General features: G+C 51.6%; 4 protein-coding genes across 5 annotated transcripts; 1 reads left to right on the top strand and 3 right to left on the bottom strand.

Annotated features, from left to right (window-relative positions):
• Positions 1 to 21393: 21393 nt before the first annotated feature.
• On the top strand, positions 21394 to 32068 carry CSNK2A2 (casein kinase 2 alpha 2). Of its 2 annotated transcripts, none has more exons than XM_066584062.1 (12): positions 21394 to 21642; positions 21973 to 22084; positions 23555 to 23656; positions 27879 to 27929; positions 28399 to 28455; positions 29002 to 29085; positions 29431 to 29541; positions 29619 to 29720; positions 29835 to 29935; positions 30814 to 30962; positions 31085 to 31177; positions 31276 to 32068. In XM_066584062.1, the coding sequence occupies exons 1-11, from the start codon at positions 21539 to 21541 to the stop codon at positions 31159 to 31161; spliced, it is 1050 nt and encodes a 349-aa protein (XP_066440159.1). In that variant the 5' UTR covers positions 21394 to 21538; the 3' UTR covers positions 31162 to 31177; positions 31276 to 32068. The 2 variants fall into 2 exon arrangements, with proteins under 2 accessions (XP_066440159.1, XP_066440158.1); XM_066584061.1 differs by having other exon boundaries at positions 21395 to 21642; positions 28396 to 28455.
• Positions 32069 to 65741: 33673 nt separating this feature from the next.
• On the bottom strand, positions 65742 to 76797 carry MMP15 (matrix metallopeptidase 15). Its single transcript, XM_066584013.1, has 10 exons — positions 76493 to 76797; positions 74761 to 74909; positions 72707 to 72829; positions 70791 to 71086; positions 70497 to 70658; positions 70061 to 70278; positions 68312 to 68450; positions 68082 to 68232; positions 67611 to 67726; positions 65742 to 66858 (listed from the first exon to the last, which is right to left on the bottom strand). The coding sequence occupies exons 1-10, from the start codon at positions 76619 to 76621 to the stop codon at positions 66431 to 66433; spliced, it is 1911 nt and encodes a 636-aa protein (XP_066440110.1). The 5' UTR covers positions 76622 to 76797; the 3' UTR covers positions 65742 to 66430.
• A 12440-nt stretch (positions 76798 to 89237) lies between these two features.
• Positions 89238 to 112249, bottom strand: CNOT1 (CCR4-NOT transcription complex subunit 1). The gene is made up of 49 exons (XM_066583106.1): positions 112127 to 112249; positions 108619 to 108875; positions 108399 to 108506; positions 106274 to 106372; positions 106124 to 106192; positions 105723 to 105777; positions 105270 to 105473; positions 104377 to 104545; positions 102933 to 103059; positions 102749 to 102859; positions 102496 to 102666; positions 102292 to 102419; positions 101963 to 102203; positions 100843 to 100962; positions 100631 to 100753; positions 100403 to 100554; positions 100173 to 100323; positions 99892 to 100093; positions 99687 to 99815; positions 99481 to 99605; positions 99097 to 99383; positions 97381 to 97459; positions 97062 to 97301; positions 96841 to 96981; positions 96232 to 96411; positions 96044 to 96160; positions 95860 to 95970; positions 95707 to 95784; positions 95261 to 95513; positions 95057 to 95187; positions 94663 to 94959; positions 94437 to 94577; positions 94224 to 94328; positions 94011 to 94130; positions 93740 to 93934; positions 93521 to 93663; positions 93336 to 93444; positions 93086 to 93255; positions 92639 to 92870; positions 92321 to 92569; positions 92085 to 92248; positions 91883 to 92000; positions 91707 to 91808; positions 91448 to 91621; positions 91153 to 91302; positions 90645 to 90825; positions 90436 to 90568; positions 90221 to 90355; positions 89238 to 90013 (listed from the first exon to the last, which is right to left on the bottom strand). Exons 2-49 carry the CDS (start codon positions 108718 to 108720, stop codon positions 89935 to 89937), a joined length of 7200 nt encoding a protein of 2399 aa, XP_066439203.1. The 5' UTR covers positions 108721 to 108875; positions 112127 to 112249; the 3' UTR covers positions 89238 to 89934.
• A 4934-nt stretch (positions 112250 to 117183) lies between these two features.
• On the bottom strand, positions 117184 to 127578 carry SLC38A7 (solute carrier family 38 member 7). The gene is made up of 11 exons (XM_066584196.1): positions 127462 to 127578; positions 124133 to 124396; positions 123864 to 124062; positions 123644 to 123785; positions 123055 to 123153; positions 121185 to 121242; positions 120997 to 121111; positions 120773 to 120920; positions 120390 to 120589; positions 120258 to 120312; positions 117184 to 119628 (listed from the first exon to the last, which is right to left on the bottom strand). Exons 2-11 carry the CDS (start codon positions 124361 to 124363, stop codon positions 119526 to 119528), a joined length of 1350 nt encoding a protein of 449 aa, XP_066440293.1. The 5' UTR covers positions 124364 to 124396; positions 127462 to 127578; the 3' UTR covers positions 117184 to 119525.
• Positions 127579 to 139794: the final 12216 nt, after the last annotated feature.

Here is a 139794-nt window from a genome sequence, read left to right as displayed (position 1 = left end):
TCATACGGGGTAGTTACTGCCGTGACTCCATACGGCGCAGCGATGACTCCCATCATACGGGGTAGTTACCGCCGTGACTCCATACGGCGCAGCGACGACTCTCATCATACGGGGTAGTTACCGCCGTGGTAGCATGCGGCGCAGCGATGACTCCCATCATACGGGGTAGTTACCGCCGTGACTCCATGCAGCGCAGCGATAACTCCCATCATACGGGGTAGTTACCGCCGTGACTCCATGCGGCGCAGCGATGACTCCCATCATACGGGGTAGTTACTGCCGTGACTCCATACGGCGCAGCGATGACTCCCATCATACGGGGTAGTTACCGCCGTGACTCCATACGGCGCAGCGACGACTCTCATCATACGGGGTAGTTACCGCCGTGGTAGCATGCGGCGCAGCGATGACTCCCATCATACGGGGTAGTTACCGCCGTGACTCCATGCGGCGCAGCGATGACTCCCATCATACGGGGTAGTTACTGCCGTGACTCCATACGGCGCAGCGATGACTCCCATCATACGGGGTAGTTACCGCCGTGACTCTATACGGCGCAGCGATAACTCCCATCATACGGGGTAGTTACTGCCGTGGCAGCATGCGGCGCAGCGACGACTCCCATCATACGGGGTAGTTACCGCCGTGGCAGCATGCGGCGCAGCGATGACTCCCATCATACGTGGTAGTTACTGCCATGGCAGCATGCGTCGCAGCGACGACTCCCATCATACGGGGGAGTTATCGCCGTGGAAGCATGCGGCGCAGCGATAACTCCCATCATACGGGGTAGTTACTGCCGTGGCAGCATGCGGCGCAGCGATGACTCCCATCATACGGGGTAGTTACCACCGTGGAAGCATGCAGCACAGTGACGGCTCCCATCATACGGGGGAGTTACCGCCGTGGCAGCATGCGGCGCAGCGACGACTCTCATCATACGGGGTAGTTACCGCCGTGGCAGCATGCGGCGCAGCGACGACTCTCATCATACGGGGTAGTTACCGCCGTGGCAGCATGCGGCGCAGCGACGACTCTCATCATACGGCGTAGTTACCGCCGTGGCAGCATGCGGCGCAGCGACGACTCTCATCATACGGGGTAGTTAACGCCGTGGCAGCATGCGGCGCAGCGACGACTCTCATCATACGGGGTAGTTACTGCCGTGGCAGCATGCGGCGCAGCGATGACTCCCATCATACGTGGTAGTTACTGCCGTAGCAGCATGCGGCGCAGCGATGACTCCCATCATATGGGGTAGTTACTGCCGTGGCAGCATGCGGCGCAGCGATGACTTCCATCATACGGGGTAGTTACTGCCGTGGCAGCATGCGGCGCAGCGATGACTCCCATCATACGGGGTAGTTACCACCGTGGAAGCATGCAGCACAGTGACGGCTCCCATCATACGGGGGAGTTACCGCCGTGGCAGCATGCGGCGCAGCGACGACTCTCATCATACGGGGTAGTTACCGCCGTGGCAGCATGCGGCGCAGCGACGACTCTCATCATACGGGGTAGTTACTGCCGTAGCAGCATGCGGCGCAGCGATGACTCCCATCATATGGGGTAGTTACTGCCGTGGCAGCATGCGGCGCAGCGATGACTTCCATCATACGGGGTAGTTACTGCCGTGGCAGCATGCGGCGCAGCGATGACTCCCATCATACGGGGTAGTTACCACCGTGGAAGCATGCAGCACAGTGACGGCTCCCATCATACGGGGGAGTTACCGCCGTGGCAGCATGCGGCGCAGCGACGACTCTCATCATACGGGGTAGTTACCGCCGTGGCAGCATGCGGCGCAGCGACGACTCTCATCATACGGGGTAGTTACCGCCGTGGCAGCATGCGGCGCAGCGACGACTCTCATCATACGGGGTAGTTACCGCCGTGGCAGCATGCGGCGCAGCGACGACTCTCATCATACGGGGTAGTTACCGCCGTGGCAGCATGCGGCGCAGCGACGACTCTCATCATACGGGGTAGTTACCGCCGTGGCAGCATGCGGCGCAGCGACGACTCTCATCATACGGGGTAGTTAACGCCGTGGCAGCATGCGGCGCAGCGACGACTCTCATCATACGGGGTAGTTACTGCCGTGGCAGCATGCGGCGAAGCGATAACTCCCATCATACGGGGTAGTTACTGCCGTGGCAGCATGCGGCGCAGCGATGACTCCCATCCACCATACATCGCCTCCCTATTGTCAGTATACCACCCAGCGCGCTTACTCCGATCAGATAACACCCTCAGACTAAACACCCCTGTAATACGAACCTCTCATGCTCGCCTACAGGACTTCACCAGAGCAGCACCCATCCTCTGGAATGCTCTACCCCAAGGCATCCGGACAATTCCCGATGCACGAAATTTCAGACGTGCCTTAAAAACGCACCTCTTCAGGGAAGCATACCAAATCTCCTGACCTAGTCCCCGCCCCTCCCTATGGTGCTCCACCCTGTTTGCCTCCTGATAAATGATCTGTACATAAAATTTCCTATTGCCTGTGTTCCCCCCCCTGCACCTCCTGTACCACCCCCAACCCATTTGTGTCTAACCCAATGTATCTCACATTGTATTTGTTGCAATGGTTGTATTGTTTTGCATTTATCCATGCCTTAAAGCGCTGCGGAATAAGTCGGCGCTATACAAATAAAGATTATTATTATTATTATCATACGGGGTAGTTACTGCCGTGGCAGCATGCGGCGCAGCGATGACTCCCATCATACGGGGTAGTTACTGCCGTGGCAGCATGCGGCGCAGCGACGACTCTCATCATACGGGGTAGTTACCACCGTGGCAGCATGCGGCGCAGCGACGACTCTCATCATACGGGGTAGTTACCGCCGTGGCAGCATGCGGTGCAGCGATAACTCCCATCATACGGGGTAGTTACTGCCGTGGCAGCATGCGGCGCAGCGATAACTCCCATCATACGGGGTAGTTACTGCCGTGGGAGCATGCAGCGCAGCGATGACTCCCATCATACGGGGTAGTTACCGCCGTGACTCCATGCGGCGCAGCGATGACTCCCATCATACGGGGTAGTTACCGTTATGGCTCCATGCAGCACAGTGACGGCTCCCATCATACGGGGTAGTTACCGCTGTGGCTCCATGCGGCGCAGTGACGACTCTCATCATACGGGGGAGTTACTGCTGTGGCTCCATGCGGCGCAGCGACAATTCCCATCATACGGGGTAGTTACCGCCATGGCAGCATGCGGCGCAGCGACGGCTCCCATCATACAGGGTAGTTGCCGCTGTGGCAGCACGCGGCGCAGCAACAACTCTCAATATATGGGGTAGTTGCCGGCGTGGCAGCATGCGGCGCAGCGACGACTCTCATCATACGGGCTAGTTATCGCCATGGCAGCATGTGGCTCAGCGACGACTCCCATCATACGCGGTAGTTACCGCCATGGCAGCATGCGGCGCAGCGACGGCTCCCATCATACGGGGTAGTTGCTGCCGTGGAAGCATGCGGCGCAGCGACGACTCGCATCATACGGGGTAGTTACTGCCGTGGCTATCTGCGTCGCAGCGACGACTCCCATCATACGGGGTAGTTACAGCCATGGCAGCATGCGGCGCAGCGACGACTCTCATCATACGGGGTAGTTACCACCGTGGCAGCATGCGGCGCAGCGACGGCTCCCATCATACTGGGTAGTTACCGCTGAGGCAGCATGCGGCGCAGCGACGACTCCCATCATACGGGGTAGTTACAGCCATGGCAGCATGCGGCGCAGCGACGACTCTCATCATACGGGGCAGTTATCGCCGTGGCAGCATGCGGTGCAGCGACGGCTCCCATCATACGGGGTAGTTACCGTCATGGCTCCATGCGGCGCAGTGACGACTCTCATCATACGGGGTAGTTACAGCCATGGCAGCATGTGGCGCAGTGACGACTCCCATCATACGGGGTAGTTACAGCCATGGCAGCATGCGGCGCAGCGACGACTCTCATCATACGGGGTAGTTACCGCCGAGGCAGCATGCGGCGCAGTGACGACTCTCATCATACGGGGTAGTTACCGTCATGGCTCCATGCGGCGCAGTGACGACTCTCATCATATGGGGGAGTTACTGCCGTGGCAGCATGCGGCGCAGCGGCGACTCTCATCATACGGGGTAGTTACCGCCGAGGCAGCATGCGGCGCAGTGACGACTCTCATCATACGGGGTAGTTACCGTCATGGCTCCATGCGGCGCAGTGACGACTCTCATCATATGGGGGAGTTACTGCCGTGGCAGCATGCGGCGCAGCGGCGACTCTCATCATACGGGGTAGTTATTTGCAGCGCTGTGAGGATTTTCAGCTTATTTTGGTAGAAAAATGGTCGGATTCCGGACCGGTGTTATTTCCCTTTTTCAGAGACGTTACTGCGCCATTTCTTCTTATGTGTTTTGGCAACAACTAACACGGAAGAAAACGTCTCAAAACTCGTTCGCGGTAACATTCGTCCGTTGTGGATTTACATAAAAATCCAGGATAAAACCGCGCTACATTCACCGCCATTCCATTTGTGAAGAGGCTGGCGTACAAAACCGCCACAAATGGCGGCCATTCTGGTCAGTTCTGTCCGGCAGCGCAGCGCTGATGTAAACGAGCGCCGAGAGACGTTTAATCTTTATCTATAGATGGATACAACAAGGAAATAAAAGACGTAATAAATCTAATCCTCCACTCTGCGTCAGACATCTATGGACAGCGGAGGGGAGGGGGGAGCTGCTGGAGGGAGACATAAAAGCACAGACAGCTGCAGAATCCATCCTCCGTGTTCGCTGTGTTTTATACATTCTGATTTTAGGACCAGTATAGGACAAGCTGCGATTGTTGTTTTTTCTCAATACACCAATTCACTTTCATGGGTCGTGTGCTGCCCGCATTCAGTCCGTAAAAACACGGACAGCTCGGAGACGGAAAATACGGCCATGTGAGCGGCCCTCGCAGTGATGATGCCGCACATGATGGAGGCCGGATGACACAACAAAAGTTGGATTATAACCCCCATCAGGATCAGCGAACAGACAATACAACGAGGGCGTGCGCAGGGGCGAGTGTTGGACACTGCGAGACACACAGAACACGCATTATTTACAATGGCTGCACTCTTCGCACACGTGCTGTTTTGGGGGTCACCTTGGCCATTATGTTCTATGGGACCCCTAAAATATCGCAGGCCCCTCACACGCAGATGCGATTTTCATGTGATTGCGGTGTCATTTTTTATCGCATGTGCTGCGATGCGATTTTCTCACAAGACCGTCCCGCTCACACATAAAGCTGTTACCAGTGTGATATTGGTCCGCGGCTCTAGCGCGGATATCGCGATTGTCCATGTGAATACGGCTTTATGGGGAAACAATCAGTAGGAAGGAATGGAGGACGGACTCTATAACTTACAGCTGTAAGGATATATGGATTGCAGATCCCACCGCAATTTAGGCTGGCTTATATAGCGTATTTTGGGCGCAGGTTCCAATGTGGATTCCGTGCAAAACTCTGTACCGGAAATCGCGTCATGTTACCATGACGATGAAATCCGTGTCGATCCGTGTCGCAGTTCAGACAGCGCAGAAATCTGCATAGTAGAATAAAAAAATGAATGCATCGATTCTAGAAATGGAAACCGCGCCGGACGCAGAAACGCAGATCTGCCGCAACGATTGGTTGTTAATATGCGTGAGGACTGAATGCTAATCTGCGGCAGAACTCCGAGGCGGAAGCCGGGATTTAGACCCGAAGACTGAAGCGGGATGTCCCCGAGGGCCAGACCAGCATTCTGGTTACCCTCAGAGGGCCGTTTATGCGGGCGGATCGGCGCTCCGCATTATGTGCACAATACAGACAGCTTAATCCCCACTGATTTGCATTGCGGGATTCAGACACACATGTTACATGCGTGTGCTAGTCAATGGGATCACGTAAATCTTATATGTACAAAGCAGAATCTGTTTGTGTGGCATACATATCCGCAGTTCTGGTCCGATCTCAGCGATATTCTGCAGAGCGTTCGCCAGCAGCGGGCGGCAAATACTGAAAACTCACCAATTTACTGTGTAATTTTTGTTGTCCCTAGCAACCAATCGCAGCGCAGCTTTCATTTCTTATACAGCTGAAGCACATTGAAAGCTGCGCTGTGATTGGTTGCTAGGGGCAACACAGATGTTCTTTTGGACAGCTTCCATAACAGTGCGTGTTGGGCTCATGCTTGTGGCCAATTTGTATATTCCAGGACCGCTAGTCATTAAATCACCGTTCACCACACGGGTATATCACCTAGTATATATATATATGTATATATATATATACATACTTACATACATACATATACACACCACGCATGGTTTTTTATCACCTAGTATATACACTTACACACAACACACGGGTATATCACCTAGTGAATGTGTGTGTATATATATATACACACCCACACAGCGCATACATGCATACATACATACACGCTAGGTGATATACCCATGCCGTGTGTGTGTATGTATGTGTATATATATACACACAACACATGGGTATATCACCTAATATATTTTTACAGCGCATGGATGTATCACCTAGTATATATATGTATATATCTACACACACACCGAACGGTTTTTATCACCTATTGTGTTATATATATATATTAGAGATGAGTGAGTATACTCGCTCGAGTAATGTGCCTTAGCTGAGTATCTCTCCGCTCGTCCCTAAAGATTCGGGGGCCGCTGCGGCTGACAGGTGAGTTGCGGCGGGGAGCACACACACACACAACGCAGGGGTATATCAGGGCACTTCTGCAGTGAGCACTGTGGTGTCATGGGATATGCCTTGCGCCGGCGGCTACTGTGCATGTGTGACGGACCGCCGGGTCGAAGTCCGCTGTGGGAATCCCGTGTGCGGGGTCCGACCCGCCTGTGTGCCTTAATTTTAGCTGCTAAATATTTAAAAACCGGTTAATTGTGGATACAATAATAAATAGGTTTTATTGCAGAAGATAATTTTTGGGGGTGAAGCAATAATAGCATTCGATAGAAATGTACTGCATCTTAAGGAAATGCAAGATACACCTTAACCTAAAATGCAAGACCAGTGAAATAATAATAATGTTTGCCACAATCAATCTGTGTCATTAATGGCCGCCTCGGGCCCGAGGAGCGATGCCAGTTTTGAGATATCTGGTTCTACCTTCATCAGCCGCAGTCTCATGTCCCCCTTACACATATGTGAAGTTTGTTTCTCGCTTTTGTCAGGAGCTGCTGAACCGCGCTGAAGCCCCTCTCCACTAAGTACGTAAATGGAAAGGCTAACACGAGCAACTGAACTTCCTGCCACAGGATAGGAGAGGGATTCTTCACTTTCACCCAAAAACATTCATAGCCACATTGCTGGGATAATGCTTGGGCTTCGCTATCGGGTTTCAAGTCGATCAGCTGTTCCTGTAATCTGGGATGAGATTCTCCTGCGTCTGCTGAAAATGGATTGAGTACACAGGTTGGTATTTCAAGAGTACATAGATCATAAAACCTAGTTTGCATGTCTGTTTTGGATTGTTTAAGGTGTGCCAAAAAAAAGTCTAAAGGCCCATTTAGACACAACGATTATCACTGAAAAGCCCTCTTTTGAGCGTAATCATTGTGTCTAGACTCGCACCCATTGTGCACTGTTCCTTCCTCGGTGATTTCTAGCAAGCTAGAAATTACTGATGACTCTTATCAGCGCTGTAAGCTGATTTTCTCAGCTAGTATTCTGCTGGCAGTTCTCAGCGGGACACCATCTGAAAGCGCCAAGAACAAAGGAGCTATTTGCATATACAAAACAGCTGCTTTGTTCGCGGTGCTATCGTGACTGTATCCCGCTTCACCTACATTAACTCTTAACTAGCTAATAAGCTACTTAGAGTTATGCAAAGATGATCGCTCAAAGCTGTCACTCAAACTGTTGTTTGAGCAATTATCTTTCGTCGGCATCTTGAAGTTTGTCTCCATCTTTGCGTTCAATTTCTTAAAGACTCGGAAACTGGCAGAGCTTGTCGACTCAGGTTATTTGTATGAAGGTCCAGATTATACCTTTAGCCTTAATGAAATTCACTTTGTCTCCTTGTAGCTTTGTGTTGACCTTGTTGAGTTTGTCAAATATGTCAGCGAGATAGGCAACGTCAAGACGTCGTAGTTCGATTGCATCACAAAGGCTTGAGTCAATCGTCCGAAGAAATTTGAGTACTGTGTCAAAAGGTTCATAGAAGGGTCGTAAGCACGTTCCCGTTGACAGCCACCTCACTTCAGTGTGTAGGAGTAGACGCTCGAATTCTTCGTCATGGGCTTGACAGAGCTTGCGCAAAAGACGTTTGTTCAAAGAGTGCGCTTTTATCTTGCTAACAGCATTAATTACAGAGCGCAGAGAATCATGGAATCTCTCACATAAATGTTTACCAACAAGGCGCTGCCGATGGATCACACAGCGGACTGCCATTATGCCAGGTATAGCAGATATCGACCAGTCATGGATGCAGCTCTGTCGGTTGCACAAGCAAGAACATTTGTTAAAGGGATACTTTTTCTTGGAACAATTCTTCCCCTCTTTTGTATATAGAGGAGCCTTTCGTGTCGGTGGTTAAATTTCTGGTAAACAACAGTTCCTCCAATGCCTCTTCATTCCAAATAATGAAACGAACGTAAGCTTGCAGCAATGCTTCATTGTCTCTAACCGTTGACTCGTCAATTGGTATTAGTGTACCTTCACTCCACCGGAAGCAAAGAGTTTGACAGGAGGAAAGCCCTTCTCACACTTCTAGCTGCCGATGGGGTGAAGGTACCAAGCAGCACAGTGTGCATAGATTTGTGCCGACGATGCAGCTGTAGCCACACGGTTACTATAGTTCTTTGCCTTACATTACCTGTTAATGCTGCCATGTTACCACTGTAACATCGCAGCATTTACATGTCATCATGTAAGGCAAAGAACTATAGTAATCAACAGGCCAAACCTGCATTGCTGGCACAAATGTATGCACACGCTGCAGCGTGTCTGGTCCGTATCAGGTGGCCTTTCAGGCAAGCGTTACAAACACGTCAGGGAAGCATTACCCGTGATGGCATGGAAAAAGCTTGAAAAAGTCGTCATGTGCGACGACGAAACGCGTTGCACGGGAAGTATTTGAAATAAAATGTATACAAAGAAGGAGTGTGTGGAGCCCGGTCCCGGTGGTTTAGTCTGAGAAGCGCGGGCATTTTTTCACTTTTGTTCACCTGAATTTCAGGCAAGCGTGATAGTTGGTGCCCGCTGATCTCTCGGTCCCAGCCTCCGCATGACGGCTCCGTCCCCTGTGCCGCCTCACAGCTCACTCCTTGTCGTGGCTCCGTCCCGGTTTACTCCTTGTCGGTGGCTCCGTCCCGGCTTACTCCCCATCGATGGCTCTGTCCCAGCTGTCAGTCCCGTTGCGGCTGCCGCAGTACTCCTCCGTCCTGGCCGCTCATGGGAAATAAGGTAAACTTCTGTGTTTGGCTCCCTGCTGCCGCCGCCCAGCGCTTTGACACTGAGGAGGCCTCCGGCTTCTGGGCGCACGCCGCCACTGGCTGGCAAGCCCCTTGGTCCAGGGAATGCGCGGCTGCAGCGCCGCCAGCTGCATGGCTTCTGGATTAATGTTTAGTGCCCTTGCAGGACCTGGCATTGAAAACACTGTTCAGCCAATCAGCATCAGAGGACATGACCCCCCTCTGTCAATCTTGACTCCACCAGCACTTCCCAGTGGCGTCAAGATACACTAATACCCCGTCAATTTGCATTCCATTCTGTGTTCTTTAACACGTCCAAAAACGTTTCTTCCACATCAGCGGCCATCTTGTCAATTCTTCTCGAAACTGTCATTACTCAAAGAAATCGATTTCACCATTTCACACGTGTCCGGCCCCCGCATAGTACTGACAATCCCTTTAACTGATGGTAACACAAGTGTTTCCCCAACAGTATGTGATCTGCCACATGGTGCTATTAATAAAGAGACTATAGGAGGCAGGGAGGCCTCTGTCAGCATTGAGAGCAGATCTTCCAAACAGCTTGCCTACAGCGCTGCGGGTCTCAAACTGTGACTTCAAACCTTAGAAGAATGAAATACACAGCACGCACGGGAATATCACCTAGTATATATACAGTATATATATATATATATATACACACACACACACACACAGGACGTACTGGTATATCTAATAATAATAATAATAATAATAATCTTTATTTGTATAGAGCCAACTTATTCCGCAGCGCTTGTATATATATATACACACACACCACGCACGGGAATATCACCTAGTATATATATATGTACACACAGGATGTACTGGTATATCTCGTAGTGTATATATATATATATACACACACACACAAACATACACGAGTATATCAACTAGTATATATATACAGTAGTGACACGGATCGTGCGGCTGAAGATGGCGTGTGAAGATGGCGTCAATCATTATTTTTAATAACCTAACATAAGAAAGATAAGGGAACAGTGTAATAAATGTGACATTAGTTATTTGGTTATATAATGTTATGTATTATATGTAAAACATTCCGGAAGTTGCTAGTAGAATTTGGATATAGAATCATATGTAAAAAGGTATATTCAAGCGTTTATTTGAATATTGATTATAGAATACTAAATGTATGATTAATTAGATTTTATTCAGCTATCTTACTGAATCCCAACTTACTAAACAATGTGCTGACTCCCGAGGAGGTGGCTGAACCAGTTCTATGTGTAAACTAGAAACAAGGCCCCCTCTTTTGATGTGCAAATTGTTGATGTACTTTGAAGATTACACTTCTAGTCAAACAAGAAATGTAATTAACAAAAGTACTCAGCCAGTAGACAGCCAAGAGTCAATCTTTATTATCACACTGTAACTGTTTCTATGTCTAATTCAAACAGTTTTGTTGATACCTTTTGTTTAGAAAAGCTTGTTTATTTACAGTCGCCAAAAGTACTTTGTAACCAGGCATCAGGTAACATTTGGAAACGCCTTCTTTACAACTTGCATATAAACTAGTGATGTACAACAATAAACAGAACTCATACTGATATCACTAGACGGTCTTATGTGTAGTGATTTATTATGGTTCTCTATGAGTACTCTATATAATATTTCCTCTTAATTTGGATACAGGCAACATTCGCATTTCGGTCTGCGTTCCAGACCCCCCACAGTTTATTTGGCGCCCGACAAGTGGGGCAGAAGCTAACTCCTTACCTGCAGCCGATACCTGACGACACTACCTGCCGACCAGCCGGACGAGAGGCCACGGGACCCCAGATCTACAAAACACCGGTGTACGGTAAGCCCTTGACTTGCCACTCAAGCTCTGGGCTCTCCTGACTTCATTCAGTCCTCGTGTCGACAGGGGGTGAGTTGCTGTATGTTATATAGGACGCTTCTGCCTGTTATTTACGGTGTTCTTAGTAACCGTGCTAGACGGAAGAACCCTTGTGTGTATATTGCCATGTTGCCTGTAGTAATTGTTGCTGTACGTTGATAGTCTGTGTCGTGTTAGCCATAATTTGCTTTTACTGAGTCTGTTATAATATCACCAGAAGTTCCCTTAGAAGAGAGGTCTGGTCTCCCCTAAACCCCCCCCTTAAGGAGTCCGTAAAACTATTCCAGGACCAGGGACCAGGGGTCCTTAGTTTACTAGGTGATATCAGGTCCTGTTTACTTAGTGATGAATAGTGGGAAATAAAAATAAATAGTTATCCTGCCAGTTTCGGACTTGGCAGAAGGGACCGCCAGATTTATCTGAGGAAAGCCGTATGCATCCTCAATGCTGTGTAACAGTGATAAATCAAGAGGTAAGTCCATAAGAGAAAGGGAAGGGGGAGACGTACGCAGACAAACGTATAAAATATAGAAAGATAGGACTTAGAAAAGCAGGAACCTTTAACTATGAGTTCTGGTAACAGTACGGGAAAAAGCATATGAAAGATATCAGAGACGCCGGTTTAGATAAAGGAACAGACAATATGGGAAACGTACAGGGCAAGCAGTATGCCTATATGGAAATCAGCTAGAGAAATAGTAAAAGACAAAGAAGGCACGTTAGCTGTGGGAAGAAGAATGTAGTAAGGTGTTTAGAATTTTGGGAGTCTTAGACCAGCAAGTTTGGGGAGAAGTTGCAGAGATAGTCAAAAGGTTGTATAAAATATGTTAGACAGATGGATTAAGGCAAGTATAGATACGGCAGTAAGGGGTTATCAGAGAAAGGGAATCCTCTTATAGTTTGTGTCCCTCTGGGACATAAAGTAAGTTCATGCAAAATCTGTGGACAATTATGTGACAAATAACCATTATTGTTTGTCTTGTAAGTCTTGTTGTTATGTAAACTAATCTTTGTTGTACGACTTAGTCTTCTTCATGTAAGTGTAAGAAAGTTATACCCCACTCACATCTGTGGGGGTTCAAAAGAACAATGAAGTATATATACTGTGTGGTTTTTTTCCTGAGTGTAAAGTTGATGTAAGCAATTTTAGCTGAAGGTTATAGTAAAGAAAAAAGCAAGTCAATGAGTTAAGGAAAGGTAGAAGGTTTAACAATGAACGGTGATAATAGTTGCTATCTGGAGTGGTGAATATAAGTATGTGGGTGGAAATGGGCATAAGTTGTATTATGTTTGTCATTGGATAGCCTATTCTGAACAAAATATGTAAAAACCGCGGTACATAAGAGTTTTTCTTATATATATACTTTGTTCAATATGGGAAGTTCTATGAACAGTAAATACAATCCCAGTTTCTACTTCACATGAGATACTTGTGTTATATGGTATATACTGTCCGGTGGCTAGAAACTAAATGAGGCAAGAAAGACCAAAACGCTGAGCCAGACCACAGGGGGTGGAGCTAGGTGATGTAAGGAGATGGGAGGGAAGAACAATAGGAAGAGGTCTTCCACCCTCAACACAGACCAGCCTAGGAGAGAAGTATACGTCTTGTAATTACTAATAATTAATGCTGTTTAAAGTCTGAATGTTTTAGTTGCTTATTAATATCTTAGCTATTGTTCCGTTTCATAGAGATAAAATTCAGTGTCATAGAAAGGAAGACAGACGCTGATGAAATAAGAAACTTGTAATGAATTATGTGAATTATACGGTCTTAAAAAAAATAGAGAACATAGGGATTTTAAGATATATATATATTTTTGCTTTTTGGGTAAATGTCAGTTCTGTAATTGGTTGGACGTCTATATCACTGCTAAATGCTGTTAGTACTGCACTGTCTCTGAGAGAATGTTCTGTAGGAGAGACATGCAAACGACCAGCATCGAAGGGGTGGAGCTAGATAATGTAAAAGTAGGTAATGTTTCATCCTTCTTTTGTCTACAAAGGAGGGGGTGAGGAGCTTGGGCAGTTAGGAAGTTTTTTTTTTCCCTTCTCAAATTTGATGAGACATTGCAGGCAGGATCAGATTAATAATGAATTTGCTTAAAGAATATCATATTCCAATATGAATACATGTTTGTGGATTATTCTGCCTTGTTGTAATTCATGTCTGTTATTTGTACTAATATCTTACAAGCCTTATCTGCATCCATCAAATTTTCACCGGATGGATCGGTACGGGTTGAGACCTCAAGTGACAGTTCAGAGGAGGTTTGTAAACTAACTGCTCTCTTGGTAGATCCGGCTCATGTATTTGGCTTGATAGCTACTGCAGAAACTCAGCTTTCCGCAGGTCCTGACAAATAGTAAGCCACCTCCAAGACAAACTCCAATTCCTGAGTCATTGCTTAGCCCAAGGAACTGGACATCTGACATAATTGATCCAGGTATTGCAGGTCAGCAATTTCTAATTTTTTTTTTTTTTTTTGCAACAAGGTTCTGATCTATTTTAATAGAATACCAGCTTGATTATCTAGCAGTAATTGGTGCAAGGGGTTTCAGGAGTGCCGATTCAGCTGGCAGAAACTGAACCACTAGAGGTAATGTTTAAAGGGTCACGATGCCTCATGCGCTTCCTTGTGCTGGAAAGTCCTGAAAGCATATTGGGAACCGAAATGATGGGACCCTTGGGATCTTGTATCGAATTTCACCCGTCTGGTGAGGCTCGTATACACCCCAGGTCTGAAAGTCACCCGACCTTCGGTCGGATGGCAGCAGACCTAGCGACACCTCTACCTGTCTTCACTCTTATGCATGCAGAGAAACAAGTTCTTAGTGTCATTCCTTCGAGCCTTTGGGCTACCAGTCAGACGGACCTCGACAGACTGTCTGTATTTGTTTGTATTTAATTTCAGAGGAAAGCAGTACTGTTGGATAGTGCTGCCACAAGGGGCACAGTATAGCCCAATACCAGTTCACCAGATGCATGAAGCTGGTATTAGACGCCTGGCCAATTCCCAAGGGCACCGCCCTCTTGTAATATGTTGATGATTTGTTTTTAATTTACTTTTATGTACTGCTGACACAAATAGTTACCTCAATGCATCACTAAGCCTTTTGTGTTTCCTCCATCAGAGTAGAATGGCTGCAAAGCCAGCAAAGAGAAACTTCAGTTCTGCAAGTCTCACGTAGTGTTCCTGGGCCACTGCCTAGGTCCAGGTACCAAACACCTGACGCCGGAGCGCACGAAGGTGGTAAGTGACATGCAACTTCCCACCTCCCATGCCCAGTTGCGTACCTTCTTGGGACTGGTTTCATACTATTGGAAATGGACGCTCTGCCTCCATGACTATGCAGCCTCTGTACGACTGTTTGGGTTCACGGCCATTTGCCCTGACCCCGCAGGCCGAGTCAGCCTTCTATCAGCTGAAAGTACAGGTAACCGGGTGCACTGGGGCTGCCAGACTATGACAACCCTTTCCAAATGTACGTCACTGAGATGGAGGGACACGCCACCGCTGTACTGACACAAATGCATGGTGACAAAAAGCGACCTGTAGCATACTACAGTGCCCATCTTGACGCGGTGGCTAGAGGGTCTCCATCCTGCGTCCGAGTGGTTCTAGCAGTTCAGGCACTAATGAACAAAAGTTCTGACGTCGTCCTAGATCACACCATGGTGATCTACACCCCACATGACATACATGGTATCCTGACACAGGTAAGCCATAGACATCTGTCCCGTGCTAGACAGATCAAAATGGATCATGCAGTACACTCTTCATCCAATGTCTCATTTCAACGTTGCACCACTTTGAATCCGGCCACCTTATTGCCATTAGGTGACACTGATTCAAATGGGGGAGTAAGTACAGAGGACCAGCTCTTTGCAAATTCTCTGACTGATGAGGAGGAGGAGGCCTTTGACGCAGAACACCAGCATGATTGTGACAGCTGGGTTCGCACATGTCACTGACAAACCCCTCCTAAACCCTCACCTTGAAATGTTTGTGGATGGATCTAGATACCTGAATGACAAAGGAAGGCTTGTAACAGGTTTTGAAGTAGTCACACTGAATGAGATGCTTGTACAAAAGCCACTGCCGCCACACATGTCAGCGCAGGAACTGAGGCCTGTACGATTGAAAAAGCTACCACTGCTAACATCTACACTGATTCCAGGTACGCCTTTGGTACTGCACATGATTATGGACCCATCTGGCGGTCCAGGAGCTTTCTCACGGCACAAGGCAAGCCCATTAAGCTATCATGTTGCCAGGACAGGTGGCCATAATAAAGGTTAAAGCACACACGCAGGGGCAGTCACCAGAGAACAGGGGGATAGGGCAGCCAAGGCTGCAGCTCTCCTAGGACAGGACGCAAGACCCCTTGTGCTGTAAGTTGGATCTTGGTCCCACCACTCTTGTTGATTTGGGATTTGGCGTCCTACGGGACGTAGATGATGTACCAGCGGCTGCCTACCCCCACCTCGCCGTCCTAGCTCACGGGAAAGTGCATGCCTCTCGGAATGCCATGGTTTCTGTTGTGGACAAGGTATAGTAAGCTCCAGGGTTCGACAGGTTGGCAAAGGCATATGTGAAGGCACGTGAAGTGCACCCCCAGACCACTGTATCCTATTCAGAGATTACAAATCGATTACATCCGGCTTCCCAAATCAGGCAGGTATGAGTACGTCCTTGTGTGCGTGGACCTGTTCAAAGCCACCGCACAATGTACAGTGACTAAACTTGTGTCAGAACTTGTATGTAGATTTGGGGTACTAGAGACAATTGAGAGTGACAGAGGTACACAATTTACAGGTTAAGTGATGCGAGAGGTGATGTCAGCCCTTGGGGTGGAACGAGCCTTCCACACTCCATACCACCCGCAGAGTTTAGACAAAGTTGAAAGAACTAAAATGATATGCTTAAGTTAAAAGAAGTGTTTGGCTCTATGCCAAGATTAGGCCTGTACCATCCACAGGCCCTGCAGCAGGGGTGTGATAAGATTATTGAATATGTACAAGAACTATGTCGTAAACTGAAAATAACACCCGATCTAGTGTTTTCCCCAATTCCAGACCCTGACAATCTAGAGGGGACACATTTCTTGCAGCCTGGAGATTGGGTGGGCGCAAAAAGACACGTAATAAAGGCCTTGGACCCAAGGTTTGACGACCATACCAAGTTCTGTTGTCAACGCCTACTTCTGTAAAAGTGGATACATGCATCCCACTGCAAGAAAGCTCCCGAGCCAGAGGAAAAGTGATGGGTGGGATCCCGGCGTTGTTTGGGTGGGGGAGGTAATGGACATTTTGATTTTGACTTCTGCATTTGTCTTATTGGACTGTCTTCTTATTGGGGAACACCACTACGAACGATCCACATGGAGAAGCGATGGACTGGATGGGCAAATATTTCCCACACGTGTATGCCCAACCTCAGGAGTGGAGAGGACATTTTGCGGACTTTTCTATTATCTGTCCCCACTCCTGTAGAGACTCTTCGAGACATACGCTCAATAGTTCACAATGATAGCGATGAAGTAGATGACAATGTTGTTCAGGAAAACACCTTCCTTAATTTATTTGAATATTGTCCCCATTGCGATACCATTGAATATACACATTGGACGAATATAACTCGGTTTTAGGTGAGAAATGTTGCGTTGGCTGAAGAATGTTGTAATTTTACTTGTGACTCTAATGAAATCGGGAAATGCCAACGAATTAAGGCAACAGAAGTAACAGCTACTCTGCAATCGTCCGACTAGTATAATCTTATGTGTGTGTATATATATATATATATTGCAATTAAGGTAATAATTTTATGCATAGCTAAATGTACTGAATGCCGATTTTCTACACCCCTTTAAGTGTCTAATATGACTATGATGATATTGATGTTGATAAATCTAAGATTACTGTATTGTAAACTTGATTGACTTGCAATATTTGATATTATGTCTTCATATCTTGATGGACATAGAGTGCACCATTCCTACCTGGGAACCCAGCATCTATGAGTGACAGAACCAGGAGATAATGGTGGCTCTGATGTCCAAATGGGGGAATGATAGGGGTCAATCATTATTTTTAATAACCTAACATAAGAAAGATAAGGGAACAGTGTAATAAATGTGACATTAGTTATTTGGTTATATAATGTTATGTATTATATGTAAAACATTCCGGAAGTTGCTAGTAGAATTTGGATATAGAATCATATGTAAAAAGGTATATTCAAGCGTTTATTTGAATATTGATTATAGAATACTAAATGTATGATTAATTAGATTTTATTCAGCTATCTTACTGAATCCCAACTTACTAAACAATGTGCTGACTCCCGAGGAGGTGGCTGAACCAGTTCTATGTGTAAACTAGAAACAAGGCCCCTCTTTTGATGTGCAAATTGTTGATGTACTTTGAAGATTACACTTCTAGTCAAACAAGAAATGTAATTAACAAAAGTACTCAGCCAGTAGACAGCCAGGAGACAACCTTTATTATCACACTGTAACTGTTTCTATGTCTACTTCAAACAGTTTTGTTGATACCTTTTGTTTAGAAAAGCTTGTTGATTTACAGTTGCCAAAAGTACTTTGTAACTAGGCATCAGGTAACATTTGGAAACGCCTTCTTTACAACTTGCATATAAACTAGCAATGTACAACAATAAACAGAATTCATTCTGATCACTAGACGGTCTTATGTGTAGTGATTTATTATGGTTCTCTATGAGTACTCTGTATAATATTTCCTCTTAATTTGGATACAGGCAACATTCGCATTTCGGTCTGCGTTCCAGACCCCCCACAGCGTGTAGCGCAGCAATCTCCTAATCTAATAGAAGTCAAAGTGCGCTGCGCTGTGACCCGCAAGCGGTGGAACATTCAACTTCACGGGATGTGGAACCAACACCAAATGACACTGTGTGAATGAGGCCCGTATACCGGCCACTGCACCCCGCCAAGAACTGGGTAATGTGATGTAGTAGCACTGAGCAATCTGAGGTGTAGTGGAGATGAGTAGGTTGCGGTGTAGCTGCACTGGCTGTGATGCAGTGGAGCTGTAGCTTGCGGTGCAGTGGGGCTGGGTAGCTTGTGGTGTAGTGGAGCTGAGTAGCTTGCGGTGCAGTGGGGCTGGGTAGCTTGCGGTGTAGCCGCACTGACTGTGATGCAGTGGAGCTGAGTAGCTTGCGGTGTAGCCGCACTGACTGTGATGCAGTGGAGCTGAGTAGCTTGTGGTGTAGTGAAACTGAGTAGCTTGCGGTGTAGTGAAGCTGAGTAGCTTGTGGTTTAGTGGAGCTGAGTAGCTTGTGGTGTAGTGGAGCTGAGTAGCTTGTGGTGTAGTGGAGCTGAGTAGCTTGCGGTGTACCCGCACTGACTGTGATGCAGTGGGGCTGGGTAGCTTGCAGTGTAGTGGAGCTGAGTAGCTTGCGGTGCAGTGGGGCTGGGTAACTTGCAGTGTAGCTGCACTAACTGTGATGCAGTGGAGCTGAGTAGCTTGCGGTGTAGTGGAGCTGAGTAGCTTGCGGTGCAGTGGGGCTGGGTAACTTGCAGTGTAGCTGCACTAACTGTGATGCAGTGGAGCTGAGTAGCTTGCGGTGTAGTGGAGCTGAGTAGCTTGTGGTTTAGTGGAGCTGAGTAGCTTGTGGTGTAGTGGAGCTGAGTAGCTTGCGGTGTAGTGGGGCTGGGTAGTTTGCGGTGTAGCCGCACTGACTGTGATGCAGTGGAGCTGAGTAGCTTGCGGTGTAGTGGTGCTGAGTAGCTTGCGTTGTAGTGAAGCTGAGTAGCTTGTGGTTTAGTGGAGCTGAGTAGCTTGCGGTGCAGTGGGGCTGGGTAGCTTGCGGTGTAGTGGAGCTGAGTAGCTTGCGGTGTAGTGGAGCTGAGTAGCTTGCGGTGTAGTGGAGCTGAGTAGCTTGCGGTGTAGTGGAGCTGAGTAGCTTGCAGTGCAGTGGGGCTGGGTAGCTTGCGGTGTAGTGGGGCTGAGTAGCTTGCGGTGCAGTGGGGCTGGGTAGCTTGCGGTGTAGTGGAGCTGGGTAGCTTGCGGTGCAGTGGAGCTGAGTAGCTTGCGGTGTAGTGGAGCTGAGTAGCTTGCAGTGCAGTGGGGCTGGGTAGCTTGCGGTGTAGTGGAGCTGAGTAGCTTGCGGTGTAGTGGGGCTGGGTAGCTTGCGGTGTAGTGGAGCTGGGTAGCTTGCGGTGTAGTGGAGCTGGGTAGCTTGCGGTGCAGTGGAGCTGGGTAGCTTGTGGTGTAGTGGAGCTGAGTAGCTTACGGTGCAGTGGGGCTGGGTAGCTTGCGGTGTAGTGGAGCTGAGTAGCTTACGGTGCAGTGGGGCTGGGTAGCTTGCGGTGTAGGTGACTTTATGTAGAAACGCTTTAAGGCAATATGACGTGACTTTAACCGGCTTTATTAATGATGTTTTTGCAAACCAGAGAAGCCTTTGGATTCTTTGGCATCTTGCTCCCCTCCAAACACTTTACATTACTTCCCTTTATTTAGATGCTAAAACTAATTAATAACCTGTTCATTAACCCCTTGTGTGCCTTACTGGTTACAAGCAATGTGAACCAATATCTAATCTTCACATTAAACAACCGATTGTATCAATCACATTTATATTATCGGTCTTATAAAGAGGAAGATTTTTGGGATCTTGCAGAAATAAACCTTTCATAAAACCTGCGATGTAGTAAATACCGTAATGTGAGGGTAATAATGCATATCTCCCACTGTTAGTATATAGAATATGTAATCACAATCATATATATATATCCCATCAATCTATTAACTATAAAAACATCATGAATGTTAAACAATCCCATTCACAAGAACCACAGAAGAATAAACAGAAATAATAATAAAAAATGCAGTGTAGTCGCACTGGCTGTGATGTAGTAGAGCTGAGTAGGTTGTGGTGTAGTCGCACTGGCTGTGATGTAGTAGAGCTGAGTAGGTTGCGGTATAGTCGCACTGGCTGTGATGCAGTGGAGCTGAGTAGGTTGTGGTGTAGTGGAGCTGAGTAGGTTGTGGTGTAGTTGCATTGGCTGTGATGTAGTAGAGCTGAGTAGGTTGCGGTATAGTCGCACTGGCTGTGATGCAGTGGAGCTGAGTAGGTTGTGGTGTAGTGGAGCTGAGTAGGTTGTGGTGTAGTTGCATTGGCTGTGATGTAGTAGAGCTGAGTAGGTTGCGGTATAGTCGCACTGGCTGTGATGCAGTGGAGCTGAGTAGGTTGTGGTGTAGTTGCATTGGCTGTGATGTAGTAGAGCTGAGTAGGTTGCGGTGTAGTCGCACTGGCTGTGATGTAGTAGAGCTGAGTAGGTTGTGGTGTAGTCGCACTGGCTGTGATGTAGTAGAGCTGAGTAGGTTGTGGTGTAGTCGCACTGGCTGTGATGTAGTAGAGCTGAGTAGGTTGCGGTATAGTCGCACTGGCTGTGATGCAGTGGAGCTGAGTAGGTTGTGGTGTAGTTGCATTGGCTGTGATGTAGTAGAGCTGAGTAGGTTGCGGTGTAGTCGCACTGGCTGTGATGTAGTAGAGCTGAGTAGGTTGTGGTGTAGGCGCACTGGCTGTGATGTAGTAGAGCTGAGTAGGTTGCGGTATAGTCGCACTGGCTGTGATGTAGTAGAGCTGAGTAGGTTGCGGTGTAGTCGCACTGGCTGTGATGTAGTAGAGCTGAGTAGGTTGTGGTGTAGGCGCACTGGCTGTGATGTAGTAGAGCTGAGTAGGTTGCGGTATAGTCGCACTGGCTGTGATGTAGTAGAGCTGAGTAGGTTGCGGTATAGTCGCACTGGCTGTGATGTAGTAGAGCTGAGTAGGTTGTGGTGTAGTCGCACTGGCTGTGATGTAGTAGAGCTGAGTAGGTTGTGGTGTAGTCGCACTGGCTGTGATGTAGTAGAGCTGAGTAGGTTGCGGTATAGTCGCACTGGCTGTGATGCAGTGAAGCTGATTAGCCTGCGCTGCAGTGCGCTGCCTTCCTCCGACCCGTAGAGGTCGCTGTGAGCGCCGCCCGTTCTCTCCTGCCGTCAGTCCCGGAAGCCCGTGATCCCGGCCTGGCTCTGCTGTGTGCGGCCGCCCCTCTCCTCCTGCGAGCGGCCTCCCGCCGCCTCCCTAGCCCGGGGCTGCGGGGCCTGAGCCCCATTCCCCCTGCAGCTATGCCGGGTCCGCAGGCCGGGAGCAGAGCCCGCGTGTATGCCGACGTGAACAGCCTGAGGAGCCGCGAGTACTGGGACTACGAGGCGCACGTCCCCAATTGGGGGTAACCGGGGATGGGGGAGGAGGAGATGGGGGAGAGGGGGATGGGGTGGGAAGAGAATGGGAGTACAGGGGCGAGGGGGGAGGGCTGAAAGTGAGGAGGATGGGGGGTACAGGGGTGAAAGAGGAGGGGCACGGAGGGGGTGGTGAGGGGGACACCGGTCTGGTGGTGTGTGAGTGGGGGGATGACGACACCGGTCTGCTGTTGGGGGGGGGCACAGGTCAGCTGTTGGGCGAGGGGATACCAGTCTGCTCTTGTGGGGGGACGCCGGTCGGCTGCCGGGGTGTGGATGTTTCTTCTCCATCCTGATCTCCTCCTTGTGTTTTGGGGCAGGAACCAGGAGGACTACCAGCTGGTGCGGAAGCTCGGCCGCGGCAAATACAGCGAGGTGTTCGAGGCGATAAACATCACCAATAATGAGAGGGTGGTGGTGAAAATCCTCAAGGTGAGTGCCCTCCGTCGCTGCGCCCCCTCATCTCCCCCCCCCCCCCCCCCGGCGTCCTCCGCCGTCGCGGCCTCCCCTCATCTCCCCCCCCCCCCCCCCCGCGTCCGCCGTCGCGGCGTCCCCTCATCTCCCCCCCCCCTTGGCGTCCTCCGCCGTCGCGGCGTCCCCTCATCTCCCCCCCCCCCCCCCCCGGCGTCCGCCGTCGCTGCGCCCCCTCATCTTCCCCCAGCGCCCTCCGTCGCTGCGCCCCCTCATCTTCCCCCTGGCGTCCTCCGTCGCTGCGCCCCCTCATCTTCCCCCTGGCGTCCTCCGTCGCTGCGCCCCCTCATCTTCCCCCGGCGCCCTCCGTCGCTGCGCCCCCTCATCTTCCCCCTGGCGTCCTCCGTCGCTGCGCCCCCTCATCTTCCCCCTGGCGTCCTCCGTCGCTGCGCCCCCTCATCTTCCCCCTGGCGTCCTCCGTCGCTGCGCCCCCTCATCTTCCCCCTGGCGTCCTCCGTCGCTGCGCCCCCTCATCTTCCCCCTGGCGTCCTCCGTCGCTGCGCCCCCTCATCTTCCCCCTGGCGTCCTCCGTCGCTGCGCCCCCTCATCTTCCCCCTGGCGTCCTCCGTCGCTGCGCCCCCTCATCTTCCCCCTGGCGTCCTCCGTCGCTGCGCCCCCTCATCTTCCCCCTGGCGTCCTCCGTCGCTGCGCCCCCTCATCTTCCCCCTGGCGTCCTCCGTCGCTGCGCCCCCTCATCTTCCCCCTGGCGTCCTCCGTCGCTGCGCCCCCTCATCTTCCCCCTGGCGTCCTCCGTCGCTGCGCCCCCTCATCTTCCCCCTGGCGTCCTCCGTCGCTGCGCCCCCTCATCTTCCCCCTGGCGTCCTCCGTCGCCGCGCCCCCTCATCTTCCCCCTGGCGTCCTCCGTCGCCGCGCCCCCTCATCTTCCCCCTGGCGTCCTCCGTCGCCGCGCCCCCTCATCTTCCCCCTGGCGTCCTCCGTCGCCGCGCCCCCTCATCTTCCCCCTGGCGTCCTCCGTCGCCGCGCCCCCTCATCTTCCCCCTGGCGTCCTCCGTCGCCGCGCCCCCTCATCTTCCCCCTGGCGCCCTCCGTCGCCGCGCCCCCTCATCTTCCCCCTGGCGCCCTCCGTCGCCGCGCCCCCTCAACTTCCCCCTGGCGCCCTCCGTCGCCGCGCCCCCTCATCTTCCCCCTGGCGCCCTCCGTCGCCGCGCCCCCTCATCTTCCCCCTGGCGCCCTCCGTCGCCGCGCCCCCTCATCTTCCCCCTGGCGCCCTCCGTCGCCGCGCCCCCTCATCTTCCCCCTGGCGCCCTCCGTCGCCGCGCCCCCTCATCTTCCCCCTGGCGCCCTCCGTCGCCGCGCCCCCTCATCTTCCCCCTGGCGCCCTCCGTCGCCGCGCCCCCTCATCTTCCCCCTGGCGCCCTCCGTCGCCGCGCCCCCATTCTCCCTCCAAGATTTATTTTCTTCATTTTGCAGCCTGTGAAGAAGAAGAAGATAAAGCGAGAGGTGAAGATCCTGGAGAACCTCCGAGGGGGCACCAACATCATCCGCCTGCTGGACACCATCAAGGACCCAGTGGTGAGAGACCCCCCCCTCAACCATATATTCATCAGCTGGGGGAGCGTATAGCCATACAGTGACTGATGGGGGGGAGGCTGGGGTTAAAGCCTATAGTACAGCGTACGGGGCGCAGATCCCATGTGTATGTATAGTGCGGCACAGGAGCCGCGTACGTGGTGCAGATCCCATGTATATGTATGGTGCGGCACAGGAGCCGCGTACGTGGCGCAGATCCCATGTATATGTATGGTGCGGCACAGGAGCAGCGTACGTGGCGCAGATCCCATGTATATGTATGGTGCGGCACAGGAGCAGCGTACGGGGCGCAGATCCCATGTATATGTATAGTGTGGCACAGGAGCAGTGTACGTGGCGCAGATCCCATGTATATGTATGGTGCGGCACAGGAGCCGCGTACGTGGCGCAGATCCCATGTATATGTATGGTGCGGCACAGGAGCAGCGTACGTGGCGCAGATCCCATGTATATGTATAGTGCGGCACAGGAGCCGCGTACGTGGCGCAGATCCCATGTATATGTATAGTGCGGCACAGGAGCCGCGTACGTGGCGCAGATCCCATGTGTATGTATAGTGCGGCACAGGAGCCGCGTACGTGGCGCAGATCACATGTGTATGTATAGTGCGGCACAGGAGCCGCGTACGTGGCGCAGATCACATGTGTATGTATAGTGCGGCACAGGAGCAGCGTACGTGGCGCAGATCACGTGTATGTATAGTGCGGCACAGGAGCAGCGTACGTGGCGCAGATCCCATGTATATGTATAGTGTGGCACAGGAGCCGCGTACGTGGCGCAGATCCCATGTGTATGTATGGTGCGGCACAGGAGCCGCGTACGTGGCGCAGATCCCATGTGTATGTATAGTGCGGCACAAAAGCCGCGTACGTGGCGCAGATCACGTGTGTGTGTGTGTGTGTATATATATATAGATAGATAGATATAGTGCGGTCCTGTGCCGCACTATATATATACACATGGGATCTGCACCACGTACGCGGCTCCTGTGCCGCACTATACATATACATGGGATCTGCACCACGTACGCTGCTCCTGTGCCGCACTATATATATACACATGGGATCTGCGCCACACTATACATAATATATATGTGTGTGTGTATAGTGTGGCGCAGATGCCATGTGACCCCCGTCGTCCCAGTGTTGGCACTGCACATGTCTGGCGGTCACGGTTCCCTGCTTGTCCACTAACAGGACTGCAATATTGTGGCCTCGTTAACACGAGAATATATGTATTTGGGCCTTAAAATCTGCTCCGTTTTTGGTGTTTGTCTTGGTTCTTTTGCGCACGTGCGGCTTCCTTATTCACTGTGTTTTTTTTACGTGTGCAAAGAAAATGCTAGATCAGCAAATTCCTGTCACCTTTTTTCACAGTTTCCTAGCAACATGCGCCAAAAAACGCAGCAAACACCCGAATGGTCGTTCTACGTGCGTAAGATGCACCAAAATAGGACAGGCTGCAAGGTTGTTTTTACTTGCGTGAAAACCGCGTATTTGAGTATCTCAGCGCAGGTCCGTGGGGTGAGAGCTGTCCGTATTATGTGCATAAAGTGTGTAATGCCAACCAAACGTATGCCCGTGTGAAAGCGCCTAACGCAGACGAATGATCCAGCAGCCTATATAATGGTCATAGGACCAATAAGTCACACCAAAATACCGGATCGCCACAGCGGGGCGCATATAGAATGGAGGCATTACATGGCTCTATAGGTCCTCATGTACATCCCTTATAGTCGAGCAGGACTGTCTCTACGGAATAAATGCGTAATCGTGGCGTCCGCGGGACCAACGTGAAAAACACCAATACAATAAATACTTAGCTCTCCGTCACACGGGGGGATTTAGAACTCCGCCTATTTAATGTATGTCTTGGCCTGCGTGCGGCTGCAGTCGCTTATTTACTTGCCCAATACACCCGCCAGCGGCTCCCATATACTCATTGTGCGTAAGTGCGCTGGTAGAAAATGCAGCTCTGATTCGGAGCTCCGCGGTACGAGGGTAACACCATTGTAAATATGTCTGTGAATGATCCCTAAGAACGAGTTCCCTGGTCTGCATCAGAGATGTGTGATCTGACTAGGGATCAAGAGATCGTAATCCACTGACATGGAGATCCATCTGGGTGTCGTTTCCTTCCACACCGTGGATAAGACACTTGATCAGCCACTGGATCTAAAAGTCCTTTTTCACAAGCCGACTATCAGGTGCGAACATTCTTCGAGTGCCCTGTTGTACTGCCTCTAGCTTGGATACAAGATGTGATACGGGCGGGCATGGAGGCTCTAGCATCCTGTTGTACCGCCTCTAGCTTGGATACAAGATGTGATACGGGCGGGCATGGAGGCTCTAGTACCCTGTTGTACCGCCTCTAGCTTGGATACAAGATGTGATACGGGCGGGCATGGAGGCTCTAGTACCCTGTTGTACCACCTCTAGCTTGGATACAAGATGTGATACGGGCGGGCATGGAGGCTCTAGTACCCTGTTGTACCACCTCTAGCTTGGATACAAGATGTGATACGGGCGGGCATGGAGGCTCTAGTACCCTGTTGTACTGCCTCTAGCTTGGATACAAGATGTGATACGGGCGGGCATGGAGGCTCTAGTACCCTGTTGTACCGCCTCTAGCTTGGATACAAGATGTGATACGGGCGGGCATGGAGGCTCTAGCATCCTGTTGTACCGCCTCTAGCTTGGATACAAGATGTGATACGGGCGGGCATGGAGGCTCTAGTACCCTGTTGTACCGCCTCTAGCTTGGATACAAGATGTGATACGGGCGGGCATGGAGGCTCTAGTACCCTGTTGTACCACCTCTAGCTTGGATACAAGATGTGATACGGGCGGGCATGGAGGCTCTAGTACCCTGTTGTACCACCTCTAGCTTGGATACAAGATGTGATACGGGCGGGCATGGAGGCTCTAGTACCCTGTTGTACTGCCTCTAGCTTGGATACAAGATGTGATACGGGCGGGCATGGAGGCTCTAGTACCCTGTTGTACCGCCTCTAGCTTGGATACAAGATGTGATACGGGCGGGCATGGAGGCTCTAGTACCCTGTTGTACCACCTCTAGCTTGGATACAAGATGTGATACGGGCGGGCATGGAGGCTCTAGTACCCTGTTGTACCGCCTCTAGCTTGGATACAAGATGTGATACGGGCGGGCATGGAGGCTCTAGTACCCTGTTGTACCACCTCTAGCTTGGATACAAGATGTGATACGGGCGGGCATGGAGGCTCTAGTACCCTGTTGTACCACCTCTAGCTTGGATACAAGATGTGATACGGGCGGGCATTGAGGCTCTAGTACCCTGTTGTACCACCTCTAGCTTGGATACAAGATGTGATACAGGGGGCATGGAGGCTCTAGTACCCTGTTGTACCACCTCTAGCTTGGATACAAGATGTGATACAGGGGGCATGGAGGCTCTAGTAACCTGTTGTACCACCTCTAGCTTGGATACAAGATGTGATACAGGTGAGCATGGAGGCTCTAGTACCCTGTTGTACCGCCTCCAGCTTGGATACAAGATGTGATACAGGGGGGCATGGAGGCTCTAGTACCCTGTTGTACCACCTCTAGCTTGGATGCAATTGGAGACAGTTGGAGTTGCTGGTGTTTGTCGAATGATCAGACGGTCCTCTCTGCTGGTGGGCATCCTGATGAGCCCGGTCACCTTGTGTGCCCCCCATCCACTGGTCCCAACACCTCCTAACACTCTGGTTAGAATGGCCATTGGGGGACAATTCATTGATACGACCATCCAGCTTCTTACATCCCAATAATGCGCCCCCCTCTGGTAACGGGGTGAAATCTCTTCTCTGCGTTGTAGAGGCATCTAGTGGTCAACAAGATCTACAAGCGGAAGAAGAGGTGACTACACACAAGGGGCCTCCGAGAGCCTCTTATAGGCCGAGGGGGGAACCACTTTTAGGCCTCGGGTGGCAAGACGTTCATCCAATCACCACAACTCTTAGCGATTACAGATCTGCCTGACAAGGAACTGCAGGGCGGGATCTGCAGCAAACGACAACTTCTTCTGGGCGCGGATTGTTTTTGAATGTGTACATTTATGTGTCTTTTTGGCAGCTCCCACACCGGCTCTAACCCGTCCATCCTTCAGCTTCTGTCCCCTTTAAAGGATGTTACTGGTGACTTTTGGGAGTTGTAGTCTGACGTCTTCCTCTTTCTCCCACAGTCCAAGACTCCGGCTCTGGTGTTCGAACACATTAATAACACAGACTTCAAGGTGAGTGTAGCTCGCTGAGATGAGCCGGAAGGATGGGGGAGTTGGCGCAGTACACAGTGAGGAGCCCGAGGGGGTTGTTGGCGCAGTGAGGAGCTCAGGGAGTTGGTGCAGTACACAGTGAGGAGCCAGAGCGGGTTGTTGGCGCAGTGAGGAGCTCAGGGAGTTGGCGCAGTACACAGTGAGGAGCCCGAGCGGGTTGTTGGCGCAGTGAGGAGCTCAGGGAGTTGGTGCAGCTCTTACTGCGAGGAGCAGGCAGTAGTTGGCATGTCCCGTTGAGGAGAGCCAGTGGAGAGTTGGCACGCTTTACTGAGAAGAGCGAGTGGGAAGGGGAGTTGGCATGGCTTGCTGTGGGGAGCGGGAGGGTTGACGCAGCTTGCTGTGAGGAGTGGGTGAGAGTCAGCATGGCTCGCTGTGAAGAGCTCGGATTGACACGGCACTTATTCACTATTCCTCTTTGTCTTTGCAGCAGCTCTACCAGATTCTAACTGACTACGATATCCGATTTTACATGTACGAACTGCTGAAGGTATGTGACAGCGGGGGGCTTCAAACTCAGTCCGGCAAGGGTCTGCATTATTGCTCCATGGCCAGTCCTGTGTGTGTATTTGCGCAGGTGTGCAATGTTCCATGGTCACCCCTGGCGGTGGGATCCCCCATGGTCGCCCCTGGCGGTGGGATCCCCCATGGTCGCCCCTGGCGGTGGGATCCCCCATGGTCGCCCCTGGCGGTGGGATCCCCCATGGTCGCCCCTGGCGGTGGGATCCCCCATGGTCGCCCCTGGCGGTGGGATCCCCCATGGTCGCCCCTGGCGGTGGGATCCCCCATGGTCGCCCCTGGCGGTGGGATCCCCCATGGTCGCCCCTGGCGGTGGGATCCCCCATGGTCGCCCCTGGCGGTGGGATCCCCCATGGTCGCCCCTGGCTGGGGGGCGGAGTATGTGATGCTGTGGTGCAAGGAGGGGCCATCTGTGGGCTCCCATTCTCTGCTCTCCAGTACTGTTAGTCCCGCCCGCTGTGACAGAGGGTTGTCAGCTTTTTGTGACCGTTGTCATGACTGCGCCTTGCTCTTGCAGGCTCTGGATTACTGCCACAGTCAGGGCGTGATGCACCGAGACGTAAAGCCGCACAACGTCATGATTGATCACCAGCAGAAGAAGGTATGGGTCATGTGACTACTGCGTAGCCCCTCCCATTATCAGCCGCTGCAGCACAGCTATGGGAGGAACGGCGACAAAGCTGCTTTTTATGTCCTAAAAGAATTGTGAGGCCCCAGCATAGAGAAGGCCAACGCCTCGCCCGTGCATGACCGGTAATGGAAGCGCTGGGCCTTCATCCTGAATAGTGGTTGCTAGATCCCGTATATATCCACGACTGATGTCCATATCGTCTATAGATATTGAATGGCGAGTCTGAAGGTTGCATGACCAAACCCCGTAAGTCACGTGACCCCCCCCCCCAACAGTGGCGTGTTCTTAACCCCTTATAATAATGTTTATTTGCAGCTCCGGCTTATAGACTGGGGATTGGCGGAGTTCTACCACCCAGCGCAGGAATACAACGTGCGCGTCGCCTCTCGGTACTTCAAGGGTCCGGAGCTGTTGGTGGATTATCAGGTAACAAGGCTGCGAATTCTGTCTCCGCCTTGGAGGCGCTGACTGGTAACATGGCTGACGCTCCCTGTGCTCCGCAGATGTACGACTACAGCCTGGACATGTGGAGCCTTGGCTGTATGCTGGCCAGTATGATCTTCCGGAAGGAGCCGTTTTTCCATGGCCAGGACAATTATGATCAGGTGGGTTCAGTACTTGGAGGGGGGGCTGGGGCCATGGGCCCCTCCAAGTATGACATCTGGGGCGGGGGCACGGTATAGTACAGCAGAAAGATGAGATTTGGTTTGTTTCTGCAGCTGGTGCGCATTGCCAAGGTCCTGGGCACTGATGAACTGTACGGGTACCTGAAGAAATACCACATAGAGCTAGACCCGCACTTCAATGACATCTTGGGCCAGTGAGTCGAAAGTGTGACCCTTCGCTGATGTGTGGTTGTTTTCGGCCATGTACCTCTCTACCCTAGCACTCCCCCAGCCCCCCTCTTGCACGTGGGCGTCTCTGGCCACGGCCCTCCCCCAGCCCCCCTCTGGCACGTGGGCGTCTCTGGCGGCGGCCCCCCCCTCTGGCACGTAGTCGTCTCTGGCGGCGGCCCCCCTCTCCCTCTGGCACGTGGGCGTCTCTGGCGGCCCCCCTCTCCCTCTGGCACATGGGCGTCTCTGGCGGCGGCCCCCCTCTCCCTATGGCACATGGGCGTCTCTGGCGGCGGCCCCCCTCCCCTTCTGGCACGTGGGCGTCTCTGGCGGCGGCCCCCCCTCCCCTTCTGGCACGTGGGCGTCTCTGGCGGCGGCCCCCCCTCTCCCTATGGCACGTGGGCGTCTCTGGCGGCGGCCCCCCCTCTCCCTATGGCACGTGGGCGTCTCTGGCGGCGGCCCCCCCTCTCCCTATGGCACGTGGGCGTCTCTGGCGGCGGCCCCCCCTCCCCTTCTGGCACGTGGGCGTCTCTGGCGGCGGCCCCCCCCTCTCCCTATGGCACGTGGGCGTCTCTGGCGGCGGCCCCCCCCTCTCCCTATGGCACATGGGCGTCTCTGGCGGCGGCCCCCCCCTCCCCTTCTGGCACGTGGGCATCTCTGGCGGTGGCCTGTGGGTGTCACTGTGGCCACGGCCCCCATCCCCAGTACACAGGTGTTTCCAACCTCATGCAATTTCCTCCCTCCAGTATGCTCTAGTCTAGTCATGCACGTCCCATCTAGCGTGGGGCGTCTCCAGCCACGTTCCCACCCCTCATTTCCTGCGTCCAGGCGTCTCCTGAGTGTGATACGCTCTTCTCTCCCTCAGACATTCTCGGAAACGCTGGGAGAACTTCCTGCACAGTGAGAACCGCCATCTGGTGAGCGCGGAGGCTCTGGACATGCTGGACAAGTTACTGCGCTACGACCATCAACAGAGGCTGACCGCCCGCGAGGCCATGGAGCACCCCTACTTCTGTGAGTCCCGGGGGTCCACTATGTGGGTGGGGGAGATCGGGCCCTGGGCTCCCGAGTGGCGGCAGAAGTCTCTGTGGTGCACGATGCATCTTGCATCATCCTATTCTCTTCTTCTCGGTCAGATCCGGTGGTGAAGGACCAGCCGGCGGCTCAGACAGACAGTAACTTGCTCCCCGCCTGCCTCTCTACAGCGCGATGAGATCTGGGGATTGTGGGTAATTATCTGCTTGTTACACAAACCCCCTTCCCTCCTGCACCACATGATGTCTGTCGGGGGTCTTTGCTGTCCTGACCCTCCTCTTCTCCCTTGCAGGATGCCGCTGCTGATGTCATCTGGTTTTCGTGGGCGGAACCAGCGTTACGCACTGGAGCACTTCCTGGTTTTGGCTGCAGTGATGTGGACACTAGGACCCCGCAGCCCCCGATCCCAGTTCCTTTATTTTACTGAGATGATGGACAGGTCAGAGCCCTGAGCGCCACCCGGGGGACGAACCTCTGCCCTCCCCTCCGCCCCAAGTTGTGTCCCAGGATGGGAAGCTTCTGTGTACCTGGATTTAACCCTTTGCCTTCTGGACAGAGCTTCCTTGTAGGGTTGTCAGGTGAAATCAGGGTGTGCTGGGCCCAGTTGTAGATAGCGGTGGAGACGGGGTCCTCGCCACCCCCCACCCCATCCCTCCCCATTCCTGTGATGTTCCAGGGTGGAGCCGCGTCTCCTGAAGCAGCAATACCCCCCCTTAGCGCTTCTCACAGTTTGTTTTTGTAATTGACCAATACCCAGGGATGTTTTTAGTTCTGGTGCCAAGATCCCGGGCGCTGCCAGTCTTACTACAGCCGCCGGGTCACTGCAGGTCCGCTCTCTGGTGACGCGGCGAGTCTTCTAAGCTACCTCGGAGACAAGGTCCTGGTGTTCTGTTCACATCTGCTGCCTGAAGCCTTGGAGGGCAGCGGCCATTGTCCTGGGTGGATCTCCGCTCCGTTCCCCGTTCTCAGGTGGGGTGCGCCCTGTTATGGTTCATTATTGTTTTTCTTCTTCTCCCCGGCCGTTGAGGACATGAAGGGTCAGACCCCGGGGGAGGGGAGCCCTCTATAAATACCTCTGTTCAGCACCTCTGCCTCCGCCTGCTCCTTTCTGTGTGAATGGCTGTGTATGGACGGTGTGCTAGCGTTATACTGCAGCCAGAGCTGCAATCGCAGTGCTGCTGCTCCATTATGCCCTGACGACAGAATTTGTGCAGACAATTCCGCCGTTCTATAGGATTTCTAATCCGCATGACTTGTCGGCTGCAGAATTAACGATGTCTTGTTGAAGATTCCTAACCCGCGGAAGGGATGTAATTCCACAATTAATTTCAATGGAAAGAAGACGCTATAAATTCAGAAAAATGCAATAAAATTCGTGATGATGAAATCCGCAGTGGCGTTGCGGGCTGCAGAAGAAGTCCACGTGTGTGAAAGGTCTCTTGTACTCCAGTTCCATCATGTCTCTTATCCTCCATTCACAGCCAGAGCTGCAGTCACTATTTTGTTATATCATGTGTTATCCTTCAATATCGTAATAAATAGAATGCCAGGACTGACACGAAATCTCCTTTATTAGGGAAGAATTTTAATATCTGGATCATCTAACAAAAGACGAGGTCTGGGAATGAAATGCGTATTACCACGTGGGAGGGTGTAAGTGGGCTAGCCATCCTCCAGTCACAGCCAGAGCTGCAGTATCATCCTGTCATTTCTCCTAGTCACATGGTGGCTGTCTGATTGCTTGCTCTTCTATAGCACCCCCTCACCTTCTGCCCCCTGGTACTCCCAGTGTCTCCACTTCGGGCTCATTCACATGGGCGTATCCACACTGCCTGTTGCACACAGAATTATTAAACCCATTGATTTGTATTGGCCTATTCAGATGAACCGATTTTGGTTGCATTAAAAAAAAACCAGTATACGCTCTTGTTGGGCATATTTACGGACTGACATCGCCCACTTGAGGTAATGGAATTGTGTGCGTGGATATGTACGATCCACGAGTATTTACGTACGACACGAGAAATCAATGGGACCGCTGTAAATAAAATGCATACGCAACGAAGATGCTATATACTGGCTGTAAGTATACTGCGTGTTTACGTGACCGAATATGCTCGCGCCCTACGCCTGAGCCCGTAGGATGTGTTCGCACGCGCGTTCTGTCCGGTTATCGAAACTTGCACGTGAAAACAACCGATTGAGGAAAAATAGCATGTTGTATCTTTGGGCGTTCCCTCCAGTTGCCCCCCCCCCCCCCCCCCCCCCCCGTTATTTTTGATGGGACCTGCAGCGGCATTTCATGGCGCCCTCGTGTGGCGGGAGGTTTCGTGAGCGAGGGTCTCAATTTCACAGAAGTAATGCAATTTTTAATTGAAAATGCTTCACACGTTGGTAAGCGCAATATCCCGCTCGGCCGTATGAATGTAGCCTTACCGACAGCTGAGTGGGCACTCGTACTGGTTAGCTGTTACTGGCAGGAGTCCATCTATCACTCTCTGTTATCAGCCTCAGGAGAGGCGGATACTAGGACGGGTGCATACAACCCATATAATTATAGGCTGGCATGGTGTAAGTATGGTGGATCCATGGCCGCACATCCCATAAGATCCTTCTAGCTGCAGTACTATTCATTATAGAGGATGCTCTGCGCTCTGTCAGGGGGGCCGGCCAGCGGGGTCCGCGCTGCGTGCGGGGCATAAAGCTGGAGGGTTTCCTGTCCACTGAGGTGATGTCATGATCTTCTTGATAATGGATGTTGTCAGTAGGGGGCGCTCACACCACAGTGCTGTTGCATATCTCATCACCATGTTATGTGCTGCAGAGTAGAGGTCTCAGGTCCTGTATGTCGCTTTAAGCGGGGGCATTGTGCCAGCCGGACACAGAAGCTTATTGAGGGTCCAGCCCTGAGGCCACAGATGATCTGCAGCATCTGGTGCGGGGTAATAATGGAGCCTGTGTGAGAGACAAGCCTGAGCTGCCGCCTGTAATGTGACCCCACACACGCCCCGGCTCCTCATTTTCCAAATATCGCTGTATAATCCCCTCGTATATAATGGTGCGCAGCGGTTATATCAGGCCCTACGACATTGTGCTGGATACTGTTACAAGAAGAGGTAAACTGATTGCTGCAGTAATCACTGACACAACGCGGTCTGATTGTATCTGAGGCACAATTGTAGACAAACACAATGTAACTATTCTGCTCATCCACTGTGCAGGGAAGAAAGTAAGTGACCCCTTTGTAATGTAGCTAGTAATACACAAGACAATTGAGCCACTTGCCATCCACTATGCAAGGAGCAAAAGTAAGTGAACCTCTGACTTTAATAACATCTAGTATTCACTTTTGCTGCAATCTCCTCCACCAAATATTTGCTGTAGTTACAAATGTGACTTGCACAAAGCTGAGGAGGAATTTTGGACTCTTCCTCCCTGCACATCTGTTTTAGTTCATCAGTATTTCTGGGATGTCTTGTATGCACAGTCCTCTTAAGGTCCTGCCACAGCATGTCCATAGAGGAAAGGTCAGAACTCCAATTCGGCCCATTGAGAATGCAAATCCCCTCTTCCACTGTTCTGTAGTTGATTACTTGTGTGCTTTGGGTCGTTGTCTGTTTCCGTCGCCTGATGTCTCTTCAGCTCGAGGTCCTGGAAGATGTTCTGATCCACCTTAGGCTGGGTTCACGCGGGACGGAATTGCTGCACGGCATGTCTGAACGGCAATTCCGCCCGTGGCTTGTAATTCCGGGATTAGCCAGCAGTGTACGAGATTTTGAAAAAAATCTCATCCCTGTGCTGCGGCCAAGTCACATGGAAAACAAAGATGCAGCGTGTCTACCCCCCCCCCCCCCCAATCCATTTCCGCAGCAGCCTCTATACTCTATGGGGAGCGATGGCCGCAGCAGAAATGCAGGCGCTGATGCTGCGGGCTTTGAGGCTGTGCTTATCCTGCGGAAATCTCACAATTTTTTGGTGCCGCCATTCCGCAGGATTTCCGTCCCATGTGACCCCAGCCTTAGAATTCATTGTGTCCTCAATCACCACACGACGTCCAGATCCTGAGAAGCAAAGACCCCAAACCACGCTGCCTCCCGCCACGATAGCCCCAAACCACGCTGCCTCCCGCCACGATAGCCCCAAACCACGCTGCCTCCCGCCACGATAGCCCCCCTACCTCTATAGCCCCAAACCACGCTGCCTCCTGCCACGATAGCCCCCCCTACCTCTATAGCCCCAAACCATGCTGCCTCCTGCCACGATAGCCCCCCCTACCTCTATAGCCCCAAACCACGCTGCCTCCTGCCACGATAGCCCCCCTACCTCTATAGCCCCAAACCACGCTGCCTCCTGCCACGATAGCCCCCCTACCTCTATAGCCCCAAACCATGCTGCCTCCTGCCACGATAGCCCCCTACCGCTATAGCCCCAAACCACGATGTCTGCTCCAGTATTGGATAAGGGTAATTTTTCTTCTACATTGAGCATTTGTGATAAAAACTTCCACTTTTTTCTCTCATCGCTTCATAGAACATTTCCCGGGAGCTTTGTGGGACATCCTGGTGGTCTCTCGGACATGAGCTGGGCCGCAGTGTTATTTTTGTCTAGCAGTGGCTTCCATTGTGGTGTCCTTCCATGATCACCATTCTTGGTCAGTGAACAGAGGTCTCGGCACTCTGTAGGCTCTTCTCTGGGGTCTCTGCTGTTCCTCTTGCAATGATGTAAGAGGCTCCTCCTGGGGAGAGTAGAACAGTCCTGAATGTGCTCCATATATATATATATATATAATAGGATGGATGTCCGACCATAACTCATGAACAACTGGAGCAATTTCAACCAAACTTGGTACATAGATAACTCATCCCATGGCGACAAATTTGGTGGGGATAAGACAGCCCCACTACCCCTGGGGGGTGGGACGTGTGTGTGTACGTACACACATACGCACACAATATGGGGTTATGGCAATGCGGTCATAAAAATTCTATTATTACGCACAGCCTCCCACCAGCACTGAGCCACCATCTACCACACAGCCTCCCACCAGCACTGAGCCACCATCTACCACACAGCCTCCCACTAGCACTGAGCCACCATCTACCACACAGCCTCCCACTAGCACTGAGCCACCATCTACCACACAGCCTCCCACTAGCACTGAGCCACCATCTACCACACAGCCTCCCACTAGCACTGAGCCACCATCTACCACACAGCCTCCCACTAGCACTGAGCCACCATCTACCACACAGCCTCCCACTAGCACTGAGCCACCATCTACCACACAGCCTCCCACCAGCACTGAGCCACCATCTACCACACAGCCTCCCACCAGCACTGAGCCACCATCTACCACACAGCCTCATACGACCACTGAGCCACCATCTACCACACAGCCTCCCACCAGCACTGAGCCACCATCTACCACACAGCCTCCCACCAGCACTGAGCCACCATCTACCACACAGCCTCCCACCAGCACTGAGCCACCATCTACCACACAGCCTCCCACTAGCACTGAGCCACCATCTACCACACAGCCTCCCACTAGCACTGAGCCACCATCTACCACACAGCCTCCCACTAGCACTGAGCCACCATCTACCACACAGCCTCCCACTAGCACTGAGCCACCATCTACCACACAGCCTCCCACTAGCACTGAGCCACCATCTACCACACAGCCTCCCACTAGCACTGAGCCACCATCTACCACACAGCCTCCCACTAGCACTGAGCCACCATCTACCACACAGCCTCCCACTAGCACTGAGCCACCATCTACCACACAGCCTCCCACTAGCACTGAGCCACCATCTACCACACAGCCTCCCACTAGCACTGAGCCACCATCTACCACACAGCCTCCCACTAGCACTGAGCCACCATCTACCACACAGCCTCCCACTAGCACTGAGCCACCATCTACCACACAGCCTCCCACTAGCACTGAGCCACCATCTACCACACAGCCTCCCACTAGCACTGAGCCACCATCTACCACACAGCCTCCCACTAGCACTGAGCCACCATCTACCACACAGCCTCCCACTAGCACTGAGCCACCATCTACCACACAGCCTCCCACCAGGACTGAGCCACCATCTACCACACAGCCTCCCACCAGCACTGAGCCACCATCTACCACACAGCCTCCCACCAGCACTGAGCCACCATCTACCACACAGCCTCCCACCAGCACTGAGCCACCATCTACCACACAGCCTCCCACCAGCACTGAGCCACCATCTACCACACAGCCTCATACGACCACTGAGCCACCATCTACCACACAGCCTCCCACCAGCACTGAGCCACCATCTACCACACAGCCTCATACGACCACTGAGCCACCATCTACCACACAGCCACCCACCAGCACTGAGCCACCATCTACCGCACAGCCTCCCACTAGCACTGAGCCACCATCTACCACACAGCCTCCCACTAACACTGAGCCACCATCTACCACACAGCCTCCCACCAGAACTGAGCCACCATCTACCACACAGCCTCCCACTAACACTGAGCCACCATCTACCACACAGCCTCCCACCAGCACTGGGCCACCATCTACCACACAGCCTCCCACCAGTACTAAGCCTTCATCTGCAATGTAATACAATTATTAAACAGCATGTATGCAAGTACTTGGATGAGAAGGGAGTAATTAATCAGAGCCAGCATGGGTTTGTAACAAACAAGTCATGCCAGACGGATCTAATTTCCTTTTATGATAGAATCACCGACTGAGTTCATCAGTGAACTGCGGTGGATACAGTATATCTTGACTTTAGTAAAGCATTTGACAAAGTATCTCATACCAGACTTATTGAAAAAATGACCAAATCTGGGATTGACAAGGCAACTGTTAGGTGGATTCACAACTGGCTGAGTGATCGTACTCAAAGAGTGGTCATAAATGGCTGCACATCCAAGTGGAAGAATGTATCAAGTGGGAACCACAAGGCTCTGTCCTGGGCCCAGTGTTGGTCAACATTGTTATAAATGATCTGGAGGAGGGAATTGATGGGAAACTGATCAAATTTGCTGATGACACAAAGCTAAGAGGGACAGCGAACACTAGGGGAGAGAGATCTAGAAAAGCTTGCACAGGGGGTGACAACTAACAAAATGGTATTTAACAAGGAGAAATGCAAAGTCCTGCATCTGGGCAAGAAAAATGAAGAAAACGACACTTACAGAATGGGAGGCATTGGGCTAAGCAGCAGCACATGTGAAAAAGACGGGTATACTAATAGGTCATAGACTGAACATGAGTCAACAGTGTGATGCAGCAGCCAAAAAGGCAAACACAATTCTGGGATGTATTAAGAGAAGCATAGAGTCTAGATCACGTGAGGTCATTATCCCCCTCTACTCTTCCTTAGTCAGACCTCATCTGGAATACTGGGTCCAGTTCTGGGCACCCCACTTTAAAAGACAGAGACAAACTGGCGCAAGTTCAGAGAAGAGTTACCAAGATGGTGAGCGGTCTGCAAATCATGTCCTATGAGGAACAGTTAAAGGATCTGGGAATGTTTAGCAGAAGAGAAGGCTGAGAGGAGACTTAATAGCTGTCTACAAATATCTGAAGGGCTGTCACAGTGCAGAGGGATCAGCCTTATTCTCATCTGCACAAGGAAAGACTAGAAGCAATGGGATGAAACTGAAAGGCAGGAGACATTAAATATTAGGAAAAACTTTCTGACAGTGAGGGTGATCAATGAGTGGAACAGGTTGCCACGGGTGGTGGGGAGTTCTCCTTCAATGGAAGTTTTCAAACAAAATATCTGTCTGGGATGCTTTAGTGATCCTGCACTGAGCAGGGGGATGGACCAGATGACATGGAGGTCCCTTCCAACTCTACCATTCTATGATTCTAAACCACAAAGCCTCCCACCAGCACTGATGCTCCATCTACCACACAGCCTCCCACCAGCACTGAGCCACCATCTACCACACAGCCTCCTACCAGCACAGAGACACCATCTACTACACAGCCTCACACCAGCACTGAGCCACCATCTACCACACAGCCTCTCACCAGCACTGAGCCACCATCTACCACACAGCCTCCCACCAGCACTGAGTCACCATCTACCACACAACCTCCCCCAGCACTGAGCCACCATCTACCACACAGCCTCCCCCCAGCACTGAGCCATCTACCACACAGCCTCCCACCAGCACTGAGCCACCATCTACCACACAGCCTCCCCTCAGCACTGAGCCACCATCTACCACACAGCCTCCCCCCAGCACTGAGCCAGCACTGAGCCACCATCTACCACACAGCCTCCCACCAGCACTGAGTCACCATCTACCACACAGCCTCCCACCAGCACTGAGCCACCATCTACCACACAGCCTCCCACCAGCATGAGCCACCATCTACCACACAGCCTCCCATCAGCACTGAGTCACCATCTACCACACAGCCTCCCACCAGCATGAGCCACCATCTACCACATAGCTTCCCACTAGCACTGAGCCACCATCTACCACACAGCCTCTCACCAGCACTGAGTCACCATCTACCACACAGCCTCCCCCCAGCACTGAGCCACCATCTACCACACAGCCTCCCCCCAGCACTGAGCCACCATCTACCACACAGCCTCCTACCAGCACTGAGCCACCATCTACCACACAGCCTCCCACCAGCACTGAGTCACCATCTACCACACAGCCTCCCACTAGCACTGAGCCACCATCTACCACACAGCCTCCCACCAGCACTGAGCCACCATCTACCACACAGCCTCCCCTCAGCACTGAGCCACCATCTACCACACAGCCTCCCCCCAGCACTGAGCCACCATCTACCACACAGCCTCCCACCAGCACTGAGTCACCATCTACCACACAGCCTCCCACCAGCATGAGCCACCATCTACCACATAGCTTCCCACTAGCACTTAGCCACCATCTACCACACAGCCTCTCACCAGCACTGAGTCACCATCTACCACACAGCCTCCCCCCAGCACTGAGCCACCATCTACCACACAGCCTCCTACCAGCACTGAGCCACCATCTACCACACAGCCTCCCACCAGCACTGAGTCACCATCTACCACACAGCCTCCCACCAGCACTGAGCCACCATCTACCACACAGCCTCCCATCAGCGCTGAGCCACCATCTACCACACAGCCTCCCATCAGCACTGAGTCACCATTTACCACACAGCCTCCCTCCAGCACTGAGCCACCATCTACCACACAGCTTCCCACCAGCACTGAGCTACCATCTACCACACAGCCTCCCCCCAGCACTGAGCCACCATCTACCACACAGCTTCCCCCCAGCACTGAGCCACCATCTACCACACAGCCTCCCACCAGCATGAGCCACCATCTACCACACAGCCTCCCATCAGCACTGAGTCACCATTTACCACACAGCCTCCCTCCAGCACTGAGCCACCATCTACCACATAGCTTCCCACCAGCACTGAGCTACCATCTACCACACAGCCTCCCCCCAGCACTGAGCCACCATCTACCACACAGCTTCCCCCCAGCACTGAGCCACCATCTACCACACAGCCTCCCACCAGCACTGAGCCACCACCTACCACACAGCCTCCCACCAGCACTGAGCCACCACCTACCACACAGCCTCCCACCAGCACTGAGCCACCACCTACCACACAGCCTCCCACCAGCACTGAGCCTCCATCTATCACACAGCCCCACACCAGCATGATTCTATTATGACATCACTCAGCTCGGAACCGCTACTCCCAGAGCGTGGCTGCCATTTTAAATCAGTCCTCGCTGGAATTGCACTTGAGCCAATGTTTTTTTATTTCACAGTCTTATATTTCACAGACGACCTCTTCCTCATCATACACTAATCCAGTGTTTCTCAACTTGTCCTCAGGGACCCCCAACAGGTCATGTGTTCAGGATTTCCTCAGTGTTGCACAGGTGATGTAATTATTGTCAGTGCCTCAGCATTGCCACAGGGGTTCCTACTATAGGATATCCTGAAAACATGACCTGTTGGTGGTCCATGAGGACTGGAGCTGAGAAGCACTGCACTAATCTATTACACAGATGACCTCCTCCTCCTCAAATACTAATATATTACACAGACCTCCTGCTCCTCGGATAATATCTTACACACAACCTCCTCCTGTGCTCCAACTACCACACAGCTTCCCACCAGCACTGAGGCAGCACCCTAGAGGGATGACCCCGGACATTTGACAGACGTGAAGAGCTAGTAGGGTTAAGTTTTGGCTTGTCACGGCATCACTTACCGGCTCCTTTTCCCAGAGGGATGACACGTAACCAAGGCCAGAGCGGGATTGCAGGCCACCTTAGACACCCCTAGGATAGGGAATTCCAATAAACAGGATGATGGGGAGAGTAGTTGTCACAGGTGATGCCCTCATTTCCACAAACTGGTATGCTACATGGCGGAGAATGAACACAGACACTGGTGTATAGTACCTCGGGTCCCCAGGAATGGTTAGGGCCCAGTATAAACTTTACTTGTAATGAACTTTTGCAAAAAAATTGTTTACAGTAATTCGGGTACAATTCTTCACAATGCAGGTAGATCAGAGATCAGGGAGGATACACAGGATGAGACCGGTCCTGCAGTCTGCATTATCTGTCAGGTACCACTCCTGGACTGGGAGCACTCCAGAGGAGGAACGGGGGTAGGGGTCACTCCACAGACACACTGGCAGCAATTATTTACTTTAAGGATTAACGCCCTGCGCTGGAGACGTGGGGGTGTGACTTAGTCGCATGCTTCTACACGGTGATCCAGGCTTTGGACAGTCGTATAGGAAAAACCTCTGGCTTTGGATTAGTACCTCTGCACTGAGTCTCTCTAAACAGAATTCCTTATGACTGCTCTTTCTATTGTGTTTTTGGGGCTCACTCCACTCTCATCCACACTGCAGTCGGTACGGGATATCTCTCCTTCTCCTCCATCTTCACCACAAGGAAGCTGAAGGTGCTTCCATGCGGCTCTGTGTTAGGTAGTCGGCATGGACTTCTTTTCCCGCTCTCAATCACTCCTGTTTATACCCTCACTCACACCACATGACATGACAGACTGATACATTTACAAGCAGGCTATAATTTTAGGAAAGTTAACCTCTCATTTGCCGCAGCTGTGCAACACGCACACTGGATATGACAGGACAGGCTTTGCACAGTGCATCTACATAGGACAAACATGTATGACATTTATGAAGGGGACCAGGATGGTGTGCTGGGCCACTACACTGACCCACTATGTACCACACCGAAATGAGCCCAGCACTCACCCTTAAAAAAAGCTGTCCAAAAGCAAATCTGGGTTGCCCATAGTAACTAATCACAGCGCAGCTTTCATTTTACCACAGCAGTATAAGAAATGAAATCTGAGCTGTGATTGGTTGCTATTGGCAACAAAAATTACATATTTAAATTATTTTCGTGTCTAAAAAAAGAACGGCAACGCCGGATGATCAGCTTTATATATATAAAGTAGGATGTATGTGTGTATGTGCCACCATAACTCATGAACGCCTGGAGCAATTTCAACCAAACTTGGTACACATATAAATCCAATGGGGACAAATTTGGGGGGATAAGACAGCCTCAATTCCCCAGGCGGGAGGGAGGGAATGCCAGAATTGCACTTCAGCAGATGGTTTTTATTGCACAGTCTTATCTAACACAGACGACCTCCTCATCATACACTAAAATATTACACAGACCTCCTGCTCCTCATGCAGTTAGATATTACACAGACGACCTCCTCCTTATATACTAATACAGTGATTTCAAACCGGGATGCCGCGAGAGGCTGCCAGGGGTGCCGCGGCTCTCTGGCTGGAAATCACGTCATTGGTACTGTTGTATTATGGGTATTCTTGTATCTTGTCACCACCGGAAGTGTGAGTGATGGCAAGATACAGGCTGCTTGTCCCAGAAACGATGAAGAAAATGGCAGCATAAAAGGATCTCATAAAAAAATAATCTTTATTCGTCCATGATTGTTCTATAAAAGGGTAGGGGCTATGTTTCGGCCCACATGAGGCCTTTTTCAAGCTATCTTTAAGTAGCCTACCCTTTTATAGAACAATCATGGAAGAATAAAGATTATTTTTTTATGAGATCCTTTTATGCTGCCTCTTTCTTCATCGCTTCTGGGACTGTCTGTGTTCTCAGTGGCTTGCATTTATCCACCCCTCCTGCTTGGATTTGCATTGAGTGCTGCTGTATCTTGTTTTCTCTGAAGATACAGGCTGCTTGACAGGCCCACCACACGCCCCCCCTCTCAAGTCCTGGCAGTCACTAAGAGCGGCTTGCTCGGCGGCACAGCGCCATCTTCTCCGTCGGCAGCCTCCCTGCACTGGGCAGCGGCGGCGGACACCGAGGGAGCGGGGTAGCAGCGGCGGCGGCAGCACAGTGCTGGGGCACAGTGAGTGAGTGAGGGAGGGGGACGGGTAGGCTGTGTGGAAGGCTGCAGAGCAGCGGGGGCACAGCACGAGCGGGGGAGCGGCGGCGCTGCCAACACAGCGCTGGGTGAGAGTGGGTGAAGAAGGGAGGGAGGCTGGAGGGGAGCGGGGACAGTGCTGGGTGACAGTGTGCCTGGCATGCAGGGTTAGGGTGAGGGTTGGTTTCAGTGTTGGAGTTGTATTATTAGCTGTAAATGCTTCCATGGGTATTATTGTATCTTGACACCACCGGAAGTGTGGGTGGTGACAAGATACATACTGCTTGACAGGGGGGTGATGCCCCCTGTTTCTGATAGGCTATTTGTCTTGCTCACAGCAGGTCCTGGCACTCAGCACTGTGCTGCGGTCTCCTCATGTGAGTCTACCGCGCGTGTTGCAGGACCCTATGGGACTGTAGGCGGTGGCCTCCCTCCATCAGTGCTGCAATTACTGTGGAGTCCCCTTACCCAAGACGCTGCATGCGGAGTGTTCCGTGGCCCCACTGTGACTGTACGCGGCAGCCTCCCCCCACCAACATTGCATTTACTCTGCACTCCCCTTACCCAAGCCACTGTCAGTCTTCCCGGCAGCAGTGTTCAGAGGCCCCGCTGTGACTGTACGTGGCGGCCTCCCCCCAGCAGCGATGCAATGACTGTGGTCTCTCCGTAGCGGGCCTGCTCTCACTCTCCCCGGGGGCAGCAAGGATGTAGCGGAGGGCCGTTGCTCGGCACATGTCAGCGCCGATCAGCGCTGGGGGGGCCGACTGTGATCTGCGGAGTAGTTTGCCGGCAACACAGTAAGTCCCCACACATTAAGAAGCAGCCTGCTCCCCGGCAAAACAGTGCAGTGATTTTTGCCTTGCCACGAGGGTTAGGGAAGTTTTCGTGTAGAGGTTTAGATTTTTTTCCCATAGATGGAAGGCTAACATGTACACTAATTCCTAACCATCCCGCCAAAGCAAAAAACAGTACACACTGTGCTGCTAGGACCTTTAAGGAGTCACTAATGAGAAGCTAGGGGTGTGACAGGGGCGTCCCTGCATCGAAGACCTGTCAAACCCCGAGCTTCCTGGTGGCGTCAAGATACAATAATACCGCTTCCATGTTCATGAAGCCGGCTCTGACATGGAGGGAATAACAGCTTTTAATGTAATCCCTAACACTGAAACAACCCCTAAACCTTAGCCGCCATCCCAGTATGAAGGAAATCCCCACACTGCTGGACCTTTGAGGGCCTGGCTACACACAGCCAATCAGCAGCGAGTGGGCGTGCACTGGGCGGATACAGCACATGACTAGCTCTCCACCCATTCTGCTGGTGGTGACAAGATACAAAAATACCTGTATTATGTTGCCACCGGGAGATAGGGGTGATGACATAATCCAGCAGTATTGACAGTGGGTCATGCCCCCTGCTTCTGATTGGCTGTGGGCATGTCTCACTTCCCAAGTGCCATCTGGCACTGAGATCCCACTCATCGACCGCAGGCAGCAAAGCGCAGCGGTGAGGTCCTCACGTGGCAGTCGGTCAGGGAACACAGCAGCACCCGGAGAACGGTCCTGCAGAGAGCACCAACTGGGAGACGCAGTTGTCAGGAACGAGGACAGAGCCGGCGGCTGGGACACAGTGAGGGGTGCACTGAGAGGGGGACGCAGCTGTCAGCGGTGGGGACAGAGCCAGCTCCCGGGACAAAGTGAGGAGTGCACCCAGCGGGGGACACTGCTGTCTGCGGCAGGGACAGAGTCGGCGGCCGGGACACAGTGAGCACAGTACTGCAAGCAGGAGGTAAGTATATGGGTTGGGGGATTAATATTACTGGGGGGGGGGGGTGTTAATATTTTTGCTCGGGCTACTGTGGGATTAATATTACTACTGGGGCCGCAATAGGGGTCGCTATAACTACTGGGGTCGCCATTACTACCGGGGCCATAATAAGGGTCACCTATCATTACCGGGGCCACTGTGGGGGTCACCATTACTACCGGGGCTAATATAGGGGTCGCTGTTACTACTGGGGTCCCCAATATAGGGGGTCGCTATTACTACTGAGGCCACCAATATAGGGGGTCGCTATTACTACTGGGACCAGGAATATAGGGGGTCGCTATTACTACTGGTGCCACCAACAGGAGGGGACACTATTACCACACGGGGCAGATTAGTTGTGGAATTTATAGTAGCTGCAAAGTGGATGAGATTTTGAAAATCATCCACACAGAGTCAAAACAATCTGTACAATTCCACAATATGGTAATTTTAAATATAATGTATATCAATAGCCCACCCAGCACTATGGGCAGTACAACTGTGTGTTATCAGTTACATTACATAGGGGGGGTCACTTACTTTCCTCCTGTACTGTGGGGGATGGGCGGTACAGCTGTGTGTTATTAGTTACATTACATAGGGGGTCACTTACTTTCCTCCTGTACTGTGGATGATGGGCAGTACAGCTGTGTGTTATTAGTTACATTACATAGGGGGTCACTTACTTTCCTCCTGTACTGTGGATGATGGGCGGTACAGCTGTGTGTTATTAGTTATATTACATAGGGGGTCACTTACTTTCCTCCTGTACTGTGGATGATGGGCGGTACAGCTGTGTGTTATTAGTTATATTACATAGGGGGTCACTTACTTTCCTCCTGCACTGTGGATGATGGGTGGTACAGCTGTGTGTTATCAGTTACATTACATAGGGGGTCACTTACTTTCCTCCTGTACTGTGGATGATGGGCGGTACAGCTGTGTGTTATTAGTTACATTACATAGGGGGTCACTTACTTTCCTCCTGTACTGTGGATGATGGGCAGTACAGCTGTGTGTTATTAGTTACATTACATAGGGGGTCACTTACTTTCCTCCTGTACTGTGGATGATGGGCGGTACAGCTGTGTGTTATTAGTTATATTACATAGGGGGTCACTTACTTTCCTCCTGTACTGTGGACGATGGGCAGAACAGCTGTGTGTTATCAGTTACATTACATAGGGGGTCACTTACTTTCCTCCTGCACTGTGGATGATGGGCGGTACAGCTGTGTTATTAGTTACATTACATAGGGGGTCACTTACTTTCCTCCTGCACTGTGGATGATGGGTGGTACAGCTGTGTGTTATTAGTTACATTACATAGGGGGTCACTTACTTTCCTCCTGTACTGTGGATGATGGGCGGTACAGCTGTGTGTTATTAGTTATATTACATAGGGGGTCACTTACTTTCCTCCTGCACTGTGGATGATGGGTGGTACAGCTGTGTGTTATTAGTTACATTACATAGGGGGTCACTTACTTTCCTCCTGCACTGTGGATGATGGGTGGTACAGCTGTGTGTTATTAGTTACATTACATAGGGGGTCACTTACTTTCCTCCTGCACTGTGGATGATGGGCAGTACAGCTGTGTGTTATCAGTTACATTACATAGGGGGTCACTTACTTTCCTCCTGCACTGTGGATGATGGGCGGTACCAGCTGTGTTATTAGTTACATTACATAGGGGGTCACTTACTTTCCTCCTGTACTGTGGATGATGGGCGGTACAGCTGTGTGTTATTAGTTACATTACATAGGGGGTCACTTACTTTCCTCCTGCACTGTGGATGATGGGCGGTACAGCTGTGTGTTATTAGTTACATTACATAGGGGGTCACTTACTTTCCTCCTGCACTGTGGATGATGGGTGGTACAGCTGTGTGTTATTAGTTACATTACATAGGGGGTCACTTACTTTCCCCCTGTACTGTGGATGATGGGCGGTACAGCTGTGTGTTATTAGTTACATTACATAGGGGGTCACTTACTTTCCTCCTGCACTGTAGATGATGGGTGGTACAGCTGTGTGTTATTAGTTACATTACATAGGGGGTCACTTACTTTCCTCCTGCACTGTAGATGATGGGTAGTACAGCTGTGTGTTATTAGTTACATTACATAGGGGGTCACTTACTTTCCTCCTGCACTGTGGATGATGGGTGGTACAGCTGTGTGTTATTAGTTACATTACATAGGGGGTCACTTACTTTCCTCCTGCACTGTAGATGATGGGTGGTACAGCTGTGTTATTAGTTACATTACATAGGGGGTCACTTACTTTCCTCCTGTACTGTGGATGATGGGCGGTACAGCTGTGTGTTATTAGTTACATTACATAGGGGGTCACTTACTTTCCCCTGTACTGTGGATGATGGGCGGTACAGCTGTGTGTTATTAGTTACATTACATAGGGGGTCACTTACTTTCCTCCTGCACTGTGGATGATGGGTGGTACAGCTGTGTGTTATTAGTTACATTACATAGGGGGTCACTTACTTTCCTCCTGCACTGTAGATGATGGGTGGTACAGCTGTGTGTTATTAGTTACATTACATAGGGGGTCACTTACTTTCCTCCTGCACTGTGGATGATGGGTGGTACAGCTGTGTGTTATTAGTTACATTACATAGGGGGTCACTTACTTTCCTCCTGTACTGTGGATGATGGGCGGTACAGCTGTGTGTTACTAGTTACATTACATAGGGGGTCACTTACTTTCCTCCTGTACAGTGGATGATGGGCGGTACAGCTGTGTGTTACTAGTTACATTACATAGGGGGTCACTTACTTTCCTCCTGTACTGTGGATGATGGGCAGTACAGCTGTGTGATTAGTTACATTACATAGGGGGTCACTTACTTTCCTCCTGTACTGTGGATGATGGGCGGTACAGCTGTGTGTTATTAGTTACATTACATAGGGGGTCACTTACTTTCCTCCTGCACTGTGGATGATGGGCGGTACAGCTGTGTGTTATTAGTTACATTACATAGGGGGTCACTTACTTTCTTCCTGTACTGTGGACGATGGGCGGTACAGCTGTTTGTTATTAGTTACATTACATAGGGGGTCACTTACTTTCCTCCTGTACTGTGGATGATGGGCGGTACAGCTATATGTTATTAGTTACATTACATAGGGGGTCACTTACTTTCCTCCTGCACTGTGGATGATTCGCGGTACAGCTGTGTGTTATTAGTTACATTACATAGGGGGTCACTTACTTTCCTCCTGCACTGTGGATGATGGGCGGTACAGCTGTGTGTTATTAGTTACATTACATAGGGGGTCACTTACTTTCCTCCTGTACTGTGGATGATGGGCGGTACAGCTGTGTGTTATTAGTTACATTACATAGGGGGTCACTTACTTTCCTCCTGTACTGTGGATGATGGGCGGTACAGCTGTGTGTTATAAGTTACATTACATAGGGGGGTCACTTACTTTCCCCCTGTACTGTGGATGATGGGCGGTACAGCTATATGTTATTAGTTACATTACATAGGGGGTCACTTACTTTCCTCCAGCACTGTGGATGATGGGCGGTACAGCTGTGTGTTATTAGTTACATTACATAGGGGGTCACTTACTTTCCTCCTGCACTGTAGATGATGGGTGGTACAGCTGTGTGTTATTAGTTACATTACATAGGGGGTCACTTACTTTCTTCCTGTACTGTGGACGATGGGCGGTACAGCTGTGTGTTATTAGTTACATTACATAGGGGGTCACTTACTTTCCTCCTGCACTGTAGATGATGGGTGGTACAGCTGTGTGTTATTAGTTACATTACATAGGGGGTCACTTACTTTCCTCCTGCACTGTGGATGATGGGTGGTACAGCTGTGTGCTATTAGTTATATTACATAGGGGGTCACTTACTTTCGTCCTGCACTGTGGATGATGGGCGGTACAGCTGTGTGTTATTAGTTACATTACATAGGGGGTCACTTACTTTCCTCCTGTACTGTGGATGATGGGCGGTACAGCTATATGTTATTAGTTACATTACATAGGGGGTCACTTACTTTCCTCCTGCACTGTGGATGATTCGCGGTACAGCTGTGTGTTATTAGTTACATTACATAGGGGGTCACTTACTTTCCTCCTGCACTGTGGATGATGGGCGGTACAGCTGTGTGTTATTAGTTACATTACATAGGGGGTCACTTACTTTCCTCCTGTACTGTGGATGATGGGCGGTACAGCTGTGTGTTATTAGTTACATTACATAGGGGGTCACTTACTTTCCTCCTGTACTGTGGATGATGGGCGGTACAGCTGTGTGTTATTAGTTACATTACATAGGGGGGTCACTTACTTTCCCCCTGTACTGTGGATGATGGGCGGTACAGCTATATGTTATTAGTTACATTACATAGGGGGTCACTTACTTTCCTCCAGCACTGTGGATGATGGGCGGTACAGCTGTGTGTTATTAGTTACATTACATAGGGGGTCACTTACTTTCCTCCTGCACTGTAGATGATGGGTGGTACAGCTGTGTGTTATTAGTTACATTACATAGGGGGTCACTTACTTTCTTCCTGTACTGTGGACGATGGGCGGTACAGCTGTGTGTTATTAGTTACATTACATAGGGGGTCACTTACTTTCCTCCTGCACTGTAGATGATGGGTGGTACAGCTGTGTGTTATTAGTTACATTACATAGGGGGTCACTTACTTTCCTCCTGCACTGTGGATGATGGGTGGTACAGCTGTGTGCTATTAGTTATATTACATAGGGGGTCACTTACTTTCGTCCTGCACTGTGGATGATGGGCGGTACAGCTGTGTGTTATTAGTTACATTACATAGGGGGTCACTTACTTTCCTCCTGTACTGTGGATGATGGGCGGTACAGCTGTGTGTTATCAGTTACATTACATAGGGGGGGGGGGTCACTTACTTTCCTCCTGTACTGTGGATGATGGGCGGTACAGCTGTGTGTTATTAGTTACATTACATAGGGGGTCACTTACTTTCCCCTGTACTGTGGATGATGGGCGGTACAGCTGTGTGTTATTAGTTACATTACATAGGGGGTCACTTACTTTCCTCCTGCACTGTGGATGATGGGTGGTACAGCTGTGTGTTATTAGTTACATTACATAGGGGGTCACTTACTTTCCTCCTGCACTGTAGATGATGGGTGGTACAGCTGTGTGTTAGTAGTTACATTACATAGGGGGTCACTTACTTTATTCCTGTACTGTGGATGATGGGCGGTACAGCTGTGTGTTATTAGTTACATTACATAGGGCGTCACTTACTTTCCTCCTGTACTGTGGATGATGGGTGGTATAGCTGTGTGTTACTAGTTACATTACATAGGGGGTCACTTACTTTCCTCCTGTACTGTGGATGATGGGTGGTATAGCTGTGTGTTACTAGTTACATTACATAGGGGGTCACTTACTTTCCCCCTGTACTGTGGATGATGGGCGGTACAGCTGTGTGTTACTAGTTACATTACATAGGGGGTCACTTACTTTCCTCCTGTACTGTGGATGATGGGCGGTACAGCTGTGTGATTAGTTACATTACATAGGGGGTCACTTACTTTCCTCCTGTACTGTGGATGATGGGCGGTACAGCTGTGTGTTATTAGTTACATTACATAGGGGGTCACTTACTTTCCTCCTGCACTGTGGATGATGGGCGGTACAGCTGTGTGTTATTAGTTACATTACATAGGGGGTCACTTACTTTCTTCCTGTACTGTGGACGATGGGCGGTACAGCTGTGTGTTATTAGTTACATTACATAGGGGGTCACTTACTTTCCTCCTGTACTGTGGATGATGGGCGGTACAGCTGTGTGTTATTAGTTACATTACATAGGGGGTCACTTACTTTCCTCCTGCACTGTGGATGATTCGCGGTACAGCTGTGTGTTATTAGTTACATTACATAGGGGGTCACTTACTTTCCTCCTGCACTGTGGATGATGGGCGGTACAGCTGTGTGTTATTAGTTACATTACATAGGGGGTCACTTACTTTCCTCCTGTACTGTGGATGATGGGCGGTACAGCTGTGTATTATTAGTTACATTACATAGGGGGTCACTTACTTTCCTCCTGTACTGTGGATGATGGGCGGTACAGCTATATGTTATTAGTTACATTACATAGGGGGTCACTTACTTTCCTCCAGCACTGTGGATGATGGGCGGTACAGCTGTGTGTTATTAGTTACATTACATAGGGGGTCACTTACTTTCCTCCTGCACTGTAGATGATGGGTGGTACAGCTGTGTGTTATTAGTTACATTACATAGGGGGTCACTTACTTTCTTCCTGTACTGTGGACGATGGGCGGTACAGCTGTGTGTTATTAGTTACATTACATAGGGGGTCACTTACTTTCCTCCTGCACTGTAGATGATGGGTGGTACAGCTGTGTGTTATTAGTTACATTACATAGGGGGTCACTTACTTTCCTCCTGCACTATGGATGATGGGTGGTACAGCTGTGTGCTATTAGTTATATTACATAGGGGGTCACTTACTTTCGTCCTGCACTGTGGATGATGGGCGGTACAGCTGTGTGTTATTAGTTACATTACATAGGGGGTCACTTACTTTCCTCCTGTACTGTGGATGATGGGCGGTACAGCTGTGTGTTATCAGTTACATTACATAGGGGGGGGGGGTCACTTACTTTCCTCCTGTACTGTGGATGATGGGCAGTACAGCTGTGTGTTATTAGTTACATTACATAGGGGGTCACTTACTTTCCTCCTGTACTGTGGATGATGGACGGTACAGCTGTGTGTTACTAGTTACATTACATAGGGGGTCACTTACTTTCCCCCTGTACTGTGGATGATGGGCGGTACAGCTGTGTGTTATTAGTTACATTACATAGGGGGTCACTTACTTTCCTCCTGCACTGTAGATGATGGGTGGTACAGCTGTGTGTTATTAGTTACATTACATAGGGGGTCACTTACTTTCCTCCTGCACTGTAGATGATGGGTAGTACAGCTGTGTGTTATTAGTTACATTACATAGGGGGTCACTTACTTTCCTCCTGCACTGTGGATGATGGGTGGTACAGCTGTGTGTTATTAGTTACATTACATAGGGGGTCACTTACTTTCCTCCTGCACTGTAGATGATGGGTGGTACAGCTGTGTTATTAGTTACATTACATAGGGGGTCACTTACTTTCCTCCTGTACTGTGGATGATGGGCGGTACAGCTGTGTGTTATTAGTTACATTACATAGGGGGTCACTTACTTTCCCCTGTACTGTGGATGATGGGCGGTACAGCTGTGTGTTATTAGTTACATTACATAGGGGGTCACTTACTTTCCTCCTGCACTGTGGATGATGGGTGGTACAGCTGTGTGTTATTAGTTACATTACATAGGGGGTCACTTACTTTCCTCCTGCACTGTAGATGATGGGTGGTACAGCTGTGTGTTATTAGTTACATTACATAGGGGGTCACTTACTTTCCTCCTGCACTGTGGATGATGGGTGGTACAGCTGTGTGTTATTAGTTACATTACATAGGGGGTCACTTACTTTCCTCCTGTACTGTGGATGATGGGCGGTACAGCTGTGTGTTACTAGTTACATTACATAGGGGGTCACTTACTTTCCTCCTGTACAGTGGATGATGGGCGGTACAGCTGTGTGTTACTAGTTACATTACATAGGGGGTCACTTACTTTCCTCCTGTACTGTGGATGATGGGCAGTACAGCTGTGTGATTAGTTACATTACATAGGGGGTCACTTACTTTCCTCCTGTACTGTGGATGATGGGCGGTACAGCTGTGTGTTATTAGTTACATTACATAGGGGGTCACTTACTTTCCTCCTGCACTGTGGATGATGGGCGGTACAGCTGTGTGTTATTAGTTACATTACATAGGGGGTCACTTACTTTCTTCCTGTACTGTGGACGATGGGCGGTACAGCTGTTTGTTATTAGTTACATTACATAGGGGGTCACTTACTTTCCTCCTGTACTGTGGATGATGGGCGGTACAGCTATATGTTATTAGTTACATTACATAGGGGGTCACTTACTTTCCTCCTGCACTGTGGATGATTCGCGGTACAGCTGTGTGTTATTAGTTACATTACATAGGGGGTCACTTACTTTCCTCCTGCACTGTGGATGATGGGCGGTACAGCTGTGTGTTATTAGTTACATTACATAGGGGGTCACTTACTTTCCTCCTGTACTGTGGATGATGGGCGGTACAGCTGTGTGTTATTAGTTACATTACATAGGGGGTCACTTACTTTCCTCCTGTACTGTGGATGATGGGCGGTACAGCTGTGTGATTAGTTACATTACATAGGGGGTCACTTACTTTCCTCCTGTACTGTGGATGATGGGCGGTACAGCTGTGTGTTATTAGTTACATTACATAGGGGGTCACTTACTTTCCTCCTGCACTGTGGATGATGGGCGGTACAGCTGTGTGTTATTAGTTACATTACATAGGGGGTCACTTACTTTCTTCCTGTACTGTGGACGATGGGCGGTACAGCTGTGTGTTATTAGTTACATTACATAGGGGGTCACTTACTTTCCTCCTGTACTGTGGATGATGGGCGGTACAGCTGTGTGTTACTAGTTACATTACATAGGGGGTCACTTACTTTCCCCCTGTACTGTGGATGATGGGTGGTACAGCTGTGTGTTATTAGTTACATTACATAGGGGGTCACTTACTTTCCTCCTGCACTGTGGATGATGGGTGGTACAGCTGTGTGCTATTAGTTATATTACATAGGGGGTCACTTACTTTCGTCCTGCACTGTAGATGATGGGTGGTACAGCTGTGTGTTATTAGTTACATTACATAGGGGGTCACTTACTTTCTTCCTGTACTGTGGACGATGGGCGGTACAGCTGTGTGTTATTAGTTACATTACACAGGGGGTCACTTACTTTCCTCCTGCACTGTAGATGATGGGTGGTACAGCTGTGTGTTATTAGTTACATTACATAGGGGGTCACTTACTTTCCTCCTGCACTGTGGATGATGGGTGGTACAGCTGTGTGCTATTAGTTATATTACATAGGGGGTCACTTACTTTCGTCCTGCACTGTGGATGATGGGCGGTACAGCTGTGTGTTATTAGTTACATTACATAGGGGGTCACTTACTTTCCTCCTGTACTGTGGATGATGGGCGGTACAGCTGTGTGTTATTAGTTACATTACATAGGGGGTCACTTACTTTCCTCCTGCACTGTGGATGATTCGCGGTACAGCTGTGTGTTATTAGTTACATTACATAGGGGGTCACTTACTTTCCTCCTGCACTGTGGATGATGGGCGGTACAGCTGTGTGTTATTAGTTACATTACATAGGGGGTCACTTACTTTCCTCCTGTACTGTGGATGATGGGCGGTACAGTTGTGTGTTATTAGTTACATTACATAGGGGGTCACTTACTTTCCTCCTGTACTGTGGATGATGGGCGGTACAGCTGTGTGTTATAAGTTACATTACATAGGGGGGTCACTTACTTTCCCCCTGTACTGTGGATGATGGGCGGTACAGCTATATGTTATTAGTTACATTACATAGGGGGTCACTTACTTTCCTCCAGCACTGTGGATGATGGGCGGTACAGCTGTGTGTTATTAGTTACATTACATAGGGGGTCACTTACTTTCCTCCTGCACTGTAGATGATGGGTGGTACAGCTGTGTGTTATTAGTTACATTACATAGGGGGTCACTTACTTTCTTCCTGTACTGTGGACGATGGGCGGTACAGCTGTGTGTTATTAGTTACATTACATAGGGGGTCACTTACTTTCCTCCTGCACTGTAGATGATGGGTGGTACAGCTGTGTGTTATTAGTTACATTACATAGGGGGTCACTTACTTTCCTCCTGCACTGTGGATGATGGGTGGTACAGCTGTGTGCTATTAGTTATATTACATAGGGGGTCACTTACTTTCGTCCTGCACTGTGGATGATGGGCGGTACAGCTGTGTGTTATTAGTTACATTACATAGGGGGTCACTTACTTTCCTCCTGTACTGTGGATGATGGGCGGTACAGCTATATGTTATTAGTTACATTACATAGGGGGTCACTTACTTTCCTCCTGCACTGTGGATGATTCGCGGTACAGCTGTGTGTTATTAGTTACATTACATAGGGGGTCACTTACTTTCCTCCTGCACTGTGGATGATGGGCGGTACAGCTGTGTGTTATTAGTTACATTACATAGGGGGTCACTTACTTTCCTCCTGTACTGTGGATGATGGGCGGTACAGCTGTGTGTTATTAGTTACATTACATAGGGGGGTCACTTACTTTCCCCCTGTACTGTGGATGATGGGCGGTACAGCTATATGTTATTAGTTACATTACATAGGGGGTCACTTACTTTCCTCCAGCACTGTGGATGATGGGCGGTACAGCTGTGTGTTATTAGTTACATTACATAGGGGGTCACTTACTTTCCTCCTGCACTGTAGATGATGGGTGGTACAGCTGTGTGTTATTAGTTACATTACATAGGGGGTCACTTACTTTCTTCCTGTACTGTGGACGATGGGCGGTACAGCTGTGTGTTATTAGTTACATTACATAGGGGGTCACTTACTTTCCTCCTGCACTGTAGATGATGGGTGGTACAGCTGTGTGTTATTAGTTACATTACATAGGGGGTCACTTACTTTCCTCCTGCACTGTGGATGATGGGTGGTACAGCTGTGTGCTATTAGTTATATTACATAGGGGGTCACTTACTTTCGTCCTGCACTGTGGATGATGGGCGGTACAGCTGTGTGTTATTAGTTACATTACATAGGGGGTCACTTACTTTCCTCCTGTACTGTGGATGATGGGCGGTACAGCTGTGTGTTATTAGTTACATTACATAGGGGGTCACTTACTTTCCCCTGTACTGTGGATGATGGGCGGTACAGCTGTGTGTTATTAGTTACATTACATAGGGGGTCACTTACTTTCCTCCTGCACTGTGGATGATGGGTGGTACAGCTGTGTGTTATTAGTTACATTACATAGGGGGTCACTTACTTTCCTCCTGCACTGTAGATGATGGGTGGTACAGCTGTGTGTTAGTAGTTACATTACATAGGGGGTCACTTACTTTATTCCTGTACTGTGGATGATGGGCGGTACAGCTGTGTGTTACTAGTTACATTACATAGGGCGTCACTTACTTTCCTCCTGTACTGTGGATGATGGGTGGTATAGCTGTGTGTTACTAGTTACATTACATAGGGGGTCACTTACTTTCCCCCTGTACTGTGGATGATGGGCGGTACAGCTGTGTGTTACTAGTTACATTACATAGGGGGTCACTTACTTTCCTCCTGTACTGTGGATGATGGGCGGTACAGCTGTGTGATTAGTTACATTACATAGGGGGTCACTTACTTTCCTCCTGTACTGTGGATGATGGGCGGTACAGCTGTGTGTTATTAGTTACATTACATAGGGGGGGGGGTCACTTACTTTCCTCCTGTACTGTGGATGATGGGCAGTACAGCTGTGTGTTATTAGTTACATTACATAGGGGGTCACTTACTTTCCTCCTGTACTGTGGATGATGGACGGTACAGCTGTGTGTTACTAGTTACATTACATAGGGGGTCACTTACTTTCCTCCTGTACTGTGGATGATGGGCGGTACAGCTGTGTGTTATTAGTTACATTACATAGGGGGTCACTTACTTTCCTCCTGCACTGTGGATGATGGGTGGTACAGCTGTGTGTTATTAGTTACATTACATAGGGGGTCACTTACTTTCCTCCTGCACTGTGGATGATGGGCGGTACAGCTGTGTGTTATTAGTTACATTACATAGGGGGTCACTTACTTTCCTCCTGTACTGTGGATGATGGGTGGTACAGCTGTGTGTTATTAGTTACATTACATAGGGGGTCACTTACTTTCCTCCTGTACTGTGGATGATGGGTGGTACAGCTGTGTGTTATTAGTTACATTACATAGGGGGTCACTTACTTTCCTCCTGTACTGTGGATGATGGGCGGTACAGCTGTGTTATTAGTTACATTACATAGGGGGTCACTTACTTTCCTCCTGTACTGTGGATGATGGGCGGTACAGCTGTGTTATTAGTTACATTACATAGGGGGTCACTTACTTTCCTCCTGCACTGTAGATGATGGGTGGTACAGCTGTGTGTTATTAGTTACATTACATAGGGGGTCACTTACTTTCCTCCTGCACTATGGATGATGGGTGGTACAGCTGTGTGTTATTAGTTACATTACATGGGGGGTCACTTACTTTCCTCCTGTACTGTGGGGGATGGGCGGTACAGCTGTGTGTTATTAGTTACATTACATGGGGGGGTCACTTACTTTCCTCCTGTACTGTGGGGGATGGGTGGTACAGCTGTGTGTTATTAGTTACATTACATAGGGGGTCACTTACTTTCCTCCTGTACTGTGGATGATGGGTGGTACAGCTGTGTGTTATTAGTTACATTACATAGGGGGTCACTTACTTTCCTCCTGTACTGTGGATGATGGGCAGTACAGCTGTGTGTTATTAGTTACATTACATTAGGGGGTCACTTACTTTCCTCCTGCACTGTGGATGACGGGCGGTACAGCTGTGTGTTATTAGTTACATTACATAGGGGGTCACTTACTTTCCTCCTGCACTGTAGATGATGGGTGGTACAGCTGTGTGCTATTAGTTACATTACATAGGGGGTCACTTACTTTCGTCCTGTACTGTGGATGATGGGCGGTACAGCTGTGTGTTATTAGTTACATTACATAGGGGGTCACTTACTTTCCTCCTGCACTGTGGATGATGGGTGGTACAGCTGTGTGTTATTAGTTACATTACATAGGGGGTCACTTACTTTCCTCCTGCACTGTGGATGATGGGCGGTACAGCTGTGTGTTATTAGTTACATTACATAGGGGGTCACTTACTTTCCTCCTGTACTGTGGATGATGGGTGGTACAGCTGTGTGTTATTAGTTACATTACATAGGGGGTCACTTACTTTCCTCCTGTACTGTGGATGATGGGCGGTACAGCTGTGTGTTATTAGTTACATTACATAGGGGGTCACTTACTTTCCTCCTGTACTATGGATGATGGGTGGTACAGCTGTGTGTTATTAGTTACATTACATAGGGGGTCACTTACTTTCCTCCTGTACTGTGGATGATGGGCGGTACAGCTGTGTTATTAGTTACATTACATAGGGGGTCACTTACTTTCCTCCTGTACTGTGGATGATGGGCGGTACAGCTGTGTTATTAGTTACATTACATAGGGGGTCACTTACTTTCCTCCTGTACTGTGGATGATGGGCGGTACAGCTGTGTTATTAGTTACATTACATAGGGGGTCACTTACTTTCCTCCTGTACTGTGGATGATGGACGGTACAGCTGTGTGTTACTAGTTACATTACATAGGGGGTCACTTACTTTCCTCCTGTACTGTGGATGATGGGCGGTACAGCTGTGTGTTATTAGTTATATTACATAGGGGGTCACTTACTTTCCTCCTGTACTGTGGATGATGGGCGGTACAGCTCTGTGTTATTACATTATATAGGGGGTCACTTACTTTCCTCCTGTACTGTGAGTGATGAGCGATACAGCTGTGTGTTATTAGTTTCATTACATGGGGGTCACTTACTTTCCTCCTGTACTGTGGATGATGGGCGGTACAGCTGTGTGTTATTAGTTACATTACATAGGGGGTCACTTACTTTCCTCCTGTACTGTGGATGATGGGTGGTACAGCTGTGTGTTATTAGTTACATTACATTAGGGGGTCACTTACTTTCCTCCTGTACTGTAGATGATGGGTGGTACAGCTGTGTGTTATTAGTTACATTACATGGGGGGTCACTTACTTTCCTCCTGTACTGTGGGGGATGGGCGGTACAGCTGTGTGTTATTAGTTACATTACATTAGGGGGTCACTTACTTTCCTCCTGTACTGTGGATGATGGGCGGTACAGCTGTGTGTTATTAGTTGCATTACATTAGGGGGTCACTTACTTTCCTCCTGCACTGTGGATGATGGGCGGTACAGCTGTGTGTTATTAGTTACATTACATAGGGGGTCACTTACTTTCCTCCTGTACTGTGGATGATGGGCGGTACCAGCTGTGTTATTAGTTATGTTACATAGGGGGGGGGGGTCACTTATTTTCCTCCTGTACTGTGGATGATGGGTGGTACAGCTGTGTGTTATTAGTTGCATTACATTAGGGGGTCACTTACTTTGCTCCTGCACTGTGGATGATGGGTGGTACAGCTGTGTGTTGCTAGTTACATTACATAAGGGGTCACTTACTTTCCTCCTGTACTGTGGATGATGGGCGGTATCAGCTGTGTTATTAGTTATGTTACATGGGGGGGTCACTTACTTTCCTCCTGTACTGTGGATGATGGGCGGTACAGCTGTGTGTTATTAGTTACATTACATAGGGGGTCACTTACTTTCCTCCTGTACTGTAGACGATGGGCAGTACAGCTGTGTGTTATTAGTTACATTACATTGGGGGTCACTTACTTTCCTCCTGTACTGTGGATGATGGGTGGTACAGCTGTGTGCTATTAGTTACATTACATAGGGGGTCACTTACTTTCCTCCTGCACTGTGGATGATGGGTGGTACAGCTGTGTGTTATTAGTTACATTACATAGGGGGTCACTTACTTTCCTCCTGTACTGTAGATGATGGGTGGTACAGCTGTGTGCTATTAGTTACATTACATAGGGGGTCACTTACTTTCCTCCTGCACTGTGGATGATGGGCGGTACAGCTGTGTGTTATTAGTTACATTACATAGGGGGTCACTTACTTTCCTCCTGTACTGTAGATGATGGGTGGTACAGCTGTGTGTTATTAGTTACATTACATAGGGGGTCACTTACTTTCCTCCTGTACTGTAGATGATGGGTGGTACAGCTGTGTTATTAGTTACATTACATAGGGGGTCACTTACTTTCCTCCTGTACTGTGGATGATGGGCGGTACAGCTGTGTGCTATTAGTTACATTACATAGGGGTTCACTTACTTTCCTCCTGCACTGTGGATGATGGGCGGTACAGCTGTGTGTTATTAGTTACATTACATAGGGGGTCACTTACTTTCCTCCTGTACTGTAGATGATGGGTGGTACAGCTGTGTGTTATTAGTTACATTACATAGGGGGTCACTTACTTTCCTCCTGTACTGTGGATGATGGGTGGTACAGCTGTGTGTTATTAGTTACATTACATAGGGGGTCACTTACTTTCCTCCTGTACTGTGGATGATGGGCGGTACAGCTGTGTGTTATTAGTTATGTTACATAGGGGGAGGGTTCACTTACTTTCCTCCTGCACTGTGGATGATGGGCGGTACAGCTGTGTTATTAGTTACATTACATAGGGGCTCACTTACTTTCCTCCTGTACTGTGGATGATGGGCGGTACAGCAGTATGTTATTAGTTACATTACATAGGGGGTCACTTACTTTCCTCCTGTACTCTGGATGATGGGCAGTACAGCTCTGTGTTATTAGTTACATTACATAGGGGGTCACTTACTTTCCTCCTGCACTGTGGATGATGAGCGGTACAGCTGTGTGTTATTAGTTACATTACATAGGGGGTCACTTACTTTCCTCCTGCACTGTGGATGATGGGTGGTACAGCTGTGTGTTATTAGTTACATTACATAGGGGGTCATTTACTTTCCTCCTGTACTGTGGATGATGGGCGGTACAGCTGTGTTATTAGTTACATTAGATAGGGGGTCACTTACTTTCCTCCTGTACGGTGGATGATGGGCGGTACAGCTGTGTTATTAGTTACATTACGGGTCACTTACTTTCCTCCTGTACTGTGGATGATGGGCGGTACAGCTGTGTGTTATTAGTTACATTACATTGGGGGTCACTTACTTTCCTCCTGTACGGTGGATGATGGGCGGTACAGCTGTGTGTTATCAGTTACATTACATAGGGGGTCACTTACTTTCCTCCTGCACTGTGGATGATGGGCGGTACAGCTGGGTGTTATTAGTTACATTACATAGGGGGTCACTTACTTTCCTCCTGTACTGTGGATGATGGGCGGTACCAGCTGTGTTATTAGTTATGTTACATAGGGGGGGGGGGGGTCACTTATTTTCCTCCTGTACTGTGGATGATGGGTGGTACAGCTGTGTGTTGCTAGTTACATTACATAGGGGGTCACTTACTTTCCTCCTGTACTGTGGATGATGGGCGGTATCAGCTGTGTTATTAGTTATGTTACATGGGGGGGGGGGGGGTCACTTATTTTCCTCCTGTACTGTGGATGATGGGCGGTACAGCTGTGTGTTATTAGTTACATTACATAGGGGGTCACTTACTTTCCTCCTGTACTGTGGATGATGGGCAGTCCAGTTGTGTGTTATTAGTTATATTACATAGGGGGTCACTTACTTTCCTCCTGTACTGTGGATGATGGGCAGTCCAGTTGTGTGTTATTAGTTATATTACATAGGGGGTCACTTACTTTCCTCCTGTACTGTGGATGATGGGCGGTACAGCTGTGTGTTATTAGTTACATTACATAGGGGGTCACTTACTTTCCTCCTGTATTGTGGATGATGGGCGGTACAGCTGTGTGTTAGTAGTTACATTACATAGGGGGTCACTTACTTTCCTCCTGTATTGTGGATGATGGGCGGTACAGCTGTGTGTTATTAGTTACATTACATAGGGGGTCACTTACTTTCCTCCTGTACTGTAGATGATGGGTGGTACAGCTGTGTGTTATTAGTTACATTACATAGGGGGTCACTTACTTTCCTCCTGCACTGTGGATGATGGGCGGTACAGCTGTGTTATTAGTTACATTACATAGGGGGTCACTTACTTTCCTCCTGCACTGTGGATGATGGGCGGTACAGCTGTGTGTTATTAGTTACATTACATAGGGGGTCACTTACTTTCTTCCTGTACTGTGGACGATGGGCGGTACAGCTGTGTGTTATTAGTTACATTACATAGGGGGTCACTTACTTTCCTCCTGTATTGTGGATGATGGGTGGTACAGCTGTGTGTTATTAGTTACATTACATAGGGGGTCACTTACTTTCCTCCTGTACTGTGGATGATAGGCGGTACAGCTGTGTGTTATTAGCTACATTACATAAGGGGTCAGTTACTTTCCTCCTGTACTGTGGATGATGGGCAGTACAGCTGTGTGTTATTAGTTACATTACATAGGGGTTCACTTACTTTCCCCCTGTACTGTGGATGATGGGCGGTACAGCTGTGTGTTATTAGTTACATTACATAGGGGGTCACTTACTTTCCTCCTGTACTGTGGATGATGGGCGGTACAGCTGTGTGTTATTAGTTACATTACATTGGGGGTCACTTACTTTCCTCCTGCACTGTGGATGATGGGTGGTACAGCTGTGTGTTATTAGTTACATTACATAAGGGGTCACTTACTTTCCTCCTGTACTGTGGATGATGGGCGGTACAGCTGTGTGTTATTAGTTACATTACATAGGGTGTCACTTACTTTCCTCCTGCACTGTGGATGATGGGCGGTACAGCTGTGTGTTATTAGCTACATTACATAAGGGGTCACTTACTTTCCTCCTGTACTGTGGATGATGGGCGGTACAGCTGTGTGTTATTAGTTACATTACATAGGGGTTCACTTACTTTCCTCCTGTACTGTGGATGATGGGCAGTACAGCTGTGTGTTATTAGTTACATTACATAAGGGGTCACTTACTTTCCTCCTGTACTGTGGATGATGGGCGGTACAGCTGTGTGTTATTAGTTACATTACATAGGGTGTCACTTACTTTCCTCCTGCACTGTGGATGATGGGCGGTACAGCTGTGTGTTATTAGCTACATTACATAAGGGGTCACTTACTTTCCTCCTGTACTGTGGATGATGGGCGGTACAGCTGTGTGTTATTAGTTACATTACATAGGGGTTCACTTACTTTCCTCCTGTACTGTGGATGATGGGCGGTACAGCTGTGTGTTATTAGTTACATTACATAGGGGGTCACTTACTTTCCTCCTGTACTGTGGATGATGGGCGGTACAGCTGTGTGTTATTAGTTACATTACATTGGGGGTCACTTACTTTCCTCCAGCACTGTGGATGATGGGCGGTACAGCTGTGTGTTATTAGTAACATTACATAGGGGGTCACTTACTTTCCTCCTGTACTGTGGATGATGGGCAGTACAGCTGTGTGTTATTAGTTACATTACATAGGGGTTCACTTACTTTCCCCCTGTACTGTGGATGATGGGCGGTACAGCTGTGTGTTATTAGTTACATTACATAGGGGGTCACTTACTTTACTCCTGTACTGTGGATGATGGGCGGTACAGCTGTGTGTTATTAGTTACATTAAATTGGGGGTCACTTACTTTCCTCCTGCACCGTAGATGATGGGCGGTACAGCTGTGTGTTATTAGTTACATTACATAGGGGTTCACTTACTTTCCCCCTGTACTGTGGATGATGGGCGGTACAGCTGTGTGTTTGTAATTAGTTACATTGTGTTTGTCTATAATTGGCACTTGGATACAATCAGACCTCATTAAGTCATCAGCGCAGCCTGCAGGAAATTCCGAAGGGTTGCCTTCCATCTTCTTGCTCCTGCCCGCGGGGATCTGCTAGTCGTATCACATCTATGGTTCCCGCTGCTGCGGACATCACTCATCATCTCATTAATGGCCCGACAATTAAATTTGCTCCTGCTCATCACATTAAGTAGAGCCGCCCCTCCTCCAGGCACGGGTCAGTCGGCCATAATGCACATCCATTAGAAGGGGCGCTGCCCGTCGTACTGTTCTATCCTGCCACGTGGGTACAGACACGCTCAGCAGGTAAATCACCGCCAAATGTATCCGTAACCCCCAATCTACAACCGCAGGATCCTCTGCTTGCGAGTTCGATGGACATGCAGCCCCATGTAAGTAAATACGGTCCCGTTGGGACTCGGAGGTTGCTGTGACCCAACAATCACACCGCGACTGCATACCCTTATATTAGAACACGCGTCACAACCCAAGGCGCTGTGAAACGTAATGCTGGTATCATGCCCTCTGCATTGGCGCCGGTTGGTGTTGTAGGAGGTCTACAATATCACCAGTACAGCAGATGCAAACTCAGGACCCCCATAGCCACAAGCCCCTGGGTGGGGACCGCTGATCACAAGCGATGGTCCTGGGTGGGACTGGAACAATGGAAGCGGTCGACAGCACCTCGTGCTCCACTCAGCACAGGCCGTGTTATTGCATTAATCTTCACCCCCCTGCGATGGGGTCAGTGTAAAGTATTGGCGTCCCCTCCTCCATTCAGGTAAGGGTCATCATTCGGCACCTCGTGGAGACTGAGGATGTGACCCCCGGCGGAGTCCTCCGAGACCCCCTCCCCCTCACTCCTTGTCTAATGGAAAGAGGAAATACATGATGTCAGTCTGTGTGGAAGGATGCGGGATTAACCCTTCCAGCACAGGGGAGGAGGGGGACGTCTGGGAACAGCTGCTCTACTGCAAGCTCTGGCTGGTCTCCCATCCTCAGCCGCAGAACAGACAGACCCGAGTGAAAGAGGAGAGGGAGCTGCTCTACTTCAGTACCGGACACGGCCATGGACAGGCGGGGGCGCCACATCTAGGAGAAAATGCAACACCTTCAGCCCATCTGTTGGTCTAGGCAGTAATAGTTCTATCTGTCCGCTCCGCAGCTCCAGCTCTGGCCCTTTTACCCAAGGAGAGTAGCAGGAGGTGCTGCACAGCGGACTGATGGGTAAGAGCTCCAAAAGTACACAAAGAATGTATTAGTACAGCGGACTGATGGGTAAGAGCTCCAAAAGGTACACTGATGCACAGTACTGCGACGCTCCTGTACTTCTGGTGCTCTTACTTTTCAGTCCCCTGTACTAATACCCCCCCCCCCCCCCCACCTTTCCTTAAAAATAGACTGGTGCCCTTACCCAGCATTTTGCTGCACTAACACCTCTAGCACTCTTACCCATCAGTCCACTATAGTGAGTCCTCTGGCACTCTTACCCATCAGTCCACTATAGTGTATCCTCTGGCACTCTTACCCATCAGACCACTATAGTGAGTTCTCGGGCACTCTTACCCATCAGTCCACTATAGTGAGTCCTCTGGCACTCTTACCCATCAGTCCACTATAGTGTATCCTCTGGCACTCTTACCCATCAGACCACTATAGTGAGTTCTCGGGCACTCTTACCCATCAGACCACTATAGTGAGTTCTCGGGCACTCTTACCCATCAGTCCACTATAGTGAATCCTCTGGCACTCTTACCCATCAGTCCACTATAGTGAGTCCTCTGACACTCTTACCCATCAGTCCATTGTAATGAAGCCCCTATACTGTCCTTGGGTAAGAGTGCGAGAGGTACCCATCAGTCCGCTGTAGGGACTCCCCGGTGCTCTTACTCACCGCCGTGACAGATAATCTTACAATTTCATGTTTAAAAAACTTTAATAAAAACAAACATTCAGGCGCCGCTGATCGTTTGGGCTCAGCCCCTATTGAACTTCCCTTCTTAAAGCCTTCAGGACGCAGACTACTCCACCCCATCTCTAGTGAACGGGGGAGGGGAGTCTGCTCCTTGGTTCTATCTAGTGTCCATCTTAGGACTTGTTCAGTGCAAATTAAAGTTTTCGATGGCGGCAGCGCCCTCACCGCGCTCACGGCAGACATTCATTAGAAGGATTGGGGTCACGTGCAATACAAAGTACCAACAGCTACAGGGTGCAAATCACAAGTGCAATTCTCACAGCAGGCACATGGTGGCACTGTCCAGAGTTATACCCCAGCACATCTGCAGGGGGCGGCAGACAACCCCTCCACTGCCGACTGTTCAGACGTTGGGGGGGTCCGCTGCCATGTTAGCACCACAAAAAGATTTAATTAAAATATACAGAAACCAAGTAGGCCGGAGGGGGGCGGGGTGGGCAGGGAGTGGTCACACCCATTTCGGGAGGGTGATGTAGCAGTGGACAGCCACACCCATTCTTGGCAGGGAGAGAAGCAATGGATGAGTAGTCACTGGGCGGTCTCACCTGTTCCTGGGGAAGGAGAGAAGTGGCGGACAAGTGGTCACTGGGCAGTCGCACCCATTCCTAGAGGGGAGGGAAGCAGTGGACCGTCACACCCATTCCTGCAGGGAGCGCTTGCAGTATCGGAGGGACTTTGGGGGCCCTTTCCTGTGCATCTGAACAATAACATAGATCAATCCCAGGATGCATAGCAGCAGCAGTAGAGGCACAATCACCATGGCAACACTGACTGCCCGCGTGTACTCATCAATATGGACAACCACATCCACATCGCGGCCAGCGTCGCCTTTGCTGTCACTCTCCTCGTCCTTGTTCTCCTCCTCATCAGGCTCAGCATCAGGGTTAAATGGCGGCCGCTCCACATCTGGCCATCGGGGGGCAACGTCTGGCTCTCTGGACACGTCTTCCGTGCAGCCCATGAAGTCGCGCAGTATGGACTTCGGGTACCCGGGCTCAGTCTTCAGACGCTGGTTGTCAAACTTCCAGTACTTGGTTCCTTTGTAGAAGTAGGTGTATGCTGCCGGGACAAGAAAGGGACATCACCCGGCGGCAGACCCCTGCCCAGCATCACCCGGCGGCAGACCCCTGCCCAGCATCACCCGGCATCAGACCCGGCTGGGACCCCTTCCCAGAGGCAATGCCAGACTGTGGACAGATAACCCTTCCCCGGCATGGTCAGCCAACAGCAGACCCAGGACCTCTCCGCGGACGGAATCATCTGGCAGTAGACCCAGGACCCCTCACAAGTGGTGGGGTGACTCAATGGCAGTCCTGGGACTCAAGACCACCCCCCCGATGGCAGACCCATGATTGCTCCTGATAGTGTCACCCAACAACAGACCCTGGACCACTTCCCGGTAGAGTCACCAATTACCCCTCCCCAACAGTGTCACTTAAAGTAGACCCAAGACCCTGACTTCCCACTGCAGACCTGGGACCCCTTCCAGACCAGTCACCATGGGCAGACCCAGGACCCCTCCTGCAGAGTCATCCGGGACCCACACATTCGACTGTGGAACCAGTGGGGACAATCAATGGCCGACCCAGGACCCCTCTCCCCATAACATCAATTGATGGTGGACCCAGGACTCATCCCCCACAGCGCCACCTGATTGGCTGATCCTCCGACATGATAAAATACATGAACCCAACAAAAATGTATCTGATCATCAGTGTTGGATGGACTGTAGGATAGATGGGTACCCTCTACTGCTCCCTGTTATCAGCCAGGTCAGGGGAGGTTGACTGTAGGACTTCTCTTATACTCACATGTATCCGAGCTCAGGAAGGCTCCTCTCAGGGTGTCCGGGATTCCAGCCCAGACCTTTATGGATTTGGGGTACCCGGCGTCCACAGAGCGCATCTCCTCATTATAACGCCAATAACTAGGGAGGAACAAAAGCCATGCAGTTATATGCAGGAGGGGGGAGGGTCACGTCTGAGCCCTCTAGTGAGGTGGGGGTCACATACTTATGGTGGCCGTACACACAGACTTTTCCTGCAGGCTCAGGGGGCACTTCCTCTCATCTATTCTTGTCCATTTCCTGTTTTCGTATGTCTTCACGCCCCCGGCCCCCAGTGTCACGCTGTGTGAACATCCTGGACTGCAGCGCCCCCCATTTACCAGATTGTACCCCGTTCTGTTTCCTCCCCGTGAAGGTTTGGCCATCCTGTTCTAGAGGCCTCTTATATCCAAAGTTATATCCACATGTGGGGGAGGGTTAGACAATGAGGCGTTACCTGTCTCCCCGGAAGAAGTAGGTGTGTCCCGTGGGCTCCCACCAGATGGCCGTGTCGATCCTGTCGTAGGGCAAGTTGTACCCCAAGCTGCTAATTAGCTGCGGATACCCGGACTCTAGATTTGCCTCACGGAACAGCCAATATTTATCTCCTGCCAATCAATGAGATATTTATAATGACATGGCCACGCCCCCACAGCATTGTCCCCGCCCCCCGCACCAAGCACTCACCTTTAAAGAAGACAAACTTGCCATCGTGTCTCTCGTAGACTGCGCTGATGTTGGCCGGAAGTCCTCTCCAGAAATGGCCGATAGGCATGGGGTAGTTATCCAAGACTCGGTTATGGCGCACTCTCCAGAACCAGACGCCCTGCGCAGGAACACAACACAGTCAGCGGACTACGGGGAAAGGGTCATCCTGTACTGTGGAACACACTGACAATTTGGGGGCAACTCTAGTCTGCCTCCTGCTACAGTACAGAAGAGCTGGTGACGTCAGCACTGGCTGGGATGGGGAAGGGGGGGGGGGGGGGGGGGGGGGGGGAGTGATCCCAGCGACGTCGGCACTGGCTAAGGGGGGGGGGGGGGGGGGAGAAGATGATCCCAGTGACGTCGGCACTGGCTAGGAAGGGGGGGGGGGGGGGGGAAGGTGATCCCAGTGACGTCGGCACTGGCTAGGAAGGGGGGGGGGGGGGGGGGGGGGGGGGGGGGGGAAGGTGATCCCAGTGACGTCGGCACTGGCTGGGGGGGGGGGGGGGTGATCCCAGTGACGTCGGCACTGGCTAGGGGGGGGAAGGTGATCCCAGTGACGTCGGCACTGGCTAGGGGGGGGAAGGTGATCCCAGTGACGTCGGCACTGGCTAGGGGGGGGAAGGTGATCCCAGTGACGTCGGCACTGGCTAGGGGGGGGAAGGTGATCCCAGTGACGTCGGCACTGGCTAGGGGGGGAAGGTGATCCCAGTGACGTCGGCACTGGCTAGGGGGGGAAGGTGATCCCAGTGACGTCGGCACTGGCTAGGGGGGGAAGGTGATCCCAGTGACGTCGGCACTGGCTAGGGGGGGAAGGTGATCCCAGTGACGTCGGCACTGGCTAGGGGGGGAAGGTGATCCCAGTGACGTCGGCACTGGCTAGGGGGGGAAGGTGATCCCAGTGACGTCGGCACTGGCTAGGGGGGGAAGGTGATCCCAGTGACGTCGGCACTGGCTAGGGGGGGAAGGTGATCCCAGTGACGTCGGCACTGGCTAGGGGGGGAAGGTGATCCCAGTGACGTCGGCACTGGCTAGGGGGGGAAGGTGATCCCAGTGACGTCGGCACTGGCTAGGGGGGGAAGGTGATCCCAGTGACGTCGGCACTGGCTAGGGGGGGAAGGTGATCCCAGTGACGTCGGCACTGGCTAGGGGGGGAAGGTGATCCCAGTGACGTCGGCACTGGCTAGGGGGGGAAGGTGATCCCAGTGATGTCGGCACTGGCTAGGGGGGGAAGGTGATCCCAGTGACGTCGGCACTGGCTAGGGGGGGAAGGTGATCCCAGTGACGTCGGCACTGGCTAGGGGGGGAAGGTGATCCCAGTGACGTCGGCACTGGCTAGGGGGGGAAGGTGATCCCAGTGACGTCGGCACTGGCTAGGGGGGAAGGTGATCCCAGTGACGTCGGCACTGGCTAGGGGGGAAGGTGATCCCAGTGACGTCGGCACTGGCTAGGGGGGAAGGTGATCCCAGTGACGTCGGCACTGGCTAGGGGGGAAGGTGATCCCAGTGACGTCGGCACTGGCTAGGGGGAAGGTGATCCCAGTAACGTCGGCACTGGCTAGGGGGAAGGTAATCAGGTGATGTCATAGTGACGTCAGCACTGGTTGGGGAAGTTAATCGGGTGATGACATAATGATGTCAGCACTAATTGTGGAAGGTAATCAGATGATGTCATAGTGACGTTAGCACTCGTTGGGGGAGGGGGCCGTATTAGATCTCAGAATCCACTTACCTTGAAGACAAACATTTCTCCTCGAAGAACAGTCACAGCATCAAAGTTTCCATCACAAATGTTAGGTCCGTACTGATCAGGACCGGTCGGGCTTCTAGGAGGAGCATTTCCAGGCCGCTCTGGTTTGCCCCCTGGCGGTGGCCTTGGGGGTCTCCTGTCAGGTTGGCCTGGAGTAGGAATTGGAAATGGGGTGCTCGGTGCCTCGTTGCTTGGACTTCCTGCACAGACAAGAGACAGTGCTGGTCAGCGGCCCCGGGAGATGACAGGAGGAAGAGGAGCCTGGAGGATCACGGGAGAGGGCAATAGGGTGAGAGAGGGGCAATAATGGGGGAGGGGAGGTAATATGATACAAGGACAATAATGGAGGAGGTAATATATGGGCAATAGTAGGGGAAGGGGAGGTAGCCAGGGGCTGGCACACCATGCGGGTTCTTACCATAGAGCTGCTGGATTCCTCGCCGGTCGTCCTCAGGCAGCTGGAAGTTGTCAGTATCCATCCACTGGTAGAACGGCGCCATGATGGCAGAGGGGTTATTGGAATGCTCCAGACCCAGGGAATGTCCGAGCTCATGGACGGCAACGAGGAAGAGGTGATTCCCTGAAGACGGAGAAGGGGCCGTTACCCATCTGCAGCCCCCACCCCTCGGCCCGGCGCTCCTCCCCGCAGCAGACGCCCCTCGGCCCGGCGCTCCTCCCCGCAGCAGACGCCCCTCGGCCCGGCGCTCCTCACCTGACAGGTCGCTGTTATCCACAGTCCAAGGTTCTTCTAAGTCAAAATGAGCGTCTCCGCCCATGCCCGGCCCAGGGAAGTATGCATGTGCCAGGAAGCCGCCGGGACCATCGAAGGGCGAGCTGTCACCATGGAACCCAGAAGCGAAGAGGATGAGGATGTCGGCGGCAGACTGTTTGCTCTGGTGCGGGACTTCTGAGAAGGTCAGTGGAGTCACGCTGGACCACACCGCAAAGGCTTTCTGTATGGCGGTCACCGAGTTATGGGCGCCGAGGCGCGCTGAGTGATTCTGGATCCTGCCGGGGAAGTGCGAGTGTCATGTCCACGTGTATGTAATCTGAGGCATGTACACATGTGCCGCACACTCTACACAATCACACGCTCTGCCCCTCCTACACATGTCCTGCTGGGCTCACAACTGCCTCTTTCTCTTGGCTCAGGACGGGGTTTCCCGGTTATCTCGCAACGTTGGAGGTCACAGGAGTAATGGTTCATGTTAACCATCAATAAGGGCTCAAAGCAAACACCCAGTCCCATCCAGAGCGGCGGTCACCACACGCGTCCTCCTCCAGTCACATCCAGAGCGGCGGTCACCACACACGTCCTCCTCCAGTCACATCCAGAGCAGCGGTCACCACACACGTCCTCCTCCAGTCACATCCAGAGCGGCGGTCACCACACACGTCCTCCTCCAGTCACATCCAGAGCGGCGGTCACCACACACGTCCTCCTCCAGTCACATCCAGAGCGGCGGTCACCACACACGTCCTCCTCCAGTCACATCCAGAGCGGCGGTCACCACACACGTCCTCCTCCAGTCACATCCAGAGCGGCGGTCACCACACACGTCCTCCTCCAGTCACATCCAGAGCGGCGGTCACCGCACACGTCCTCCTCCAGTCACATCCAGAGCGGCGATCACCACACACGTCCTCCTCCAGTCACATCCAGAGCGGCGGTCACCACACACGTCCTCCTCCAGTCACATCCAGAGCGGCGGTCACCACACACGTCCTCCTCCAGTCACATCCAGAGCGGCGGTCACCACACACGTCCTCCTCCAGTCACATCCAGAGCGGCGGTCACCACACACGTCCTCCTCCAGTCACATCCAGAGCGGCGGTCACCACACACGTCCTCCTCCAGTCACATCCAGAGCGGCGGTCACCACACACGTCCTCCTCCAGTCACATCCAGAGCGGCGGTCACCACACACGTCCTCCTCCAGTCACATCCAGAGCGGCGGTCACCACACACGTCCTCCTCCAGTCACATCCAGAGCGGCGGTCACCACACACGTCCTCCTCCAGTCACATCCAGAGCGGCGGTCACCACACACGTCCTCCTCCAGTCACATCCAGAGCGGCGGTCACCACACACGTCCTCCTTCAGTCACATCCAGAGCGGCGGTCACCACACACGTCCTCCTCCAGTCACATCCAGAGCGGCGGTCACCACACACGTCCTCCTCCAGTCACATCCAGAGCGGCGGTCACCACACACGTCCTCCTCCAGTCACATCCAGAGCGGCGGTCACCACACACGTCCTCCTCCAGTCACATCCAGAGCGGCGGTCACCACACACGTCCTCCTCTAGTCACATCCAGAGCGGCGGTCACCACACATCTACTCCAGTCACATCCAGAGCAGCGGTCACCACAAATCTACTCCAGTCACATCCAGAGCGGCGGTCACCACACATGTCGTCCTCCAGTCACATCCAGAGCGGCGGTCACCACACATCTACTCCAGTCACATCCAAAGCTGCAGCCACAATTCTACTACTACATAATGTCTGCCTGCGGCTCTGGATGTGATGTAGAGTATAAATCATGGTGTGAGACAGAAGAGTTGGTGCGGTGGTAAGCTGCATCAGGCACCGGGTGAGTCGCTATACGCCAGTCTCATGCGCTCACCTGTACGTCAGCTTCTGCTGATTCCACTTGCGCCCGGTGTGGGCGTAACGCCTCCGCCTCATGCTGGACTTGGCTCTGCTCCCAAACTGGTCGGGTACGCCACAGCGTGGCCGCTGCATCCACCTGTGGGCAATAAGCAGCCATGTAAGCGGTGCGGGCAATAATTACATATATTACAGGTAGTGCACACACACTGGGGGTGGGGCCACAAATGCATTACGGTACACACTGGGGGCGGGGCCACGTCTGCATCACGGCACACACACTGGGGATGGGGCCACGGATGCATTACGGCACACACACTGGGGATGGGGCGACGGATGCATTACGGCACACACACTTGTGGGCGGGGCCACGGATGCATCACAGCACACACACTTGGGGATGGGGCCACTGATGCATTACGGCACACACACACACTGGGGGGGCGGGGCCACGGATGCATTACGGCACACACACTGGGGGGGCGGGGCCACGGATGCATTACGGCACACACACAATGGGGGGGCGGGGCCACGTCTGCATCACGGCACACACACTGGGGATGGGGCCACGGATGCATTACGGCACACACACACTGGGGGGGCGGGGCCACGGATGCATTACGGCACACACACACTGGGGGGGCGGGGCCACGGATGCATTACGGCACACACACACTGGGGGGGCGGGGCCACGGATGCATTACGGCACACACACACTGGGGGGGCGGGGCCACGGATGCATTACGGCACACACACTGGGGGGGTGGGGCCACGGATGCATTACGGCACACACACTGGGGGGGCGGGGCCACGGATGCATTACGACACACACTGGGGGGGGCGGGGCCACGGATGCATTACGGCACACACACTGGGGGGGGCGGGGCCACGTCTGCATCACGGCACACACACTGGGGATGGGGCCACGGATGCATTACGGCACACACACACACTGGGGGGGGCGGGGCCACGGATGCATTACGGCACACACACACTGGGGGGGGCGGGGCCACGGATGCATCACGGCACACACACACTGGGGGGGGCGGGGCCACGGATGCATCACGGCACACACACTGGGGATGGGGCCACGGATGCATCACGGCACACACACTGGGGATGGGGCCACTGATGCATTACGGCACACACACTGGGGGGCGGGGCCACGGATGCATTACGGCACACACACTGGGGGGGCGGGGCCACGGGTGCATTACGGCACACACTGGGGGGCGGGGCCACGGGTGCATTACGGCACACACACTGGGGGGGCGGGGCCACGGATGCATTACGGCACACGCACAGTGGGGGGGGGCCACGGATGCATTACGGCACACACACTGGGGGGGGGGCGGGGCCACGGATGCATTACGGCACACACACTGGGGGGGGCGGGGCCACGGATGCATTACGGCACACACACTGGGGGGGGGCGGGGCCACGGATGCATTACGGCACACACACTGGGGGGGGGGGGCCACGGATGCATTACGGCACACACACTGGGGGGGGCGGGGCCACGGATGCATTACGGCACACACTGGGGGGGCGGGGCCACGGATGCATTACGGCACACACTGGGGGGGGCGGGGCCACGTCTGCATCACGGCACACACACTGGGGGGGGGGCCACGGATGCATTACGGCACACACACACTGGGGGGGGGGGGGGGCGGGGCCACGGATGCATCACGGCACACACACTGGGGGGGCGGGGCCACGTCTGCATCACGGCACACACACTGGGGATGGGGCCACGGATGCATTACGGCACACACACTGGGGGGGCGGGGCCACGGATGCATTACGGCACACACACTGGGGGGGCGGGGCCACGGATGCATTACGGCACACACACTGGGGGGGCGGGGCCACGGATGCATTACGGCACACACACTGGGGGGGCGGGGCCACGGATGCATTACGGCACACACACTGGGGGGGCGGGGCCACGGATGCATTACGGCACACACACTGGGGGGGCGGGGCCACGGATGCATTACTGCACACACACTGGGGGGCGGGGCCACTTGCCCTACTGCACCCTCTCCAGCCCAGTGTGGCCCTTACTCTCTAGTGGTCGGATCCAGCTCTCCAGTCACCGGGATCCCGTAGAACTGCTGCATCTCAGACACGGCGGTGGAGAGGATCTGAGCGGAGCGCAGGGTGGACATCTGACGACTGGGGGGAGGTAGGTAGCCGTAGAGACGCAGCCAGGCCTGAGGAAGAAGAGCAGGTATGTCACAGCACGCTCTGAGCTGGCAGCGCCCCCTGCTGTTCTGATCGGAAGACACTTTGTTCCATTCCTACTCACCATCATCGGGGAAACCCCTGAAGCCGCGGCGGGCGGCGATCAGTGGAAACGCAGCAGCGACCGGGAGTTCTGCGCTTCCCGACCGCCGGTCAGTGTCAGCCGACATCACCGGCTCGTCCGCCAGGAGCCATCAGCTCGATCACTTGGCAAACGAGAATCGCAAGGACGGCCATAACTCCCCATAATCCCGTCGCTCGCCCGACACCCCCTGCTGGTTCAGTGCGCACACAGCAGCTCTGGGTGTAGATTGCTGCAGATCTGGATGTGAGTGGAGGACGGGCGGTATGTGCAGCTTAGGCCTCTTTCACACGGGCTACAAAACCTCTCATGTGAAGGAACCCGTTGGAAACCCTACATGCCGATGTCCGCGGAGGGGCGGAGCTATCAGACGGCCGCGTACAGCTGCTGCTGGCGGAGCCTTGCATGTCATATCAGCCGGCGGTCTCCAGTGTCTGTCGCAACTTCACATTAGGCAGCTTTCTTGACATATCCCGCAGTACAGGCGGATACAGCGCGGGATACAGGGATATGCAGGGCGCCTCTAAACAGAACAGTAAACAAGAAGGTACGCGGGTGTATCCGCTCTGCTGCGGCGCACAGCAAACAGACACTGCAAAACCTCACGACTATTGATGACGGATCCCAACATGCTGACGGTTTCCCCCCCCCGACGGCTCCCGAAGCGCTGAGGATCATTACCAGATTACCGCTGCTGCTGTTGATGGATCCTGCGGGTGATCAGCCGACGACCGCTGATGCTGCTGACAGATCTGGTTTATGCCTAAAGGGGGCGCTCAGAGGATAACTAAGTGTTTTTTTTAATGGCCAGGTATGCTATAAAAAAGAGACTTGTTACTTACCTTCACTTACCTCTCCTCCTGCGCAGCCACTTGGCGTCAGCTCCGTTCCCCTGGCATCAGGAGTCTAAGTCTGGGGCACTATGATGCCAAGAGTTTGTAAAAGGATTGGCTACAGCAGTCACCTGACCTCTAGCTGATGGCAGGGGAGAGGGCAGGGGATTGGCTGCAGCAGTCACCTGACCTCTGGCTGATGGCAGGGGATTGGCTGCAGCAGTCACCTGACCTCTGGCTGATGGTAGGGGATTGGCTGCAGCAGTCACCTGACCTCTGGCTGATGGTAGGGGATTGGCTGCAGCAGTCACCTGACCTCTGGCTGATGGTAGGGGATTGGCTGCAGCAGTCACCTGACCTCTAGCTGATGGTAGGGGATTGGCTGCAGCAGTCACCTGACCTCTAGCTGATAGCAGGGGATTGGCTGCAGCAGTCACCTGACCTCTGGCTGATAGCAGGGGATTGGCTGCAGCAGTCACCTGACCTCTGGCTGATGGCAGGGGAGAGGTAAGTGGAGGTAAGTACCAAGTCTTTTGTTATTTTGTAGCAGGCCCGGCAACTTAAAAAAAACCAACTTCTTCCACCTGGACGTCCCTTATAGAGCGGCAGGAGAGCGGCGGGCAGCGGCAGCACCTACCTCAGCACGAGCCTCGTCCTCGCCGGCGGCCGCGCAGCCCTGACAGGAGAGGAGGACGAGGCTCCATCCCAGCAGCAGCCCCGGGGCCCGGCGAGCTCTCCCCCTGCGCGCTCCCTCGCCGTCCGCCATGTCCTGGCTCTGCTTCTCCCCTTTGTTCTCAGTATCGGGCGGAGGATGCGACGCTCCCGCTCTCAGGGCTTCGTTCCCCCCGGACACACGGCCTGCTCCATGGAGAGCCCCGGGGAGCACCTCCGGCTACAGCGCAGACACCGGGAGCCGAGCCCCGCCCACACTCCCTGCTCCAAAGTCCCGCCCCGCCCACGATCCCTGCTCCAAAGTCCCGCCCCCGCCAACACACACCCTGTTCCATAGCCACGCCCCTTGCTGACCACACCCCCTGTTCCATAGCCACGCCCCGTGCTCTGTCCACACACCCTGCTCCAGAGCCACGCCCCTGCTTTGCCATACAACCTGCTCCACTGCTCCGCCCACACACACTGCTCCAAAATAGACCGCGACATGACGTTGGTGCCACCTAGTGTTGAGCCCAGGAACTGCAGACATCAATACTGCGGCAGTCACCAGGATACACCTCTAGCCGAACCAGCAAGTGCCCCAACTGTGGATGGCGGATCTGGGCAGCCTGGACCTTCTGCCCCCCCTCTGCCTTTTTTCCCCTACACCTTGGGAGCCGATGGCCCATACACTCCCCTCATATGACGTCATAACAATCATGTTTATTGCATTATTTTGGAAGGCAATATAAAAGCAGTTGTTTATTTTTATAATGGGGTTTGCCGCGCAGAATAAAAAGTGACCAATTTATTGGAGGGGTCGGTCTGAATGCAGCGATACCAAAGGAGATAAAACCACATTTTTTCCAATTTTCAATTAACTTTTATTAATTTTTTTAATGTTCTTGTAAAGGATTTGAACCTGCGATACTGTGATCACTCTGATAATACACGGCAGTACTTCTGTAAGAAAAAGCATTATTGCTAATCATAGCAATCACAGGACATGACAGAGCGGGACACCACATGATTGCGGTCGGTAAGGGAACAGCTGGGATCGGAAAGGGAACAGCTGGGATCGGTGTTCTCCCCGCTGCAGACGGTGTGGGCTCAGTTTCTGAGCCGGCTCCATGTATAGAACGCAAATGTACAGCATGTCCGTTCATGGGAACTGCTTCCCAGCAAGGGCATACATTTACATCCTGGGCCATGGAAAAGTAGCCCCCCTGACAGGAAGAATGAGCATGTGAATGCTTTTTATCCCAAGGCTTTATTGATTTGCACACATTACAACAGATGTTGTAGTGATCCCCGTTCACTTCTTCGCAGCTCTGGGCACATTGCAACATGTTGGCTGATGCTGCCTGCAGCTCTTCAACAGTGATGCTGCAGATAGTGTTTGTGAGGTTTTTCTTCAGGGCATCCACGTTTTGCTTCCAATTTCCCCTCAGATAAAAGTTGCATGTGGACAACTCCGGGGAACATGGTGGCCAAAACCCCTTGTTCACAGTTTGCTCTTCCGTAAACAATTCATGGACCCGCGAGGCGTAGCGCGTTGTGTTGAAAAAAGTAGCACTTTCTTTCTGGCGTGTTTTAATCATAAAACTATTCAGTCATGCGGACAAACCGCAGTAATCACAGTTGCCTGATGACCAATATTCTGGTGGCGCAGCGGTGTTTCATGAGTCCGGTGGGGATTCGCAGTAGACAGATACCTCACTCTCTGAATTCTCGTGACCTGATAAAACCCCACTTTGACCGTTCTTAGTACGGCGCCGGCTCTAACAGTCCTCTGGCCGCCACCTCCACTAATCCACGCCTTCAGCTTTGGCGCCCTCTTTGTTCCCGCAGACGTTATTCAGCAAGGTTTCAGGTTCAGAGATTTTTTTCCTTCAGCTACCGGTCGCTCGTGATCCACCAACGTGGAGGGAGAGCCTCAGAGCGGATGATCTGGGATTCATTGCTATGGGCAATAGCCATTTCCCTCGACAGCTTTCATAAAGCAGTGGCGCGGGCGCAGGGGCGGCTACTGTTCCATGGCGCACCCCGTATGATTAGATTACTAATTTTACATTGCACCAACATAGACAAACTAAGACCAAGTCATAAAGCAATAAGTCGCAGTCCTGGCCTGAAGAGCTTACAAGCTATGAAGCAACAGGGCGACCTCAAGAGCTTACAGTCGGGCGAACAGACCCTCATGTAGCCATATACATTTAAAAAAATGATTTTTTTGAAAGAGAAAAAAAAACTAAAGTTGGCATCCTTAGGCCTCATGTCCACGGGGAAAATAAGAATTAAAATCCGCAGCGTTTTTCCCACACGCGGATACCTGCCCCATAGGGATGCATTGACCACCCGCGGGTAGATAAATACCCGCGGATGGTAATTAAAAAATTTCTGGAGCATGAAAAAAAATGGACATGCTCCATTTTAGCGCGGATCACGCGTGCGGGAGCTCATAGGGCACATAGCTACATTGATCTCCCGCATGAAAAATAAAAGACAATTACAGAGCATCCGCAGCCCAAATCCGCGCTACAAATCCGCAGCGGATCTGATTTTCCCCGTGGACACGAGGCCTAAGAGTATTAAATGCCTGTCACAACTGACAGTGGCATTTAAAGGGTTACCAGAAGTGACAGCTGGCACCCGCCATGTATGGAGCAGGATTGGCTCTGATCCCGCTCCATACAAACCCTGCGCCTCCATGACATAACTGTTAAGGGGTTAAGGTTTGACTTCCACAGCAGGAAGGGGCGCGCTGCCAGTTTAGAATCCACAGTGTTTTTCAAAAATTTCTGCCCCACATGAAGGTTTTCGGAATCTCCTCCCGCTGGCGGCTTCTGTAAATGCCGTGGAAAGGTCTCAGCATTTACGCTGTGTGTGAAGTCGGCCCAACTGTATTTAGAGAAACCGAACCCTAAAGACAAACAAATCGCCTCCCTGGGAGAACGACCTCCTGCCGGCCTCGCGCTACACGTCCCGCTATGACGCCATGCAGAGCAGATATTGGGAGTAACACTTCTAGAGGGTAATTACCATCTGATGCTCCACATTTGGGTTTATTGCTGGTTGTATAATGTGAATGCCCGGGCCGGGTGCGTTCAGCTTGACAAAGACGAACAGTCGAAACATCGCTGATTTTAACATGGAGAAATAAAATGGAGTTTTACAATTTTGCGCCATACTTGCTGCCACTGCTCTTTCTTGATGGTATTGGGACTGTCTGCTCTGTCCAGGCTGGGGGTCCTTTTTCACGGGTCGGTGCGAGAATCTGAAGGATGATCACTCAGTGTAAATGCCTGCGGCGACGGAACAATAACCAAACGAATTCTCATTTAGTTTCTGCGCTGAGCGGCCCGTGTAAACAGGCATTCATCTATTAACGACTGCCTACTTACTGTGAGTGGAGGCAGGAACAATCCCCGGAGCGCTCCACCGCCTATTCACTTAGCAAATTCATTATTAGACCGGCAGTCTCATGTAAAAGAGCCCTCAGCATTGTGCGCCCCGCCATGACACCCACCCACTAGAGTATATAAAAACATAAGATTACTGACCGGTAATCAGATTCCACACGCCCATGAGAGATTCCACCAGATTAATAACTCCGGGGGGAGGGGGGGGCTGATATCAGCCTGAAGTGATATCCTGCTGACTGCTAACTCTTTGGCTTGGAGAACCCACCAATAAAGTACCAGTAAAACTACTGAACCGCCTTGTCGCCCTGCAGCATCGGCACTGCCGTCCGACTATGAAAACTGGCAACCAAGTAGACCTTCCAAATTACAGAATCTAGAACAGGTTTTTGGACCCCCGGACCCAAGGCCCCCATTGTACTGGTTTCTCTACGAGAGCCAACTGGACACTTGGACACACTAATGTTGTTCTTAGGAAGTCCGATTTCCAGGAAGGAACAACTATTTACACAATATGACACCAATATCTCGCAGTCAGGAGAAATCTAAGATAAAATGCCAGATCGGAGTTCTTGATTTTAAAGTTAAGAATCCGTGGAGATAACATAAAAATAAATGTCCCAAAGTCTAAAAGTGTCCTGTAACTTCTCCACATAAGGAGGCAACTTCAGGAAGAAAGACTCCTAAAATCCCCCATCGGAGGAGCTAGTATGTGCGAGGATGAGTGTCGGGCATCGTTTGCCAGACATTTGTCCCATCTAAATGGGCCTTTGCCGAAACGTGCGAGGAGGAAAGCGAGGCTTCTCCTATTGTCCTTCCACTGAAGGTCACCAGCCAGCAGCCCAAGACAGAGGACAGGAGGAAGCGGGTCATTGGCAGAGCCTGGAGGCTAGAAGTCAAAAAGGGGATCCTAGAGCAGTGTTTCCCAAACTCCAGCCCTCACGGACCCCAACAGGTCATGTTTTCAGGATATCCTATATAGAGAACACCTGTGGCAATGTCTGAGGCGAAAACAATAATTACATCACCTGTACAATACCAAGGAATTCCTGAAAACCTGACCCGTTGGGGGTCCGTGAGGACTGGAGTTGGGAAACACTATCCTAGTCAGAGGCAGAGCTCAGCTGTCGCAAGCCTTTAGGATAACATGCATAGGTAAGGCCCAGAGGCCACAAGCCCGAGGCCAAGCACAGTTGCTATAAGGACCTAGGTCTGGCATGAAGGCCCTACCCCCCGAAAGGCTGCTAGGCCACAGGGTAAAAACCACAAAGAACAAAAGGCAAAACCCCAAAGCCATAAGTGAATTTTAGGCCACAACTGGCCATAAGGCTATCGGCAAAGTCATAAAGGTTATTATGCTACAAGTAGAGCCATAAGGCCAACAGAGAGAGCCATCCAGGGCTATTCATGCTATCAGAGCCAACAAAGGCTAAAAGGCCATAGGCAGAGCCATAAAGGGTCATAGGCAAATGTAAAAGGCAAAGCCCAGAGGCCGTAAGCCTCAAGCAAAGACCCTACCCAGCTCCTTGATCACATATATAGTTACCCCCTTAGATTTTTCATTCATGAAATATTAAGGCAAAAGCAGAATTCACTCCCTTCTGCAGGGTGATTGGAGATCCTCTCAGAAAACGCTCATTTCTTCTCCCAGCTCCAATCAGCGGTAATTAGGCACCGTCCAGGGCAGTACACACCTAAACCCTATCTGATGGTGGAAGCCCCACAAACCCTAAACCCAGGGACCATACACTACTGGAGGGTACTATACAACTGCAGGAAAATACTCCTTCCAGAGACGGGGGAGCACAGCGTCCGCTGCAGGAGACGAGAGGGTCATTCCATGCCAAGTGGCCTAATGCCTGCTCGACCACCTTCAATGTTCCTGAAATTTTTACAGACTATCCCTACAGAACCTGGATGAAGTTCTGCAAAGTTTCAGCCTGGTTGAGGCACTAGAGCAATTTGCATAAAAACACACACAACACTGTTCCCTCGCAGGTCATTTTGGAAAAATATCCAGGTTTGTGTTGCCACTCTTCTTGATCTAAGCTCACCCACTGGAACTTGGTGCACTTTGTCAACTTTTTGTGTAGAATTTGAAAACTTTACAGGCAGGGCTGCCCAAGCATTGGTAGGGGAGGGGGGGGGGGGGGGGGGGGCTAATAAGGCCCAAAGTGGCTGGTAAATGTTATCACGACAAAATAGTGCACAAGTTTAGGACCCCAAAACTTATTAGCAAACAGCTTAAATAAGCTTAAATAAGCTTAAATCTGGGCCGTGAGTAGGACAAGTGCTGACCAAAGCTCTGTTACTCTGGCTTCTGTTGTGTTTGGACGCGTGCCATTTTATCTCCCACTGCAATTTATCACATAAAATAAAAACTTTTTTTGTGAATTTCACCTTTTTTTTAAACACATGTAACTCAGAAAGGTCATTTCCCATTTTAATTAGTTCTGTGTTTTAAAGCAGATTTTAATCTATCTGTTCCTTTAGGTTCATGTTGGTGTCTTTCCACTTAAGGGCGCCTACCTACTAGCGGTCTGTTTTCTTGCAATGCGAGAGCGACTGAAAACGCATGATTATGACACCAATGATTTTTAATGGTTCCATACTCATTTGCGATTTTTCACTCAAGCCTCGCAGCCCTAAGAAAAATCTGCAATATTGCTTATTGCCATCAATGGGGCCGGCGGCAGCAGCACCCGTCTGTTTGAGAACATAGGGAATACATCACAGACTTCTGCCTCAGCTGTGACAGACATCTATGGCAGGGAATTCCTTCATCCACTGGGAGACAAAGGAATCCTCAGCCACAGCTGTGGCAGAGGTCTGCGATGCTATCTCATTGCTTTCAATGTGCCCGGCGCTGCTGCGGCCCCATTGAAAGCAATGGGTTGCAGGTAACCCCTGCAGCAATGATTTTCGGGGAAGGGCTTGAAATATAAACCTTCTCTGAAAATCATCCCTAGCTGTAAAGTTAAAAATAAATAAATACATTTTTTACTCACCTAGAATAGCAGTCGTCTTCTGGAGGCCGGGGATTGAAAAATCCCCACCTCCAGAAAGCGCTGCCTGTGACTGAATGACAGCTGAGCGCTGCCTGTGATTCGTCACAGCGCTCAGCCAATGATTTTTTTTTTTAACTGGATGGCTACAGTGAGTATTTAGGTTGTCATGCCAGCACGGTCAATAGGGAGAGGACCAGGCTGCGAGTAGGGCTCCTGGTATCTACACTTCAGACACTGGGAGGCACACCTGCAGTCTGGTTCTCTCTATTGGCCTTGCTGGCATGGCAACCTAAATACTCACCATAGCCATCCAGCATGTTATGCCCCAGCAATCACTGAAGAAGAGTTTTTTTTCCCTGGTGTCATCATGACGGCAGTACATGGAGGTTGCCCTCTGACCTCGTAGGGACAGGAAGCAAGAGGCTTGAAAAGGCTCCTTCCCCCTTCCATTCCTCAGTGCGTCCTGTCCCTACAGGGACAAGAAAGCGGGCTCCCTCCATGGAGCCGAAAGAATCGTGGGTTCTCCAATTAGTATCCCGGTGGTATAGAATAGAATTTTTTGTCCGGCCTCCTAATAGATTTGCTATAACTCCTGCGCAATCCCCAGCCCTTCAAAAAGTCTTTAGAGAAGAAATCACTAACCTGCTACATATGGGGGCAATAGTGGATGTCGCCTCTTCAGAACAGAAATTGGGGTACTATTCTCCTCTTTTTCTCATTAAAAAACCAAATGGGTCGCACCGTCTGATCTTTAACCTTAAAGGCTTAAACAAGTATATCATTTACAAAAAATTTAAGATGGAGCCGATTAGATCAGTACGGACCTTAGTTAACAGAGGAGATTATATGTGTGCAATCGACCTAAAAGATGCATACTATCCTGTCCCGATTCTTCCTGAACATCATAAATACTTGCAATTCGCGGTAGAAATCGGGAACCGTCTATATCATTTCCAGTGCATATCTACCGCGCCAAGGGTTTTCTCGAAAATCGTGGTCGAGATGGTAGCACATCTTCATGCATCAGGCATTAACATTGCTCCCTATCTGGACGATTTTTTTTACGGATAGGCCCCTCAGTAAAAGTCCTGAAGGAAGATACCGCTCGTTCAGTCGCTCTGTTCCAGAAACTAGGGTGGATTGTGAACTTCCAAAAGTCCAGTCTTCTTCCGGAAACTCGGAAAATATTTTTGGGCGTCCAGATAGACTCCGAGTCCCAGACTCTATCTTTGCTGCCACTCAGGAAGGAGAGCTTAAGACAGGCAGTCCGTAAATATGTGCAAAAAACCCAGCTATCATTAAGAGAAGGAATGAGACTGTTGGGCCTCACGACATCATGCATACAGATTATACCATGGCCCAAGCACATTCAAGAACGCTGCAAAGGGCTGTCCTGAGTAACTGGGATAGAGCGGCGACCCCATTAGAGAGCAAGAGGCTCCTGTCATCGTCAGTTGTCCGCTCTCTTCACTGGTGCTTGTCGGCCCATAATCTGAATGCAGAATCCCAGTGGGTTCCCGAACCCTTCGTTAGCGTAGTCACGGATGCTAGCCAGCTCAGTTGGGGAGCACAGGTAGGACAACACCTGTTACAAGGGAAATGGGGCCCAGAAGCTAAAAGGCAGACTTCAAACTTCAGAGAACTTATGGCTATTTGGGAAGCGCTGTGTTAAAGTCTTCTCCGATAACGTGATGGCTATCTCCCTTATTCGTCATCAGGGAGGTACCAAGAAATTCCAGCTCCTAAAGCTAACAGCCCGAATCTTCCGGTGGGCCGCAGTCATTAACAGCGGTTCATCTCAGAGTATCCCAGACCGTGACAGCAGACTACCTCAGCCTGAATCATCTGGATCCGGGAGAATGGTCCCTGAACTGGGAAGAGTCCCGACGTATCGTGGACACCTGGGGCATGCCGCAAGTAGACCTTTTTGCGAGCAGGTCAAACGCAAAATGCTTGAAATACTTCTCCCTCAACCCAAGAGGCAAAGCCTTGGGGATGGACGCTTTCTCGCAAGCTTGGGATATGGATCTGGCCTACACCTTCCCTTCCCCTTATCCCAAGGGTCCTGCAAAAGATCCAGATAAGTCATGTGACTGTTCTACTAGTCGTCCCGTACTGGGAGAAGCGCGCATGGTTCCCCCTTCTTCTGAACCTAGCTATCACAGATCCAATCTAGCTTTCAGCAAGGGAGGATCTCCTGTCGCAGGGCCCAGTTCTGTGTCCCAATGTACAGAAGCTGAATTTAACAGCCTAGATGTTACTAAACCAAGGTTTGTCTGCGACGGTCGTGTCAACTCTGTCAGAGTCGTAAGCCAGTAACCACCGCCATTTATAATAAAATATGGAAGAAGTTTACTTCCTGGAGGAAGTCGGAAGTTTCTGATTTTGACACCTCTATAACGGAGATTCTAGATTTCCTTCAGGAAGGCCTGGACAAAAATCTAAGCCCGGGGACCCTTAAAGTCCAGATCATAGCTCTCTCATGCTTTGTAGATCAGGCATTAGCAGAGCACAAGTTAGTCCACAGGTTCATGAAGGCAGCGGAGAGGATAAGGCCAGTAATCCGTAGCTCAATACCTCCATGGGATTTAAACCTAGTGCTTAGAAGCCGCTGTAGGCCCCCCTTCGAACCTATAGATCAATTGATGGTTAAACCGTTAACTCTTAAAACGATACTCCTTGTCAGTTACGACAGCAAGACGGGTTAACGAGATCCAGGCCTTTTCGTGTAGAACACTTTATTCGTACCGGACGATAGGATCGCCTTAAAAACGGACCCCTTATTCCTACCCATAGTGATCTCAAAATTTCATAGTCAGCAAAAAGTTATCCTTCCCTCCTTTTGTCAGAGCCCCCAAAACAACAAAAGAATATCATAGCCTAGATGTGAAAAGAGCCATTCTGTATTATTTAGACCGTACGTCTCCCTTTAGAAAAACTGACAATCCACCCCGGACAAGTAATTTGGTACGGCTCCATGTACTGCCGTCCTGACGACGCCAGGGAAAAGGATAGAATTTCTTACCGAAAATTCCCTTTTCCCGAGTCACCATGGCGGCACGTCATTACCCTCCCTTAATATATGTTTATTGGTACACGCAGTACTGTTAATGTTTGGGCAGCTCACCCCTCTACATGTGTTTAACGTGAACTAACAATGTTTTTTCTTCAGTGAATAAAATTTTCCTGGTTAACAGAAATCTGTCCTGTCCCTACGAGGTCAGAGGGCAACCTCCACGTACTGCCGTCATGAGGACTCGGAAAAAAGGAATTCTCAGTAAGAAATTCTATCCTTTTTTCCCCTCGAAACGTGTTCTGCTGGTTATACTCAAAACCTTCATAGCTTATCATTAGCATTATTTGGAGTCACTGCGCCTTGAGCCATTTTTCTCACTTGCACTGTGTGCGTCTTGTACAGATCTACAAAGGTGTCCTTTGAGTTACAGGTGTTTATTTTTCTTCTTTTTTTAAAGTAAAATTTGCAAAAATGAATTTACCAATTTCAGTGAGTGCTAAAACAGTAAGAATGCAAGCAAAACGAAGCCAGCTTAGCGGCACTGTCAGCACTTGTACTGCTCACTGGCTGAACTCAAGCCTATTTAAACCATTTGTTAATACCCTGTTTCCCAAAAACTAAGCCCTACCCTTATTTTTTTAGGATTTTCAGGGAGGCTTAAAATATAAGCCCTACACCCAAATTAAGCCCTGGCTGCATTACATAAAAAAAAAAAAAGAAGAACACTATAGCATTACCTAAAATGCTCAGGCTAGGTCCCTCCCTCTGCTCCAGCATCGCTTCTTGCAGTCCTTGCCCGTCCACAGAAGATAATTTCCTGGTTACAGAATTCATAAATCCCACCTCCAGAAAGCGGTAGCTTTGATTGGCTGACCAGCGCCTGAACTAATGCAATGGCTGAGCAACTGTTGAAGAACCAATCACATTCATAGAGACACAGGATTTATGAATTGGCCAACCAATGCTGCAGCTCAGCTAATTCATAAATCCTGCCTCCACAACACAATGGCTGTGCAGCAGTCAAAGAACCAATCAAATACAGTGCTTGATGAACCAATTACAGCCATCACATTGGTTCTTGAGCACTGCTCGGCCAATCACAGCCATCGCTTTCTGGAGGTAGGATTTATGAATCCTGTAAACAGGAAGCGATTTTTACCGTGAGCATCGGAGGACTGCAAGAAGCACATCGGCGCTCTGGAGAGCAGCGTGATTGACCTGGACCGCACCTGCTAGGCAAGAATAAGACAACCCCTCCCGAAAAGACCTAGCCCATCTTTTGGGGCAAAAAAAGAAAAAAAGACCGGGTCTTATTTTCAGGAAAACACGGCATGTTACAGGTTCCTAAACTAGTGGACACATTTTGGCCACAACATTTACCAGCCACTTTCGGCCTTCTTAGCTACTAAACTCATGAAGCCTACTGCATAAATCAGTATATGGCACCACCCAGTTGACCCAGATTCCTGCCATATGTCCCTGGGCAAATGCCCACAAATGGGTTTGTATGGCTGTAGCATTCTGCGACCATTAGGTTCTATTGAACCTAATAGTTTTGTCTGCCAATGCCGACACAAGGAATTTTACTGCGGATTTCCGCAGTTGGAAATAAATCACGTCATGTTCTATTTTCCACGGATTTACGCTACAGGAGGTCTCCATTAATATATTAATGGAGACTGCAGAAAAATGCGTGCTTTTCCATGATCACCAGTAGGCGCGTTTTGTTTACCACCGCGGTACTCCCGTAAATCTGCAGTCGTATCTCGCGCTTGCCGTGGGCATGAGGCCTAAAGGTAGGGATCTATCGTGAATACAAAAACGGGGGGTAGAGGGAGGAAAGGTTAGGACAGGCCCAACACCACACCAAGAGAGTCTCAGCCCCTGCATACAATGTTCAAAGCTTCTCGGCAAGCTCTCCAAGAAGGACCAGAGCCATTTATGGTAATCCAATCAAAAGCTTTTGACAGTCAGGGACAGCAGGTACCTACCATATCCTGCTCCATTGCTTCCTGAACACAGGACAACACTAAAGGCGCCACGGCCTACAACAGAACAACGCTGTCTGAGGACTCGTTCGCACCAACGTCAACTTTACCCCCTTTTGGATTTAAGAGGAATGTAGACTCAGATGTGAAGTTAGTCTCTGAGCTAGGGGGAGAGATCTCTGGAGGGTTTAACAAACGATCAAGGAACAGGAATTCTGCAGCGCTATTTGTTATATTTTAGAAAAAGAACAGGGGGGGAAAAAAAAAACTCATAAAAAGACCTTCTAGATTGGAGAGGTGGCAGAGGAGAAACCGCAGCTAATATGCCCCTCCTGTCCAGGCACAGAAGTTTGTTCCGAAACTGTATGGCTGCTTTAATTCAGCTCCAAAAACTGAACAGAGAAATTAAATTCCTTACGGGGTTAACTGGTGTGATAGAGGCCTTACTTTATCTCTTTGGTCAAAACGAGGTGTGTCATTTTTGGTTTAGAAAAGGTTTTAGCCATGAAAGCAGATATGTCTGAATTTAGAGTCCCTTTCTCAAGAAAGGAGCGTAAAAAGGATCTGAAGACCCCCTTCCACCAAGATCCTTGAACTAGATCGATGCAGGGATCCTACACGATAACAATCAGTCCTATAACTCACTACGCACGGACATTCTAGAGCTTCTGTAAGGGTTGGGCTAGCGGTGCTTCCTGAAGTTCCTCAAAAAAAAAAAAAAACGCATGCATGAGAAAACCCAAAGAGCAGAGGTCTCTTCCTGGGACAGCGGTGCGAACACCTGCTCTTCACACCCCCTGGAAGCTGCAGGGCTCGCCAACGCATCCTACCAGCCAGGGTGACAGTCGCACCAACAAGTAACTGCATTTTGAAAAGCATACCTGACATGTCAAAGGAACACGTCAAGAGTTCATCAGCGGGGTGGAGATGAATAGACGCATCGGTCTTCAGCAGCTGAGGAGCAGACAAGCAACGATAGCCAAAAGGGGCACAGGGGATTGAGTGAGCTCCTGCAGCTATAAGTGGAGGGTCTTCGCACAGACCCCCAACTTATTAAAACTTTTGACACAAACTTTTTTTTTTTTATAAAGGTGCAATTCCACCACTGACCACTAAGGATCACAGTGGCGTCACCACTTTGCATCAAGATAATAAAAATCTGACACATCAAGTATGGTGCAAACCTAACCCAACACCAAGAGAACCTCCAAATCATCAGAAGGCGAGATGAAACCACACTGAATCCTGAGGACATGTACAAGGATGATGACTGGGTGAAGAGATGAGACATCGGAGCTGCAGGTCATAACTTTAATGTGTAACTACAGAATCCATACATACAAGTGAGAACTGAAAGCTACAAAATACAACACAGGACCAATACATTTACAAAACATTCAAAATTCTACAAAATGGCCTGTATTGGTCCAGGAAGGGGTGCGTGGGTGGGAGGGGGGCTCTGTACAAACCGCGGGCCGGCTGCTGGGAGACCAACCAAACCCCAAGTCTCAGAAAATAGTGTCGCTTCTCTCTTTACAAGCGCCAACGTCTGGTTTCCTGCGCAGCATCACAGCAAGCCCTGTCCCCGCCGCCAGCTCCGCACAAGTGCTCCTGCCCCTCCCCTGCAGTCAGTCCATTTGCTGCCAAACAATACACTGGGAAAGAAGTGGTTAACTCCGTGCCCCCAACAATCGGACAAACCGAGACTCCAAGGCTTCGTGTTCTCAGATCCGTATTTACAGAACAAGAAAAAAAATTTCTATATTCACAACATCCTTTGTTTGGCCAAAAGAAAAAATTAAAATTAAAAAAAAAATCCTCCCAGACGTCGGCGCAACTCTTGTGACCAGGAGGAGACGTTGGCGCTTGATTCTTGTGACCGGGAGGAGACGTCAGACTCAGCTCAACTGGTGGGCGGAAAAATAATAAAAGAGGATTCTTCACATTGCAGACTTATGGTCATCTGTCCAGTCCATGGAGGGTGCAGTGGTCATCTAGCTGGCACCAGTACCCTCCATGACCTGCTGAGCCTGCTTCTGACCCATGCAGCACTGTGCCACTGACTGGAACAACCTGTGGACAAGAGAAGAGGCATCTTAGGTCTCCCATTTATATAAAGTGGCCACCATCAGCCAAGACGTAATACACAGCGAGGTGGAGAGCGCAGAACACCAACTCTGCACAAGTGCAGCAAAGGTCTCTGCAGCAGAAAAGGAAACGCACGTTTCCACTTCCATATTGTTCAGAACTGCACCTCAGTTACGCAGGACTAGCACTTACTTCTCAATCTCTGGAGCACAGTGCACAAAGTCGTGGTTCCAGAACTTAAAGGCAGGGTTTTTAATCAGCTCGATGAAGGTGATGAGGAGCCCCCAGGGATGAGGTCGGTTCACAATCAATCGCTCCAGCAGGACCCTACAAGAAAACAGCGGGTGAGCGACTACTCCCAAGTCCTGCTGCTGCGGGTCAGACACTGACCATAGATAGGTGCTCACCGGGTGATCTGCTCCTGTATGGCCTCTGTGTTGGCCTCAGCAAAGAGGTACAGCATAGTGCAGCTGAAGTAGTGTGTGTGGCTGTTGGGGTAGCGCAGCTGGTTGGCAATGGCGTTTAGGAAGAGGTAGCGACCTGTAGAGGAAGAGAAAGGTTGTAAGTGTCCGCAGCAGGAAGAGGATGACAGCAAGTGCAGGATCCGAAATCTCACCTTCAGTGTCCAGGTCCACTGCCAGGTTCTGGAAGATGTCCATATGGGCCGAGTGTGTAATGGTGCTCATGGAAGGCGTGCTGCCCTTGTTATGAATGTGCGCGATTGCCTGAGTCCCGACATAAAGGACCAGCGCATTGATCAGCTGGATGCTGTAGCGGTTTCCAGGCTCGTTAGAGACCTGCAGTGGAAGGGACAGTGTTAAGGCTGTAGTTACACAACTGATATTCCCATGCAAGTTCACGTAAGACTTGCACAAAAATAGAACCCATTATTTGCAATGGGTATTTACATGGCCAACTTCTCTCGCAACGGTGCTGCAAGATAGGCCAATCTCACAAGAATAGGTCTTACGATGTGCAGTCAACTGCCGATCACACAGTACACACATGGGGTGTTCATGTGCTGTGTGATGAGACTTACACCTGAGAATCTTGGGCGCAACTCGCTCTCAGCCATATAAAAAGATTTCACATTTTTACATCCAAGCCAGCGGGAAGGAACAGACCTGTAGGTTGCTGCGGAGTTCGGACAGGAAGGTGACAGGTGAGCGAGTCTTCAGGTATGAGTCCAGGTCTTTTTTGAACTGTGGGGGCATCACTCCAGTGAAGTTAGTGAGAATCCTGGGAGCAATGTTAATCTCACTCAGCATGTCAACCTACAAGAGGAAAGCCACGTTATCCACTGTCTGCCATCATTTGTGTAGACGATATGACCTGCTACTGCACTACATGCTGCTCATAGAAGAACAGCGCAGCCAGCAGCCAGTCCACATTTAAAAGTGGTGGTCTCATTATTGGTACCTTGAGGTTGGGAGTGAAGGGGTCTGGAAGCCTCATGTTGCGTGGGAAGGCACTCAGGATCAGGTTCCTCAGCTGGATGCAATTGGGTGGGATGACGTCACAGAAGCCATAGTGGTAGTCACAGAGGAACTCGGGGAAGTCATGCAACAGCACAAGCAGAACCCGCAGAGTGCCCTAAAATTAACAAGAACCCACAGGTGAGCCCCTTCAGGTCACACAAAAGTCCACAGCGGCACAATTCCTGGGCCACACAACTCACCTTGTAGAGAATTTGCATAGGTTTGGTGAGTTCAACGTTTCTGAGGAACGGAGCCAAATACTTGAAGAGGTCGATCAGCAGCTGAGCGTACATGGGCCACCCCTGCGGACATAACGGAGGTGAAATCGACAATTCCAAAACTGGGGACTCTGAGGTCCTGTAGAGGCAAGACTAACCTTCTGCTGAGGGGTGTGCGCCAACATTCGAGCAATGAAGATTCGATGGGAAATCAGCTCCAGCCAGGCATAGACAAAGCCCGCAGCTTTAGTTGGTCGGAGGATGTGAAAGGTATTGCTGGAAATAAAATGAAAAAAAAAAAATTAAGCTGGGACGACGAGTTCACACGGTGTGCAGCTTTCTCCAGGGGCAGAGACGTACCAGAAAGCTGTGAGAGTCTGGAAGTTGATGGTCTCGAGCACGTGCTCTGGAGCATTTAGCTCAAGTAGCAACATAATGAAGATCCGATGATACGGCAACTGCTGGAACTCACTCTGCCTCACCTCATGGTCCTGGAGCAGTACCCCCACAACAATACCCAGTACCTGCAGGCAACACAAGAGAAGTCAGAACAGACACAGCAGATCCCCAACCCTCAACCAAGCAGGGACACTCACTTTATTGAGAAGATTGATCTTGGTCACTGTATTGGTGGCCTCTCCGGAATGCTTAACCAGAAGAGCGATCAGCCTCACAAAAGCATCCAGGTTATGGTAGCACTTCGCTCGGATCATGGTGGGGTTGGCGGCCGGGTTGTGCTGCTGCTCAGCCTGCGCTCTGTAACTGATCTCCACACACATCTCTGTGCACAGCCGGAAGAAGCGGGTGATCAGGTCATCGGTCTTGAGGATCCCCTGCTGATGCATCTGATGGAAGAGCTTGTGTCATCACAGAGCAGACTCCACCAGTCCCTAGAATGACTTGCACACACTCACCTGCCCAACGAATGCAGAGAAGGCTTTGGTGCTGTCCCGTCCAGCAGCGGCAGAGTGGTACAGGTTCACCCACTCTCTCAAGAGGTATTCTGCCTTCTCTCGCAGGCCTGGAGGATCATCATACTCTGAAGCTTGGGAGATGCCAGAATGCATCATGAAGTTAGGCCCACCCTGCGCCCTCTCAATCATCGCTTCAAAGTTAGAGCGCAAGACATCCATCAGCTGGGGAAGCCTGTAGCAAAGCAGAAACGTAAATACTGAGACATCAACAATCCTGGGGACCCCAAATTCTGTAGAGCCCCTCAGCACACGCTGCACATGAGCAGCACAAGTGATAATGAGCAGCACATTTGCTGTAGCACCACAGCGTAACCTCCATCCAACACAGAACACAGGTTTAAAAAATGGTGCAAAGTCAAGTGTAAGGTCATCTCACCCAGTACTCACCCTTCAGGAGCGTTGCCTCTGGAGTGGGCATTGATGCGCATCAGGGTCTCTATCGTGTGGAAAAATTCTGCTTCCGTCACGTGGCTCACACTGCGCTCATCCACCAACAAGATCTTCACCAGCTGCATGGCAAAGGCTACAGCCATGTAATTTAGCCCGTTCTCCATGGACTGGACAAAGAATGAGTTTAGTCAGGAGAACAAGACATTAAGGTGCAAATAAGAAATATGGGTGCAGCTTAAGGCGTTACCTGAGCCAAGTGAACGTCGTACTGCTGCATGTTCACCAGATGATTCCGGATCAGCAACTCCACAGCCTCCACGTTGTATTTGTATTCGTCCCGGCACTCAATTAGACACCTGCCACAAGGACAGATGTGAATATTTATACTAGACCCTTCCCATGACACATCCAGCAACAAAGTCTGCTGCTTACCTAGTGATTTGCTTATTGCACCAAGGAGAGCCATAAGCACGTCCATCCTGAAGAGCCTTCAGAACAAGCAGATGACACTCTCGATATCGGAGGAGAAGGTCGGCATCTGCTCCACTTGTGGCGTCCAGAAGCCCCTCTACAGCCTGCATAGAATACATGACAGATCATGACTTGCTGCTCAGCAATGAGGCTATAAGGGGCTCCAGTGGCAAATCTCACCTTCTGCAGCAGACCTAATGCAGCAATGGCATCTCTAGAATTTCTAGCAAGGGCCACGGCTTCCAGTAAACTGCGCAGAGCCTGTGTCTGGGGGTTCATGGCCAGAGCAGGAGGGATTGCATGCAGATGTTGTTCCAGTTCAGTTATGCACTTATCGTAGATCTGAGCAACGTCGTCAGTGGCCCAGGCTTGTTGCTGTAAGAGAGATGGATGTTTAATACTAGACGAAATGCAGAACAAGCTTCATAAATGACCCAGTCACTGCACTTACCTTCATGGGCTGAGCCAAGAATCCTGTGGGCTGGGTCAGATCATTGGTGGGGAGGAAGCCAGGAACGTTACGTGCAAACTCCTCATAAACAGCCAGCTGTTTGGGATCCACACCTCCGACCTGCAAGGGAAGAATAAGTCAGAAGGGCTCTAGTCGCTGACAGAAAATCATATTGTGTTTGGATCACATTCTGCACTATTATGGACATGTTACCTTCAAGCGGATCTGTTCTGGCATACGCTCTGCTTGATAAGTCAGAACAACAGGGTCACAGTAGCGGCGGCCTTCCTGTCTGGCATGCTTCCTCAACTCAAACTCCTGTGCAGCAAGAGTGAAACAATAAGCAAGACACTACTGCCAGTAGAGCCAAACCATTTAATATCAGATTCAAAGATAACCACGAGGGCCGAAGGCAAGGCGACATACTGTGGCAAGTCTTTTGTCCATTTCTGGCCCAGCCTTCTCCACCGCCGTCTTCTGAATAAAGCAGCAGGCCAGTTCGCAATTATCCTGGGCGAGCTGAGCAGCCGCCTGCTCCATCATCTCCCGCTGCTGAGGGGATGCCGCCTGCAGAAAACAACCTCAGGTCATGAATGATGAAGAGTTGCAGACAGTCACACCTGAACAGATCCGTATTTATAAGCCGAGATACCCGCATAGCTGTGGCAAAGCTGTTCTTGAGATTGGTAGCGATGCTCATGAGTAAAGGCTCCCTGCAGGTGATCATGGCCATGCCAGCAGTAAGATTGCGCATCATGTGGTGAGCAGCCACCCTCATCCGAGACTCTTCGGAATCCAATGCAAAATCCTTCCGCACAATCTGCTCACAAGTGGTCATTGCAATCTTGATGGATCTGTCTACCACTGGGTGCACCAGCTCCTGCACTGCACGCTCTATAGCCTGGCGCACGCACTGCTTCAGCTGCGGATGGGCTTGGAAGAGAGGAATCTGAGGACAAAAATAAAATAAAGAAGAAACTCAGAAGATGGTTACTGAAAAAAAACACAGGAAGGGAGAAGCCAGGCTGGTGACACTGTGCACTTACTGTGGGATTAAGAGTGATGTGAGGCGAAAGGCCCGCAAGCGAATAAACGTGGATATCATGGTAGCTGTACTGCGGCTGAGGCGGTGCAGTGGCCGTGCATGTGGCACTGGGCGGGGGCGCTGTGGCTGTTGCTTTAAAGACAAAGAAATAAGTTGCAAACCATCCACAGAGAAGACACCGACCAATGGAGCAGACAATTCTTACCCGTGAAGACTGCATCAGACTCCTGCTTCTCCACCGAGGCCCAAAGCTTCCCAGCTGTGCGGATAGCATATTCATTGGCATTGGTGATCGGCGGCAGCTCCTCTTGCTGTTTAACATCTTTCTTTGGGGCAGAAAGTTGCTCATCCAGCGATTTAAGACGATCCTTGTCCTTCAATAGGCTGCCGGGTTTCAGGTCATTAATGTCTATGGCCAGGTTCTTACAAAGAACTTCAATCTCAAACTTGAGATTCAACTAAAAAGAGGAAAGTTATTTAACAGAAATCCTGCTGCAAAGCTCAACCTCTGCCACACCAATGGCTAAAGACTGACATCCTGCGGCAAGGCCTAACCTCCAATGAACCGACGGCTCAAGATGAATGTGCAGTCACAGGTCTCAACCCCCACTGAACCGATGGCTTCAAGATGGACGTCCTGTTGTAACTCACCTTTAAGTCGTGTTCTTGATGAAGTTCTGCCAGTACATTCATAATAGCCATAGTCCATGGATTTGGGGGTCGGAAAACCTGCAAGCAAATAATCTAGTGAGGAGCACGAAAGAAAGGTTCAATGTGCAGCACCAGACCCGGACAGTCACTCACCACACTCCTCACACTGGACTCTAAGACTTTGGCAACAAAAGGCACAACATAGAGAAGCTCCTGCTGTCCTTTCACATAGGCTTCCAGCAGCAAGGACTTCACATCCAGGTCCTGCAGGAAAATGACACTTAGAAATGGCCAACAAGATGCAGAACAGATAGCGAACAGACCCCATTCTACTAACCGTGTGCAGGATGGGCTTGTTCTTTGCTAACGTGATCATTCCCAGCCAGTGACCCAAGTTCTTCAGCAGCGAGCGGTCAGAGAAGTTGGCAGCAGCTTTGTCAGATGTCAGAAGCACCTGGAGGGGACAAGTGCAATCAGCTGACATGAAGGACATCTGTACTGGTGATGTGGAGGGAGATTACTTACCTTAATATTTCTGTAGGTCTCAGCCAGAACCATTTTGTTGAATTCCAGGTTTTTCAGAGCATCCAGGAAGTTAGAGTATAAGCTGTGAAAGTTTAGCTCAATGCTGACCCTCTTCATTACCAAATACTGAGACACCCAAGGCATGAATTCATCTTTCACCGTCTCCTTCAGCTCTTCCACCTGTCACATAATAGAAATTAAAAAGTCGAACCCAATATATGAAGCACTTAGCACCTGTTCATAAAGATGAATGCCAACAATGATTACTCTCCCCGGAGCTTTCTACCACACGGACGTTATGCTGTGCGTATGCGTACATCCATGAGGAAAACAGATTGCATCCATGATCATTTGCGATTACTTTCTATGTATCGCAGGCCTTCCGCTGCGGACTCCTACTTGTTTGTGGGAGCCCGGCCTAAGACTACAAATGGATACTAGTTTACAGTATAATCACAGGTAGTCAGAGAAGGGTTTGCCATCTGTTGTCCAGGCCCGGAGGGTCATTTTAAAAAAAGAGCAGAGAAACTGATGTGAAGTCTGTACCGACGCGCGGCTCTATACAGAGATAAGAGCCCATTCACTAGCGCACAGTCTCCACGCTCTTACCTTCTGTGTCATGTTGGACTGGGACAGGTTATTGAAGATGAAGGCTATCTTCTCTTGCACATTCTCTGGCGGTTCCACGATTCTCTCCGTCTGGTCCGTGGCCACAAGCAGAGTGTCTATGTTGGTAGTGTTGATGGACGGCTGGTTTAAGAGTAGTAAGTTAGATATCAGATAACGTGCCACCACAGATGCCATTAACCTAGTATCTAGTGATATCTTACCGGTACATCCTTCTTGAAGCTGACCCCAGTGGGTCTAGTGATGGTGATAGTTTTGGCTGAGGTTGTGGCGGTAGAGGTGGTAACTGCGTTTGTGCTCACCGGACCGGGAAGAGGAGCTTTGGCTGGGACCTGGGCCTGAGCTTGTGCCTGGGCCTGGGAAAGTGCAATGCTTCCAGGGGTGGTGATTGAACCCTGCATCTTCACTGGAGGATCCCGGGACTGCTGACCGTACTCTATGTACTGAGGAAGAACGAGGGTCAGGAAACACTCTACAAAGAAAAAGCAGTAGAAGGACAGGTGGGCGAGGGAGACCACTTACCTCCTGCAGGTGATGAGGGAACTGGATAAAGTGACTAATTGAAGCCAAGTGCTGACAATACTGGGGGTAATCTTTCAATCTGAAATCGCAGAACAAGTTAGGAACGTGAGAAGATTACATACAGCCCCTGTGTACATACCGTAGATACAACCATACACCGCTCCCCAGTCATACATCCGGCGACAGACACACAACACCTCAAGTAACTACAACTGATCCGGCCCGAATCCCCAGACCATCGGCAAGACAATTATCTGCAGATGTAAAGCCACAACCACAAAGATTAATCTGCTGTCCAACACTTAGTGCTACATGTATCAGACTGCACCATACTGGAAAGGTTATTACTCTCATCCAAGCCAATGACTACATAGATGTTATATTCTAGAGGCGAGCTTCATTCTGATCAGTGATATGACTGGCGCTCAATGGAACTTGATCGCCGAACCACTATAAGTGTCATGCGGTTCTAAAATGTGTATGGAGTCGGCTCCATGCCTGGTGGCAAAAAAAAAAAAAAAGTGGCCATATACTTACTGATCTACTTATACAAGAATGCAGACATACACAACACTTATCCCACAACATACAAACAGCTAATGGCCCTTTACATGGGACGATTATTGTTCTGGTCGTTCAAAACCCCGCGCTCCAGCAGTTATAATATATAGTTGTCCCGTGTAAAAGCTTGCTGAAACTGAATGACTGAACAAGAATAGTTAATAGCTTAAAATCCTGAACGACGACCGTTCAGTGTAAACAGCAGCCATTCAGTACTGAATGGCTGCTGCTAACAGTGAATGGAGGGGGGAGAGAACTCTTTTCCAGCCACCCCACCTCCTTGCTAACCGCGCTGTGAGTCTACATGGGTGATGAGTGTCCGGCGTAGTTTGCCCGACACTCATCTGATGTAAAAAGGCCTTTAAGCATATCTAGTGGCCATCATCAGTTTCTGAGAGCCGACAACTGCCATGATCAAAGTTTGAATGCAGCGGTCAAAGCTGACTGCATGTCTAAACAGTCAGCGGAAGGGGGATGGGACGCCCCGTTCTGCCCAGATTGCCACCCCACAGTATGATCTAGGGGTTCCGATGGGCTAGCATTGCAGCCCAGGGCCTACCACACAGATGATTTCTATCCAGGCCTGTTCGTGGCAGGACAGGAAAGGCAAAAAAAAAAAAAAAAAACCTATATACTCTAATACTGATCCCCTGTGGGGATAAAAGTATAAAACTACTTAAAGCCTTTCAGCAGTTATTAAAAATAAATAAATCCTTTCCAATAAAAACCCACATTTGGTATCGCTGGGCATGTAAAAGCCTGAATTATAAAAATAGCACAATTTATCCCACATGATGCAGGCTGCGTAAAGAAAAAAAAATTACATTTTTTGAATCCAGGCTTCCCAAAAACTTGAATGAGAGGAAAGTGATCAAAAGTCACAAGTTTCCCAAAATGTTATCAAAACTACAGCGCACCCGGTAAAAAAAAATATATATTAAATAGTACCAGTTAAGGGAAAAACAAGACCTCAAATGGCTAGGTCAATGGAAAAGTTAAAGAGTTATGGCTCTTGGTGGTGACAAAAAAAAAAAAGTTCCAAACATAAAAATCTCTGGCCCTGAAGTGGCAAGTGCTGTGTAACATACAAATTCAGATACAAGCAGCTGCCGTTTGAGATGACCACCGCTATAGTATTACACTCCAGTGACTTGCCTGTTTTTAAACCTATCTAGTGCAGCGATGCCAAAGAAGTACATTTTGGATCCATAAGGTTTGCGGAGAGCTTCTAGTACATAGCGCAGTGCCAGCCCCAGAGCCATGTACGTGACCAGTCCCTTTTCAATTATTCCACCAAACAAGCAGGCGGTTATATGAAGCTCCTTGTCCGGGTACTGGGGAAAGAAGCGATATTCTTCAAACAGGTTCCTGAGCATGCAATTAAAGACTTCTCGCTCCCGCTTGATATTGGAGTCTTTGAACCTCTGCAGCATTTCCAGCACCTGAAAGCAGATGAAGTGATCAGAAGTTGAGCGGCTTCATGTAAAAGCCTTTATACGTAGTCTGGCCATCCATCATGGAAGTGAACTGCAGATGTACCTCATCCACAGACATGGTTGGGTGCGGCGGTTGGTTGTAAATCCGTTGAAAGTAGCTATTTGCTTCATCGTCAATCTCTTTAGTAAAGTGCTGGTTTGCCTCCGGCCACACCTGAGACAGGTCAGCTGCAGGAGGGAAGGCGTAGAGGTAAGTGGCCATTACCTAGCAGCTCACTGTATACAGCAGAGGTGCAGGACAGTACTTACTCTGCTGAAATGTCGGCTGATTGAGTCCAGAAGTGCTGAGCTTTCTCTGTCCAAACGGGTCATTATTCACAGCAGGAAGCCCCAAGCCGCCCGTACCCATTCCAGAAAGACTGCCTGTGCCGAGCCCACCTAAAACAACGAGACTATTACAGTTCACACAGTCAAGTCCCACATATGTGGTGTAAGGGACAGGTGGGCACAATACCTGGTAGTTGAGAGGAGAGGCCTCCGAGGCCACTGAATGCCGTGGGTTGGTTCGGAGTGGTCAGCGGTGGAAATGCCTTTGCTGGTGACTGTGGGGTGCTAAAGGCAGAGCCCAGACTGGGTGGAAAAGCAGGCAAACTTTGGGTGTGGGGGGCTGCAGAACCACCAATGCCGAGAGAGGCCATGGCAGCGAGCGGATCAATCTAGAAATATAAATCAGTTATTCACAAATATCTCCCCTGAAGAGTAGAGATTTGCAGAATACTGACAGCTGTAGAGTACCTGTACTGGAGAAATGGCATCCAAGCTGCTGGTGCTGGGTGGACGACCTTTCGGCATCACCCCAGGAGGCGGTTGACGAGCCTTGTTCACCACGTTACTACAGTTGGCAACCATGGTAAGAATAGTTTCAGACAGCTCTTGTGACACACTCCTGCAAGAGGACAGATTTACAGTCACTGCTCCAAGTACATCACACATTGGGTAACCCAACTACATAGGTGTGGACTTACCCAGCACAGGCCTGCAGACACGCCAGCATGGTTGCCAGGGTTTCTGGTGGAAGTTGGGCGCTTTTCGGTTGGTCTTTCTCTGGAGCAATGCCACCGAGTATGGAAGGACAGCGTCGTTTGAGGAACGTCATGCAGGCCTGGACAAAAGGCTCCTGAAAACAAGCAGAAGAATGAAACCTCATGTCATACAGAGAAGCTTAAGAACACCAGAGGTGATCAGAACATTACCCCATGCTCCCGGATCTTGTCAGTCAACCATTTGTCCAGTTTGAGGTATTCCCGTCGGGAGGCGAGTGCAGCAAGGTCAATTACAAAGGCAAATGGAGTAGCATTCAGCAGCATCGACAAGGCCTGGACAAAAAGGAAAAAGGAGCCCAAGTCACCATTTTACTAGCCACAGCTGCCTCAATCCACACCTACAAACATTACCCACAACTCACCTTTAAGTCCTGGGCCACATCAAGTATACGAGAAAGCCGAGCCTGGTCATACTGCTCGCCACGCATGTACCACTCTGCCATGGCATGCATGATCAGCTGCCGGATAGAGGGAGACTGGCCCTGCAGAAAGGACAAAGACTATAAATGTTTGCCCAGGGGCAGCTCTTCTGTGCCGCTGCCCAGATTTTAAAGGGAATACGTCACATGCCTACTACATCATTAACTAAGTTATAGTACTATTAGGAAGAGTGACAGGGGGACAATTTAAAAAAAAACAAAACAAAAAAAAAAATGTTTAAAAATCACACATTATCTCCTTTAACAGCACCATAAGGCTCCTTTTAAAAAAAGGGTTGAACAGGATATACCAGATGTATAGAGGACCATAACAATTGCATTCTGCCTACCGCTACAGTATACATCAAAACTAAGCAGGTCTAGTGCTAGCAATGTAACACACACCCCCTATGAAAGGAAAAAAAATAATAATCTTTTCCCCGAAAGCCCCCATAGGCCATTATGGAGCAGTAGTCTTCTTCGGTGGAATAAACAGACATCACACATCCTGAAAATGGAGCTCAGAGGGGAGGGGGAAAAAAAGTCATACCGGCCAGATAGTAAGTTAATGTACCTTTACAGGGGATGACTGTTGGGCGCGCATAAGTGTCCGACACCCATCCCGCGGACGATCGCTCCTATGCTTTACACAGAAGCAGATGTTCAATGGAGTCTGAGTGACCAGAGATTGCTCCAGCCAACCTGCCTCCATTCACAGTAAATAGGATTAACTTAAAGCCGGAGCAGCTCCCGTTTACACGGCCCAACAGTTGCTTGGTTTTTAAGTTCCATTATAAACCAAGTGACTGGCAGGCGAGCGATTTCTCCCTCAGTATCCATTGAGGACACGGGGTGATTTTGGGCCAAAATCTGCAGTTTCTAGCGTTACATTCACCAGTGTAAAATGTACCTTTGTCCCTCATGTACACACGACAGCTTATCCTGATGTTGGCTGACAGTGCAGGTACGACGGAAGCCTACACTTCATCAACATCCCAATTCCCCTCAAATGACAAGAAAGCAATGCAAACCCTGACCAGAAGCTGAAATGCAGACCACTCACCTGACCGTGCCATGCATAGTGCAAAATGATGGCAGAGTTGGGATGGTTACCAAGAAATATTGGCATCAGTGTGGAGATGAGCTCGTGGCGGAGGGTGTTCCACGAGGGGTTGATCTGCAGCAACGCCAGCACCAGCATATCGGGACAGTGCTTGATAGGATAGCTGAAGAGCTGCTTGACTTGCTCATACAGTCCCACCTCAGCCAGCCGAAGCAGGGACTCTATGAGCTCCAGACTTTTCCTAAGAGGAACCGAATCATTCACATTAAAAAAAAAACAAAAAAAACTACCAACCCCTCCCCAAGTCACTGATTGTAATACTATCTCACCATGTTGCTATCTCACGATTGTCATCCTCGGGGGGAGCCTTTAGGATATCAGTGGCCACAGCGTGACAGGGGTAATCGGCAAAGCAGAATATATCAGGGTTCATCAGGGAATATTGGATGAAGGAGAGCTGAGAGAAATCAAAGTGAGACATCAAACAGTGATGGAGACGCACCCAGCCTCTTGCCAGCAGAGCCCTCACCTACCTGGCCCTCTGCATGCTTCCAAGCTCTGTAGATCAAATCAACAGGGAACACGTCTATACCCAGACCCCGCTGGATGCCGTACACCACTGTCTGAAGGCCTTTACTGTCGCGGATTAGGAACATTGGATTATCCAGCTCATATATGACATCTTTGAAGTTCAAGCTTGGATTCTGCAAGAACGAACACCCATGAAGTGGTGTCTGGATGAAAGACTCGCATTCACCTTCCACTATGCTGCACCGAATTACTCACCAGATCCTTCACCACATCTATAAAGACCTCCACGTTCCAGGTGTGGGCCTGCACACTGTCATTCTTGTCTTTCCCATCACTCCAGATTCCACCGCCCGGAGACGAAATAGACTGGAAAATACAGAGAGGTCAGAAGCGATAGTGAACACCCAAGCCCCCCATCACAGGGACTATGGACCCTCACCTGCAGGGAGATGCCATCCGTCAGCCCTGAATGTGTTCGGGCCATCATTCCCAGCACCCGAGCGACCTGCACAGCAGTTACTTCTCGGACACCAAACTGTACAATGATATTGCGACATTCCTCCACACTAAAATGAAACGAAAGAGCAGATTAGGTAATCGGTCCACTAAAAGCCGGCCATTCCCCACAGATCCTGTGAACGGCTCATCACCAGGAACGTGCCAAGAACAGAATGCAAACTATGACAGAAGCCTTACCTGTATTGTGACCAGAGTTCTCACTTAGCTGCATGGCAGCTCCCAGGTTCTCCCCAATTAGCAGCAGACACAGGAGGAATAAATACTGCACACCCCAACCAATTTTTTTGCGCAAGCCAATTGAGACTGGATCCATCTGTCACTCGAAGGTCCCACAATCATAAACCTGATTCTACCAACTTCTGATTCTATTGCAGGGCTAACTGGTCTGGTAGATTTGGGGAGGAAAGGCTGCAGGTCCAGGATCTCTGGATTTGATGTGGAGTGCAAGACAAACCATTTGTACCAACTTAAAGGGGTTGTCCGAGTTGTCGTTTCTGTTAAACCCCTTCTCCGTGTACTAACATAAGACATACTCCCATCTCTCTGCTCCTGTGTTTACAGCCTGCAGTCCCAACAGTTTAGGAGACGTCGCAGGCACTGCAGCCATTAACAAGCTCAGCGATTGAGCGCTGTGAGGTCCTGTAAATGTGAAGCCAGAAGGAAGATCCAGAGCAGCGAGTTTATGCCCATTTGTTATATTAGTGAACGGAGAATGGTTTGAAGAATTAGTCAGTTGTGGCCCCTTTGCAAGACAGTTTATTTTTGGGGACCTACCAGAATAGGTCAACATTCAGTGATTGACAGTCCGCTGTGCAGCCTCCCCCACTGATCAGCTGTTTGTCAGGCATGCTGTCAGTAAGGAGAAGCCTCCATACACTGCAGTAACTTACAGCACCATTGAATTCACTGCAATACCAAGTGGTCCACTGCAACGTCTGCTTCTAGCTATGGCTATACTAACATAACAGCAGCTCAGCAAACTGCTCATCAGTAGGGATCCTGAGCAGCGGACCCCAGACATCAATTACTGATGGCCTATCCTAAGGAGGAGTCACAATAGTAAAGTCCCAAAAATCGCCTATACATTCACCCCTACAAGTACAGACATTGGCAGTCTTGCTCATCCTGTATTTTACTACTACAGATCACCAATACAGACAACGGCTTCACTGACCTAGGCCACTATGCTATCAAACTGCCTGCTTTACAGCTTACTATTAGGGTGCTGTATGTTATGCATTTGACATGTTTGTGTATCACCCGGCTTAGTGAGGACAGCTCTGAGACGATTGGGACCACCATGAGTGTACATATAGAAGAGCAGACAATGCGTGAGGTCATTAGCAGCGCTCCTCCAATCTCACCTGGCACAGAAGCTGTAGCCCACCTCCTGCATGAAGTCTGCCAGGGAACTGTCCATCATGGTTTTAGTGATCCCTCCAGAATCAGAAAGAATCCGGTCCATCAGGATGTCCCGTTTTTCAGGGTAGAGAAGTGGTGCAAGCACCACCGGACAGCGCTCCTGGGGGAAATCTGCAAGACGAAGTAGAAGTAAGACTACAAACAAACCATTATATCACTGCAGTAAGGTCTTATGCCCGGTACAGACCCCCAATATTCCCTGCATGAAAAAAGGGATGGCAACAGGCTTTTCTAACCAAACAAAAGTAGTAAAAAAAAAAAGTGAGAAGTGGAGAAAAAGAAGAAAAAGCCAAGCAGAACATGGAAACCTACAGGAAGCCTTGTACTACATGTTAGCACACCTGTATACCCACCTACGTGCAAGAGACTTAAGGTGATCCCTGCATTACAGATACACAGCACACAATCAAGGGGTTACAGCGTACTGATGAACGCCGCCGACACTGTATAACAACCACTGCACAGGTCATGTACAGGACGCACCGCTGCAGACCACCACAAAGGTCACTGATCTCAAGAGGTTGTGCACTGCGTGTAGAGAAGCAATGTGCCAGGTAGAAGAGTTGGCAAGACAACTACTTGACACCCATCAAGTAGAGCGCACATGTCCTCATCCAATTAATAGGAGACGCACATGATCCTCGTCAGGCATCGGGCCAGCTCCCTTGGCCCCTGTCCCACCCGATGCAGTGTTTCTCCATTCCCAGTGCTGATCAGGTGGAAGAGTGCGGTATTGGACAAAACTTTCAACCGGCAAGAAGCCATGGAAGCTGATTGCCCTAATCTAAGACAAGCGACGGAGGGGAACAAGCAGCCCCCACGGCACATACTGTACCTCTGCGGAGGGTTTTGAGGAAAGCTACAATCTGCTCCTGTCCGACCCCGAAGGCTCCCTTCTGGCCGAAAAGGAGATTGGAGAGGAGGAGGTGCAGGACCTCTATGGCAATGTCTTGGAATCCACCTTCTTGGCTTCCACTAACGTCCACGTCTACGTAAGAGCGCAGGAGATCTGGGAGCTTCTGCTTCACAAACTGCACAGCTAGAAATAAAAGAAGCCGTGCGAATTAGAAGACTGCAGTAGCCGTACGGCGAGCAGGAGCCTACAGAACGCTCCCGGCTATGGAGCGCACAATCACCTCAAGCCAGACACCTACAGGTCTTTGGAGGCATTCTCTGCCAAACAGCAGTAAATACAGCAAAAACCTGCATGTTGGTATGACACGGGTGTATAACCAGCGCTGCAAGAGGACTGGGCCAAAAAAAGAGGGGGGGGGGGGGAAACACTTACCAAATCCCCGCAGGTCAGAGCTGGAGGAATTGAGAAGAGCCAAGCCGAAAATGACCTAAAGGGGAATGACATATTAGCCGTGAGCGGTCCACACCACCCACCCCGTTTCCAACCACCCGGGCGCTTCAGGCAGCGCCATTTACTCAGCTCTTATTGAAGAGAATGAAAAGGCACTGAAACACCGTAGCAAAGCGTGCTGCACCGTTACCGTAAATCTAAGTTACAGCAAACAGTATAGCATGCTGTGCCGCGCTACCACCTTAACTCCTATAGGAATTACGGGAACAGCGCTGCGCTGAAGAACTCGGCTGTTTTCGTAGTTACTGGCCGGTAACTATAGCTATGAAGAGCAGAGATGGGAATGCCCCTTTACGGAAGGTACCGATTACAGCAGCACTCACCTCTTGGACTTTGCTGAGCTTCAGAACTTTACTCAGCTGGGTAAAAAGATGAGGAGAAGGCTTCAGGCTCTACAAGAGAAGCAGCGGGTGAGACTCCGGACCTCCATTATGGTCCTCCAAGGTAGGAGAGCAACAGAACCTCACACTTACCTTCTGGTAGTGCAAAGGATTGTCAATGGCGTACGCAAGAGTGGAGATGAAGTTTGGTTTGGTTATCAGCGAGGCGCACTCCTGGATCAGAAACTGAGTCTACACACAAATACAGAGAGGAGGTGATCAGGACGAGCGGATGATACGGGCCCCGTACAGCAGTCATCCCCCCAAGTATATCATCCCGTGATCAGGACGAGCGGACGATACGGGCCCCGTACAGCAGTCATCAGCCCAGGTATATCATCCCGTGATCAGGACGAGCGGATGATACGGGACCCCGCACAGCAGTTATCACCCCAGGTATATCATCCCGTGATCAGGACGAGCGGATGATACAGGACCCCGCACAGCAGTCATCAGCCCAGGTATATCATCCCGTGATCAGGACGAGTGGCTGATACGGGCCCCGTACAGCAGTCATCAGCCCAGGTATATCATCCCGTGATCAGGACGAGCGGATGATACGGGACCCCGCACAGCAGTTATCACCCCAGGTATATCATCCCGTGATCAGGACGAGCGTATGATACAGGACCCCGTACTGCAGCCATCACCCCAGGTATATCATCCCGTGATCATGACGAGCGGACGATACGGGCCCCGTACAGCAGTCGTCACCCCAGGTATATCATCCAGTGATCAGGACGAGCGGCTGATACGGGACCCCGTACTGCAGTCATCAGCCCAGGTATATCATCCCGTGATCAGGACGAGCGGACGATACGGGCCCCGTACAGCAGTCGTCCCCCCAGGTATATCATCCTGTGATCAGTACGAGCGGACGATACGGGCCCCGTACAGCAGCCGTCACCCCAGGTATATCATCCCGTGATCAGGACGAGCGGACGATACGGGCCCCGCACATCAGCCATCACCCCAGGTATATCATCCCGTGATCAGGACGAGCGGACGATACGGGCCCCGTACAGCAGTCGTCACCCCAGGTATATCATCCCGTGATCAGGACGAGCGGACGATACGGGCCCCGTACAGCAGTCGTCACCCCAGGTATATCATCCCGTGATCAGTACGAGCGGACGATACGGGACCCCGCACAGCAGTCGTCACCCCAGGTATATCATCCCGTGATCAGGACGAGCGGACGATACGGGCCCCGCACAGCAGTCGTCACCCCAGGTATATCATCCCGTGATCAGGACGAGCGGACGATACGGGCCCCGCACAGCAGTCATCACCCCAGGTATATCATCCCGTGATCAGGACGAGCGGACGATACGGGCCCCGTACAGCAGTCGTCACCCCAGGTATATCATCCAGTGATCAGGACGAGCGGACGATACGGGCCCCGCACAGCAGTCGTCACCCCAGGTATATCATCCCGTGATCAGGACGAGCGGACGATACGGGACCCCGCACAGCAGTCGTCACCCCAGGTATATCATCCCGTGATCAGGACGAGCGGACGATACGGGCCCCGTACAGCAGTCGTCACCCCAGGTATATCATCCTGTGATCAGTACGAGCGGACGATACGGGACCCCGCACAGCAGTCGTCACCCCAGGTATATCATCCCGTGATCAGGACGAGCGGACGATACGGGCCCCGCACAGCAGTCATCACCCCAGGTATATCATCCCGTGATCAGGACGAGCGGACGATACGGGCCCCGTACAGCAGTCGTCCCCCCAGGTATATCATCCCGTGATCAGGACGAGTGGACGATACGGGCCCCGTACAGCAGTCCTCCCCCCAGGTATATCATCCCGTGATCAGGATGAGCGGACGATACGGGCCCTGTACAGCAGTCATCCCCCCAGGTATATCATCCCGTGATCAGGACGAGCGGACGATACGGGCCCCGCACAGCAGTCATCACCCCAGGTATATCATCCCGTGATCAGGACGAGCGGACGATACGGGCCCCGTACAGCAGTCGTCCCCCCAGGTATATCATCCCGTGATCAGGACGAGTGGACGATACGGGCCCCGTACAGCAGTCCTCCCCCCAGGTATATCATCCCGTGATCAGGATGAGCGGACGATACGGGCCCTGTACAGCAGTCATCCCCCCAGGTATATCATCCCGTGATCAGGACGAGCGGACGATACGGGCCCCGGCACAGCAGTCATCACCCCAGGTATATCATCCCCAACACCTACCTGATGAAAGTCTTTGCCGCTGCTTTTACCATCGCCACTAAAATCCACATGAGAGAAGAGACAGCGTAACAAGTGCCTGTCTGCCTCCGGGCCGTGCCGATTCACAATCTAGAGGCGGCAGAAAACATGGCTGACTACCAGAGGAAGAACCTCCACCATCTACAGGCTCATCACTGCCAACATCTGTGCCCGTCCGCCCCCACAGAGCCCCCGTACTCACGTGTTGTATTTCCAGCTGGCTGGCACGGTAATTCTTCTTCGTTAGGTTGTCCACCAGGTAGCTGATTTGAGACAAGGCCAGCGAAAGCGAGTCAAGATTCATTGCTGGTTGGGGCGGAAGCAGGCGGCCGAGCCCGGCGCAAAATCACCATTATTCCCCTCTGGTCTCTGCAGACAGGTTAATTCCTTTAAATGAGCCAATGATTGAGCTGTGTGACCCGGATCCTCAGCCTGTCCGAGTGGTCAGAAACATGGCACCTGCAAGGAGAGGGCAGGTCATCAGCACTAAGGGACGCACCAACAGTCACACCCCTCCGACGCTACGTCGCTGTTCTGCGCAGCGATTACTTAAAGGGGTATTCCAGGCTCACATCCTCTAGATAGGCCATCAGTACTTGACAGGGGTCCGCCGCTCAGGACCCCCCCCCCCCCCCATCAGCTGATCGGCCAGCCCGTTGTCCGGAGCGGCCTGAAGGACGTCCACAGGGGCGGTTACTGACATGCGCTCCTAGACCAGAAACAGAATGGCAGCGCAGCGCTCGCACAGCAAAGCGACACCCCCACCTTTCCCGTCACCTGATGGGCAGTGGTCCGAGCGGCGGAGCACTCTGGACAGGCCAGACCATCAATTGAGAAGACCCCAAATACCCTTTTAGAGAGCAACTGCACTTCTCACAAACCTTTGACATGCCAGAGCGACTGTTCAAAAGTTGTGATCAGTGGGGGTCCGGCTGCTGAGCCCCCCGCCGACCGCTAGAGCAAGGAAGCTTCTATAGAGCTCTATGTTCCCATCTTCAGGAGCCGACAGCCGGAGGGGCAGAGCGCTCGGGGGAGCCTGGCAGCCCCCTGGATAAGTGGGGGGCTCAGCAGCAGGACCCCCACTGAGCTGTCACTGGCATGTTAGGGCCGAGCGGACTCTGCATATTGGAGGCCCGCAGCAGATGCCGGCGGTGGCCCCTGCGTGCCGCACTCTACTGTATAGCGGGGGGCCGGCGGTGGCCCCTGCGTGCCGCACTCTACTGTATAGCGGGGGGCCGGCGGTGGCCCCTGCGTGCCGCACTCTACTGTATAGCGGGGGGCCGGCGGTCACGCACAGTACAGTTTCTTTGTATTTTCTGCGCCGTTGCTGGTAACCGCGGAGCGTACGCAGCGCTAATTACATGGGGGCTGCAGGTCGGACGCCTCCACCGACATCCGCGGTAAAATAGAGCAGCACCGATTTGTCTTACGATTGCGGAATCCGCAACACGTATCGGCGAGTGCGAAAAATCCCTGAAGCCGCACGCCGGGCGCCGCTCGCACTTCACTGCTGACAGTCGGCGACCGCAGAACCTGCAATACGAATCCAGTCGTGTGCGACCGGCCGCAAGGTCCAGGTTACAGAGCAACTGTCCCGCCAGCAGGGGGCGTCGCTCACAGCTGTTACTCCACGGTAACATGTGCTCACGAGGGACGTGCCACGTCATGTGCCTCACACCTGCTGCACGCACATCACATGACCGGCACCCCACCGCTGCCCCCCGCTGGTATCCCGGCTCCAGCGCAGCTCAGGGTCACGCTGAAATCAAAGAGGAACACCCCCCCCCCGTGAGCCGCAAAGTGAGGAGTCACCGACTTCACAACAACTCCACTTGCTGTCAGTGAATGGAAACCTGCAGACCGGATACAATGAGGGGGCCAGCAGACAGAAAACATTGAGGGGGGAGCAGCCCCCCGACCGGTAACACCCCGACACCTTCCTGCGGACCCTGAACAGCAGGGCTCACACCACGGGGACACCGGGGGGCGCTGCACCATCTGTAGGCCCCCCCCCCCAACATGAAGCTCCTCAGGGCCCTATACACACACACACACACACACACACACACACCACAGTGATACAAGGGGCCCCTCTGCTCCCAGGGCCACAGGCCTCCGGGGCCCCCCACACCACAGTGATACAAGGGGCCCCTCTGCTCCCAGGGCCTCCGGGCCCCCCGCACCACAGTGATACAAGGGGCCCCCCGCACCACAGTGATACAAGGGGCCCCCGCACCACAGTGATACAAGGGGCCCCCGCACCACAGTGATACAAGGGGCCCCTCTGCTCCCAGGGCCACAGGCCTCTGGGCCCCCTGCACCACAGTGATACAAGGGGCCCCTCTGCTTCCAGGGCCACAGGCCTCCGGGCCCCCCGCACCACAGTGATACAAGGGGCCCCCGCACCACAGTGATACAAGGGGCCCCTCTGCTTCCAGGGCTACGGGCCTCCCGCACCACAGTGATACAAGGGGCCCCTCTGCTTCCAGGGCCACGGGTCTCCGGGCCCCCCCGCACCACAGTGATACAAGGGGCCCCTCTGCTTCCAGGGCCACAGGCCTCCGGGCCCCCCGCACCACAGTGATACAAGGGGCCCCTCTGCTTCCAGGGCCACGGGCCTCCGGGCCCCCCCCCGCACCACAGTGATACAAGGGGCCCCTCTGCTTCCAGGGCCGCGGGCCTCCGGGCCCCCCCCCCCGCACCACAGTGATACAAGGGGCCCCTCTGCTTCCAGGGCCGCGGGCCTCTGGGCCCCCCGCACCACAGTGATACAAGGGGCCCCTCTGCTTCCAGGGCCACGGGCCTCCGGGCCCCCCGCACCACAGTGATACAAGGGGCCCCTCTGCTTCCAGGGCCACGGGCCTCCGGGCCCCCCGCACCACAGTGATACAAGGGGCCCCTCTGCTTCCAGGGCCACGGGCCTCCGGGCCCACCGCACCACAGTGATACAAGGGGCCCCTCTGCTTCCAGGGCCACAGGCCTCCGGGCCCCCCGCACCACAGTGATACAAGGGGCCCCTCTGCTTCCAGGGCCGCGGGCCTCCGGGCCCCCCCCCGCTTCCAGGGCCACAGGCCTCCGGGCCCCCCGCACCACAGTGATACAAGGGGCCCCTCTGCTTCCAGGGCCACAGGCCTCCGGGCCCCCCGCACCACAGTGATACAAGGGGCCCCTCTGCTCCCAGGGCCTCCGGGCCCCCCGCACCACAGTGATACAAGGGGCCCCTCTGCTTCCAGGGCCACAGGCATCCCACCCCCCCCCCCGGCTCCTGGGGCCCCTCTGCTCCCAGGGCCTCCGGGCCCCCCGCACCACAGTGATACAAGGGGCCCCTCTGCTTCCAGGGCCACAGGCATCCCACCCCCCCCCCCCCCCCCGGCTCCTGGGGCCCCTCCACACACCTCAGTGATACAAGGGGCCCCTCTACTCCCAGGGCCACAGGCCTCCAGCCCCGCACACACCGGGCTTCCGGGTCCCACTGCTCTAGGCCCCTATGACACTTCTTACGGTCCCCCACACTCCTCGCTCTCCTCAGCCGGACTACTTCGCGGCCCCCCATCCCGCCGCCCGGTTGCAGCTTCCCCAGGAGACACACAGACAAGACGGAGGAGCCGGTTGTCCGGTCACACGCAGGCCTCACGGCCAACACTCTCCCCTTGGCTCCCGGTAACTGCCCCTTCACAAGGCCAAGCTCACACCGCCGAACGGCCACTCACAGCCAGCGACCTCCGATAACGCCCGGGTCTCGTCTTTCCCTTCCCGCTTTCCGGTTGTATCCGTTCGTTATCCACAAAATGGCGCCGCTCTGTGCTCGCTCCCGCGGCCGCCTCCCCCTCCTCGCTCCTATTTCACCCGAACCCCGCCCACCGACCTGGAAACTGCGACTATTCAGCCAATCAGCGGCCGTCTGGTAACGCAAAGACGTCAAACGTCAGACGTCAAGAGAACGTGCGCGCGCACTTGGCAGGCCGATGTCAACGGCCAATGAGGAAAACGGTAATACGGCTCCACCCCTCGGAGCTCGACGGACGCGTCCTCCAATCACAGGCCGGCTCCAGGGTGTTTTGGTAAAACTTCTACCAGGACTGTACCATTGTTCAGGGTGGGGGGAGACACACGCGGACTATCACAACCAGCACGGCAGAGGAACATGACTTTAAATGCATGTAATCGCGTTACTAAAGCTTCCGCTTTGATCAGTCCAACCCGCTCATCGTGCACACATGGTACAGTCTGTGTCGTAGGCCAGAGCTGCAGTTGGTGTCAGTTAAATCACATGATGTGTAGCTGTGGCCAATAGGAGCGGCCTGCTGCAATGGCGACACTCCACTGCCGATTTTAGCACGCTAGTATTTGTTTAGTACATTCACAACGCTGAACTGTCGGCCCTCCGGCGGCGCCGCTGATCTCTCTCCTCTCTTCCATCAGTAGGCGCAGTCAAACCCAGGAGCGCTCCGAAGCACGAAGGGGACGAAGGTCCCACCAGACTCTGCGGCTCCGCTCGGGCTTGGCTGCGAATATTGAGAAATAGTTACGGGCGCCAGGTGATATGTATGAGAGGAGCGGGCGGCGGAGCCAACGTGTCCGATCACTGACAGGAGTATAGAGAGGAGGCACGGGGCCCCTCGTCCTCCACAAAGCTCGGATGTTCCCCTACCAGAAGCCTCCACCCCTGTCCCTTCTGGGGGTCCTCCACCATCCACCCCTGTTCCTTCTGGGGGTCCTCCTCCTCCACAGACCACCCCTGTTCCTCCTGGGGGTGGTCCTCCTCCACAGACCACCACAGTCCCTCCCTGGGGTCCTCCTCCTCCACAGGCCACCCCTGTCCCCCCTGGGGGTCCTCCTCCCCCACAGGCCACCCCTGTTCCTCCTGGGGGTCCTCCTCCCCCACAGGCCACCCCTGTTCCTCCTGGGGGTCCTCCTCCCCCACAGGCCACCCCTGTCCCTCCTAATAGTCCTCCCCCACAGGCCACCCCTGTCCCTCCTAATAGTCCTCCTCCCCCACAGGCCACCCCTGTCCCTCCTGGGGGTCGTTCTCCACAGTGCACCCTGTCCCTTCTGGGGGTCCTCCTCCACCGACCACCACAGTCCCTCCTTGGGGTCCTTCTCCACAGTTCACTCCTGTCCATTCTTGGGGTCCTTTTCCACAGTCCACCCCTGTCCCTCCTGGGGGTCCTTCTCCCCCACAGGCCACCTCTGTCCCTCCTGGGGGTCCTCCTCCCCCACAGGCCACCCCTGTCCCTCCTGGGGGTCGTCCTCCACAGTCCACCCTGTCCCTTCTGGCAGTCCTCATCCTCCACAGACCACCCCTGTCCCTCCTTGGGGTCCTCCGCAGTTCACCCCTGTCCATTCTTGGGGTCCTTTTCCACAGTCCACCCCTGTTCCATCTGGGGATCTTCCTCCGCCGTTCAACCCTGCCCCTCCCAGGTGTCCTATGCAGTCCTCCCTTCGTCTCTCCTGGGTGTCCTCCTACTCCTTTGTCCCTTCCGGGTATCCTTCACCCCCGCAGTCCACCTCTCTCCCTCCTGGGTGTCCTTCTCAGTAGTCCTCCCCTCGTTCCTCCTTGTCGTCGACCTCCTCCTCCACAGTCTGCCTCTGCCGGTTGTCCTCCTTGGTAGTCCTCCTACTCCTTTGCCCCTCCCGGGTGTACTCCTCCTATGGCATCCACAACTCGTCCCTCCTGGGTGTCCTCCGCAGTCCTGCATTCGTCCCTCCCGAGTGTCTTCCACAGTCCTCCCCTCGTCCCTCCTGGGTGTAGTCCTCCTCTGCAGTCCATCCCTCCCAGGTTTCCTCCTCCTTGGTAGTCCTCCCCGCTGGGGTTTCCTTCCACTCCTTTGCCTCCACAGTCTGCCCCCATCGCTCCTGGGGGTCCTCCTCAATAGTATCCCCCTTCTCCCCTCATATCGCAGGGGTGTCCTCCTCTTTCCCAGTTTGCTCATATCCCCTCCTGTGTGTCCTCCTTCTCTGGTCCCTTCTTAGTTTCGTCATTTTCCTTTTGTCCCTCCCGGGTGTCTTCCAAAGTCAATCCCTCCTTCCCGCGTGTCCTTTTATGCAGTCCTCCCCTCCTCCTTTGTCTCTCCCCATCCTCCTTCTCTGCCGTCCTGCTCTCCCTCCCTCCTGGGTGTCCTCTTCCGCCCCTAATCCTTCACAGGTGTCCGCCTTTTCCTCCGCAGTCTGCCCCTCCTCGGTGTCCTCTATAGTCATCCTCTCCCGGAGTCCTCGTCCTCCTCAATACTCTTCTGCTCCTCCCTGCCGATATCATCCTCCTCCTCCTCGTCGTCGTCCTCTCTTCATCCCGCCTGGGTTTCCTCCTCCTCTGTTGCCTTCCCCCCACTTAGGTGTCGTTGTCCTCTTCCTCTGCAGCTTTCCCCCCTGCCCTGGTGTCGTCGTCCTCTTCCTCTGCAGCCTTCCCCCCTGTCCCTCCTGGGTGTCATCATCCTCCTCCTCTGCAGCCTTTCCCCCTCCCCTTTCCGTTTGTCATCGTCGTCATCTTCCTTTGCAGCCTTCTCCTGACCCCTCTCGGGTGTCGTCATCGTCCTCCTCCTCTGCAGCCTTCCCCTCTGCCCCTCCCGGGTGTCGTCGTCCTCCTCCTCTGCAGCCTTCCCCCCTACTCCTTCCGGGTGTTATTGTCGCCGTCCTCCTCCTCCTCCTCGTTTGCAGCCTTCCCCCAGCCCCTCCTGGGTGTCATTGTTCTCCTCTGCAGCTTTCCCCCGACCCCTCCCCGGCTGTCGTCCTCCACCTCTGCAGCCTTCACCCGACCCCTCCCGGGTGTCGTCCTCCTCCTATGCAGCCTTCCTCCGGCCCCTCGGGTATGGTCCTCCTCTGCAGCCTTGCCCCAGCCCCTCTCGATTGTCATCCTCCTCTCTAGCCTTCCCCCGACCCCTCCCGGGTGTCGTCGTCCTCCTCTGCAGCCTTTTCCCCCTGCCCGTTCCCAGGTGTCATTGTCGTCCTCCTCTTCTGCAGCCTTTCCCCGGCCCCTCTCGGGTGTCGTCTTCCTCTGCAGCCTTCCTCCTCCGCAGCCTTCCCCGATCCCTCTCCAGTGTTCTCCTCCTCTGTAGACTTCCCCCAACCCCTCTCAGGTGTCATCCTCCTCTGCAGTCTTTCCCCGGCTCCTCTCGGGTGTCATCTTCCTCTGCAGCCTTCCTCCTCCGCAGCCTTCCCCGATCCCTGTCCAGTGTTCTCCTCCTCTGTAGACTTCCCCCAACCCCTCTCAGGTGTCATCCTCCTCTGCAGTCTTCCCCCGACCCCGCTTGAGTGTCATCCTCCTCTGCAGCCTTCCCCCGACCCCGCTTGAGTGTCATCCTCCTCTGCAGTCTTCCCCCGACTCCTCTTGGGTGTCATCCTCCTCTGCAGTCTTCCCCCGACCCCTCTTGAGTGTCATCCTCCTCTGCAGCCTTCCTCCGACCCCTCTTGAGTGTCATCCTCCTCTGCAGCCTTCCCCCGACCCTCCCCGATGTAATCGTCCTCCTCCTCTGCGGCCAATCCCCCTGCCCCTTCCTGGTGTCGTCGTCCTCCTATGCAGCCTTCCCCCCTGCCCCTCCCAAGTGTCTTCATCCTCCTCCTCTGCAGCCTTCCCCCAGCCCCTCCCAGGTATCGTCGTCGTCCTACTCTTCAGCCTTCCCCCGCCCCTCTCAAGTGTCGTCCTCCTCTGCAGCCTTCCCCTGGCCCCTCCTGGGTGTCATCATCCTCATCTGCAGCCTTCCCTTGACCCTCTTGGGTGTCGTCCTCCAGTACAGCCTTCCCCGCTACCCCTCCTCGGGTGTCTTTGTCATCCTCCTCTGCAGACCGCCCCTGGCCCCTCCCAGGTGTCGTACTCCTCTGCAGCCTTACTCCTCCCCGGGTCTCATCGTCGCCCTCCTCTGCAGCCTTCCCCGGGCGTCATCATCTTCCTCCTCTGCAGCCTTCCCCCTGCCCCTCCCTGGGGTCATACTCCTGTGTAGCCTTACTCCTCCCAGGGTCTCATCATCATCCTCCTCTGCAGCCTTCCCCCTGTCCCTCCCTGGGGTCATACTCCTGTGTAGCCTTACTCCTCCCAGGGTCTCATCATCATCCTCCTCTGCAGCCTTCCCCCTGCCCTTCCCGGGTGTCATCGTCCTCTGCAGCTTTCCCCCGGGTGTCATCGTCCTCTGCTGCAGCCTTCCCCCGACCCTCTCGGGTGTTGACACCTGAGGGAGACCGGGGAAAGGCTGTAGAGGAGGACGACGACACCCAAGGGGGATCGGTGGAAGGCTGCAGAGGAGGAGGACGACACCCGAGAGGGTCGGGGGAAGGCTGCAGAGGAGGAGGACACCCGAGAGGGTCGGGGGAAGGCTGCAGAGGAGGAGGACACCCGAGAGGGTCGGGGGAAGGCTGCAGAAGAGGACGATGACACCCAGGAGAAGGCAGCAGAGGAAGATGGTGACAGACACCCAGGAGGGGCTGGGGGAAGGCTGCAGAGGAGGACGTCATCCTCCTCCTCCCCAGCCTTCCTCTGGCCCCTCTCGGGTGTCGGCCTCCTCCTCTGCAGCCTTCCCCCGACCCCTCTTGGATTTCATCGTCTTCCTCTGCAGCATATCCCTGGCCCCTCTCAGGTGTCATCCTCCTCTGCAGCCTTTCCCCAGCCCTCCCCGATGTCATAGTCGTCCTTCTCGTCTGCAGCCCGCCCCTCCACGGGTGTCGTCCTCCCCCTCCGCAGCCTTCCCCCCACCCCTCCCCGGGTGTCATCCTCCTCCTCCCCTCCTTTGCAGGTATGATGAGTTCTAGAGGCTCCGGCCAGAGAGGTTTCACACTCCCGTACACAAGGCGTCATTCCCTTTATTTGTGAAAAACTATTGCACACATAACTTCTAGCACCGAGTCCTGAAGAACACCCCAGCAGCGTCCTGGGGGCGGGCAGCTACAGCGAGGTCACATGACTATGAACCATCAACAACACTAAACTCTACATGTTAAAGGGGTTGTCCAGCCACCAACCATCCAGACATACACAACACTTCACAATCATTTAAAACGTAATCTGCATCCAACCGATGCGCCGCCGCTCCACAGCGCCTCTCTGGGGTACCGCCGAGCAATGTCATTCCCGATCCCTTTTAACTTGGACATATGAAGGCTGCAGCCAAACTACGTGACTCGCTGACTGGCAACAGCAGTCAGAGGTTAGTGTTGACAGGTACCAGGAAGTACATAGGTCGGTGGGGGCGCTAGGCAGAGCTGGATTGGGGATGAGAGGGGGGGGGGGGTGAGTATATTGACTAATCCAATACTTTTCATATTTATTTCAAACCATTGAGTGTTTCTTCATGTTATGTGGGTGGACAACCCCTTTAATAGTGACCCCTAGTGAGAAATTGAAAGTGAAAACCACATCCACATGTTAGGAGATAAATGTAAAATCACTAGGATCCCCAAGCTTCATACGAACGGGGAGTGGCAGCGGGGATCTGTGACCACCTCTCCAGTCACTTCTATAGAGATAGCCAACAGTAGCACTCGGCCATCTCCCTCAGTCCCATAGAAATAAATGGAGCGGTGTCACCACATACACCGCCCTGCTCCATTTAGTAGGAGAACTCCAAGATACCTTCTTGTGATTCCTGGGGGTCTCAGTGGTCAGATTCCACTAAGCATACATTTGTCACCGGACCTTGAGGATAACTGATAAATGTACTTAGGAGAAAACCCCTTTAAGATGAATCTGAATGCCTGGAGATCTGCAGGGACCAACCTTCTAGAGTCATAATAGTCACTCTGAACCCAAGGCTCTGGGAACCTTTCATGGACATCAACACCAAGACCCCCTTCATCAGTAGCAACCAGAGCAGGGCCCCCATCACGTCTCCACAGCACCATATACTAAGGGTGGTGGTAGGGGACGTGACAGAGGGGGGAGATGATGTATTATTTTTATACTCACCCACTTCCACGATCCAGTGGTGTCCCATATGTACGTTCTCCCATAGACTTCTATACCGGACTCTGAAAAGAGTCAGATGTTCGGGTCACATGCTGAATCCAGAGGGGAACACCACTAGTTTAGGGTAGTGGAGAAGCATTAAAAAAAAAACATCCTTCAACTCCTTGTAACGTTCTCTAAAACCACCACAACTTAGTATATGGTGCTGTGGGGACACGACAGGGTCACTGTAACCACTATGAGCAGGCACAGCTGCACTCTTTTCACGGGTAGGGAAGGCCTCCAACATGACTCCAGGCACTGGAAAAGAATATACAACAGGCACCTCCTGTATAAGAGCAGCGAGATGCTGGACTACAAAATGTCCCGGCTTATTGGTCAGGGCTAGCAGCGAATCAAAATGCAGGAGTACACAAAATCATCCTCGTCCTCCAAGTTCTAGGAGTGGCCGCCACGTTGCTTTGGATGCCGATCAGTCCAGACTTTTGAATGTCTCTAATTTAAAACCAAGTTTGGGGACGAGTCAAAGACTCAAAACTCGAGGAGACAAGACAATAAAAAACAAGAAACATAAAAGTCACAAAGTTCGTAAAGCATCGCCTGATGAGAGCAAAAAAACATCAAGTCAAGGGTGAAAGCACCAACTCCACCCTGCCTGCACATAAGCAGGAATGTGGGGTTCATTCTCCCAGAATCCTCTGCATGCTGCTCCACCCCCGAGGAACCTCTGTGTAGAACAGACAATGAAATGACCAGTGAAGAGGGACCGTGCGCATTGCTGCTGCCCGCTCTAAAACTCTGCAGCCATCTGTCAGCATCACTTAGTCCTCCAGTTCATGTAAGAAAAATGCTGTGACTGTAGTGTGGCCCAGCGCACGGCCGCCGCCGTTGTGATGTTTGTGCTCTCGATAGACCGTGGGAAAGCATACAGTCGGATGCTGTAAGGTTTGTACACTGGATATGTAGCAGCCGCTCTGGAATGATTATGGTGCTGTTAAAGTGTGTGTAGGGTTGGGGGGCTAAGGACCTGGACACATGCAGCGTTGGGGGACATAGGGGTACTGAACACAAATGTTCAGTATATGATATCGGATGGGAGAATGAGCAGAAGGAATGATGCTATGCACAACATTTTGCAGGACACAGATGATGGTAGGAACGTCGTATATGTGAGTGAGATTCAAGTAATTTCACCGCTTAAAAAAATTCAGATTCATCGATCAACCCATTAGGTCCACAAAGATGGCCTTGGTAGTGGTTTGTCCAAAGATGAACGCTCCAAGGGTAACCATGGTAACTCCATAAACGAGCAGTGCCCACCAGCTGGAAGAAAAAGCAAGCAGAGATGGCCACAAGACCTGAGCAGGCTTCTGCCCTGCACTCTCCTCCATGCAGCACAAGCCCGTGCACACTGCTCCACGCACACCTCCATACCCACACAGCTTGGCACCCTTCGTCACTCATCCCGGACCTGTCCATACTGGTCCATGCACAGCTTGGCACCCTTCGTCACTCATCCCGGACCTGTCCATACTGCTCCACTCACACTTCCATACCCACACAGCTTGGCATCCTTCGTCACTCATCCTGGACCTGTCCATACTGCTCCATGCACACCTCCATACCCACACAGCTTGGCATCCTTCGTCACTCATCCGGGACCTGTCCATACTGGTCCATGCACAGCTTGGCACCCTTCGTCACTCATCCCGGACCTGTCCATACTGCTCCACGCACACCTCCATACCCACACAGCTTGGCACCCTTCGTCACTCATTCCGGACCTGTCCATACTGGTCCATGCAAAGCTCTGCACCCTTCAGCACAGTCTGGTCTGCCCATACAGCTCTACCCCCATCCAGGCAGAACCCCTCACGGCTCATCAGACCACTCCGCACGGCTCCAATGACCACACATCTTCCTACAACGGTTCAAGTCAATTAGAAAATTACCTTCTGCTCTTTTGCTCCTGAATTTCGGACAGCTTCAAGTTGATGAGACAAAGACCTGCACAGGATAAAAGGTGTCAGATCCCTCTGAAGAGAAATATCTGTCCATTCAATAAGTCAGCGAAGAGCTCTTACCAGGGAAGATGAAGATGAAACAAGCAGCGAGACCTCCGATCAAGGAAATCACCCTCCCAATGTCTGGAATGAAGAGCGCCAACAGCAGCGTCAGCACAAACCAGGTCAGCGTCTGGAAGATCCTCCGCTGCCGTTCTCTGGCCGGCTCCTCGCCAGCTTCTTGTGCCGTAAACCTCAGCCACAATCCCTCCAGCACCGCTCTGCAAGACATAAAGAGGCACAACGTATGGTGGTCACCAAGCTGCGGGCAATGGCACCACAAATGGCGCTCTATCAGGAAGTAAGCATCAGACTGTGATAAGGTGCTTCGCTGCCACCAGCGGAACCACAAGGACAAGCGCAGTATTATCAGCCTCCATCACCGCTCCTACTATGTCACTCACCGTCCGCAGTAGTGTAATATGGGGTATGATGTCAACACACACAGGATGATGAACGCTCGAGCTACAGCAACTGGTACATCTTCAGACGGGAAGGACAGGAGGACGTCCTGGTCCACTGCTGAGCCGAAGAGCAGGTAGCCGCATACTCCTGAGGACAACACAGGGTGATGGCACGCTGGCCGCCCCGCACATCACCACCCACCACCGTATATGCATGACCTCACCTGTCCCAGTGTAGATGCACAGAGCAATAAACATGGCAGCGCTCACTATGGCCGCCCAGTGACGGAGGTCCTGCCGTTGCATGCTGCCATAGACTGGGATACTGCTGACATGGCACTACCACAGATACAAACCGACAGTGAGAGGAGGCAAGAGACAATCAGGAGGCGCACAATGCTCATGCATGTACCTGGTATCCAAAACAGATTGTCGGGACGGCCTTAAACACGGCAATCCAGGAGGAGTCGCTGAGGAGAGATGGGAGGAAGGCGTCAGAGCACAGCACAACAACGTGGCAACCAATATGGCGGCCACTACAGCTCTCACAGCAGGTTATGCAGAGGATAGAGTTACCATTCAGGAGTCTGGGGAAGCTGGGTGACAACATGGGGGAGCTGTAGAATATTTACTCTCTTAACCCCTTTAGAGACAAGGACTATTTTGGACCCAAAGGACGCGACGATTTCTTTGGGTTTTTGCATCTTCACTTTCCTAAAAGCCCTAATTTTTTTATTTTTCCGTGGCCATAGTCGCGTGAAGCTTGCTTTTCGCGTGGCGAGCTGTAGTGCTTATTGGTAGCATTCTTTGGATACATACAATGTATTGTACAACTTTTATTATTTTTTTTTTGGAGGGCAGGGAGAAAAAACATCAATTCTGCCATTGTTTTTTACGGTGTCAGTCATGCAGCATAAGGCCTCTTTCACACGGGCGACAGGGATATCAGCGCTGCGATATTGCAGCTTTGTACACGCGATTTTGTGGTGTCAGTGATGCTTTTTCTTGTAAAAAAAAACTCGCATTGCTGCTACCAGGGATAAAAATTGCGCGATTTTATCACAAGAAAGTTAATGGGAGATTCTAATGTTAAAATCGCATTGCACGAAAATTGCAAGTTCATGCTGTGCGATGCGTAAGGAGGCCCCATAGGGAAACATGGGCTACAAAAAAAAAAATAATAATCGGAAATCATAGCTGTATAGAGCGCGCCGCGATTCTGTGTTCGCACAATGTAGCAGCCTACAAAACATCGCTAATGTGAAAGAACCCATTGGAAAGCAGGGGCTTCATATACATGCCATTTGTAACTTGTGTGAAAGCGGCCTAAATGACCCGATCCTTTTTTCCTGCCGGTCGGTACGATGACAATGACAAAATTATATACATTTTTTTTAAGCTTTTCCACTTTTGTTCCAATTTTGTTTTGCATTCCTCCATTTAAAGTCCCATATGTTTTTTAAATTTTCCAGCCAGAGAGCTCTGTGTGTGTAGGGGGGGGGTTATTTTTTGCATGACAAGCTGTTTTTATTGGTATCATTTTGGGGTATATATGGCTTTTTTTGATCAGTTTTATTGCTTTTTTTGGGGGAGTTGAAATAAACCAAAAAAAAGCATCTTGGCTCCATTTTTTCCCTTTGTTTTTTTTAAAGCGCTTGCCTTCTGGATAAAAAGCATGTTCAATAGATTTTACGGGTCGTTACCGATGCAACAATAGCAAATATATGCGTTTTTCAGGGTGAAATGCACAACCCCCCCCACCACCCATTTTTTGTTTGTTTTACACATCCTTTATATCCTGAACCTGAAACCTGCGATGCTATGACCGCTCTGATAATACATTGCAGTACTTCCGTACTGCAATGCATCATCGCGATCACAAGCCATCACCATTGACTGCTGATTACATGGTGGAGGGTTGATGACATCACAGAAAGAGGGCCCTCCCTCTGTGAACCCTTTGCGTGCCGTAATCAATATTAATTGCGGCATGTTAGGCGTTAACAGTAGGGATCAGTATTCTCACCCCTCTCTGCTCTTGCAGCGGGAGACTGGCTGTCACTTCCATCCATAGGCTATAACAGCATGCCTATTCGAAGGTACCCCTTCTTGTAAATATACGCCCCAAGGCGGGAAGGGGTTTAACGAGGGGCGAGTCCTGGTTTGACTTACCAACTACTGATTATATTGGGGGGACGTCTATTAACAGTAGAGATTTGGATTTTAGTGGACAGGCAGGAAGGTGATGGTCTGCAGTGGGGTGACAGGGTTACACATCTCACCTGCGTGTGGCGCTGTCAGACGGAGGCTCACTCGTGGGTTGCACACAGCGGTAGATGACGATGAAGGTGACATAGCAGGTTCCCAATACGCTCATAGAGCTGCAAGAGAATGTGATGCGATGAGCCAACCTCCCCAGCACCTCAGCCATCGCCAATGCCCCAGTTCACATTAGTGCTGTTATAATGGATCCTGACAAATTACCGGCTTATAATGGAGCGCACTATAAGCCTATCGCTGCACGCTGCGCCATTCTTACTGTCAACAGAAGAAAAACAGAGGCAACATGCAGAGCTGCTCCATCAGCAGCTACGACTGTGTACCCCTGTATAATGCCAGTGAATCCCTATACTAACAGTACTGGTCGTGAGGAGCATCATGATTTATGATTGCAGCTCTGGCTGTGACTGGAGTATAATGAGGTTATAGTATGCATTCTACTCCAATCACATCCACAGCTGCAGTTATAACTCTTACTCCAGTTACTATTCTGTTCTTACATTCTCTCTTTTACTCCAATCACACCCAGAGCTGCAGTGACAGAGTGCAGGGTGGATGCAGCTTGTTTTTGCATGCTTCTGGTTGGCTTACCTGGCATATTTCTGGACGCTGATCTCACGCGGCAATGACAGCGGCAGTACGAGCAGAACTCCTGTGATGGTGATGGTAAATTTGCGGTCAGCGTACCACGGGATGTTACTGTCTGCCAGGCTGTGCATTATGGCGCCAAGAACTGCAAGGGCAGAGAAGCAAAAGGTGAAGGTGTGGACTGAGCAGAGCGCAGGGTGCCAACGTCCGTCCGGGCACTCACGCTTCTCCAGCTGGTCTCCAATGATGATGAAGAAAGCGATACAAGTGCCAAAGGTGTAAACGGCGATGAGGATTTCACAGAGCACGCCGGCGACGCGGCCGCAGATCCCCCGAACCACCTCCTGGTACGTCCGCTCGCTGCAGGCATCAGCACAGTGTGCCAGGATCACCAGACCACTGATGATGAAGAATAGCAGAACCTGCGGAGACACCGGATCAGAGACAGGCAGGGTACCGTGCACAAGAGCTGACAATCTGCCAGTCACTCACCAGCTGCAGCAGGATCCCCGCTGTCACTCCTCCAGCTGCACTGAAAGCTGCAGGGAAGTTGAGGAGGCCGGCACCAAGTGCTGCATTAACCACTATGAAGACGGCTCCAATGGCGGACGTGCCTCCTGCAAGTCGCCTGGTCTCCGGGACGATGGGGCTCTGCAGGAGGCGGGCACGCTCCCCCGCGTCCCACGAGTAGTCAGCATTGATGGCCACATTCCCCAAGGACATCCTGCTCAAGACTGCGATGACACCATCCGTCCCCTGTGAGGAGACAGGCGGCAACATGTCACTGCTGATCACATGACCCCTCCAGATTGCAAACAAGACACCCGCTGCTCAAATTTGGAAAATGTAACAGAGGAGCCCAATTACTATCTGCCTCCTGTGGTGTAGGTAGAGGGGTATATAATATAGGGTACCAAGGGACTATCTGCCTCGTGTGGTGTAGGTGCAGGGTATATAATATAGGGTACCAAGGGACTATCTGCCCCCTGTGGTGCAGGGTATATAATATAGGGCACAAGGGACTATCTGCCCCCCTGTGGTGTAGGGTATATAATATAGGGTACCAAGGGACTATCTGCCCCCTGTGGTGCAGGGTATATAATATAGGGCACAAGGGACTATCTGCCCCCCTGTGGTGCAGGGTATATAATATAGGGTACCAAGGGACTATCTGCCCCCTGTGGTGCAGGGTATATAATATAGGGCACAAGGGACTATCTGCCCCCCTGTGGTGCAGGGTATATAATATAGGGTACCAAGGGACTATCTGCCCCCTGTGGTGCAGGGTATATAATATAGGGTACCAAGGGACTATCTGCCCCCTGTGGTGCAGGGTATATAATATAGGGTACCAAGGGACTATCTGCCTCGTGTGGTGCAGGGTATATAATATAGGGCACAAGGGACTATCTGCCTCGTGTGGTGCAGGGTATATAATATAGGGCACAAGGGACTATCTGCCTCGTGTGGTGCAGGGTATATAATATAGGGCACAAGGGACTATCTGCCTCGTGTGGTGCAGGGTATATAATATAGGGCACAAGGGACTATCTGCCCCCTGTGGTGCAGGTGCAGGGTATATAATATATGGTACAAGGGACTATCTGCCCCCCTGTGGTGTAGGTGCAGGGTATATAATATAGGGCACAAGGGACTATCTGCCTCGTGTGGTGTAGGTGCAGGGTATATAATATAGGGTACAAGGGACTATCTGCCCCCCTGTGGTGTAGGTGCAGGGTATATAATATAGGGCACAAGGGACTATCTGCCTCGTGTGGTGTAGGTGCAGGGTATATAATATAGGGTACAAGGGACTATCTGCCCCCCCCCTGTGGTGTAGGTGGAGGGTATATAATATAGGGCACCAAGGACTATCTGCCCCCCTGTGGTGTAGGTGGAGGGTATATAATATAGGGCACAAGGGACTATCTGCCTTGTGTGGTGTAGGTAGAGGGTATATAATATAGGGCACAAGGGACTATCTGCCTCGTGTGGTGTAGGTGCAGGGTATATAATATAGGGCACAAGGGACTATCTGCCTCCTGTGGTGTAGGTGCAGGGTATATAATATAGGGCACAAGGGACTATCTGCCTCGTGTGGTGTAGGTGCAGGGTATATAATATAGGGCACCAAGGACTATCTGCCCCCCTGTGGTGTAGGTGCAGGGTATATAATATAGGGCACAAGGGACTATCTGCCTCGTGTGGTGTAGGTGCAGGGTATATAATATAGGGCACAAGGGACTATCTGCCCCCCTGTGGTGTAGGTGCAGGGTATATAATATAGGGCACAAGGGACTATCTGCCCCCCTGTGGTGTAGGTGCAGGGTATATAATATAGGGCACAAGGGACTATCTGCCCCCTTGTGGTGGAGGTTATATAATATAGGGCACAAGGGACTATCTGCCCCCTGTGGTGCAGGGTATATAATATAGGGCACAAGGGACTATCTGCCTCGTGTGGTGTAGGTGCAGGGTATATAATATAGGATACAAGGCGCGGTCTGCCTCCTGTGGTGTAGGTATAGGGGTATATAATATAGGGCACAAGGGACAGTCTGCCTCCTGTGGTGTAGGTGCAGGGTATATAATATAGGGTACAAGGGACTATCTGCCCCCCTGTGGTGTAGGTGCAGGGTATATAATATAGGGCACAAGGGACTATCTGCCTCCTGTGGTGTAGGTGCAGGGTATATAATATAGGGCACCAAGGACTATCTGCCCCCCTGTGGTGTAGGTGCAGGGTATATAATATAGGGCACAAGGGACTATCTGCCTCGTGTGGTGTAGGTGCAGGGTATATAATATAGGGCACAAGGGACTATCTGCCCCCCTGTGGTGTAGGTGCAGGGTATATAATATAGGGCACAAGGGACTATCTGCCTCGTGTGGTGCAGGGTATATAATATAGGGCACAAGGGACTATCTGCCCCCCTGTGGTGTAGGTGCAGGGTATATAATATAGGGCACAAGGGACTATCTGCCCCCCTGTGGTGTAGGTGCAGGGTATATAATATAGGGCACAAGGGACTATCTGCCCCCCTGTGGTGTAGGTGCAGGGTATATAATATAGGGCACAAGGGACTATCTGCCCCCCTGTGGTGTAGGTGCAGGGTATATAATATAGGGCACAAGGGACTATCTGCCCCCCTGTGGTGTAGGTGCAGGGTATATAATATAGGGCACAAGGGACTATCTGCCCCCTTGTGGTGGAGGTTATATAATATAGGGCACAAGGGACTATCTGCCCCCTGTGGTGCAGGGTATATAATATAGGGCACAAGGGACTATCTGCCTCGTGTGGTGTAGGTGCAGGGTATATAATATAGGATACAAGGCGCGGTCTGCCTCCTGTGGTGTAGGTATAGGGGTATATAATATAGGGCACAAGGGACTATCTGCCTCCTGTGGTGGAGGGTATATAATATAGGGCACAAGGGACTATCTGCCTCCTGTGGTGTAGGTGCAGGGTATATAATATAGGGTACAAGGGACTATCTGCCTCCTGTGGTGTAGGTGCAGGGTATATAATATAGGGTACAAGGGACTATCTGCCCCCTGTGGTGTAGGTGCAGGGTATATAATATAGGGCACAAGGGACTATCTGCCCCCCTGTGGTGTAGGTGCAGGGTATATAATATAGGGTACAAGGGACTATCTGCCCCCTGTGGTGTAGGTGCAGGGTATATAATATAGGGTACAAGGGACTATCGGCCCCCCTGTGGTGCAGGGTATATGATATAGGACTCCAGTCACTATCTGTCCCCGTGATATAGGAAGCGCTATAGGTACATTGTATATACATATCCCCGGGTACTTACTACGATCTCGCCCGGTTAGCTGTTGTTCACCGGTCACCTGATTGCTCGTGTCACATGACCACAGCGAGGAGCACTCTGGGAGTTGGAGTCTGAGGGAGAACGTCCGGTCACATGGTGTATGTGACGTAACACGTGATGAATGGGCGGGAAGTGCCCGGCTGTAGATTGCTGCTCCTCTGTGTGATGTGCCGGACGCGGGCCGCGCCGCCGGGTATGTCTGTTGGCTGTCAGCCGCATTTAGGAATTACACCTCGTTCATTCTCCTGATAACACGTCTGTACCGGGGAAGGGCTGCGCTAGACCCGCGGACATGGCGGCCTCTCTGGGGTCTCCAGGATCCTGTGATGAAAACCAGTGAGCCCCCGTGTGCAGAGGATGAGGGGAGGTCAGCATGAAGCTCCGCTGCCGTCACACCTCCTGCAGGGGCTCCGCTGCCGTCACACATCCTGGAGGGACTCCCCTTGCCGTCACACGTCCCGGAGGGGCTCCCCTGCCGTCACACGTCCCGGAGGGGCTCCCCTGCCGTCACACGTCCCGGAGGGGCTCCCCTGCCGTCACACCTCCCGCAGGGGCTCCCCTGCCGTCACACGTCCCGGAGGGGCTCCCCTGCCGTCACACGTCCCGGAGGGGCTCCCCTGCCGTCACACGTCCCGGAGGGGCTCCCCTGCCGTCACACGTCCCGGAGGGGCTCCCCTGCCGTCACACGTCCCGCAGGGGCTCCCCTGCCGTCACACGTCCCGCAGGGGCTCCCCTGCCGTCACACGTCCCGCAGGGGCTCCCCTGCCGTCACACGTCCCGCAGGGGCTCCCCTGCCGTCACACGTCCCGCAGGGGCTCCCCTGCCGTCACACGTCCCGCAGGGGCTCCCCTGCCGTCACACGTCCCGCAGGGGCTCCCCTGCCGTCACACGTCCCGCAGGGGCTCCCCTGCCGTCACACGTCCCGCAGGGGCTCCCCTGCCGTCACACGTCCCGCAGGGGCTCCCCTGCCGTCACACGTCCCGCAGGGGCTCCCCTGCCGTCACACGTCCCGGAGGGGCTCCCCTGCCGTCACACGTCCCGGAGGGGCTCCCCTGCCGTCACACCTCCCGGAGGGGCTCCCCTGCCGTCACACCTCCCGGAGTGGCTCCCCTGCCGTCACATGTCCTGGCATGGCCTCCGCGCCCGGTTTTGCTTTGGCTTTTGTGTCTATCGCTCTATAATCCGGAACCTTTAGGCGCTTCAGAAGTGTTTATTCTCAGGTTGCCATGGAAACGTCCAGCGCTACACGTCGGTAGCCATAATCTGGGTTGGCTTTTTCTCTTCAGCTTTCAGGACGGGATACCTGACCAAAAACATGGCAGCGCAGGAGGCGTGCAGAGCCGGGAAGGGTGAGGAATGTAGTCTGTAGCGGCGGGGAGCAGGGAATGGTGAGGAATGTAGTCTGTAGCGGCAGGGAGCAGGGAATGGTGAGGAATGTAGTCTGTAGCGGCAGGGAGCAGGGAATGGTGAGGAATGTAGTCTGTAGCGGCAGGGGAGCAGGGAATGGTGAGGAATGTAGTCTGTAGCGGCAGGGAGCAGGGAATGGTGAGGAATGTAGTCTGTAGCGGCAGGGAGCAGGGAATGGTGAGGAATGTAGTCTGTAGCGGCAGGGAGCAGGGAATGGTGAGGAATGTAGTCTGTAGCGGCAGGGAGCAGGGAGCAGCGGCCGGCTGGGAAAACAGCAATATTGGGGAACAGGATAAGAAGGTGACGGCTGCACAGTTACCCAGAAGCAGCGGTGCCTGAGCATGACCTTCATATCTGGTGTCTGAAAATTCACTTCACAACCAAAATATCCCTTTAAGAGAATTCTTTATCTCAGATCTAACCCTAGACTTCATCTCCTTTAAGAAGGGGGATTATTCTGAGACCTCTCCACACAAACCTGAACCCAGGTCTAATCACAGGCGTCTGACACAATCTTCATTTTGCCTTTTGATAGAGCTTCACAAAAAGAATGTAGGCGGCCCTTTTACACAGACGGTACCAGTAGACGGCCCTTTTACACAGACGGTACCGGTAGACGGCCCTTTTACACAGACGACACCGGTAGACGGCCCTTTTACACAGACGACACCGGTAGACGGCCCTTTTACACAGACGACATCGGTAGACGGCCCTTTTACACAGACGACACCGGTAGACGGCCCTTTTACACAGACGACACCGGTAGACGGCCCTTTTACACAGACGACACCGGTAGACGGCCCTTTTACACAGACGACACCGGTAGACGGCCCTTTTACACAGACGACACCGGTAGACGGCCCTTTTACACAGACGACACCGGTAGACGGCCCTTTTACACAGACGACACCGGTAGACGGCCCTTTTACACAGACGACACCGGTAGACGGCCCTTTTACACAGACGACACCGGTAGACGGCCCTTTTACACAGACGACACCGGTAGACGGCCCTTTTACACAGACGACACCGGTAGACGGCCCTTTTACACAGACGGCACCGGTAGACGGCCCTTTTACACAGACGGCACCGGTAGACGGCCCTTTTACACAGACGGCACCGGTAGACGGCCCTTTTACACAGACGGCACCGGTAGACGGCCCTTTTACACAGACGGCACCGGTAGACGGCCCTTTTACACAGACGGCACCGGTAGAAGGCCCTTTTACACAGACGGCACCGGTAGAAGGCCCTTTTACACAGACGGCACCGGTAGAAGGCCCTTTTACACAGACGGCACCGGTAGAAGGCCCTTTTACACAGACGGCACCGGTAGAAGGCCCTTTTACACAGACGGCACCGGTAGAAGGCCCTTTTACACAGACGGCACCGGTAGAAGGCCCTTTTACACAGACGGTACCGGTAGAAGGCCCTTTTACACAGACGGTACCAGTAGAAGGCCCTTTTACACAGACGGCACCAGTAGAAGCTCTCACACGACCGGAAAGGGATTGCAGATCAATCAAATGCACTGGATTACACAATTCCGCTCACATTAACGGGTCGTTATTGTGTAATCCATTTGTTGAAATGCCTGCGGCCTCCGATTTCCACCTGCGGCTCCTGACATGCTGCCCGCGACTTCTTGGGGCCGCGCGACTTGTGATGTGGGCTGCCTGCCAGGCATGGCTGCCTCGCAGCTCCAGCTTAAGGTTCCCATGCGCGGGGGTATCCCGCCCCGCGGTCCTCTTCAGTGCAGGCGCGCGGTCGTCCCTGAGACTGGTGCTGCGCCTTTTCCCCGTTTTTTGCTGAGCAGTAGCTCAGTGGTGGACACGGGGCCATGTGATGGCCGTGGTGCGGCTATTGCAGTTGCGGCCACATGTCGGGACGACTAGTTCTCCCGCCACGTGGGCATTTGAATTTCCCGCCGCGCGGTCACATGGTTCGCGTGCCCTTCCCCTCTTCCCTGCACTGTGTTCTCCTTGTGCCGCAGCGCCCACGTGTAGTTGCATGGAGATGCAGCACCTCTTGCTGCACGTAGTGGGCATCACTGACCATTGATCTGGCCAGCGCACGGCTATGTGTCATGTGTGCGGTCGCAGTTTTCGGTCGCTGCGTCACCGGCGTCTTCCTCTGCAGCGCTGTCGCGGCCTGTGTATGTCACCGGGTGTCGGACCTGTGCATATTTCCTGCTGGGCATTATTTAATTGCGGTTGTCTCCGCTGGCCAGCGTGTAGCTCACTGCATACGCAGCTATACTGTGCTGACTCCTGTGGTACCTTCCGTATAGAAAGAGTACCCACACAGGGAGTCTCTGGATCGCCCCCCATGCCCGCTGCGGACCTGGTTGAGCCCTGCTTCGGTAGCTCCCCTATGCCCCTCCTGCAGTTCCCTGCAGCCAGCGTACTGCAGTGTCCGTGTCCAGAATGGCACGCGGACGGGCCGGTCAGAGCCACATGCCAAGTGTGCTCTCACTGCAGTACAAGATACGTCCAGCAGAGGATATCTCGCCTTACTGACAGCAGCGCCCAAACTCATTGTCAGCATTACCTGGGCTTGCTGAGTCCTGTAGTACCTTCCATACACAAGGAGTGCTCATACAGGGAGGCCCTGGACTCATGGCGCCTCTTGTTTGCTCCGCGCCGGCTTGAACATTGGCCGCCTACTAGCTCCCTGTTATTGTCAGCCAGCCTACCGCAGTGTCCGTGTCCAGGATGACACGCGGACGGGCGGCCAGAGCCACATACTATGTGCGCTCTCGCTGCAGTATGAGGATACTTCTAGCAGAGGATATCTCGTCTTACTGACAACAGTGTTCAAACTGGTTGTCAGCATTACCCCGGGCTTGCTGAGTCCTGTAGTACCTTCCATATCGGAGAGAGGGACTCTCCGGACACAGCGCCCCTGCATGTCCGCTCCGCACCGGGTTGAGCCTTCACTAACTGTAGTTCCCCGGTTGCCCCTCCTGGATAACACGTGGACCGGGCCGGCCAGAGCTACATATAGAGCGATACGAGATTACACCCAGTCGGAGAATATCTCGTCTTGCGGCAACAATGTGCGTACTTCTGTCAGCATTACTCCGGGCTGTCTGAGACCTGAGGTGCACTCCATATCGGGAGGAGTACTGTGCTCGTCGCTCCTCGTGGTCCGGTTGAGCCATCCCTATTGTCCGGCTCTCCTGCTGCCTCCCCTGCAGTTCCCTGCAGCCAGACGTGCCGCAGTGTCTGAGTCCATGATGACTCGCGAAGAGGGGCGGTCAGAGCCACCTGCTACATGTGCTCTCGCTACAGTACGAGATTTACATTCAGCCGGAGAATATCTTGTCCTACGAACGAGGGCTCCAACTGATGGTCAGCATGGCTCCAGGCTTGCTGACACATGGGGTACTTTCCATTCGGAAGGAGCTCTTACACAGGGACTCTCCGGGCTCATCTCTCCGGTGTCTGGTCTGGATCAGGTTAAGCCCCCCCCCTAGCGGTAGCTCTCTGCACCCCTCCTGCAAGCAGCATAATGCGGTGTCCATGCTATGTGCGCTGTCACTGCAATACGAGACCTATCTCCAGCGGAGAATATCTCACTTTACAGGCAATGTTACTCAAGCTGACGGTCAGCTGTACTGCGGCCTCGATGGGACCTGTGGTACCGTCCGTACTGGAAAGAGTACTTGCACGGGAATACCGTGCATGCATCGCTCCCCATGCCGGACCGGGTTTAGCCTGTCCTAACGACTAGCTACCCTGTCGTTACCAGTTCCCTGCACCCAGTCTACTGCAGTAGAGCCATGTACTCGTGCGCTCACTACATTTGGAATCCACCCAGAATAAGTCTTATCCTATGAACAAGATTGTCAAACGGCCTGTTGACTTCTCTCCGGGCCTGCTGAGACATGTTGTACCTTCCAGATGAAAGAGTACTATTCATAGGAACTCTGCAAACACATCGCGCCTCCTCTCTGCTCTGCAGCGGGTGAGCTTGGGCAACGGACCTTTACCTATCGGATATCTCTCCAGCGTTGACCACCTGCAGTTCTTGCAGGCGACTTTACTGCAATCTCCGATTATAGGAGAGCCGCAGGCTGGAGCCGTCCACAACCGCATTCTGTGTGCGATCTCACGACAGACGACTGTGACGTGCACTCAGAGTCTTGTCTTTCGCACAGTCCGGTCTATGTATAGTGGCGATTTCGGGTCCCAACTCCGACAGCGAGCCAAGGGGCCTATAGATACACCTGGAGAGCTTCGCTCCGGTCAGATCTATGACATGTTGATCTGCTGTGAGCCGCTCCCTTTTGGGCAGCCTCTGAACTGCAAGTCACCTTGACGGCTAGTTCTATCAGCTGCGTACGTTCGGACGTGGATAGCCTACAGGCATGATACGGTTGAGACAGAGTGCCCTGCTGCCCCGGTTGGGTGCAGAACAGCCCACGTTTCCCCTATATTGTGGATGGGCAGACGCGGGCCATAAGGAGAACGCTAAGTCAGAGCAGTCCCTAATTTAGCTACTTGAGCATTCGCCACGGATCGCACAAGGAAGTTAACACGTCCAACGGAGTTAAGTGCAACGGACCCAGGAGCACGCTCTGATCCTCCTACGTTCTGCCTGCATTATGCTTCCAGGAGACCGCGAGACATTCCATACTTATACTGTTGGAAACCCTTGGGGGTCGTCCCTTTCTACTACTGAGGTTACCTCAAAAGGGACCAGCGAGATTCCCATACCGGTGTGCCCTTGCTGTGCTGCCAACTTCTTGTGCCTAGTGGTTTCATGGATGGGCCGTAGGGATACGCAGCATTAGAGCCATGCTGCGCTTCAGCTATGCGACCTGGGACCAGAGTTCGGTCCTGGGCCCTAGATCCCCCACATTCTGGTGGTAGTCAGCTGCAAAGATGACTCCTTCAAGATAGTCAAAGGGTAACCAGGAACCTTCCGTCGCAAGTTTTTTTCAGCGATGATCAACACGGGACTCCGACCAGACGCGGTTATGGATCACAAAGAGTTTTCTTCTGCATTGGCGTCCGGAATCGTCCCACTTCCTTCCTCGCAGCGGGACTGGGAAGGTGATATTGACAAATTGGAGTTAAATGGAAGCTGACATACAACTAGGTCGAATGTGGGAAGGCACGCAACTCCCTGAAGTTTTGACGCTGATGACTCTACAGCGTTGTTTTGGATGCTGACTTTGTACCGAAGTTTGTCATCAGGAGACGGTCGTTATCGACCTGTCGTATATTCCCCTGCTGCTGTTGGTGTGGGGATCCACATCAGTGAAGTATCGGGTGGGCACCCTTCTCGGTAGTGCCTCGTGCCAAGGAATGCTCCGGCGGCAAGTGGGCGCAGTCTGACTACACAAGAGTACCTCTTTCAGGCAGCATTCTTCAGTCGCGCTGGCGCGCTGCTGGTAATCTCGGCATATCCGGGGGATTCCTTGCACTGGCTCTGCCTCGCGGCACTACAAGGTTACAGTGCCAGGCAGTTATATTCTCAGGCCGGGTTATGGCTCATAGTACTCGGACGGCGGTGGCAGAAGCTATACCCAGGGTCTTTGCTGTGTCCCCCAATGAACAAGACGAGAAAGAGATTTTACGGTAAGTTCTTACGAAATCTAGTTTTTTTAAATAACATTCAGGACAATAAACAACTCAGTCATTTTCCATCTCTTCTATCCTTCGGCAATAGCTTCCCATTAATCACCCAACAGCGGTCTGCGGCGTCTCCTCACTGCATTCACCCCTGGAACGTTTTCCTACTTGGCGATATCCTGATGGATCTCTCTATGCTCGTCTGAGACAGATCCGGGTTAGCTAGGAAGAAATCCAAATGTGCACGGAGGAAATGAGTTTTGAGGGACATCGTACAACCTCATGTCTGGTATGAAGATGCTCTTCCGCTATTGATATTGATTATATAGTTGAGCTTCTTTTACTATTTTTTGGCTTTGGTTGGCAAAAGTTTAGCTTCCAATACATTAAATTAAAGCTTAGAAGTCGCTCTATTCCAATACTTTATAGAAAAAAAAGATTCATGTTAACGTGTTACAATTCAGAACTTAGTTTTTCACCCAAATACAGAGTTGAGTCACACTATTATGACCACCATGTTAGGTTGTGCTGCTGGGACTGGTTCTACTGGTTTCTAGGAGCACACCTTCACAGGTCTGGGATGATTGAACTGGCTGGGTGTGGAGTTCTCCCACCTGCCAATCCTACTGCACATATATACCAGCCCCTCTGGCTAGAGGATGCTGTTATTCCTACACCCTTGGGTTTTGCTTTCATGCATGATGTGTTGTGTGTGTGAACTGTGATGTGTTCTGTGGGTCTGCGCAGGTGTCCGGACATGAGGTATGAACAGTCCTGCTCTGTATTGCATGCAATTCCTAATGTGTTGCTGTGAGCTGCGTCCTGTCCTGCTTTGGATCGTTTTCCATCCTGGGCAAGTTAGGTTCCAGCGTAGGGCCGTCCCTATTGGGATGATCGCCCTGCATGCAGGCAGGTTTCCTGTGGAAGTTGTTTTGCGAGAGTAGGAACCCCCCAGATGAGGACCCTTGTCGGCGGGCTCATGGGCTTAAGTATCTTGGCCAAAATACGAACTAATACCTCGTACTGTATCTATTCCATCTGTTTATGCATGCAGGTATGCAAGGTGAGTGTTTTGGGTATTTGGTAGTTGTTGGTTTATGCCTGTCCGTGAGTACGGTTTGCAGTTCTGTAGTTCCTGGATAAAGTAGACGTGACACACCAGCTAATATCCAGAGTAACTGCCGTGTGCTGCACAGACATCAGCTAGATGGGCTGGGAGGGACTCAGTAAGGTGCTGGTAGGTTGTCTCTGCAATCTGGAATTATGCTGACTGCAGTGCATCTAACATTTCCTGGACGGTGCATAGGGAGGATCCATAGAGCGAACACAACAATCGAGGTGGTCTCACAGATGCTCAATTGGGCTCCAATCTGAGGAACTAGGGGGTCAGGAGAGTACTTTGAAACCTTGGTCATGCTCTTCTAAACTTTGTCGGACATTTCTAGCCATGTGACATGTCACACTGTCTTCATGGAAGATCCCATCTGCCCCAGGGAAGACGGCATGTATGAGTGTACGTGAACTGCAGGGATGGGTACAGAACCAAATCGGCTCAGAGTTCCATTCACATGGATGAGCGGCCCAGAGATGCCCCGAAAAAATTCTCCAGACCGTGGCACGGCCGCCACCAGCTTGTGTTCTTCCAGCAATGGTTGTGGGATGTTTGATCTCTGTTTCTCGCCTCACAAGCCAATGTCCATCCATTCAATGATGCAGAAAATGTGAGTCATAAGAGAAAGCAACCCGTTGCCAATAAACAGTGGTCCAATTCCGATACTACCATGAAAATTAAAGCCTTTTCTTCCAATGCACCTTTTGTTAGCATGGGGGCAGTGACCATCCATCTGCTTAGGAACCCCATATGCAACAGGGTTGGCTGAAATTCTGTTCTTAACACCTGTATGGTAGCCGCCTGGTTCATTTTCATGGTGAGCTGCTCCACTGTTGTTTATCGGTCACCCCTTGCGCACCTTCGTCGCTGACGTTTACCTCTCGCATCAATGGCACATAGTGCTCCGCAGCTTCCACCTGTTATTCCCAATGACACACTTTCACAATAGCAGCATATGAACAGATCACAAACTGCGTCATTTGAGAAATCCCGCCGCCCGAAAGCCAATAATCATCCCTTTTTGCAACTCTGATAAATTCTCCTTGTACCCATAACAACAACGAGTAATAAGTGAGCAGATAGCCCATCGCACCTCTTATATACCCACCAAGCAGTCCACGACACATCACTTCTTTCATGGGCTATGAGCTGCCGGCGCTGAAATTAGGAGGTGGCCATAATTATGTGACTCGACTCTGTATAGGGACGTTACACTTCAGAAAATATTATAATATAAACATTCACAGGCATAAAGTAAGAACGCACCTAATATTATCCTAACATTCTGAAATATAGTAAAAGGAAAACTCACAAAAAGTTTTATATTTTGCTTGGAAGCAATTTTTTGTATATTTGATATTACTGGAAAAAAGTTATTTTTCTAAACCGGTGGGTGCCGGAGGGAATGTGGATCCCTGATTTTTATTCACACTTCCCCCCCGAAATACATAAGAAATGATACTTTTGTTGATGGGAAGATTTTGATGCAGACCATTGTAATTGGTTATGAGTATTGGCCTGTGGAAAAGGGCCTTAAAATAATAGCGGCCCTTTCAACTAGCTTTTGACACGTCATAGAGACATGTCAAAAGTATTGATCATTGGTGGTCCTGCTGCTAGAACGAGGGGGCAGCAGCATTCATCCAAGCTCTGTGCCCCCTTGGCTGTCTCTGCTTATTTCCAGCTTCTTCTGGCAGGGGTATATAGCGCTTTCTATAGACCTCTATGAGGTTGTCTTTAGCCGCCAGAAAGAGCCAAAAAGCCGCAAAGACACACGGGTGAATGTTGGTGCCCCCTCATTCTAGCGATCAGCAGGACCCCCACTGATCAATACTTTTAGCGTGTCAAAGTTTGTATAAAATGCAGTTGTCGCGTCTAAACAGGACGCGCTGGATCCGTAACCTGCAATGATACCTGAAATGTACAACCAACAGTGGTAAATAATAAACACAACCGCAACTAGCGAAATGCTATCCCTAATGAACTTTCCCAGGGAAGGAACCTGCCTATACACAGGTAATCCACCCTGAGAAGGGTGAACCTGACCACGTACCTAGGCTACTAGCGGACCCTATATGGGATAAGAGAATACCACAGCAAACAAGGTGCAACACATATAAACAGCTGTGCTTAACTTAGCATAGACTCAGGTAAACAGGGGAACACAGCCAGTGGAAGACTGAAAATAAAGCACACCCAAGCCAAGCTAAATAGCCCTGACAAATTACCCACAGAGCCAGAAGACAGAGGGACACACAAGACCTGCCCCAGACATCTAGAAAGAACGTGATCCCAGAACCGCCACAGCTACTCCCTGAAGGGGTTTTGTCAATAAAGGGGATCCTTACTCATCTTCAAGTGTGTCCAACGATGATAATTTTGCCACACCCGACCCTTCCCGCTCGTGGCATCCTGTCAGCATCAGTATCCTCTCAACCACTTCCAGAGACAAAAGTTCCACCGAAGGTGAACTTTGAGTCTCATTTGGACTCCGACCTAGATTAGGAACAGACTTCTAATCTCTCCTCCGTAGGCAACAGCCTGACAGGAATTGTAAGTAAAGCCCCATTTACACAGGACGACTGTCGGTCACACGATGCTCGACACTCGTCCCCGCACACCCGTTCTTGTGCTGCTGCACAGGATTGTCGTTGGCTTGCAGCAGGGCGGCTGGAGTTTTCACTCCTCGCCCCTCTCTGCTCACTTAATTCTCTGAATTCTTGCAGCGGGATCCGACCCGGCCGGCTGCAGGCAGCCTATGGCCGATGCTTCACCCTTCAAACTCTTTCCAATCAGATGGTCTTCCTCTTCCCAAATTTATCATGGTGTTTGAAAGAGGTTTTTCTTCTGGCGTGAACACCGTGACTTCCGTCTTATGCATTTTTCACTATCCCGTCTTCCGTTTTTTTCTCCAAGACGGGTTGGATGTGGGTTTGCGCCTTATTTCTTTGAGAGGGGCAGATATTGGTGTTGTCCATTCTTTTTTGTCAGCCGCTAGTACTTTTCTTCAGGGAGTCGCTCATGCCACTCCTTCCATTCTGTTCCACTATGGGACCTTAATCTGGTACTGGAGACCCTGCAGGCTCACCCCTTCGGGACGATGCGCAGCATCCCAGCTGGTCCGTTGTCTAGTAAGGTCGCCTTTCTGGTTGCTATCACTACCATGCGCAGCATTTTTCAACCAAACCTCCAATCACTGTCTTCCATCAGGACAAGGTGGTCTTACGGGCCATCCCTCCCTTTTACCTAAGGTGGTGTCGGCTTTCTATAATAAGGACGGTCTTGGCTTCGTTTTGTCCCTCTGCCATTCATCTAAGAGAATCCGTTCTCCATAATCTGAACTTGATTTGAGCCACGAGAACATACCTCTCCCAAAAGTCTTCCTTCAGGGGCACAGATTCCCTGTAGCCTGGCAGCCTCCCCATCCATCCATCCAACGATGAATCAGGCCAGCAGTGGTCGAGGCCGCCGCACACCTTTTCTTAGTTTTACAGGATGCACGCCTTTGCACCATCGGACTCCTCTCTCGGTTGAAGAGTTTTGTAGATGGCCATAAACTGATCACACGTAACTTGATCTTCTCGACTCCTGCGGTGCTGCCCTAGACCACCCCATGAGCCGAGGCTGTGTACCCCAATACAACAGACACGGCAAGAAGATTTTACACAAAACCAAACCACTCGTCTTGTTCAGTAGGGGACACAGCACCCACCCAAAGCATTTAAACATTGTCCCATGTTCACGGTTGTTGGAGCGCCCCCTGGAGCTGCACATGGGGCTAAGCTGTTACATTGCTTCACTTTCACCTGTTTCTATCCTGCTTGCATAACCTGGTTAGCTTGGTGCCTGAGGAAGGGGTAAGGCTGGTAGGAAGCGCTATAGTGCCCCCCTGCTAGTAGCAGCAGCTGTACCCCATTGTTCTAGGCTAGGTTTCTCAATGAACAAGACAAAAAAGATTTTACGGTAATTTTAATCTTATTTTTTGTTTACGTAGCGGTCTGAGAGTCTGTTTTCTTGCGCGATGAGCGGTATTTTATGTACCATGATGTACTGCAAAACGTAAAAACCTTCCAAGCGGGGGGGGGGGGGGGGGGGGAAACAAACCTGCAGTTCTGCCATTTTCAGATCAATATTTATTTTACGACACACTGCACCAAAAACGATATAACTTTATTTAATGGGTCAGCATGATTACAACGGTACAAATTGCCATGA

The sequence above is a fragment of the Eleutherodactylus coqui genome, chromosome 11 (genome assembly GCF_035609145.1).
Source record: "Eleutherodactylus coqui strain aEleCoq1 chromosome 11, aEleCoq1.hap1, whole genome shotgun sequence".
Taxonomy (NCBI): Eukaryota; Metazoa; Chordata; class Amphibia; order Anura; family Eleutherodactylidae; genus Eleutherodactylus; species Eleutherodactylus coqui.
This window is presented reverse-complemented; position numbering and strand designations above follow the sequence as displayed.

What these genes read in the sequence shown, in the direction of transcription:
- CNOT1 (XM_066583106.1), bottom strand. Translation starts at nt 108,720, where the DNA reads ATGAATCTTGACTCGCTTTCGCTGGCCTTGTCTCAAATCAGCTACCTG. An exon ending in CAACCATGTCTGTGGATGAG is followed by an intron (nt 99,384 to 99,480) that starts GTACATCTGCAG and finishes ATCTGCTTTCAG; the next exon opens with GTGCTGGAAATGCTGCAGAG. An exon ending in TGCAATAAGCAAATCACTAG is followed by an intron (nt 93,445 to 93,520) that starts GTAAGCAGCAGA and finishes TCCTTGTGGCAG; the next exon opens with GTGTCTAATTGAGTGCCGGG.
- CSNK2A2 (XM_066584061.1), top strand. Translation starts at nt 21,539, where the DNA reads ATGCCGGGTCCGCAGGCCGGGAGCAGAGCCCGCGTGTATGCCGACGTG. An exon ending in GCGCACGTCCCCAATTGGGG is followed by an intron (nt 21,643 to 21,972) that starts GTAACCGGGGAT and finishes GTTTTGGGGCAG; the next exon opens with GAACCAGGAGGACTACCAGC. An exon ending in TTGATCACCAGCAGAAGAAG is followed by an intron (nt 29,086 to 29,430) that starts GTATGGGTCATG and finishes GTTTATTTGCAG; the next exon opens with CTCCGGCTTATAGACTGGGG.
- SLC38A7 (XM_066584196.1), bottom strand. Translation starts at nt 124,363, where the DNA reads ATGTCCTTGGGGAATGTGGCCATCAATGCTGACTACTCGTGGGACGCG. An exon ending in TCTGACAGCGCCACACGCAG is followed by an intron (nt 121,243 to 123,054) that starts GTGAGATGTGTA and finishes ATCTCTCCTCAG; the next exon opens with CGACTCCTCCTGGATTGCCG. An exon ending in CAATCTGTTTTGGATACCAG is followed by an intron (nt 121,112 to 121,184) that starts GTACATGCATGA and finishes TATCTGTGGTAG; the next exon opens with TGCCATGTCAGCAGTATCCC.
- MMP15 (XM_066584013.1), bottom strand. Translation starts at nt 76,621, where the DNA reads ATGGCGGACGGCGAGGGAGCGCGCAGGGGGAGAGCTCGCCGGGCCCCG. An exon ending in CAGCAGAAGCTGACGTACAG is followed by an intron (nt 71,087 to 72,706) that starts GTGAGCGCATGA and finishes CTTCCCCGGCAG; the next exon opens with GATCCAGAATCACTCAGCGC. An exon ending in GGATAACAGCGACCTGTCAG is followed by an intron (nt 70,659 to 70,790) that starts GTGAGGAGCGCC and finishes CTCCGTCTTCAG; the next exon opens with GGAATCACCTCTTCCTCGTT.